This window comes from Syngnathus scovelli, chromosome 8 (assembly GCF_024217435.2).
Source record: "Syngnathus scovelli strain Florida chromosome 8, RoL_Ssco_1.2, whole genome shotgun sequence".
Lineage (NCBI taxonomy): Eukaryota > Metazoa > Chordata > Actinopteri > Syngnathiformes > Syngnathidae > Syngnathus > Syngnathus scovelli.
Window position 1 is genome coordinate 1346027 of NC_090854.1, and position 138773 is coordinate 1484799.

The 138773-nt window shown below is 64.6% G+C and overlaps 16 non-coding genes across 16 annotated transcripts; all 16 read right to left on the reverse strand.

Annotated features, from left to right (window-relative positions):
* Positions 1–24887: 24887 nt before the first annotated feature.
* Positions 24888–25006, reverse strand: LOC125974289 (5S ribosomal RNA). Its single transcript, XR_007483460.1, has one exon. It is a non-coding gene; the product is annotated as a 5S ribosomal RNA (ribosomal RNA).
* A 631-nt stretch (positions 25007–25637) lies between these two features.
* Positions 25638–25756, reverse strand: LOC125974412 (5S ribosomal RNA). Its single transcript, XR_007483531.1, has one exon. It is a non-coding gene; the product is annotated as a 5S ribosomal RNA (ribosomal RNA).
* Positions 25757–42571: 16815 nt separating this feature from the next.
* LOC125974290 (5S ribosomal RNA) lies at positions 42572–42690 on the reverse strand. Its single transcript, XR_007483461.1, has one exon. It is a non-coding gene; the product is annotated as a 5S ribosomal RNA (ribosomal RNA).
* Positions 42691–43321: 631 nt separating this feature from the next.
* Positions 43322–43440, reverse strand: LOC125974413 (5S ribosomal RNA). The gene has a single exon (XR_007483532.1). It is a non-coding gene; the product is annotated as a 5S ribosomal RNA (ribosomal RNA).
* A 12403-nt stretch (positions 43441–55843) lies between these two features.
* LOC125974292 (5S ribosomal RNA) lies at positions 55844–55962 on the reverse strand. The gene has a single exon (XR_007483463.1). It is a non-coding gene; the product is annotated as a 5S ribosomal RNA (ribosomal RNA).
* Positions 55963–56593: 631 nt separating this feature from the next.
* Positions 56594–56712, reverse strand: LOC125974414 (5S ribosomal RNA). The gene has a single exon (XR_007483533.1). It is a non-coding gene; the product is annotated as a 5S ribosomal RNA (ribosomal RNA).
* Positions 56713–74573: 17861 nt separating this feature from the next.
* Positions 74574–74692, reverse strand: LOC125974293 (5S ribosomal RNA). The gene has a single exon (XR_007483465.1). It is a non-coding gene; the product is annotated as a 5S ribosomal RNA (ribosomal RNA).
* Positions 74693–75323: 631 nt separating this feature from the next.
* LOC125974415 (5S ribosomal RNA) lies at positions 75324–75442 on the reverse strand. The gene has a single exon (XR_007483534.1). It is a non-coding gene; the product is annotated as a 5S ribosomal RNA (ribosomal RNA).
* A 9906-nt stretch (positions 75443–85348) lies between these two features.
* Positions 85349–85467, reverse strand: LOC125974294 (5S ribosomal RNA). The gene has a single exon (XR_007483466.1). It is a non-coding gene; the product is annotated as a 5S ribosomal RNA (ribosomal RNA).
* Positions 85468–86098: 631 nt separating this feature from the next.
* On the reverse strand, positions 86099–86217 carry LOC125974416 (5S ribosomal RNA). The gene has a single exon (XR_007483535.1). It is a non-coding gene; the product is annotated as a 5S ribosomal RNA (ribosomal RNA).
* A 10892-nt stretch (positions 86218–97109) lies between these two features.
* On the reverse strand, positions 97110–97228 carry LOC125974295 (5S ribosomal RNA). Its single transcript, XR_007483467.1, has one exon. It is a non-coding gene; the product is annotated as a 5S ribosomal RNA (ribosomal RNA).
* A 631-nt stretch (positions 97229–97859) lies between these two features.
* LOC125974418 (5S ribosomal RNA) lies at positions 97860–97978 on the reverse strand. The gene has a single exon (XR_007483537.1). It is a non-coding gene; the product is annotated as a 5S ribosomal RNA (ribosomal RNA).
* Positions 97979–114554: 16576 nt separating this feature from the next.
* Positions 114555–114673, reverse strand: LOC125974296 (5S ribosomal RNA). The gene has a single exon (XR_007483468.1). It is a non-coding gene; the product is annotated as a 5S ribosomal RNA (ribosomal RNA).
* Positions 114674–115302: 629 nt separating this feature from the next.
* LOC125974442 (5S ribosomal RNA) lies at positions 115303–115421 on the reverse strand. The gene has a single exon (XR_007483559.1). It is a non-coding gene; the product is annotated as a 5S ribosomal RNA (ribosomal RNA).
* A 10081-nt stretch (positions 115422–125502) lies between these two features.
* LOC125974297 (5S ribosomal RNA) lies at positions 125503–125621 on the reverse strand. The gene has a single exon (XR_007483469.1). It is a non-coding gene; the product is annotated as a 5S ribosomal RNA (ribosomal RNA).
* A 630-nt stretch (positions 125622–126251) lies between these two features.
* LOC125974419 (5S ribosomal RNA) lies at positions 126252–126370 on the reverse strand. Its single transcript, XR_007483538.1, has one exon. It is a non-coding gene; the product is annotated as a 5S ribosomal RNA (ribosomal RNA).
* Between the last annotated feature and the right edge of the window lie 12403 nt (positions 126371–138773).

Below are 138773 nucleotides of genomic sequence, written 5' to 3' on the forward strand. Positions count from 1 at the left end.
CTTCCAGCGGCCGGCGAGCTCGCGCACCCGCCCGGCACATCCGGGAGGCCGTGCGCACGAGCCAAGTGGCCGAAAATAGCCCCCGCCGAGCGGATCGGCTGTTTATAAGCACCGCGGAGGTGGTCGCGGCGCCTCATTCGACTTCCAGCGGCCGGCGAGCACGCGCACCCGCCCGGCACATCCGGGAGGCCGTGCGCACGAGCCAAGTGGCCGAAAATAGCCCCCGCCGAGCGGATCGGCTGTTTATAAGCACCGCGGAGGTGGTCGCGGCGCCTCATTCGACTTCCAGCGGCCGGCGAGCTCGCGCACCCGCCCGGCACATCCGGGAGGCCGTGCGCACGAGCCAAGTGGCCGAAAATAGCCCCCGCCGAGCGGATCGGCTGTTTATAAGCACCGCGGAGGTGGTCGCGGCGCCTCATTCGACTTCCAGCGGCCGGCGAGCTCGCGCACCCGCCCGGCACATCCGGGAGGCCGTGCGCACGAGCCAAGTGGCCGAAAATAGCCCCCGCCGAGCGGATCGGCGGTTTATAAGCACCGCGGAGGTGGTCGCGGCGCCTCATTCGACTTCCAGCGGCCGGCGAGCTCGCGCACCCGCCCGGCACATCCGGGAGGCCGTGCGCACGAGCCAAGTGGCCGAAAATAGCCCCCGCCGAGCGGATCGGCTGTTTATAAGCACCGCGGAGGTGGTCGCGGCGCCTCATTCGACTTCCAGCGGCCGGCGAGCTCGCGCACCCGCCCGGCACATCCGGGAGGCCGTGCGCACGAGCTAAGTGGCCGAAAATATCCCCCGCCGAGCGAATCGGCTGTTTATAAGCACCGCGGAGGTGGTCGCGGCGCCTCATTCGACTTCCAGCGGCCGGCGAGCTCGCGCACCCGCCCGGCACATCCGGGAGGCCGTGCGCACGAGCCAAGTGGCCGAAAATAGCCCCCGCCGAGCGGATCGGCTGTCTATAAGCACCGCGGAGGTGGTTGCGGCGCCTCATTCGACTTCCAGCGGCCGGCGAGCTCGCGCACCCGCCCGGCACATCCGGGAGGCCGTGCGCACGAGCCAAGTGGCCGAAAATAGCCCCCGCCGAGCGGATCGGCTGTTTATAAGCACCGCGGAGGTGGTCGCGGCGCCTCATTCGACTTCCAGCGGCCGGCGACCTCGCGCACCCGCCCGGCACATCCGGGAGGACGTGCGCACGAGCCAAGTGGCCGAAAATAGCCCCCGCCGAGCGGATCGGCTGTTTGTAAGCACCGCGGAGGTGGTCGCGGCGCCTCATTCGACTTCCAGCGTTCGGCGAGCTCGCGCACCCGCCCGGCACATCCGGGAGGCCGTGCGCACGAGCCAAGTGGCCGAAAATAGCCCCCACCGAGCGGATCGGCTGTTTATAAGCACCGCGGAGGTGGTCGCGGCGCCTCATTCGACTTCCAGCGGCCGGCGAGCTCGCGCACCCGCCCGGCACATCCGGGAGGCCGTGCGCACGAGCCAAGTGGCCGAAAATAGCCCCCGCCGAGCGGATCGGCTGTTTATAAGCACCGCGGAGGTGGTCGCGGCGCCTCATTGGACTTCCAGCGGCCGGCGAGCTCGCGCACCCGCCCGGCACATCCGGGAGGCCGTGCGCACGAGCCAAGTGGCCGAAAATAGCCCCCGCCGAGCGGATCGGCACTTTATAAGCACCGCGGAGGTGGTCGCGGCGCCTCATTCGACTTCCAGCGGCCGGCGAGCTCGCGCACCCGCCCGGCACATCCGGGAGGCCGTGCGCACGAGCCAAGTGGCCGAAAATAGCCCCCGCCGAGCGGATCGGCTGTTTATAAGCACCGCGGAGGTGGTCGCGGCGCCTCATTCGACTTCCAGCGTTCGGCGAGCTTGCGCACCCGCCCGGCACATCCGGGAGGCCGTGCGCACGAGCCAAGTGGCCGAAAATAGCCCCCGCCGAGCGGATCGGCTGTTTATAAGCACCGCGGAGGTGGTCGCGGCGCCTCATTCGACTTCCAGCGGCCGGCGAGCTCGCGCACCCGCCCGGCACATCCGGGAGGCCGTGCGCACGAGCCAAGTGGCCGAAAATAGCCCCCGCCGAGCGGATCGGCTGTTTATAAGCACCGCGGAGGTGGTCGCGGCGCCTCATTCGACTTCCAGCGGCCGGCGAGCTCGCGCACCCGCCCGGCACATCCGGGAGGCCGTGTGCACGAGCCAAGTGGCCGAAAATAGCCCCCGCCGAGCGGATCGGCTGTTTGTAAGCACCGCGGAGGTGGTCGCGGCGCCTCATTCGACTTCCAGCGGCCGGCGAGCTCGCGCACCCGCCCGGCACATCCGGGAGGCCGTGCGCACGAGCCAAGTGGCCGAAAATAGCCCCCGCCGAGCGGATCGGCTGTTTATAAGCACCGCGGAGGTGGTCGCGGCGCCTCATTCGACTTCCAGCGGCCGGCGAGCTCGCGCACCCGCCCGGCACATCCGGGAGGCCGTGCGCACGAACCAAGTGGCCGAAAATAGCCCCCGCCGAGCGGATCGGCTGTTTATAAGCACCGCGGAGGTGGTCGCGGCGCCTCATTCGACTTCCAGCGGCCGGCGAGCTCGCGCACCCGCCCGGCACATCCGGGAGGCCGTGCGCACGAGCCACGTGGCCGAAAATAGCCCCCGCCGAGCGGATCGGCTGTTTGTAAGCACCGCGGAGGTGGTCGCGGCGCCTCATTCGACTTCCAGCGGCCGGCGAGCTCGCGCACCCGCCCGGCACATCCGGGAGGCCGTGCGCACGAGCCAAGTGGCCGAAAATAGCCCCCGCCGAGCGGATCGGCTGTTTGTAAGCACCGCGGAGGTGGTCGCGGCGCCTCATTCGACTTCCAGCTGCCGGCGAGCTCGCGCACCCGCCCGGCACATCCGGGAGGCTGTGCGCACGAGCCAAGTGGCCGAAAATAGCCCCCGCCGAGCGGATCGGCTGTTTATAAGCACCGCGGAGGTGGTCGCGGCGCCTCATTCGACTTCCAGCGGCCGGCGAGCTCGCGCACCCGCCCGGCACATCCGGGAGGCCGTGCGCACGAGCCAAGTGGCCGAAAATAGCCCCCGCCGAGCGGATCGGCTGTTTATAAGCACCGCGGAGGTGGTCGCGGCGCCTCATTCGACTTCCAGCGGCCGGCGAGCTCGCGCACCCGCCCGGCACATCCGGGAGGCCGTGCGCACGAGCCAAGTGGCCGAAAATAGCCCCCGCCGAGCGGATCGGCTGTTTATAAGCACCGCGGAGGTGGTCGCGGCGCCTCATTCGACTTCCAGCGGCCGGCGAGCTCGCGCACCCGCCCGGCACATCCGGGAGGCCGTGCGCACGAGCTAAGTGGCCGAAAATATCCCCCGCCGAGCGGATCGGCTGTTTATAAGCACCGCGGAGGTGGTCGCGGCGCCTCATTCGACTTCCAGCGGCCGGCGAGCTCGCGCACCCGCCCGGCACATCCGGGAGGCCGTGCGCACGAGCCAAGTGGCCGAAAATAGCCCCCGCCGAGCGGATCGGCTGTTTATAAATACCGCGGAGGTGGTCGCGGCGCCTCATTCGACTTCCAGCGGCCGGCGACCTCGCGCACCCGCCCGGCACATCCGGGAGGCCGTGCGCACGAGCCAAGTGGCCGAAAATAGCCCCCGCCGAGCGGATCGGCTGTTTATAAGCACCGCGGAGGTGGTCGCGGCGCCTCATTCGACTTCCAGCGGCCGGCGAGCTCGCGCACCCGCCCGGCACATCCGGGAGGCCGTGCGCACGAGCCAAGTGGCCGAAAATAGCCCCCGCCGAGCGGATCGGCTGTTTATAAGCACCGCGGAGGAGATCGCGGCCGGCGAGCTAGCGCACGCCGCCCGGCACCAACGGGAGGCCGGAAATAGCTCCAAGCCGAGCGGATCGGCACTTTATAAGCACCGCGGAGGTGGTCGCGGCGCCTCATTCGACTTCCAGCGGCCGGCGACCTCGCGCACCCGCCCGGCACATCCGGGAGGCCGTGCGCACGAGCCAAGTGGCCGAAAATAGCCCGCGCCGAGCGGATCGGCTGTTTATAAGCACCGCGGAGGTGGTCGCGGCGCCTCATTCGACTTCCAGCGGCCGGCGAGCTCGCGCACCCGCCCGGCACATCCGGGAGGCCGTGCGCACGAGCCACGTGGCCGAAAATAGCCCCCGCCGAGCGGATCGGCTGTTTGTAAGCACCGCGGAGGTGGTCGCGGCGCCTCATTCGACTTCCAGCGGCCGGCGAGCTCGTGCACCCGCCCGGCACATCCGGGAGGCCGTGCGCACGAGCCAAGTGGCCGAAAATAGCCCCCGCCGAGCGGATAGGCTGTTTATAAGCACCGCGGAGGTGGTCGCGGCGCCTCATTCGACTTCCAGCGGCCGGCGAGCTCGCGCACCCGCCCGGCACATCCGGGAGGCCGTGCGCACGAGCCAAGTGGCCGAAAATAGCCCCCGCCGAGCGGATCGGCTGTTTGTAAGCACCGCGGAGGTGGTCGCGGCGCCTCATTCGACTTCCAGCTGCCGGCGAGCTCGCGCACCCGCCCGGCACATCCGGGAGGCTGTGCGCACGAGCCAAGTGGCCGAAAATAGCCCCCGCCGAGCGGATCGGCTGTTTATAAGCACCGCGGAGGTGGTCGCGGCGCCTCATTCGACTTCCAGCGGCCGGCGAGCTCGCGCACCCGCCCGGCACATCCGGGAGGCCGTGCGCACGAGCCAAGTGGCCGAAAATAGCCCCCGCCGAGCGGATCGGCTGTTTATAAGCACCGCGGAGGTGGTCGCGGCGCCTCATTCGACTTCCAGCGGCCGGCGAGCTCGCGCACCCGCCCGGCACATCCGGGAGGCCGTGCGCACGAGCCAAGTGGCCAAAAATAGCCCCCGCCAAGCGGATCGGCTGTTTATAAGCACCGCGGAGGTGGTCGCGGCGCCTCATTCGACTTCCAGCGGCCGGCGAGCTCGCGCACCCGCCCGGCACATCCGGGAGGCCGTGCGCACGAGCCAAGTGGCCGAAAATAGCCCCCGCCGAGCGGATCGGCTGTTTATAAGCACCGCGGAGGTGGTCGCGGCGCCTCATTCGACTTCCAGCGGCCGGCGAGCTCGCGCACCCGCCCGGCACATCCGGGAGGCCGTGCGCACGAGCCAAGTGGCCGAAAATAGCCCCCGCCGAGCGGATCGGCTGTTTATAAGCACCGCGGAGGTGGTCGCGGGGCCTCATTCGACTTCCAGCGGCCGGCGAGCTCGCGCACCCGCCCGGCACATCCGGGAGGCCGTGCGCACGAGCCAAGTGGCCGAAAATAGCCCCCGCCGAGCGGATCGGCGGTTTATAAGCACCGCGGAGGTGGTCGCGGCGCCTCATTCGACTTCCAGCGGCCGGCGAGCTCGCGCACCCGCCCGGCACATCCGGGAGGCCGTGCGCACGAGCTAAGTGGCCGAAAATATCCCCCGCCGAGCGAATCGGCTGTTTATAAGCACCGCGGAGGTGGTCGCGGCGCCTCATTCGATTTCCAGCGGCCGGCGAGCTCGCGCACCCGCCCGGCACATCCGGGAGGCCGTGCGCACGAGCCAAGTGGCCGAAAATAGCCCCCGCCGAGCGGATCGGCTGTCTATAAGCACTGCGGAGGTGGTCGCGGCGCCTCATTCGACTTCCAGCGGCCGGCGAGCTCGCGCACCCGCCCGGCACATCTGGGAGGCCGTGCGCACGAGCCAAGTGGCCGAAAATAGCCCCCGCCGAGCGGATCGGCTGTTTATAAGCACCGCGGAGGTGGTCGCGGCGCCTCATTCGACTTCCAGCGGCCGGCGAGCTCGCGCACCCGCCCGGCACATCCGGGAGGCCGTGCGCACGAGCCAAGTGGCCGAAAATAGCCCCCGCCGAGCGGATCGGCTGTTTATAAGCACCGCGGAGGTGGTCGCGGCGCCTCATTCGACTTCCAGCGGCCGGCGAGCTCGCGCACCCGCCCGGCACATCCGGGAGGGCGTGCGCACGAGCCAAGTGGCCGAAAATAGCCCCCGCCGAGCGGATCGGCTGTTTGTAAGCACCGCGGAGGTGGTCGCGGCGCCTCATTCGACTTCCAGCTGCCGGCGAGCTCGCGCACCCGCCCGGCACATCCGGGAGGCTGTGCGCACGAGCCAAGTGGCCGAAAATAGCCCCCGCCGAGCGGATCGGCTGTTTATAAGCACCGCGGAGGTGGTCGCGGCGCCTCATTCGACTTCCAGCGGCCGGCGAGCTCGCGCACCCGCCCGGCACATCCGGGAGGCCGTGCGCACGAGCCAAGTGGCCGAAAATAGCCCCCGCCGAGCGGATCGGCTGTTTATAAGCACCGCGGAGGTGGTCGCGGCGCCTCATTCGACTTCCAGCGGCCGGCGAGCTCGCGCACCCGCCCGGCACATCCGGGAGGCCGTGCGCACGAGCCAAGTGGCCGAAAATAGCCCCCGCCGAGCGGATCGGCTGTTTATAAGCACCGCGGAGGTGGTCGCGGCGCCTCATTCGACTTCCAGCGGCCGGCGAGCACGCGCACCCGCCCGGCACATCCGGGAGGCCGTGCGCACGAGCCAAGTGGCCGAAAATAGCCCCCGCCGAGCGGATCGGCTGTTTATAAGCACCGCGGAGGTGGTCGCGGCGCCTCATTCGACTTCCAGCGGCCGGCGAGCTCGCGCACCCGCCCGGCACATCCGGGAGGCCGTGCGCACGAGCCAAGTGGCCGAAAATAGCCCCCGCCGAGCGGATCGGCTGTTTATAAGCACCGCGGAGGTGGTCGCGGCGCCTCATTCGACTTCCAGCGGCCGGCGAGCTCGCGCACCCGCCCGGCACATCCGGGAGGCCGTGCGCACGAGCCAAGTGGCCGAAAATAGCCCCCGCCGAGCGGATCGGCGGTTTATAAGCACCGCGGAGGTGGTCGCGGCGCCTCATTCGACTTCCAGCGGCCGGCGAGCTCGCGCACCCGCCCGGCACATCCGGGAGGCCGTGCGCACGAGCCAAGTGGCCGAAAATAGCCCCCGCCGAGCGGATCGGCTGTTTATAAGCACCGCGGAGGTGGTCGCGGCGCCTCATTCGACTTCCAGCGGCCGGCGAGCTCGCGCACCCGCCCGGCACATCCGGGAGGCCGTGCGCACGAGCTAAGTGGCCGAAAATATCCCCCGCCGAGCGAATCGGCTGTTTATAAGCACCGCGGAGGTGGTCGCGGCGCCTCATTCGACTTCCAGCGGCCGGCGAGCTCGCGCACCCGCCCGGCACATCCGGGAGGCCGTGCGCACGAGCCAAGTGGCCGAAAATAGCCCCCGCCGAGCGGATCGGCTGTCTATAAGCACCGCGGAGGTGGTTGCGGCGCCTCATTCGACTTCCAGCGGCCGGCGAGCTCGCGCACCCGCCCGGCACATCCGGGAGGCCGTGCGCACGAGCCAAGTGGCCGAAAATAGCCCCCGCCGAGCGGATCGGCTGTTTATAAGCACCGCGGAGGTGGTCGCGGCGCCTCATTCGACTTCCAGCGGCCGGCGACCTCGCGCACCCGCCCGGCACATCCGGGAGGACGTGCGCACGAGCCAAGTGGCCGAAAATAGCCCCCGCCGAGCGGATCGGCTGTTTGTAAGCACCGCGGAGGTGGTCGCGGCGCCTCATTCGACTTCCAGCGTTCGGCGAGCTCGCGCACCCGCCCGGCACATCCGGGAGGCCGTGCGCACGAGCCAAGTGGCCGAAAATAGCCCCCACCGAGCGGATCGGCTGTTTATAAGCACCGCGGAGGTGGTCGCGGCGCCTCATTCGACTTCCAGCGGCCGGCGAGCTCGCGCACCCGCCCGGCACATCCGGGAGGCCGTGCGCACGAGCCAAGTGGCCGAAAATAGCCCCCGCCGAGCGGATCGGCTGTTTATAAGCACCGCGGAGGTGGTCGCGGCGCCTCATTGGACTTCCAGCGGCCGGCGAGCTCGCGCACCCGCCCGGCACATCCGGGAGGCCGTGCGCACGAGCCAAGTGGCCGAAAATAGCCCCCGCCGAGCGGATCGGCACTTTATAAGCACCGCGGAGGTGGTCGCGGCGCCTCATTCGACTTCCAGCGGCCGGCGAGCTCGCGCACCCGCCCGGCACATCCGGGAGGCCGTGCGCACGAGCCAAGTGGCCGAAAATAGCCCCCGCCGAGCGGATCGGCTGTTTATAAGCACCGCGGAGGTGGTCGCGGCGCCTCATTCGACTTCCAGCGTTCGGCGAGCTTGCGCACCCGCCCGGCACATCCGGGAGGCCGTGCGCACGAGCCAAGTGGCCGAAAATAGCCCCCGCCGAGCGGATCGGCTGTTTATAAGCACCGCGGAGGTGGTCGCGGCGCCTCATTCGACTTCCAGCGGCCGGCGAGCTCGCGCACCCGCCCGGCACATCCGGGAGGCCGTGCGCACGAGCCAAGTGGCCGAAAATAGCCCCCGCCGAGCGGATCGGCTGTTTATAAGCACCGCGGAGGTGGTCGCGGCGCCTCATTCGACTTCCAGCGGCCGGCGAGCTCGCGCACCCGCCCGGCACATCCGGGAGGCCGTGTGCACGAGCCAAGTGGCCGAAAATAGCCCCCGCCGAGCGGATCGGCTGTTTGTAAGCACCGCGGAGGTGGTCGCGGCGCCTCATTCGACTTCCAGCGGCCGGCGAGCTCGCGCACCCGCCCGGCACATCCGGGAGGCCGTGCGCACGAGCCAAGTGGCCGAAAATAGCCCCCGCCGAGCGGATCGGCTGTTTATAAGCACCGCGGAGGTGGTCGCGGCGCCTCATTCGACTTCCAGCGGCCGGCGAGCTCGCGCACCCGCCCGGCACATCCGGGAGGCCGTGCGCACGAGCCAAGTGGCCGAAAATAGCCCCCGCCGAGCGGATCGGCTGTTTATAAGCACCGCGGAGGTGGTCGCGGCGCCTCATTCGACTTCCAGCGGCCGGCGAGCTCGCGCACCCGCCCGGCACATCCGGGAGGCCGTGCGCACGAGCCACGTGGCCGAAAATAGCCCCCGCCGAGCGGATCGGCTGTTTGTAAGCACCGCGGAGGTGGTCGCGGCGCCTCATTCGACTTCCAGCGGCCGGCGAGCTCGTGCACCCGCCCGGCACATCCGGGAGGCCGTGCGCACGAGCCAAGTGGCCGAAAATAGCCCCCGCCGAGCGGATCGGCTGTTTATAAGCACCGCGGAGGTGGTCGCGGCGCCTCATTCGACTTCCAGCGGCCGGCGAGCTCGCGCACCCGCCCGGCACATCCGGGAGGCCGTGCGCACGAGCCAAGTGGCCGAAAATAGCCCCCGCCGAGCGGATCGGCTGTTTGTAAGCACCGCGGAGGTGGTCGCGGCGCCTCATTCGACTTCCAGCTGCCGGCGAGCTCGCGCACCCGCCCGGCACATCCGGGAGGCTGTGCGCACGAGCCAAGTGGCCGAAAATAGCCCCCGCCGAGCGGATCGGCTGTTTATAAGCACCGCGGAGGTGGTCGCGGCGCCTCATTCGACTTCCAGCGGCCGGCGAGCTCGCGCACCCGCCCGGCACATCCGGGAGGCCGTTCGCACGAGCCAAGTGGCCGAAAATAGCCCCCGCCGAGCGGATCGGCTGTTTATAAGCACCGCGGAGGTGGTCGCGGCGCCTCATTCGACTTCCAGCGGCCGGCGAGCTCGCGCACCCGCCCGGCACATCCGGGAGGCCGTGCGCACGAGCCAAGTGGCCGAAAATAGCCCCCGCCGAGCGGATCGGCTGTTTATAAGTACCGCGGAGGTGGTCGCGGCGCCTCATTCGACTTCCAGCGGCCGGCGAGCTCGCGCACCCGCCCGGCACATCCGGGAGGCCGTGCGCACGAGCCAAGTGGCCGAAAATAGCCCCCGCCGAGCGGATCGGCTGTTTATAAGCACCGCGGAGGTGGTCGCGGCGCCTCATTCGACTTCCAGCGGCCGGCGAGCTCGCGCACCCGCCCGGCACATCCGGGAGGCCGTGCGCACGAGCCAAGTGGCCGAAAATAGCCCCCGCCGAGCGGATCGGCTGTTTATAAGCACCGCGGAGGTGGTCGCGGCGCCTCATTCGACTTCCAGGGGCCGGCGACCTCGCGCACCCGCCCGGCACATCCGGGAGGCCGTGCGCACGAGCCAAGTGGCCGAAAATAGCCCCCGCCGAGCGGATCGGCTGTTTGTAAGCACCGCGGAGGTGGTCGCGGCGCCTCATTCGACTTCCAGCGTTCGGCGAGCTCGCGCACCCGCCCGGCACATCCGGGAGGCCGTGCGCACGAGCCAAGTGGCCGAAAATAGCCCCCGCCGAGCGGATCGGCTGTTTATAAGCACCGCGGAGGTGGTCGCGGCGCCTCATTCGACTTCCAGGGGCCGGCGACCTCGCGCACCCGCCCGGCACATCCGGGAGGCCGTGCGCACGAGCCAAGTGGCCGAAAATAGCCCCCGCCGAGCGGATCGGCTGTTTGTAAGCACCGCGGAGGTGGTCGCGGCGCCTCATTCGACTTCCAGCGTTCGGCGAGCTCGCGCACCCGCCCGGCACATCCGGGAGGCCGTGCGCACGAGCCAAGTGGCCGAAAATAGCCCCCGCCGAGCGGATCGGCTGTTTATAAGCACCGCGGAGGTGGTCGCGGCGCCTCATTCGACTTCCAGCGGCCGGCGAGCTCGCGCACCCGCCCGGCACATCCGGGAGGCCGTGCGCATCAGCCAAGTGGCCGAAAATAGCCCCCGCCGAGCGGATCGGCTGTTTATAAGCACCGCGGAGGTGGTCGCGGCGCCTCATTCGACTTCCAGCGGCCGGCGAGCTCGCGCACCCGCCCGGCACATCCGGGAGGCCGTGCGCACGAGCCAAGTGGCCGAAAATAGCCCCCGCCGAGCGGATCGGCTGTTTATAAGCACCGCGGAGGTGGTCGCGGCGCCTCATTCGACTTCCACCGGCCGGCGAGCTCGCGCACCCGCCCGGCACATCCGGGAGGCCGTGCGCACGAGCCAAGTGGCCGAAAATAGCCCCCGCCGAGCGGATCGGCTGTTTATAAGCACCGCGGAGGTGGTCGCGGCGCCTCATTCGACTTCCAGCGGCCGGCGAGCTCGTGCACCCGCCCGGCACATCCGGGAGGCCGTGCGCACGAGCCAAGTGGCCGAAAATAGCCCCCGCCGAGCGGATCGGCTGTTTATAAGCACCGCGGAGGTGGTCGCGGCGCCTCATTCGACTTCCAGCGGCCGGCGAGCTCGCGCACCCGCCCGGCACATCCGGGAGGCCGTGCGCACGAGCCAAGTGGCCGAAAATAGCCCCCGCCGAGCGGATCGGCTGTTTGTAAGCACCGCGGAGGTGGTCGCGGCGCCTCATTCGACTTCCAGCGGCCGGCGAGCTCGCGCACCCGCCCGGCACATCCGGGAGGCCGTGCGCACGAGCCAAGTGGCCGAAAATAGCCCCCGCCGAGCGGATCGGCTGTTTATAAGCACCGCGGAGGTGGTCGCGGCGCCTCATTCGACTTCCAGCGGCCGGCGAGCTCGCGCACCCGCCCGGCACATCCGGGAGGCCGTGCGCACGAGCCAAGTGGCCGAAAACAGCCCCCGCCGAGCGGATCGGCTGTTTATAAGCACCGCGGAGGTGGTCGCGGCGCCTCATTCGACTTCCAGCGGCCGGCGAGCTCGCGCACCCGCCCGGCACATCCGGGAGGCCGTGCGCACGAGCCAAGTGGCCGAAAATAGCTCCCGCCGAGCGGATCGGCTGTTTATAAGAACCGCGGAGGTGGTCGCGGCGCCTCATTCGACTTCCAGCGGCCGGCGAGCTCGCGCACCCGACCGGCACATCCGGGAGGCCGTGCGCACGAGCCAAGTGGCCGAAAATAGTCCCCACCGAGCGGATCGGCGGTTTATAAGCACCGCGGAGGTGGTCGCGGCGCCTCATTCGACTTCCAGCGGCCGGCGAGCTCGCGCACCCGCCCGGCACATCCGGGAGGCCGTGCGCACGAGCCAAGTGGCCGAAAATAGCCCCCGCCGAGCGGATCGGCTGTTTATAAGCACCGCGGAGGAGATCGCGGCCGGCGAGCTAGCGCACGCCGCCCGGCACCAACGGGAGGCCGGAAATAGCTCCAAGCCGAGCGGATCGGCACTTTATAAGCACCGCGGAGGTGGTCGCGGCGCCTCATTCGACTTCCAGCGGCCGGCGACCTCGCGCACCCGCCCGGCACATCCGGGAGGCCGTGCGCACGAGCCAAGTGGCCGAAAATAGCCCGCGCCGAGCGGATCGGCTGTTTATAAGCACCGCGGAGGTGGTCGCGGCGCCTCATTCGACTTCCAGCGGCCGGCGAGCTCGCGCACCCGCCCGGCACATCCGGGAGGCCGTGCGCACGAGCCACGTGGCCGAAAATAGCCCCCGCCGAGCGGATCGGCTGTTTGTAAGCACCGCGGAGGTGGTCGCGGCGCCTCATTCGACTTCCAGCGGCCGGCGAGCTCGTGCACCCGCCCGGCACATCCGGGAGGCCGTGCGCACGAGCCAAGTGGCCGAAAATAGCCCCCGCCGAGCGGATAGGCTGTTTATAAGCACCGCGGAGGTGGTCGCGGCGCCTCATTCGACTTCCAGCGGCCGGCGAGCTCGCGCACCCGCCCGGCACATCCGGGAGGCCGTGCGCACGAGCCAAGTGGCCGAAAATAGCCCCCGCCGAGCGGATCGGCTGTTTGTAAGCACCGCGGAGGTGGTCGCGGCGCCTCATTCGACTTCCAGCTGCCGGCGAGCTCGCGCACCCGCCCGGCACATCCGGGAGGCTGTGCGCACGAGCCAAGTGGCCGAAAATAGCCCCCGCCGAGCGGATCGGCTGTTTATAAGCACCGCGGAGGTGGTCGCGGCGCCTCATTCGACTTCCAGCGGCCGGCGAGCTCGCGCACCCGCCCGGCACATCCGGGAGGCCGTGCGCACGAGCCAAGTGGCCGAAAATAGCCCCCGCCGAGCGGATCGGCTGTTTATAAGCACCGCGGAGGTGGTCGCGGCGCCTCATTCGACTTCCAGCGGCCGGCGAGCTCGCGCACCCGCCCGGCACATCCGGGAGGCCGTGCGCACGAGCCAAGTGGCCAAAAATAGCCCCCGCCAAGCGGATCGGCTGTTTATAAGCACCGCGGAGGTGGTCGCGGCGCCTCATTCGACTTCCAGCGGCCGGCGAGCTCGCGCACCCGCCCGGCACATCCGGGAGGCCGTGCGCACGAGCCAAGTGGCCGAAAATAGCCCCCGCCGAGCGGATCGGCTGTTTATAAGCACCGCGGAGGTGGTCGCGGCGCCTCATTCGACTTCCAGCGGCCGGCGAGCTCGCGCACCCGCCCGGCACATCCGGGAGGCCGTGCGCACGAGCCAAGTGGCCGAAAATAGCCCCCGCCGAGCGGATCGGCTGTTTATAAGCACCGCGGAGGTGGTCGCGGGGCCTCATTCGACTTCCAGCGGCCGGCGAGCTCGCGCACCCGCCCGGCACATCCGGGAGGCCGTGCGCACGAGCCAAGTGGCCGAAAATAGCCCCCGCCGAGCGGATCGGCGGTTTATAAGCACCGCGGAGGTGGTCGCGGCGCCTCATTCGACTTCCAGCGGCCGGCGAGCTCGCGCACCCGCCCGGCACATCCGGGAGGCCGTGCGCACGAGCTAAGTGGCCGAAAATATCCCCCGCCGAGCGAATCGGCTGTTTATAAGCACCGCGGAGGTGGTCGCGGCGCCTCATTCGATTTCCAGCGGCCGGCGAGCTCGCGCACCCGCCCGGCACATCCGGGAGGCCGTGCGCACGAGCCAAGTGGCCGAAAATAGCCCCCGCCGAGCGGATCGGCTGTCTATAAGCACTGCGGAGGTGGTCGCGGCGCCTCATTCGACTTCCAGCGGCCGGCGAGCTCGCGCACCCGCCCGGCACATCTGGGAGGCCGTGCGCACGAGCCAAGTGGCCGAAAATAGCCCCCGCCGAGCGGATCGGCTGTTTATAAGCACCGCGGAGGTGGTCGCGGCGCCTCATTCGACTTCCAGCGGCCGGCGAGCTCGCGCACCCGCCCGGCACATCCGGGAGGCCGTGCGCACGAGCCAAGTGGCCGAAAATAGCCCCCGCCGAGCGGATCGGCTGTTTATAAGCACCGCGGAGGTGGTCGCGGCGCCTCATTCGACTTCCAGCGGCCGGCGAGCTCGCGCACCCGCCCGGCACATCCGGGAGGCCGTGCGCACGAGCCAAGTGGCCGAAAATAGCCCCCGCCGAGCGGATCGGCTGTTTGTAAGCACCGCGGAGGTGGTCGCGGCGCCTCATTCGACTTCCAGCTGCCGGCGAGCTCGCGCACCCGCCCGGCACATCCGGGAGGCTGTGCGCACGAGCCAAGTGGCCGAAAATAGCCCCCGCCGAGCGGATCGGCTGTTTATAAGCACCGCGGAGGTGGTCGCGGCGCCTCATTCGACTTCCAGCGGCCGGCGAGCTCGCGCACCCGCCCGGCACATCCGGGAGGCCGTGCGCACGAGCCAAGTGGCCGAAAATAGCCCCCGCCGAGCGGATCGGCTGTTTATAAGCACCGCGGAGGTGGTCGCGGCGCCTCATTCGACTTCGAGCGGCCGGCGAGCTCGCGCACCCGCCCGGCACATCCGGGAGGCCGTGCGCACGAGCCAAGTGGCCGAAAATAGCCCCCGCCGAGCGGATCGGCTGTTTATAAGCACCGCGGAGGTGGTCGCGGCGCCTCATTCGACTTCCAGCGGCCGGCGAGCACGCGCACCCGCCCGGCACATCCGGGAGGCCGTGCGCACGAGCCAAGTGGCCGAAAATAGCCCCCGCCGAGCGGATCGGCTGTTTATAAGCACCGCGGAGGTGGTCGCGGCGCCTCATTCGACTTCCAGCGGCCGGCGAGCTCGCGCACCCGCCCGGCACATCCGGGAGGCCGTGCGCACGAGCCAAGTGGCCGAAAATAGCCCCCGCCGAGCGGATCGGCTGTTTATAAGCACCGCGGAGGTGGTCGCGGCGCCTCATTCGACTTCCAGCGGCCGGCGAGCTCGCGCACCCGCCCGGCACATCCGGGAGGCCGTGCGCACGAGCCAAGTGGCCGAAAATAGCCCCCGCCGAGCGGATCGGCTGTTTATAAGCACCGCGGAGGTGGTCGCGGCGCCTCATTCGACTTCCAGCGGCCGGCGAGCTCGTGCACCCGCCCGGCACATCCGGGAGGCCGTGCGCACGAGCCAAGTGGCCGAAAATAGCCCCCGCCGAGCGGATCGGCTGTTTATAAGCACCGCGGAGGTGGTCGCGGCGCCTCATTCGACTTCCAGCGGCCGGCGAGCTCGCGCACCCGCCCGGCACATCCGGGAGGCCGTGCGCACGAGCCAAGTGGCCGAAAATAGCCCCCGCCGAGCGGATCGGCTGTTTGTAAGCACCGCGGAGGTGGTCGCGGCGCCTCATTCGACTTCCAGCGGCCGGCGAGCTCGCGCACCCGCCCGGCACATCCGGGAGGCCGTGCGCACGAGCCAAGTGGCCGAAAATAGCCCCCGCCGAGCGGATCGGCTGTTTATAAGCACCGCGGAGGTGGTCGCGGCGCCTCATTCGACTTCCAGCGGCCGGCGAGCTCGCGCACCCGCCCGGCACATCCGGGAGGCCGTGCGCACGAGCCAAGTGGCCGAAAACAGCCCCCGCCGAGCGGATCGGCTGTTTATAAGCACCGCGGAGGTGGTCGCGGCGCCTCATTCGACTTCCAGCGGCCGGCGAGCTCGCGCACCCGCCCGGCACATCCGGGAGGCCGTGCGCACGAGCCAAGTGGCCGAAAATAGCTCCCGCCGAGCGGATCGGCTGTTTATAAGAACCGCGGAGGTGGTCGCGGCGCCTCATTCGACTTCCAGCGGCCGGCGAGCTCGCGCACCCGACCGGCACATCCGGGAGGCCGTGCGCACGAGCCAAGTGGCCGAAAATAGTCCCCACCGAGCGGATCGGCGGTTTATAAGCACCGCGGAGGTGGTCGCGGCGCCTCATTCGACTTCCAGCGGCCGGCGAGCTCGCGCACCCGCCCGGCACATCCGGGAGGCCGTGCGCACGAGCCAAGTGGCCGAAAATAGCCCCCGCCGAGCGGATCGGCTGTTTATAAGCACCGCGGAGGAGATCGCGGCCGGCGAGCTAGCGCACGCCGCCCGGCACCAACGGGAGGCCGGAAATAGCTCCAAGCCGAGCGGATCGGCACTTTATAAGCACCGCGGAGGTGGTCGCGGCGCCTCATTCGACTTCCAGCGGCCGGCGACCTCGCGCACCCGCCCGGCACATCCGGGAGGCCGTGCGCACGAGCCAAGTGGCCGAAAATAGCCCGCGCCGAGCGGATCGGCTGTTTATAAGCACCGCGGAGGTGGTCGCGGCGCCTCATTCGACTTCCAGCGGCCGGCGAGCTCGCGCACCCGCCCGGCACATCCGGGAGGCCGTGCGCACGAGCCACGTGGCCGAAAATAGCCCCCGCCGAGCGGATCGGCTGTTTGTAAGCACCGCGGAGGTGGTCGCGGCGCCTCATTCGACTTCCAGCGGCCGGCGAGCTCGTGCACCCGCCCGGCACATCCGGGAGGCCGTGCGCACGAGCCAAGTGGCCGAAAATAGCCCCCGCCGAGCGGATAGGCTGTTTATAAGCACCGCGGAGGTGGTCGCGGCGCCTCATTCGACTTCCAGCGGCCGGCGAGCTCGCGCACCCGCCCGGCACATCCGGGAGGCCGTGCGCACGAGCCAAGTGGCCGAAAATAGCCCCCGCCGAGCGGATCGGCTGTTTGTAAGCACCGCGGAGGTGGTCGCGGCGCCTCATTCGACTTCCAGCTGCCGGCGAGCTCGCGCACCCGCCCGGCACATCCGGGAGGCTGTGCGCACGAGCCAAGTGGCCGAAAATAGCCCCCGCCGAGCGGATCGGCTGTTTATAAGCACCGCGGAGGTGGTCGCGGCGCCTCATTCGACTTCCAGCGGCCGGCGAGCTCGCGCACCCGCCCGGCACATCCGGGAGGCCGTGCGCACGAGCCAAGTGGCCGAAAATAGCCCCCGCCGAGCGGATCGGCTGTTTATAAGCACCGCGGAGGTGGTCGCGGCGCCTCATTCGACTTCCAGCGGCCGGCGAGCTCGCGCACCCGCCCGGCACATCCGGGAGGCCGTGCGCACGAGCCAAGTGGCCAAAAATAGCCCCCGCCAAGCGGATCGGCTGTTTATAAGCACCGCGGAGGTGGTCGCGGCGCCTCATTCGACTTCCAGCGGCCGGCGAGCTCGCGCACCCGCCCGGCACATCCGGGAGGCCGTGCGCACGAGCCAAGTGGCCGAAAATAGCCCCCGCCGAGCGGATCGGCTGTTTATAAGCACCGCGGAGGTGGTCGCGGCGCCTCATTCGACTTCCAGCGGCCGGCGAGCTCGCGCACCCGCCCGGCACATCCGGGAGGCCGTGCGCACGAGCCAAGTGGCCGAAAATAGCCCCCGCCGAGCGGATCGGCTGTTTATAAGCACCGCGGAGGTGGTCGCGGGGCCTCATTCGACTTCCAGCGGCCGGCGAGCTCGCGCACCCGCCCGGCACATCCGGGAGGCCGTGCGCACGAGCCAAGTGGCCGAAAATAGCCCCCGCCGAGCGGATCGGCGGTTTATAAGCACCGCGGAGGTGGTCGCGGCGCCTCATTCGACTTCCAGCGGCCGGCGAGCTCGCGCACCCGCCCGGCACATCCGGGAGGCCGTGCGCACGAGCTAAGTGGCCGAAAATATCCCCCGCCGAGCGAATCGGCTGTTTATAAGCACCGCGGAGGTGGTCGCGGCGCCTCATTCGATTTCCAGCGGCCGGCGAGCTCGCGCACCCGCCCGGCACATCCGGGAGGCCGTGCGCACGAGCCAAGTGGCCGAAAATAGCCCCCGCCGAGCGGATCGGCTGTCTATAAGCACTGCGGAGGTGGTCGCGGCGCCTCATTCGACTTCCAGCGGCCGGCGAGCTCGCGCACCCGCCCGGCACATCTGGGAGGCCGTGCGCACGAGCCAAGTGGCCGAAAATAGCCCCCGCCGAGCGGATCGGCTGTTTATAAGCACCGCGGAGGTGGTCGCGGCGCCTCATTCGACTTCCAGCGGCCGGCGAGCTCGCGCACCCGCCCGGCACATCCGGGAGGCCGTGCGCACGAGCCAAGTGGCCGAAAATAGCCCCCGCCGAGCGGATCGGCTGTTTATAAGCACCGCGGAGGTGGTCGCGGCGCCTCATTCGACTTCCAGCGGCCGGCGAGCTCGCGCACCCGCCCGGCACATCCGGGAGGCCGTGCGCACGAGCCAAGTGGCCGAAAATAGCCCCCGCCGAGCGGATCGGCTGTTTGTAAGCACCGCGGAGGTGGTCGCGGCGCCTCATTCGACTTCCAGCTGCCGGCGAGCTCGCGCACCCGCCCGGCACATCCGGGAGGCTGTGCGCACGAGCCAAGTGGCCGAAAATAGCCCCCGCCGAGCGGATCGGCTGTTTATAAGCACCGCGGAGGTGGTCGCGGCGCCTCATTCGACTTCCAGCGGCCGGCGAGCTCGCGCACCCGCCCGGCACATCCGGGAGGCCGTGCGCACGAGCCAAGTGGCCGAAAATAGCCCCCGCCGAGCGGATCGGCTGTTTATAAGCACCGCGGAGGTGGTCGCGGCGCCTCATTCGACTTCGAGCGGCCGGCGAGCTCGCGCACCCGCCCGGCACATCCGGGAGGCCGTGCGCACGAGCCAAGTGGCCGAAAATAGCCCCCGCCGAGCGGATCGGCTGTTTATAAGCACCGCGGAGGTGGTCGCGGCGCCTCATTCGACTTCCAGCGGCCGGCGAGCACGCGCACCCGCCCGGCACATCCGGGAGGCCGTGCGCACGAGCCAAGTGGCCGAAAATAGCCCCCGCCGAGCGGATCGGCTGTTTATAAGCACCGCGGAGGTGGTCGCGGCGCCTCATTCGACTTCCAGCGGCCGGCGAGCTCGCGCACCCGCCCGGCACATCCGGGAGGCCGTGCGCACGAGCCAAGTGGCCGAAAATAGCCCCCGCCGAGCGGATCGGCTGTTTATAAGCACCGCGGAGGTGGTCGCGGCGCCTCATTCGACTTCCAGCGGCCGGCGAGCTCGCGCACCCGCCCGGCACATCCGGGAGGCCGTGCGCACGAGCCAAGTGGCCGAAAATAGCCCCCGCCGAGCGGATCGGCGGTTTATAAGCACCGCGGAGGTGGTCGCGGCGCCTCATTCGACTTCCAGCGGCCGGCGAGCTCGCGCACCCGCCCGGCACATCCGGGAGGCCGTGCGCACGAGCCAAGTGGCCGAAAATAGCCCCCGCCGAGCGGATCGGCTGTTTATAAGCACCGCGGAGGTGGTCGCGGCGCCTCATTCGACTTCCAGCGGCCGGCGAGCTCGCGCACCCGCCCGGCACATCCGGGAGGCCGTGCGCACGAGCTAAGTGGCCGAAAATATCCCCCGCCGAGCGAATCGGCTGTTTATAAGCACCGCGGAGGTGGTCGCGGCGCCTCATTCGACTTCCAGCGGCCGGCGAGCTCGCGCACCCGCCCGGCACATCCGGGAGGCCGTGCGCACGAGCCAAGTGGCCGAAAATAGCCCCCGCCGAGCGGATCGGCTGTCTATAAGCACCGCGGAGGTGGTTGCGGCGCCTCATTCGACTTCCAGCGGCCGGCGAGCTCGCGCACCCGCCCGGCACATCCGGGAGGCCGTGCGCACGAGCCAAGTGGCCGAAAATAGCCCCCGCCGAGCGGATCGGCTGTTTATAAGCACCGCGGAGGTGGTCGCGGCGCCTCATTCGACTTCCAGCGGCCGGCGACCTCGCGCACCCGCCCGGCACATCCGGGAGGACGTGCGCACGAGCCAAGTGGCCGAAAATAGCCCCCGCCGAGCGGATCGGCTGTTTGTAAGCACCGCGGAGGTGGTCGCGGCGCCTCATTCGACTTCCAGCGTTCGGCGAGCTCGCGCACCCGCCCGGCACATCCGGGAGGCCGTGCGCACGAGCCAAGTGGCCGAAAATAGCCCCCACCGAGCGGATCGGCTGTTTATAAGCACCGCGGAGGTGGTCGCGGCGCCTCATTCGACTTCCAGCGGCCGGCGAGCTCGCGCACCCGCCCGGCACATCCGGGAGGCCGTGCGCACGAGCCAAGTGGCCGAAAATAGCCCCCGCCGAGCGGATCGGCTGTTTATAAGCACCGCGGAGGTGGTCGCGGCGCCTCATTGGACTTCCAGCGGCCGGCGAGCTCGCGCACCCGCCCGGCACATCCGGGAGGCCGTGCGCACGAGCCAAGTGGCCGAAAATAGCCCCCGCCGAGCGGATCGGCACTTTATAAGCACCGCGGAGGTGGTCGCGGCGCCTCATTCGACTTCCAGCGGCCGGCGAGCTCGCGCACCCGCCCGGCACATCCGGGAGGCCGTGCGCACGAGCCAAGTGGCCGAAAATAGCCCCCGCCGAGCGGATCGGCTGTTTATAAGCACCGCGGAGGTGGTCGCGGCGCCTCATTCGACTTCCAGCGTTCGGCGAGCTTGCGCACCCGCCCGGCACATCCGGGAGGCCGTGCGCACGAGCCAAGTGGCCGAAAATAGCCCCCGCCGAGCGGATCGGCTGTTTATAAGCACCGCGGAGGTGGTCGCGGCGCCTCATTCGACTTCCAGCGGCCGGCGAGCTCGCGCACCCGCCCGGCACATCCGGGAGGCCGTGCGCACGAGCCAAGTGGCCGAAAATAGCCCCCGCCGAGCGGATCGGCTGTTTATAAGCACCGCGGAGGTGGTCGCGGCGCCTCATTCGACTTCCAGCGGCCGGCGAGCTCGCGCACCCGCCCGGCACATCCGGGAGGCCGTGTGCACGAGCCAAGTGGCCGAAAATAGCCCCCGCCGAGCGGATCGGCTGTTTGTAAGCACCGCGGAGGTGGTCGCGGCGCCTCATTCGACTTCCAGCGGCCGGCGAGCTCGCGCACCCGCCCGGCACATCCGGGAGGCCGTGCGCACGAGCCAAGTGGCCGAAAATAGCCCCCGCCGAGCGGATCGGCTGTTTATAAGCACCGCGGAGGTGGTCGCGGCGCCTCATTCGACTTCCAGCGGCCGGCGAGCTCGCGCACCCGCCCGGCACATCCGGGAGGCCGTGCGCACGAGCCAAGTGGCCGAAAATAGCCCCCGCCGAGCGGATCGGCTGTTTATAAGCACCGCGGAGGTGGTCGCGGCGCCTCATTCGACTTCCAGCGGCCGGCGAGCTCGCGCACCCGCCCGGCACATCCGGGAGGCCGTGCGCACGAGCCACGTGGCCGAAAATAGCCCCCGCCGAGCGGATCGGCTGTTTGTAAGCACCGCGGAGGTGGTCGCGGCGCCTCATTCGACTTCCAGCGGCCGGCGAGCTCGTGCACCCGCCCGGCACATCCGGGAGGCCGTGCGCACGAGCCAAGTGGCCGAAAATAGCCCCCGCCGAGCGGATCGGCTGTTTATAAGCACCGCGGAGGTGGTCGCGGCGCCTCATTCGACTTCCAGCGGCCGGCGAGCTCGCGCACCCGCCCGGCACATCCGGGAGGCCGTGCGCACGAGCCAAGTGGCCGAAAATAGCCCCCGCCGAGCGGATCGGCTGTTTGTAAGCACCGCGGAGGTGGTCGCGGCGCCTCATTCGACTTCCAGCTGCCGGCGAGCTCGCGCACCCGCCCGGCACATCCGGGAGGCTGTGCGCACGAGCCAAGTGGCCGAAAATAGCCCCCGCCGAGCGGATCGGCTGTTTATAAGCACCGCGGAGGTGGTCGCGGCGCCTCATTCGACTTCCAGCGGCCGGCGAGCTCGCGCACCCGCCCGGCACATCCGGGAGGCCGTGCGCACGAGCCAAGTGGCCGAAAATAGCCCCCGCCGAGCGGATCGGCTGTTTATAAGCACCGCGGAGGTGGTCGCGGCGCCTCATTCGACTTCCAGCGGCCGGCGAGCTCGCGCACCCGCCCGGCACATCCGGGAGGCCGTGCGCACGAGCCAAGTGGCCGAAAATAGCCCCCGCCGAGCGGATCGGCTGTTTATAAGTACCGCGGAGGTGGTCGCGGCGCCTCATTCGACTTCCAGCGGCCGGCGAGCTCGCGCACCCGCCCGGCACATCCGGGAGGCCGTGCGCACGAGCCAAGTGGCCGAAAATAGCCCCCGCCGAGCGGATCGGCTGTTTATAAGCACCGCGGAGGTGGTCGCGGCGCCTCATTCGACTTCCAGCGGCCGGCGAGCTCGCGCACCCGCCCGGCACATCCGGGAGGCCGTGCGCACGAGCCAAGTGGCCGAAAATAGCCCCCGCCGAGCGGATCGGCTGTTTATAAGCACCGCGGAGGTGGTCGCGGCGCCTCATTCGACTTCCAGGGGCCGGCGACCTCGCGCACCCGCCCGGCACATCCGGGAGGCCGTGCGCACGAGCCAAGTGGCCGAAAATAGCCCCCGCCGAGCGGATCGGCTGTTTGTAAGCACCGCGGAGGTGGTCGCGGCGCCTCATTCGACTTCCAGCGTTCGGCGAGCTCGCGCACCCGCCCGGCACATCCGGGAGGCCGTGCGCACGAGCCAAGTGGCCGAAAATAGCCCCCGCCGAGCGGATCGGCTGTTTATAAGCACCGCGGAGGTGGTCGCGGCGCCTCATTCGACTTCCAGGGGCCGGCGACCTCGCGCACCCGCCCGGCACATCCGGGAGGCCGTGCGCACGAGCCAAGTGGCCGAAAATAGCCCCCGCCGAGCGGATCGGCTGTTTGTAAGCACCGCGGAGGTGGTCGCGGCGCCTCATTCGACTTCCAGCGTTCGGCGAGCTCGCGCACCCGCCCGGCACATCCGGGAGGCCGTGCGCACGAGCCAAGTGGCCGAAAATAGCCCCCGCCGAGCGGATCGGCTGTTTATAAGCACCGCGGAGGTGGTCGCGGCGCCTCATTCGACTTCCAGCGGCCGGCGAGCTCGCGCACCCGCCCGGCACATCCGGGAGGCCGTGCGCATCAGCCAAGTGGCCGAAAATAGCCCCCGCCGAGCGGATCGGCTGTTTATAAGCACCGCGGAGGTGGTCGCGGCGCCTCATTCGACTTCCAGCGGCCGGCGAGCTCGCGCACCCGCCCGGCACATCCGGGAGGCCGTGCGCACGAGCCAAGTGGCCGAAAATAGCCCCCGCCGAGCGGATCGGCTGTTTATAAGCACCGCGGAGGTGGTCGCGGCGCCTCATTCGACTTCCACCGGCCGGCGAGCTCGCGCACCCGCCCGGCACATCCGGGAGGCCGTGCGCACGAGCCAAGTGGCCGAAAATAGCCCCCGCCGAGCGGATCGGCTGTTTATAAGCACCGCGGAGGTGGTCGCGGCGCCTCATTCGACTTCCAGCGGCCGGCGAGCTCGTGCACCCGCCCGGCACATCCGGGAGGCCGTGCGCACGAGCCAAGTGGCCGAAAATAGCCCCCGCCGAGCGGATCGGCTGTTTATAAGCACCGCGGAGGTGGTCGCGGCGCCTCATTCGACTTCCAGCGGCCGGCGAGCTCGCGCACCCGCCCGGCACATCCGGGAGGCCGTGCGCACGAGCCAAGTGGCCGAAAATAGCCCCCGCCGAGCGGATCGGCTGTTTGTAAGCACCGCGGAGGTGGTCGCGGCGCCTCATTCGACTTCCAGCGGCCGGCGAGCTCGCGCACCCGCCCGGCACATCCGGGAGGCCGTGCGCACGAGCCAAGTGGCCGAAAATAGCCCCCGCCGAGCGGATCGGCTGTTTATAAGCACCGCGGAGGTGGTCGCGGCGCCTCATTCGACTTCCAGCGGCCGGCGAGCTCGCGCACCCGCCCGGCACATCCGGGAGGCCGTGCGCACGAGCCAAGTGGCCGAAAACAGCCCCCGCCGAGCGGATCGGCTGTTTATAAGCACCGCGGAGGTGGTCGCGGCGCCTCATTCGACTTCCAGCGGCCGGCGAGCTCGCGCACCCGCCCGGCACATCCGGGAGGCCGTGCGCACGAGCCAAGTGGCCGAAAATAGCTCCCGCCGAGCGGATCGGCTGTTTATAAGAACCGCGGAGGTGGTCGCGGCGGCTCATTCGACTTCCAGCGGCCGGCGAGCTCGCGCACCCGACCGGCACATCCGGGAGGCCGTGCGCACGAGCCAAGTGGCCGAAAATAGTCCCCACCGAGCGGATCGGCGGTTTATAAGCACCGCGGAGGTGGTCGCGGCGCCTCATTCGACTTCCAGCGGCCGGCGAGCTCGCGCACCCGCCCGGCACATCCGGGAGGCCGTGCGCACGAGCCAAGTGGCCGAAAATAGCCCCCGCCGAGCGGATCGGCTGTTTATAAGCACCGCGGAGGTGGTCGCGGCGCCTCATTCGACTTCCAGCGGGCCGCGGTCTCGCGCACGCCGCCCGGTTCAAATTTTCTAAGTGCAACGCACAATGAGATGCATGAGAAACGGCCTTGGTTACCATCACATTTGAAGCGATGAATACGAAGTTAAATTTTATGACTCGGTGTATAAGTCGAGGTCGATTTTTTTCGGTCGATTTTGGATCGAAAAAGGTCGACCAATACACCGGCAAATACGGTATATATATTTATTATAAATGTAGTATTTATTTATATAGATTTATTGTTTATTTATATATATAAAGGCAGGTCCGCAAAAGTATTTCTGACGCGTAGCCGGTCCGTGGCGCAAGAAAGGTTGGGGACCACTAGTCTAAAAGAATCTGGCCGTAACTGGAATAGGGTTCTACGCGAATGCCCAACGGAAAAGTGAAGTGCACAAAACCTGCATTTGGCTGTATCAAAATAAATGTCATGAAAAAGGTAAAAACACTACATGGAAGCGCAATGTGTTGTGCTGGGTTCTTTTACAAGTAAAGACTGCTGCTTTGAGTTCACAGGGAGCCATGCTCTTTATTCACTGTACATAGTCTGTCCTCTAGCGGTAAAAACGTGAACTGCAATGCTATGGCTGTCGCCACACAATGTAGGTTTTAAACTCGTGTTGTAGTTTCAGTGTTGGAGTTCAAACTAGGCTTGCAGTTTCCGAATGCCATTCGTGATGGGTGCTGTAAAAAGTTCTTGGCTTAAACGATTGAAGTGCACATAAGAAAAAAAAAAAAAAAAGCTTACGGTAACTGGTATTCCCAGGCGGTCTCCCATCCAAGTACTAACCAGGCCCGACCCTGCTTAGCCTCCGAGATCGGACGAGATCGGGCGCTCTCAGGGTAGTATGGCCGTAAGCTGTGAGACCGCTCAGCATTTTTCATTTTATAGACACAATCGCCCCTGAAACCATGCCAAGCAGCGGCGGGACTTGATAGCTGTGGTAAAAGTTTCCTTTCACAATTGACGTGGGGAAAAAAAAAAAAAAAAGGCTTTCAGCACCTGGTATTCCCGGACGGTCACCCTTCCCTTTTGTTTTTTTTTGGTTTTTTTTACAACCAGGGCCGAAACAGGCTTTCTTCCAAGGCTTTTGGTCTTTTCTGGAAACATGGCTATCATGAAAAGTTATTGACAGCTTTTTATGCGGTAGCACGAATTTGCCGTTGCGACCTGCATTTTGCTGAATCAAAATAAATGCCTTGAAAAGTTTAAAAACACTTCATGGAAGTGTTGTGTTGGGTTCTTTTACAAGTCAAGCCTGCTGCTTTGAGTTCACAGGGAGCCATGCTCACTGTACATAGTCTGCTCTCTAGCGGTAAAAAATTTAACTACAATGCTGTGGATGTCACCACATAATATAGCTTTCAAACTCGTGTTATAGTTTCAATGTCGGAGTTTAAATTAGGCTTGCTGTTTCCGGATGCCATTCGTGATGGGTGTTGTAAAAAATAGTTTCTTAAACGATTGAAGTGCACATAAGAAAAAGAAAAAGCTTACAGCACCTGGTATTCCCAGGCGGTCTCCCATCCAAGTACTAACCAGGCCCGACCCTGCTTAGCTTCCGAGATCGGACGAGATCGGGCGTTCTCAGGGTAGTATGGCCGTAAGCCGTGAGGTGACCCAACATTTTGCATTTTATAGACACAATCGCCCCTGAAACTAGCGCGCGAGCCAATGAAGCCTTCAAAACTGCTTCGGCACATGGAGACCAAGCATCCTGCATTAAAAGACAAACCTTAACCACTTCGGGTTTCATTGTCTCCGATTACGCCTGGATGGGACCGGCTCGTTTCTGAGAAACAAGCTCGGTGCTCCCAATAATTCAACGTAATGGTGACTTTTATTTTTATGTGGTTTATATTTGTTTTTATGCCAGTCGTATCATTTTATTTAATCGTATTTACCGTATTTGCCGGTGTACAGGTCGACTCGGTGTATAAGTCGACCCCCTAAAATTCGACGGAAATTTACGATTTTATGATATATCCTTTGTATAAGTCGAGCTCAATTGTTGCATTATATTAAACTTCAAAATTGAATATGCGAAATTTATTGACGAAATGTGTTCAAATTCCGGGAGGCCGTGCGCATGCGGCTGTTTATAAGCACCGCGGAGGAGATCGCGGCCGGCGAGCTCGCGCACGCCGCCCGGCACCAACGGGAGGCCGGAAATAGCTCCAAGCCGAGCGGATCGGCACTTTATAAGCACCGCGGAGGAGATCGCGGCGCCTCATTGGACTTCCAGCGGCCGGCGAGCTCGCGCACCCGCCCGGCACATCCGGGAGGCCGTGCGCACGAGCCAAGTGGCCGAAAATAGCCCCCGCCGAGCGGATCGGCTGTTTATAAGCACCGCGGAGGTGGTCGCGGCGCCTCATTCGACTTCCAGCGGCCGGCGAGCTCGCGCACCCGCCCGGCACATCCGGGAGGCCGTGCGCACGAGCCAAGTGGCCGAAAATAGCCCCCGCCGAGCGGATCGGCTGTTTATAAGCACCGCGGAGGTGGTCGCGGCGCCTCATTCGACTTCCAGCGGCCGGCGAGCTCGTGCACCCGCCCGGCACATCCGGGAGGCCGTGCGCACGAGCCACGTGGCCGAAAATAGCCCCCGCCGAGCGGATCGGCTGTTTGTAAGTACCGCGGAGGTGGTCGCGGCGCCTCATTCGACTTCCAGCGGCCGGCGAGCTCGCGCACCCGCCCGGCACATCCGGGAGGCCGTGCGCACGAGCCAAGTGGCCGAAAATAGCCCCCGCCGAGCGGATCGGCTGTTTATAAGCACCGCGGAGGTGGTCGCGGCGCCTCATTCGACTTCCAGCGGCCGGCGAGCTCGCGCACCCGCCCGGCACATCCGGGAGGCCGTGCGCACGAGCCAAGTGGCCGAAAATAGCCCCCGCCGAGCGGATCGGCTGTTTGTAAGCACCGCGGAGGTGGTCGCGGCGCCTCATTCGACTTCCAGCGGCCGGCGAGCTCGCGCACCCGCCCGGCACATCCGGGAGGCCGTGCGCACGAGCCAAGTGGCCGAAAATAGCCCCCGCCGAGTGGATCGGCTGTTTATAAGCACCGCGGAGGTGGTCGCGGCGCCTCATTCGACTTCCAGCGGCCGGCGAGCTCGCGCACCCGCCCGGCACATCCGGGAGGCCGTGCGCACGAGCCAAGTGGCCGAAAACAGCCCCCGCCGAGCGGATCGGCTGTTTATAAGCACCGCGGAGGTGGTCGCGGCGCCTCATTCGACTTCCAGCGGCCGGCGAGCTCGCGCACCCGCCCGGCACATCCGGGAGGCCGTGCGCACGAGCCAAGTGGCCGAAAATAGCTCCCGCCGAGCGGATCGGCTGTTTATAAGAACCGCGGAGGTGGTCGCGGCGCCTCATTCGACTTCCAGCGGCCGGCGAGCTCGCGCACCCGACCGGCACATCCGGGAGGCCGTGCGCACGAGCCAAGTGGCCGAAAATAGTCCCCACCGAGCGGATCGGCGGTTTATAAGCACCGCGGAGGTGGTCGCGGCGCCTCATTCGACTTCCAGCGGCCGGCGAGCTCGCGCACCCGCCCGGCACATCCGGGAGGCCGTGCGCACGAGCCAAGTGGCCGAAAATAGCCCCCGCCGAGCGGATCGGCTGTTTATAAGCACCGCGGAGGAGATCGCGGCCGGCGAGCTAGCGCACGCCGCCCGGCACCAACGGGAGGCCGGAAATAGCTCCAAGCCGAGCGGATCGGCACTTTATAAGCACCGCGGAGGTGGTCGCGGCGCCTCATTCGACTTCCAGCGGCCGGCGACCTCGCGCACCCGCCCGGCACATCCGGGAGGCCGTGCGCACGAGCCAAGTGGCCGAAAATAGCCCGCGCCGAGCGGATCGGCTGTTTATAAGCACCGCGGAGGTGGTCGCGGCGCCTCATTCGACTTCCAGCGGCCGGCGAGCTCGCGCACCCGCCCGGCACATCCGGGAGGCCGTGCGCACGAGCCACGTGGCCGAAAATAGCCCCCGCCGAGCGGATCGGCTGTTTGTAAGCACCGCGGAGGTGGTCGCGGCGCCTCATTCGACTTCCAGCGGCCGGCGAGCTCGTGCACCCGCCCGGCACATCCGGGAGGCCGTGCGCACGAGCCAAGTGGCCGAAAATAGCCCCCGCCGAGCGGATCGGCTGTTTATAAGCACCGCGGAGGTGGTCGCGGCGCCTCATTCGACTTCCAGCGGCCGGCGAGCTCGCGCACCCGCCCGGCACATCCGGGAGGCCGTGCGCACGAGCCAAGTGGCCGAAAATAGCCCCCGCCGAGCGGATCGGCTGTTTGTAAGCACCGCGGAGGTGGTCGCGGCGCCTCATTCGACTTCCAGCTGCCGGCGAGCTCGCGCACCCGCCCGGCACATCCGGGAGGCTGTGCGCACGAGCCAAGTGGCCGAAAATAGCCCCCGCCGAGCGGATCGGCTGTTTATAAGCACCGCGGAGGTGGTCGCGGCGCCTCATTCGACTTCCAGCGGCCGGCGAGCTCGCGCACCCGCCCGGCACATCCGGGAGGCCGTGCGCACGAGCCAAGTGGCCGAAAATAGCCCCCGCCGAGCGGATCGGCTGTTTATAAGCACCGCGGAGGTGGTCGCGGCGCCTCATTCGACTTCCAGCGGCCGGCGAGCTCGCGCACCCGCCCGGCACATCCGGGAGGCCGTGCGCACGAGCCAAGTGGCCGAAAATAGCCCCCGCCGAGCGGATCGGCTGTTTATAAGCACCGCGGAGGTGGTCGCGGCGCCTCATTCGACTTCCAGCGGCCGGCGAGCTCGCGCACCCGCCCGGCACATCCGGGAGGCCGTGCGCACGAGCCAAGTGGCCGAAAATAGCCCCCGCCGAGCGGATCGGCTGTTTATAAGCACCGCGGAGGTGGTCGCGGCGCCTCATTCGACTTCCAGCGGCCGGCGAGCACGCGCACCCGCCCGGCACATCCGGGAGGCCGTGCGCACGAGCCAAGTGGCCGAAAATAGCCCCCGCCGAGCGGATCGGCTGTTTATAAGCACCGCGGAGGTGGTCGCGGCGCCTCATTCGACTTCCAGCGGCCGGCGAGCTCGCGCACCCGCCCGGCACATCCGGGAGGCCGTGCGCACGAGCCAAGTGGCCGAAAATAGCCCCCGCCGAGCGGATCGGCTGTTTATAAGCACCGCGGAGGTGGTCGCGGCGCCTCATTCGACTTCCAGCGGCCGGCGAGCTCGCGCACCCGCCCGGCACATCCGGGAGGCCGTGCGCACGAGCCAAGTGGCCGAAAATAGCCCCCGCCGAGCGGATCGGCGGTTTATAAGCACCGCGGAGGTGGTCGCGGCGCCTCATTCGACTTCCAGCGGCCGGCGAGCTCGCGCACCCGCCCGGCACATCCGGGAGGCCGTGCGCACGAGCCAAGTGGCCGAAAATAGCCCCCGCCGAGCGGATCGGCTGTTTATAAGCACCGCGGAGGTGGTCGCGGCGCCTCATTCGACTTCCAGCGGCCGGCGAGCTCGCGCACCCGCCCGGCACATCCGGGAGGCCGTGCGCACGAGCTAAGTGGCCGAAAATATCCCCCGCCGAGCGAATCGGCTGTTTATAAGCACCGCGGAGGTGGTCGCGGCGCCTCATTCGACTTCCAGCGGCCGGCGAGCTCGCGCACCCGCCCGGCACATCCGGGAGGCCGTGCGCACGAGCCAAGTGGCCGAAAATAGCCCCCGCCGAGCGGATCGGCTGTCTATAAGCACCGCGGAGGTGGTTGCGGCGCCTCATTCGACTTCCAGCGGCCGGCGAGCTCGCGCACCCGCCCGGCACATCCGGGAGGCCGTGCGCACGAGCCAAGTGGCCGAAAATAGCCCCCGCCGAGCGGATCGGCTGTTTATAAGCACCGCGGAGGTGGTCGCGGCGCCTCATTCGACTTCCAGCGGCCGGCGACCTCGCGCACCCGCCCGGCACATCCGGGAGGACGTGCGCACGAGCCAAGTGGCCGAAAATAGCCCCCGCCGAGCGGATCGGCTGTTTGTAAGCACCGCGGAGGTGGTCGCGGCGCCTCATTCGACTTCCAGCGTTCGGCGAGCTCGCGCACCCGCCCGGCACATCCGGGAGGCCGTGCGCACGAGCCAAGTGGCCGAAAATAGCCCCCACCGAGCGGATCGGCTGTTTATAAGCACCGCGGAGGTGGTCGCGGCGCCTCATTCGACTTCCAGCGGCCGGCGAGCTCGCGCACCCGCCCGGCACATCCGGGAGGCCGTGCGCACGAGCCAAGTGGCCGAAAATAGCCCCCGCCGAGCGGATCGGCTGTTTATAAGCACCGCGGAGGTGGTCGCGGCGCCTCATTGGACTTCCAGCGGCCGGCGAGCTCGCGCACCCGCCCGGCACATCCGGGAGGCCGTGCGCACGAGCCAAGTGGCCGAAAATAGCCCCCGCCGAGCGGATCGGCACTTTATAAGCACCGCGGAGGTGGTCGCGGCGCCTCATTCGACTTCCAGCGGCCGGCGAGCTCGCGCACCCGCCCGGCACATCCGGGAGGCCGTGCGCACGAGCCAAGTGGCCGAAAATAGCCCCCGCCGAGCGGATCGGCTGTTTATAAGCACCGCGGAGGTGGTCGCGGCGCCTCATTCGACTTCCAGCGTTCGGCGAGCTTGCGCACCCGCCCGGCACATCCGGGAGGCCGTGCGCACGAGCCAAGTGGCCGAAAATAGCCCCCGCCGAGCGGATCGGCTGTTTATAAGCACCGCGGAGGTGGTCGCGGCGCCTCATTCGACTTCCAGCGGCCGGCGAGCTCGCGCACCCGCCCGGCACATCCGGGAGGCCGTGCGCACGAGCCAAGTGGCCGAAAATAGCCCCCGCCGAGCGGATCGGCTGTTTATAAGCACCGCGGAGGTGGTCGCGGCGCCTCATTCGACTTCCAGCGGCCGGCGAGCTCGCGCACCCGCCCGGCACATCCGGGAGGCCGTGTGCACGAGCCAAGTGGCCGAAAATAGCCCCCGCCGAGCGGATCGGCTGTTTGTAAGCACCGCGGAGGTGGTCGCGGCGCCTCATTCGACTTCCAGCGGCCGGCGAGCTCGCGCACCCGCCCGGCACATCCGGGAGGCCGTGCGCACGAGCCAAGTGGCCGAAAATAGCCCCCGCCGAGCGGATCGGCTGTTTATAAGCACCGCGGAGGTGGTCGCGGCGCCTCATTCGACTTCCAGCGGCCGGCGAGCTCGCGCACCCGCCCGGCACATCCGGGAGGCCGTGCGCACGAACCAAGTGGCCGAAAATAGCCCCCGCCGAGCGGATCGGCTGTTTATAAGCACCGCGGAGGTGGTCGCGGCGCCTCATTCGACTTCCAGCGGCCGGCGAGCTCGCGCACCCGCCCGGCACATCCGGGAGGCCGTGCGCACGAGCCACGTGGCCGAAAATAGCCCCCGCCGAGCGGATCGGCTGTTTGTAAGCACCGCGGAGGTGGTCGCGGCGCCTCATTCGACTTCCAGCGGCCGGCGAGCTCGTGCACCCGCCCGGCACATCCGGGAGGCCGTGCGCACGAGCCAAGTGGCCGAAAATAGCCCCCGCCGAGCGGATCGGCTGTTTATAAGCACCGCGGAGGTGGTCGCGGCGCCTCATTCGACTTCCAGCGGCCGGCGAGCTCGCGCACCCGCCCGGCACATCCGGGAGGCCGTGCGCACGAGCCAAGTGGCCGAAAATAGCCCCCGCCGAGCGGATCGGCTGTTTGTAAGCACCGCGGAGGTGGTCGCGGCGCCTCATTCGACTTCCAGCTGCCGGCGAGCTCGCGCACCCGCCCGGCACATCCGGGAGGCTGTGCGCACGAGCCAAGTGGCCGAAAATAGCCCCCGCCGAGCGGATCGGCTGTTTATAAGCACCGCGGAGGTGGTCGCGGCGCCTCATTCGACTTCCAGCGGCCGGCGAGCTCGCGCACCCGCCCGGCACATCCGGGAGGCCGTGCGCACGAGCCAAGTGGCCGAAAATAGCCCCCGCCGAGCGGATCGGCTGTTTATAAGCACCGCGGAGGTGGTCGCGGCGCCTCATTCGACTTCCAGCGGCCGGCGAGCTCGCGCACCCGCCCGGCACATCCGGGAGGCCGTGCGCACGAGCCAAGTGGCCGAAAATAGCCCCCGCCGAGCGGATCGGCTGTTTATAAGCACCGCGGAGGTGGTCGCGGCGCCTCATTCGACTTCCAGCGGCCGGCGAGCTCGCGCACCCGCCCGGCACATCCGGGAGGCCGTGCGCACGAGCTAAGTGGCCGAAAATATCCCCCGCCGAGCGGATCGGCTGTTTATAAGCACCGCGGAGGTGGTCGCGGCGCCTCATTCGACTTCCAGCGGCCGGCGAGCTCGCGCACCCGCCCGGCACATCCGGGAGGCCGTGCGCACGAGCCAAGTGGCCGAAAATAGCCCCCGCCGAGCGGATCGGCTGTTTATAAATACCGCGGAGGTGGTCGCGGCGCCTCATTCGACTTCCAGCGGCCGGCGACCTCGCGCACCCGCCCGGCACATCCGGGAGGCCTTGCGCACGAGCCAAGTGGCCGAAAATAGCCCCCGCCGAGCGGATCGGCTGTTTATAAGCACCGCGGAGGTGGTCGCAGCGCCTCATTCGACTTCCAGCGGCCGGCGAGCTCGCGCACCCGCCCGGCACATCCGGGAGGCCGTGCGCACGAGCCAAGTGGCCGAAAATAGCCCCCGCCGAGCGGATCGGCTGTTTATAAGCACCGCGGAGGTGGTCGCGGCGCCTCATTCGACTTCCAGGGGCCGGCGACCTCGCGCACCCGCCCGGCACATCCGGGAGGCCGTGCGCACGAGCCAAGTGGCCGAAAATAGCCCCCGCCGAGCGGATCGGCTGTTTGTAAGCACCGCGGAGGTGGTCGCGGCGCCTCATTCGACTTCCAGCGTTCGGCGAGCTCGCGCACCCGCCCGGCACATCCGGGAGGCCGTGCGCACGAGCCAAGTGGCCGAAAATAGCCCCCGCCGAGCGGATCGGCTGTTTATAAGCACCGCGGAGGTGGTCGCGGCGCCTCATTCGACTTCCAGCGGCCGGCGAGCTCGCGCACCCGCCCGGCACATCCGGGAGGCCGTGCGCATCAGCCAAGTGGCCGAAAATAGCCCCCGCCGAGCGGATCGGCTGTTTATAAGCACCGCGGAGGTGGTCGCGGCGCCTCATTCGACTTCCAGCGGCCGGCGAGCTCGCGCACCCGCCCGGCACATCCGGGAGGCCGTGCGCACGAGCCAAGTGGCCGAAAATAGCCCCCGCCGAGCGGATCGGCTGTTTATAAGCACCGCGGAGGTGGTCGCGGCGCCTCATTCGACTTCCACCGGCCGGCGAGCTCGCGCACCCGCCCGGCACATCCGGGAGGCCGTGCGCACGAGCCAAGTGGCCGAAAATAGCCCCCGCCGAGCGGATCGGCTGTTTATAAGCACCGCGGAGGTGGTCGCGGCGCCTCATTCGACTTCCAGCGGCCGGCGAGCTCGTGCACCCGCCCGGCACATCCGGGAGGCCGTGCGCACGAGCCAAGTGGCCGAAAATAGCCCCCGCCGAGCGGATCGGCTGTTTATAAGCACCGCGGAGGTGGTCGCGGCGCCTCATTCGACTTCCAGCGGCCGGCGAGCTCGCGCACCCGCCCGGCACATCCGGGAGGCCGTGCGCACGAGCCAAGTGGCCGAAAATAGCCCCCGCCGAGCGGATCGGCTGTTTGTAAGCACCGCGGAGGTGGTCGCGGCGCCTCATTCGACTTCCAGCGGCCGGCGAGCTCGCGCACCCGCCCGGCACATCCGGGAGGCCGTGCGCACGAGCCAAGTGGCCGAAAATAGCCCCCGCCGAGCGGATCGGCTGTTTATAAGCACCGCGGAGGTGGTCGCGGCGCCTCATTCGACTTCCAGCGGCCGGCGAGCTCGCGCACCCGCCCGGCACATCCGGGAGGCCGTGCGCACGAGCCAAGTGGCCGAAAACAGCCCCCGCCGAGCGGATCGGCTGTTTATAAGCACCGCGGAGGTGGTCGCGGCGCCTCATTCGACTTCCAGCGGCCGGCGAGCTCGCGCACCCGCCCGGCACATCCGGGAGGCCGTGCGCACGAGCCAAGTGGCCGAAAATAGCTCCCGCCGAGCGGATCGGCTGTTTATAAGAACCGCGGAGGTGGTCGCGGCGCCTCATTCGACTTCCAGCGGCCGGCGAGCTCGCGCACCCGACCGGCACATCCGGGAGGCCGTGCGCACGAGCCAAGTGGCCGAAAATAGTCCCCACCGAGCGGATCGGCGGTTTATAAGCACCGCGGAGGTGGTCGCGGCGCCTCATTCGACTTCCAGCGGCCGGCGAGCTCGCGCACCCGCCCGGCACATCCGGGAGGCCGTGCGCACGAGCCAAGTGGCCGAAAATAGCCCCCGCCGAGCGGATCGGCTGTTTATAAGCACCGCGGAGGAGATCGCGGCCGGCGAGCTAGCGCACGCCGCCCGGCACCAACGGGAGGCCGGAAATAGCTCCAAGCCGAGCGGATCGGCACTTTATAAGCACCGCGGAGGTGGTCGCGGCGCCTCATTCGACTTCCAGCGGCCGGCGACCTCGCGCACCCGCCCGGCACATCCGGGAGGCCGTGCGCACGAGCCAAGTGGCCGAAAATAGCCCGCGCCGAGCGGATCGGCTGTTTATAAGCACCGCGGAGGTGGTCGCGGCGCCTCATTCGACTTCCAGCGGCCGGCGAGCTCGCGCACCCGCCCGGCACATCCGGGAGGCCGTGCGCACGAGCCACGTGGCCGAAAATAGCCCCCGCCGAGCGGATCGGCTGTTTGTAAGCACCGCGGAGGTGGTCGCGGCGCCTCATTCGACTTCCAGCGGCCGGCGAGCTCGTGCACCCGCCCGGCACATCCGGGAGGCCGTGCGCACGAGCCAAGTGGCCGAAAATAGCCCCCGCCGAGCGGATAGGCTGTTTATAAGCACCGCGGAGGTGGTCGCGGCGCCTCATTCGACTTCCAGCGGCCGGCGAGCTCGCGCACCCGCCCGGCACATCCGGGAGGCCGTGCGCACGAGCCAAGTGGCCGAAAATAGCCCCCGCCGAGCGGATCGGCTGTTTGTAAGCACCGCGGAGGTGGTCGCGGCGCCTCATTCGACTTCCAGCTGCCGGCGAGCTCGCGCACCCGCCCGGCACATCCGGGAGGCTGTGCGCACGAGCCAAGTGGCCGAAAATAGCCCCCGCCGAGCGGATCGGCTGTTTATAAGCACCGCGGAGGTGGTCGCGGCGCCTCATTCGACTTCCAGCGGCCGGCGAGCTCGCGCACCCGCCCGGCACATCCGGGAGGCCGTGCGCACGAGCCAAGTGGCCGAAAATAGCCCCCGCCGAGCGGATCGGCTGTTTATAAGCACCGCGGAGGTGGTCGCGGCGCCTCATTCGACTTCCAGCGGCCGGCGAGCTCGCGCACCCGCCCGGCACATCCGGGAGGCCGTGCGCACGAGCCAAGTGGCCAAAAATAGCCCCCGCCAAGCGGATCGGCTGTTTATAAGCACCGCGGAGGTGGTCGCGGCGCCTCATTCGACTTCCAGCGGCCGGCGAGCTCGCGCACCCGCCCGGCACATCCGGGAGGCCGTGCGCACGAGCCAAGTGGCCGAAAATAGCCCCCGCCGAGCGGATCGGCTGTTTATAAGCACCGCGGAGGTGGTCGCGGCGCCTCATTCGACTTCCAGCGGCCGGCGAGCTCGCGCACCCGCCCGGCACATCCGGGAGGCCGTGCGCACGAGCCAAGTGGCCGAAAATAGCCCCCGCCGAGCGGATCGGCTGTTTATAAGCACCGCGGAGGTGGTCGCGGGGCCTCATTCGACTTCCAGCGGCCGGCGAGCTCGCGCACCCGCCCGGCACATCCGGGAGGCCGTGCGCACGAGCCAAGTGGCCGAAAATAGCCCCCGCCGAGCGGATCGGCGGTTTATAAGCACCGCGGAGGTGGTCGCGGCGCCTCATTCGACTTCCAGCGGCCGGCGAGCTCGCGCACCCGCCCGGCACATCCGGGAGGCCGTGCGCACGAGCTAAGTGGCCGAAAATATCCCCCGCCGAGCGAATCGGCTGTTTATAAGCACCGCGGAGGTGGTCGCGGCGCCTCATTCGATTTCCAGCGGCCGGCGAGCTCGCGCACCCGCCCGGCACATCCGGGAGGCCGTGCGCACGAGCCAAGTGGCCGAAAATAGCCCCCGCCGAGCGGATCGGCTGTCTATAAGCACTGCGGAGGTGGTCGCGGCGCCTCATTCGACTTCCAGCGGCCGGCGAGCTCGCGCACCCGCCCGGCACATCTGGGAGGCCGTGCGCACGAGCCAAGTGGCCGAAAATAGCCCCCGCCGAGCGGATCGGCTGTTTATAAGCACCGCGGAGGTGGTCGCGGCGCCTCATTCGACTTCCAGCGGCCGGCGAGCTCGCGCACCCGCCCGGCACATCCGGGAGGCCGTGCGCACGAGCCAAGTGGCCGAAAATAGCCCCCGCCGAGCGGATCGGCTGTTTATAAGCACCGCGGAGGTGGTCGCGGCGCCTCATTCGACTTCCAGCGGCCGGCGAGCTCGCGCACCCGCCCGGCACATCCGGGAGGCCGTGCGCACGAGCCAAGTGGCCGAAAATAGCCCCCGCCGAGCGGATCGGCTGTTTGTAAGCACCGCGGAGGTGGTCGCGGCGCCTCATTCGACTTCCAGCTGCCGGCGAGCTCGCGCACCCGCCCGGCACATCCGGGAGGCTGTGCGCACGAGCCAAGTGGCCGAAAATAGCCCCCGCCGAGCGGATCGGCTGTTTATAAGCACCGCGGAGGTGGTCGCGGCGCCTCATTCGACTTCCAGCGGCCGGCGAGCTCGCGCACCCGCCCGGCACATCCGGGAGGCCGTGCGCACGAGCCAAGTGGCCGAAAATAGCCCCCGCCGAGCGGATCGGCTGTTTATAAGCACCGCGGAGGTGGTCGCGGCGCCTCATTCGACTTCCAGCGGCCGGCGAGCTCGCGCACCCGCCCGGCACATCCGGGAGGCCGTGCGCACGAGCCAAGTGGCCGAAAATAGCCCCCGCCGAGCGGATCGGCTGTTTATAAGCACCGCGGAGGTGGTCGCGGCGCCTCATTCGACTTCCAGCGGCCGGCGAGCACGCGCACCCGCCCGGCACATCCGGGAGGCCGTGCGCACGAGCCAAGTGGCCGAAAATAGCCCCCGCCGAGCGGATCGGCTGTTTATAAGCACCGCGGAGGTGGTCGCGGCGCCTCATTCGACTTCCAGCGGCCGGCGAGCTCGCGCACCCGCCCGGCACATCCGGGAGGCCGTGCGCACGAGCCAAGTGGCCGAAAATAGCCCCCGCCGAGCGGATCGGCTGTTTATAAGCACCGCGGAGGTGGTCGCGGCGCCTCATTCGACTTCCAGCGGCCGGCGAGCTCGCGCACCCGCCCGGCACATCCGGGAGGCCGTGCGCACGAGCCAAGTGGCCGAAAATAGCCCCCGCCGAGCGGATCGGCGGTTTATAAGCACCGCGGAGGTGGTCGCGGCGCCTCATTCGACTTCCAGCGGCCGGCGAGCTCGCGCACCCGCCCGGCACATCCGGGAGGCCGTGCGCACGAGCCAAGTGGCCGAAAATAGCCCCCGCCGAGCGGATCGGCTGTTTATAAGCACCGCGGAGGTGGTCGCGGCGCCTCATTCGACTTCCAGCGGCCGGCGAGCTCGCGCACCCGCCCGGCACATCCGGGAGGCCGTGCGCACGAGCTAAGTGGCCGAAAATATCCCCCGCCGAGCGAATCGGCTGTTTATAAGCACCGCGGAGGTGGTCGCGGCGCCTCATTCGACTTCCAGCGGCCGGCGAGCTCGCGCACCCGCCCGGCACATCCGGGAGGCCGTGCGCACGAGCCAAGTGGCCGAAAATAGCCCCCGCCGAGCGGATCGGCTGTCTGTAAGCACCGCGGAGGTGGTTGCGGCGCCTCATTCGACTTCCAGCGGCCGGCGAGCTCGCGCACCCGCCCGGCACATCCGGGAGGCCGTGCGCACGAGCCAAGTGGCCGAAAATAGCCCCCGCCGAGCGGATCGGCTGTTTATAAGCACCGCGGAGGTGGTCGCGGCGCCTCATTCGACTTCCAGCGGCCGGCGACCTCGCGCACCCGCCCGGCACATCCGGGAGGACGTGCGCACGAGCCAAGTGGCCGAAAATAGCCCCCGCCGAGCGGATCGGCTGTTTGTAAGCACCGCGGAGGTGGTCGCGGCGCCTCATTCGACTTCCAGCGTTCGGCGAGCTCGCGCACCCGCCCGGCACATCCGGGAGGCCGTGCGCACGAGCCAAGTGGCCGAAAATAGCCCCCACCGAGCGGATCGGCTGTTTATAAGCACCGCGGAGGTGGTCGCGGCGCCTCATTCGACTTCCAGCGGCCGGCGAGCTCGCGCACCCGCCCGGCACATCCGGGAGGCCGTGCGCACGAGCCAAGTGGCCGAAAATAGCCCCCGCCGAGCGGATCGGCTGTTTATAAGCACCGCGGAGGTGGTCGCGGCGCCTCATTGGACTTCCAGCGGCCGGCGAGCTCGCGCACCCGCCCGGCACATCCGGGAGGCCGTGCGCACGAGCCAAGTGGCCGAAAATAGCCCCCGCCGAGCGGATCGGCACTTTATAAGCACCGCGGAGGTGGTCGCGGCGCCTCATTCGACTTCCAGCGGCCGGCGAGCTCGCGCACCCGCCCGGCACATCCGGGAGGCCGTGCGCACGAGCCAAGTGGCCGAAAATAGCCCCCGCCGAGCGGATCGGCTGTTTATAAGCACCGCGGAGGTGGTCGCGGCGCCTCATTCGACTTCCAGCGTTCGGCGAGCTTGCGCACCCGCCCGGCACATCCGGGAGGCCGTGCGCACGAGCCAAGTGGCCAAAAATAGCCCCCGCCGAGCGGATCGGCTGTTTATAAGCACCGCGGAGGTGGTCGCGGCGCCTCATTCGACTTCCAGCGGCCGGCGAGCTCGCGCACCCGCCCGGCACATCCGGGAGGCCGTGCGCACGAGCCAAGTGGCCGAAAATAGCCCCCGCCGAGCGGATCGGCTGTTTATAAGCACCGCGGAGGTGGTCGCGGCGCCTCATTCGACTTCCAGCGGCCGGCGAGCTCGCGCACCCGCCCGGCACATCCGGGAGGCCGTGTGCACGAGCCAAGTGGCCGAAAATAGCCCCCGCCGAGCGGATCGGCTGTTTGTAAGCACCGCGGAGGTGGTCGCGGCGCCTCATTCGACTTCCAGCGGCCGGCGAGCTCGCGCACCCGCCCGGCACATCCGGGAGGCCGTGCGCACGAGCCAAGTGGCCGAAAATAGCCCCCGCCGAGCGGATCGGCTGTTTATAAGCACCGCGGAGGTGGTCGCGGCGCCTCATTCGACTTCCAGCGGCCGGCGAGCTCGCGCACCCGCCCGGCACATCCGGGAGGCCGTGCGCACGAGCCAAGTGGCCGAAAATAGCCCCCGCCGAGCGGATCGGCTGTTTATAAGCACCGCGGAGGTGGTCGCGGCGCCTCATTCGACTTCCAGCGGCCGGCGAGCTCGCGCACCCGCCCGGCACATCCGGGAGGCCGTGCGCACGAGCCACGTGGCCGAAAATAGCCCCCGCCGAGCGGATCGGCTGTTTGTAAGCACCGCGGAGGTGGTCGCGGCGCCTCATTCGACTTCCAGCGGCCGGCGAGCTCGTGCACCCGCCCGGCACATCCGGGAGGCCGTGCGCACGAGCCAAGTGGCCGAAAATAGCCCCCGCCGAGCGGATCGGCTGTTTATAAGCACCGCGGAGGTGGTCGCGGCGCCTCATTCGACTTCCAGCGGCCGGCGAGCTCGCGCACCCGCCCGGCACATCCGGGAGGCCGTGCGCACGAGCCAAGTGGCCGAAAATAGCCCCCGCCGAGCGGATCGGCTGTTTGTAAGCACCGCGGAGGTGGTCGCGGCGCCTCATTCGACTTCCAGCTGCCGGCGAGCTCGCGCACCCGCCCGGCACATCCGGGAGGCTGTGCGCACGAGCCAAGTGGCCGAAAATAGCCCCCGCCGAGCGGATCGGCTGTTTATAAGCACCGCGGAGGTGGTCGCGGCGCCTCATTCGACTTCCAGCGGCCGGCGAGCTCGCGCACCCGCCCGGCACATCCGGGAGGCCGTGCGCACGAGCCAAGTGGCCGAAAATAGCCCCCGCCGAGCGGATCGGCTGTTTATAAGCACCGCGGAGGTGGTCGCGGCGCCTCATTCGACTTCCAGCGGCCGGCGAGCTCGCGCACCCGCCCGGCACATCCGGGAGGCCGTGCGCACGAGCCAAGTGGCCGAAAATAGCCCCCGCCGAGCGGATCGGCTGTTTATAAGCACCGCGGAGGTGGTCGCGGCGCCTCATTCGACTTCCAGCGGCCGGCGAGCTCGCGCACCCGCCCGGCACATCCGGGAGGCCGTGCGCACGAGCTAAGTGGCCGAAAATATCCCCCGCCGAGCGGATCGGCTGTTTATAAGCACCGCGGAGGTGGTCGCGGCGCCTCATTCGACTTCCAGCGGCCGGCGAGCTCGCGCACCCGCCCGGCACATCCGGGAGGCCGTGCGCACGAGCCAAGTGGCCGAAAATAGCCCCCGCCGAGCGGATCGGCTGTTTATAAGTACCGCGGAGGTGGTCGCGGCGCCTCATTCGACTTCCAGCGGCCGGCGAGCTCGCGCACCCGCCCGGCACATCCGGGAGGCCGTGCGCACGAGCCAAGTGGCCGAAAATAGCCCCCGCCGAGCGGATCGGCTGTTTATAAGCACCGCGGAGGTGGTCGCGGCGCCTCATTCGACTTCCAGCGGCCGGCGAGCTCGCGCACCCGCCCGGCACATCCGGGAGGCCGTGCGCACGAGCCAAGTGGCCGAAAATAGCCCCCGCCGAGCGGATCGGCTGTTTATAAGCACCGCGGAGGTGGTCGCGGCGCCTCATTCGACTTCCAGGGGCCGGCGACCTCGCGCACCCGCCCGGCACATCCGGGAGGCCGTGCGCACGAGCCAAGTGGCCGAAAATAGCCCCCGCCGAGCGGATCGGCTGTTTGTAAGCACCGCGGAGGTGGTCGCGGCGCCTCATTCGACTTCCAGCGTTCGGCGAGCTCGCGCACCCGCCCGGCACATCCGGGAGGCCGTGCGCACGAGCCAAGTGGCCGAAAATAGCCCCCGCCGAGCGGATCGGCTGTTTATAAGCACCGCGGAGGTGGTCGCGGCGCCTCATTCGACTTCCAGCGGCCGGCGAGCTCGCGCACCCGCCCGGCACATCCGGGAGGCCGTGCGCATCAGCCAAGTGGCCGAAAATAGCCCCCGCCGAGCGGATCGGCTGTTTATAAGCACCGCGGAGGTGGTCGCGGCGCCTCATTCGACTTCCAGCGGCCGGCGAGCTCGCGCACCCGCCCGGCACATCCGGGAGGCCGTGCGCACGAGCCAAGTGGCCGAAAATAGCCCCCGCCGAGCGGATCGGCTGTTTATAAGCACCGCGGAGGTGGTCGCGGCGCCTCATTCGACTTCCAGCGGCCGGCGAGCTCGCGCACCCGCCCGGCACATCCGGGAGGCCGTGCGCACGAGCCAAGTGGCCGAAAATAGCCCCCGCCGAGCGGATCGGCTGTTTATAAGCACCGCGGAGGTGGTCGCGGCGCCTCATTCGACTTCCAGCGGCCGGCGAGCTCGTGCACCCGCCCGGCACATCCGGGAGGCCGTGCGCACGAGCCAAGTGGCCGAAAATAGCCCCCGCCGAGCGGATCGGCTGTTTATAAGCACCGCGGAGGTGGTCGCGGCGCCTCATTCGACTTCCAGCGGGCCGCGGTCTCGCGCACGCCGCCCGGTTCAAATTTTCTAAGTGCAACGCACAATGAGATGCATGAGAAACGGCCTTGGTTACCATCACATTTGAAGCGATGAATACGAAGTTAAATTTTATGACTCGGTGTATAAGTCGAGGTCGATTTTTTTCGGTCGATTTTGGATCGAAAAAGGTCGACCAATACACCGGCAAATACGGTATATATATTTATTATAAATGTAGTATTTATTTATATAGATTTATTGTTTATTTATATATATAAAGGCAGGTCCGCAAAAGTATTTCTGACGCGTAGCCGGTCCGTGGCGCAAGAAAGGTTGGGGACCACTAGTCTAAAAGAATCTGGCCGTAACTGGAATAGGGTTCTACGCGAATGCCCAACGGAAAAGTGAAGTGCACAAAACCTGCATTTGGCTGTATCAAAATAAATGTCATGAAAAAGGTAAAAACACTACATGGAAGCGCAATGTGTTGTGCTGGGTTCTTTTACAAGTAAAGACTGCTGCTTTGAGTTCACAGGGAGCCATGCTCTTTATTCACTGTACATAGTCTGTCCTCTAGCGGTAAAAACGTGAACTGCAATGCTATGGCTGTCGCCACACAATGTAGGTTTTAAACTCGTGTTGTAGTTTCAGTGTTGGAGTTCAAACTAGGCTTGCAGTTTCCGAATGCCATTCGTGATGGGTGCTGTAAAAAGTTCTTGGCTTAAACGATTGAAGTGCACATAAGAAAAAAAAAAAAAAAAGCTTACGGTAACTGGTATTCCCAGGCGGTCTCCCATCCAAGTACTAACCAGGCCCGACCCTGCTTAGCCTCCGAGATCGGACGAGATCGGGCGCTCTCAGGGTAGTATGGCCGTAAGCTGTGAGACCGCTCAGCATTTTTCATTTTATAGACACAATCGCCCCTGAAACCATGCCAAGCAGCGGCGGGACTTGATAGCTGTGGTAAAAGTTTCCTTTCACAATTGACGTGGGGGAAAAAAAAAAAAAAAGGCTTTCAGCACCTGGTATTCCCGGACGGTCACCCTTCCCTTTTGTTTTTTTTTGGTTTTTTTTACAACCAGGGCCGAAACAGGCTTTCTTCCAAGGCTTTTGGTCTTTTCTGGAAACATGGCTATCATGAAAAGTTATTGACAGCTTTTTATGCGGTAGCACGAATTTGCCGTTGCGACCTGCATTTTGCTGAATCAAAATAAATGCCTTGAAAAGTTTAAAAACACTTCATGGAAGTGTTGTGTTGGGTTCTTTTACAAGTCAAGCCTGCTGCTTTGAGTTCACAGGGAGCCATGCTCACTGTACATAGTCTGCTCTCTAGCGGTAAAAAATTTAACTACAATGCTGTGGATGTCACCACATAATATAGCTTTCAAACTCGTGTTATAGTTTCAATGTCGGAGTTTAAATTAGGCTTGCTGTTTCCGGATGCCATTCGTGATGGGTGTTGTAAAAAATAGTTTCTTAAACGATTGAAGTGCACATAAGAAAAAGAAAAAGCTTACAGCACCTGGTATTCCCAGGCGGTCTCCCATCCAAGTACTAACCAGGCCCGACCCTGCTTAGCTTCCGAGATCGGACGAGATCGGGCGTTCTCAGGGTAGTATGGCCGTAAGCCGTGAGGTGACCCAACATTTTGCATTTTATAGACACAATCGCCCCTGAAACTAGCGCGCGAGCCAATGAAGCCTTCAAAACTGCTTCGGCACATGGAGACCAAGCATCCTGCATTAAAAGACAAACCTTAACCACTTCGGGTTTCATTGTCTCCGATTACGCCTGGATGGGACCGGCTCGTTTCTGAGAAACAAGCTCGGTGCTCCCAATAATTCAACGTAATGGTGACTTTTATTTTTATGTGGTTTATATTTGTTTTTATGCCAGTCGTATCATTTTATTTAATCGTATTTACCGTATTTGCCGGTGTACAGGTCGACTCGGTGTATAAGTCGACCCCCTAAAATTCGACGGAAATTTACGATTTTATGATATATCCTTTGTATAAGTCGAGCTCAATTGTTGCATTATATTAAACTTCAAAATTGAATATGCGAAATTTATTGACGAAATGTGTTCAAATTCCGGGAGGCCGTGCGCATGCGGCTGTTTATAAGCACCGCGGAGGAGATCGCGGCCGGCGAGCTCGCGCACGCCGCCCGGCACCAACGGGAGGCCGGAAATAGCTCCAAGCCGAGCGGATCGGCACTTTATAAGCACCGCGGAGGAGATCGCGGCGCCTCATTGGACTTCCAGCGGCCGGCGAGCTCGCGCACCCGCCCGGCACATCCGGGAGGCCGTGCGCACGAGCCAAGTGGCCGAAAATAGCCCCCGCCGAGCGGATCGGCACTTTATAAGCACCGCGGAGGTGGTCGCGGCGCCTCATTCGACTTCCAGCGGCCGGCGAGCTCGCGCACCCGCCCGGCACATCCGGGAGGCCGTGCGCACGAGCCAAGTGGCCGAAAATAGCCCCCGCCGAGCGGATCGGCTGTTTATAAGCACCGCGGAGGTGGTCGCGGCGCCTCATTCGACTTCCAGCGTTCGGCGAGCTCGCGCACCCGCCCGGCACATCCGGGAGGCCGTGCGCACGAGCCAAGTGGCCGAAAATAGCCCCCGCCGAGCGGATCGGCTGTTTATAAGCACCGCGGAGGTGGTCGCGGCGCCTCATTCGACTTCCAGCGGCTGGCGAGCTCGCGCACCCGCCCGGCACATCCGGGAGGCCGTGCGCACGAGCCAAGTGGCCGAAAATAGCCCCCGCCGAGCGGATCGGCTGTTTATAAGCACCGCGGAGGTGGTCGCGGCGCCTCATTCGACTTCCAGCGGCCGGCGAGCTCGCGCACCCGCCCGGCACATCCGGGAGGCCGTGCGCACGAGCCAAGTGGCCGAAAATAGCCCCCGCCGAGCGGATCGGCTGTTTATAAGCACCGCGGAGGAGATCGCGGCCGGCGAGCTAGCGCACGCCGCCCGGCACCAACGGGAGGCCGGAAATAGCTCCAAGCCGAGCGGATCGGCACTTTATAAGCACCGCGGAGGTGGTCGCGGCGCCTCATTCGACTTCCAGCGGCCGGCGAGCTCGCGCACCCGCCCGGCACATCCGGGAGGCCGTGCGCACGAGCCAAGTGGCCGAAAATAGCCCCCGCCGAGGGGATCGGCTGTTCATAAGCACCGCGGAGGTGGTCGCGGCGCCTCATTCGACTTCCAGCGGCCGGCGAGCTCGCGCACCCGCCCGGCACATCCGGGAGGCCGTGCGCACGAGCCAAGTGGCCGAAAATAGCCCCCGCCGAGCGGATCGGCTGTTTATAACCACCGCGGAGGTGGTCGCGGCGCCTCATTCGACTTCCAGCGGCCGGCGAGTTCGCGCATCCGCCCGGCACATCCGGGAGGCCGTGCGCACGAGCCAAGTGGCCGAAAATAGCTCCCGCCGAGCGGATCGGCTGTTTATAAGCACCGCCGAGGTGGTCGCGGCGCCTCATTCGACTTCCAGCGGCCGGCGAGCTCGCGCACCCGCCCGGCACATCCGGGAGGCCGTGCGCACGAGCCAAGTGGCCGAAAATAGCCCCCGCCGAGCGGATCGGCTGTTTATAAGCACCGCGGAGGTGGTCGCGGCGCCTCATTCGACTTCCAGCGGCCGGCGAGCTCGCGCACCCGCCCGGCACATCCGGGAGGCCGTGCGCACGAGCCAAGTGGCCGAAAATAGCCCCCGCCGAGCGGATCGGCTGTTTGTAAGCACCGCGGAGGTGGTCGCGGCGCCTCATTCGACTTCCAGCGGCCGGCGAGCTCGCGCACCCGCCCGGCACATCCGGGAGGCCGTGTGCACGAGCCAAGTGGCCGAAAATAGCCCCCGCCGAGCGGATCGGCTGTTTATAAGCACCGCGGAGGTGGTCGCGGCGCCTCATTCGACTTCCAGCGGCCGGCGAGCTCGCGCACCCGCCCGGCACATCCGGGAGGCCGTGCGCACGAGCCAAGTGGCCGAAAATAGCCCCCGCCGAGCGGATCGGCTGTTTATAAGCACCGCGGAGGTGGTCGCGGCGCCTCATTCGACTTCCAGCGGCCGGCGAGCTCGTGCACCCGCCCGGCACATCCGGGAGGCCGTGCGCACGAGCCACGTGGCCGAAAATAGCCCCCGCCGAGCGGATCGGCTGTTTGTAAGCACCGCGGAGGTGGTCGCGGCGCCTCATTCGACTTCCAGCGGCCGGCGAGCTCGCGCACCCGCCCGGCACATCCGGGAGGCCGTGCGCACGAGCCAAGTGGCCGAAAATAGCCCCCGCCGAGCGGATCGGCTGTTTATAAGCACCGCGGAGGTGGTCGCGGCGCCTCATTCGACTTCCAGCGGCCGGCGAGCTCGCGCACCCGCCCGGCACATCCGGGAGGCCGTGCGCACGAGCCAAGTGGCCGAAAATAGCCCCCGCCGAGCGGATCGGCTGTTTGTAAGCACCGCGGAGGTGGTCGCGGCGCCTCATTCGACTTCCAGCGGCCGGCGAGCTCGCGCACCCGCCCGGCACATCCGGGAGGCCGTGCGCACGAGCCAAGTGGCCGAAAATAGCCCCCGCCGAGCGGATCGGCTGTTTATAAGCACCGCGGAGGTGGTCGCGGCGCCTCATTCGACTTCCAGCGGCCGGCGAGCTCGCGCACCCGCCCGGCACATCCGGGAGGCCGTGCGCACGAGCCAAGTGGCCGAAAACAGCCCCCGCCGAGCGGATCGGCTGTTTATAAGCACCGCGGAGGTGGTCGCGGCGCCTCATTCGACTTCCAGCGGCCGGCGAGCTCGCGCACCCGCCCGGCACATCCGGGAGGCCGTGCGCACGAGCCAAGTGGCCGAAAATAGCTCCCGCCGAGCGGATCGGCTGTTTATAAGAACCGCGGAGGTGGTCGCGGCGCCTCATTCGACTTCCAGCGGCCGGCGAGCTCGCGCACCCGACCGGCACATCCGGGAGGCCGTGCGCACGAGCCAAGTGGCCGAAAATAGTCCCCACCGAGCGGATCGGCGGTTTATAAGCACCGCGGAGGTGGTCGCGGCGCCTCATTCGACTTCCAGCGGCCGGCGAGCTCGCGCACCCGCCCGGCACATCCGGGAGGCCGTGCGCACGAGCCAAGTGGCCGAAAATAGCCCCCGCCGAGCGGATCGGCTGTTTATAAGCACCGCGGAGGAGATCGCGGCCGGCGAGCTAGCGCACGCCGCCCGGCACCAACGGGAGGCCGGAAATAGCTCCAAGCCGAGCGGATCGGCACTTTATAAGCACCGCGGAGGTGGTCGCGGCGCCTCATTCGACTTCCAGCGGCCGGCGAGCTCGCGCACCCGCCCGGCACATCCGGGAGGCCGTGCGCACGAGCCAAGTGGCCGAAAATAGCCCCCGCCGAGGGGATCGGCTGTTCATAAGCACCGCGGAGGTGGTCGCGGCGACTCATTCGACTTCCAGCGGCCGGCGAGCTCGCGCACCCGCCCGGCACATCCGGGAGGCCGTGCGCACGAGCCAAGTGGCCGAAAATAGCCCCCGCCGAGCGGATCGGCTGTTTATAACCACCGCGGAGGTGGTCGCGGCGCCTCATTCGACTTCCAGCGGCCGGCGAGTTCGCGCATCCGCCCGGCACATCCGGGAGGCCGTGCGCACGAGCCAAGTGGCCGAAAATAGCTCCCGCCGAGCGGATCGGCTGTTTATAAGCACCGCCGAGGTGGTCGCGGCGCCTCATTCGACTTCCAGCGGCCGGCGAGCTCGCGCACCCGCCCGGCACATCCGGGAGGCCGTGCGCACGAGCCAAGTGGCCGAAAATAGCCCCCGCCGAGCGGATCGGCTGTTTATAAGCACCGCGGAGGTGGTCGCGGCGCCTCATTCGACTTCCAGCGGCCGGCGAGCTCGCGCACCCGCCCGGCACATCCGGGAGGCCGTGCGCACGAGCCAAGTGGCCGAAAATAGCCCCCGCCGAGCGGATCGGCTGTTTGTAAGCACCGCGGAGGTGGTCGCGGCGCCTCATTCGACTTCCAGCGGCCGGCGAGCTCGCGCAACCGCCCGGCACATCCGGGAGGCCGTGTGCACGAGCCAAGTGGCCGAAAATAGCCCCCGCCGAGCGGATCGGCTGTTTATAAGCACCGCGGAGGTGGTCGCGGCGCCTCATTCGACTTCCAGCGGCCGGCGAGCTCGCGCACCCGCCCGGCACATCCGGGAGGCCGTGCGCACGAGCCAAGTGGCCGAAAATAGCCCCCGCCGAGCGGATCGGCTGTTTATAAGCACCGCGGAGGTGGTCGCGGCGCCTCATTCGACTTCCAGCGGCCGGCGAGCTCGTGCACCCGCCCGGCACATCCGGGAGGCCGTGCGCACGAGCCACGTGGCCGAAAATAGCCCCCGCCGAGCGGATCGGCTGTTTGTAAGCACCGCGGAGGTGGTCGCGGCGCCTCATTCGACTTCCAGCGGCCGGCGAGCTCGCGCACCCGCCCGGCACATCCGGGAGGCCGTGCGCACGAGCCAAGTGGCCGAAAATAGCCCCCGCCGAGCGGATCGGCTGTTTATAAGCACCGCGGAGGTGGTCGCGGCGCCTCATTCGACTTCCAGCGGCCGGCGAGCTCGCGCACCCGCCCGGCACATCCGGGAGGCCGTGCGCACGAGCCAAGTGGCCGAAAATAGCCCCCGCCGAGCGGATCGGCTGTTTGTAAGCACCGCGGAGGTGGTCGCGGCGCCTCATTCGACTTCCAGCGGCCGGCGAGCTCGCGCACCCGCCCGGCACATCCGGGAGGCCGTGCGCACGAGCCAAGTGGCCGAAAATAGCCCCCGCCGAGCGGATCGGCTGTTTATAAGCACCGCGGAGGTGGTCGCGGCGCCTCATTCGACTTCCAGCGGCCGGCGAGCTCGCGCACCCGCCCGGCACATCCGGGAGGCCGTGCGCACGAGCCAAGTGGCCGAAAACAGCCCCCGCCGAGCGGATCGGCTGTTTATAAGCACCGCGGAGGTGGTCGCGGCGCCTCATTCGACTTCCAGCGGCCGGCGAGCTCGCGCACCCGCCCGGCACATCCGGGAGGCCGTGCGCACGAGCCAAGTGGCCGAAAATAGCTCCCGCCGAGCGGATCGGCTGTTTATAAGAACCGCGGAGGTGGTCGCGGCGCCTCATTCGACTTCCAGCGGCCGGCGAGCTCGCGCACCCGACCGGCACATCCGGGAGGCCGTGCGCACGAGCCAAGTGGCCGAAAATAGTCCCCACCGAGCGGATCGGCGGTTTATAAGCACCGCGGAGGTGGTCGCGGCGCCTCATTCGACTTCCAGCGGCCGGCGAGCTCGCGCACCCGCCCGGCACATCCGGGAGGCCGTGCGCACGAGCCAAGTGGCCGAAAATAGCCCCCGCCGAGCGGATCGGCTGTTTATAAGCACCGCGGAGGAGATCGCGGCCGGCGAGCTAGCGCACGCCGCCCGGCACCAACGGGAGGCCGGAAATAGCTCCAAGCCGAGCGGATCGGCACTTTATAAGCACCGCGGAGGTGGTCGCGGCGCCTCATTCGACTTCCAGCGGCCGGCGACCTCGCGCACCCGCCCGGCACATCCGGGAGGCCGTGCGCACGAGCCAAGTGGCCGAAAATAGCCCGCGCCGAGCGGATCGGCTGTTTATAAGCACCGCGGAGGTGGTCGCGGCGCCTCATTCGACTTCCAGCGGCCGGCGAGCTCGCGCACCCGCCCGGCACATCCGGGAGGCCGTGCGCACGAGCCACGTGGCCGAAAATAGCCCCCGCCGAGCGGATCGGCTGTTTGTAAGCACCGCGGAGGTGGTCGCGGCGCCTCATTCGACTTCCAGCGGCCGGCGAGCTCGTGCACCCGCCCGGCACATCCGGGAGGCCGTGCGCACGAGCCAAGTGGCCGAAAATAGCCCCCGCCGAGCGGATCGGCTGTTTATAAGCACCGCGGAGGTGGTCGCGGCGCCTCATTCGACTTCCAGCGGCCGGCGAGCTCGCGCACCCGCCCGGCACATCCGGGAGGCCGTGCGCACGAGCCAAGTGGCCGAAAATAGCCCCCGCCGAGCGGATCGGCTGTTTGTAAGCACCGCGGAGGTGGTCGCGGCGCCTCATTCGACTTCCAGCTGCCGGCGAGCTCGCGCACCCGCCCGGCACATCCGGGAGGCTGTGCGCACGAGCCAAGTGGCCGAAAATAGCCCCCGCCGAGCGGATCGGCTGTTTATAAGCACCGCGGAGGTGGTCGCGGCGCCTCATTCGACTTCCAGCGGCCGGCGAGCTCGCGCACCCGCCCGGCACATCCGGGAGGCCGTGCGCACGAGCCAAGTGGCCGAAAATAGCCCCCGCCGAGCGGATCGGCTGTTTATAAGCACCGCGGAGGTGGTCGCGGCGCCTCATTCGACTTCCAGCGGCCGGCGAGCTCGCGCACCCGCCCGGCACATCCGGGAGGCCGTGCGCACGAGCCAAGTGGCCGAAAATAGCCCCCGCCGAGCGGATCGGCTGTTTATAAGCACCGCGGAGGTGGTCGCGGCGCCTCATTCGACTTCCAGCGGCCGGCGAGCTCGCGCACCCGCCCGGCACATCCGGGAGGCCGTGCGCACGAGCCAAGTGGCCGAAAATAGCCCCCGCCGAGCGGATCGGCTGTTTATAAGCACCGCGGAGGTGGTCGCGGCGCCTCATTCGACTTCCAGCGGCCGGCGAGCACGCGCACCCGCCCGGCACATCCGGGAGGCCGTGCGCACGAGCCAAGTGGCCGAAAATAGCCCCCGCCGAGCGGATCGGCTGTTTATAAGCACCGCGGAGGTGGTCGCGGCGCCTCATTCGACTTCCAGCGGCCGGCGAGCTCGCGCACCCGCCCGGCACATCCGGGAGGCCGTGCGCACGAGCCAAGTGGCCGAAAATAGCCCCCGCCGAGCGGATCGGCTGTTTATAAGCACCGCGGAGGTGGTCGCGGCGCCTCATTCGACTTCCAGCGGCCGGCGAGCTCGCGCACCCGCCCGGCACATCCGGGAGGCCGTGCGCACGAGCCAAGTGGCCGAAAATAGCCCCCGCCGAGCGGATCGGCGGTTTATAAGCACCGCGGAGGTGGTCGCGGCGCCTCATTCGACTTCCAGCGGCCGGCGAGCTCGCGCACCCGCCCGGCACATCCGGGAGGCCGTGCGCACGAGCCAAGTGGCCGAAAATAGCCCCCGCCGAGCGGATCGGCTGTTTATAAGCACCGCGGAGGTGGTCGCGGCGCCTCATTCGACTTCCAGCGGCCGGCGAGCTCGCGCACCCGCCCGGTACATCCGGGAGGCCGTGCGCACGAGCTAAGTGGCCGAAAATATCCCCCGCCGAGCGAATCGGCTGTTTATAAGCACCGCGGAGGTGGTCGCGGCGCCTCATTCGACTTCCAGCGGCCGGCGAGCTCGCGCACCCGCCCGGCACATCCGGGAGGCCGTGCGCACGAGCCAAGTGGCCGAAAATAGCCCCCGCCGAGCGGATCGGCTGTCTATAAGCACCGCGGAGGTGGTTGCGGCGCCTCATTCGACTTCCAGCGGCCGGCGAGCTCGCGCACCCGCCCGGCACATCCGGGAGGCCGTGCGCACGAGCCAAGTGGCCGAAAATAGCCCCCGCCGAGCGGATCGGCTGTTTATAAGCACCGCGGAGGTGGTCGCGGCGCCTCATTCGACTTCCAGCGGCCGGCGACCTCGCGCACCCGCCCGGCACATCCGGGAGGACGTGCGCACGAGCCAAGTGGCCGAAAATAGCCCCCGCCGAGCGGATCGGCTGTTTGTAAGCACCGCGGAGGTGGTCGCGGCGCCTCATTCGACTTCCAGCGTTCGGCGAGCTCGCGCACCCGCCCGGCACATCCGGGAGGCCGTGTGCACGAGCCAAGTGGCCGAAAATAGCCCCCACCGAGCGGATCGGCTGTTTATAAGCACCGCGGAGGTGGTCGCGGCGCCTCATTCGACTTCCAGCGGCCGGCGAGCTCGCGCACCCGCCCGGCACATCCGGGAGGCCGTGCGCACGAGCCAAGTGGCCGAAAATAGCCCCCGCCGAGCGGATCGGCTGTTTATAAGCACCGCGGAGGTGGTCGCGGCGCCTCATTGGACTTCCAGCGGCCGGCGAGCTCGCGCACCCGCCCGGCACATCCGGGAGGCCGTGCGCACGAGCCAAGTGGCCGAAAATAGCCCCCGCCGAGCGGATCGGCACTTTATAAGCACCGCGGAGGTGGTCGCGGCGCCTCATTCGACTTCCAGCGTTCGGCGAGCTTGCGCACCCGCCCGGCACATCCGGGAGGCCGTGCGCACGAGCCAAGTGGCCGAAAATAGCCCCCGCCGAGCGGATCGGCTGTTTATAAGCACCGCGGAGGTGGTCGCGGCGCCTCATTCGACTTCCAGCGTTCGGCGAGCTTGCGCACCCGCCCGGCACATCCGGGAGGCCGTGCGCACGAGCCAAGTGGCCGAAAATAGCCCCCGCCGAGCGGATCGGCTGTTTATAAGCACCGCGGAGGTGGTCGCGGCGCCTCATTCGACTTCCAGCGGCCGGCGAGCTCGCGCACCCGCCCGGCACATCCGGGAGGCCGTGCGCACGAGCCAAGTGGCCGAAAATAGCCCCCGCCGAGCGGATCGGCTGTTTATAAGCACCGCGGAGGTGGTCGCGGCGCCTCATTCGACTTCCAGCGGCCGGCGAGCTCGCGCACCCGCCCGGCACATCCGGGAGGCCGTGTGCACGAGCCAAGTGGCCGAAAATAGCCCCCGCCGAGCGGATCGGCTGTTTGTAAGCACCGCGGAGGTGGTCGCGGCGCCTCATTCGACTTCCAGCGGCCGGCGAGCTCGCGCACCCGCCCGGCACATCCGGGAGGCCGTGCGCACGAGCCAAGTGGCCGAAAATAGCCCCCGCCGAGCGGATCGGCTGTTTATAAGCACCGCGGAGGTGGTCGCGGCGCCTCATTCGACTTCCAGCGGCCGGCGAGCTCGCGCACCCGCCCGGCACATCCGGGAGGCCGTGCGCACGAGCCAAGTGGCCGAAAATAGCCCCCGCCGAGCGGATCGGCTGTTTATAAGCACCGCGGAGGTGGTCGCGGCGCCTCATTCGACTTCCAGCGGCCGGCGAGCTCGCGCACCCGCCCGGCACATCCGGGAGGCCGTGCGCACGAGCCACGTGGCCGAAAATAGCCCCCGCCGAGCGGATCGGCTGTTTGTAAGCACCGCGGAGGTGGTCGCGGCGCCTCATTCGACTTCCAGCGGCCGGCGAGCTCGTGCACCCGCCCGGCACATCCGGGAGGCCGTGCGCACGAGCCAAGTGGCCGAAAATAGCCCCCGCCGAGCGGATCGGCTGTTTATAAGCACCGCGGAGGTGGTCGCGGCGCCTCATTCGACTTCCAGCGGCCGGCGAGCTCGCGCACCCGCCCGGCACATCCGGGAGGCCGTGCGCACGAGCCAAGTGGCCGAAAATAGCCCCCGCCGAGCGGATCGGCTGTTTGTAAGCACCGCGGAGGTGGTCGCGGCGCCTCATTCGACTTCCAGCTGCCGGCGAGCTCGCGCACCCGCCCGGCACATCCGGGAGGCTGTGCGCACGAGCCAAGTGGCCGAAAATAGCCCCCGCCGAGCGGATCGGCTGTTTATAAGCACCGCGGAGGTGGTCGCGGCGCCTCATTCGACTTCCAGCGGCCGGCGAGCTCGCGCACCCGCCCGGCACATCCGGGAGGCCGTGCGCACGAGCCAAGTGGCCGAAAATAGCCCCCGCCGAGCGGATCGGCTGTTTATAAGCACCGCGGAGGTGGTCGCGGCGCCTCATTCGACTTCCAGCGGCCGGCGAGCTCGCGCACCCGCCCGGCACATCCGGGAGGCCGTGCGCACGAGCCAAGTGGCCGAAAATAGCCCCCGCCGAGCGGATCGGCTGTCTATAAGCACCGCGGAGGTGGTCGCGGCGCCTCATTCGACTTCCAGCGGCCGGCGAGCTCGCGCACCCGCCCGGCACATCCGGGAGGCCGTGCGCACGAGCTAAGTGGCCGAAAATATCCCCCGCCGAGCGGATCGGCTGTTTATAAGCACCGCGGAGGTGGTCGCGGCGCCTCATTCGACTTCCAGCGGCCGGCGAGCTCGCGCACCCGCCCGGCACATCCGGGAGGCCGTGCGCACGAGCCAAGTGGCCGAAAATAGCCCCCGCCGAGCGGATCGGCTGTTTATAAGTACCGCGGAGGTGGTCGCGGCGCCTCATTCGACTTCCAGCGGCCGGCGAGCTCGCGCACCCGCCCGGCACATCCGGGAGGCCGTGCGCACGAGCCAAGTGGCCGAAAATAGCCCCCGCCGAGCGGATCGGCTGTTTATAAGCACCGCGGAGGTGGTCGCGGCGCCTCATTCGACTTCCAGCGGCCGGCGAGCTCGCGCACCCGCCCGGCACATCCGGGAGGCCGTGCGCACGAGCCAAGTGGCCGAAAATAGCCCCCGCCGAGCGGATCGGCTGTTTATAAGCACCGCGGAGGTGGTCGCTTCGCCTCATTCGACTTCCAGGGGCCGGCGACCTCGCGCACCCGCCCGGCACATCCGGGAGGCCGTGCGCACGAGCCAAGTGGCCGAAAATAGCCCCCGCCGAGCGGATCGGCTGTTTGTAAGCACCGCGGAGGTGGTCGCGGCGCCTCATTCGACTTCCAGCGTTCGGCGAGCTCGCGCACCCGCCCGGCACATCCGGGAGGCCGTGCGCACGAGCCAAGTGGCCGAAAATAGCCCCCGCCGAGCGGATCGGCTGTTTATAAGCACCGCGGAGGTGGTCGCGGCGCCTCATTCGACTTCCAGCGGCCGGCGAGCTCGCGCACCCGCCCGGCACATCCGGGAGGCCGTGCGCATCAGCCAAGTGGCCGAAAATAGCCCCCGCCGAGCGGATCGGCTGTTTATAAGCACCGCGGAGGTGGTCGCGGCGCCTCATTCGACTTCCAGCGGCCGGCGAGCTCGCGCACCCGCCCGGCACATCCGGGAGGCCGTGCGCACGAGCCAAGTGGCCGAAAATAGCCCCCGCCGAGCGGATCGGCTGTTTATAAGCACCGCGGAGGTGGTCGCGGCGCCTCATTCGACTTCCAGCGGCCGGCGAGCTCGCGCACCCGCCCGGCACATCCGGGAGGCCGTGCGCACGAGCCAAGTGGCCGAAAATAGCCCCCGCCGAGCGGATCGGCTGTTTATAAGCACCGCGGAGGTGGTCGCGGCGCCTCATTCGACTTCCAGCGGCCGGCGAGCTCGTGCACCCGCCCGGCACATCCGGGAGGCCGTGCGCACGAGCCAAGTGGCCGAAAATAGCCCCCGCCGAGCGGATCGGCTGTTTATAAGCACCGCGGAGGTGGTCGCGGCGCCTCATTCGACTTCCAGCGGGCCGCGGTCTCGCGCACGCCGCCCGGTTCAAATTTTCTAAGTGCAACGCACAATGAGATGCATGAGAAACGGCCTTGGTTACCATCACATTTGAAGCGATGAATACGAAGTTAAATTTTATGACTCGGTGTATAAGTCGAGGTCGATTTTTTTCGGTCGATTTTGGATCGAAAAAGGTCGACCAATACACCGGCAAATACGGTATATATATTTATTATAAATGTAGTATTTATTTATATAGATTTATTGTTTATTTATATATATAAAGGCAGGTCCGCAAAAGTATTTCTGACGCGTAGCCGGTCCGTGGCGCAAGAAAGGTTGGGGACCACTAGTCTAAAAGAATCTGGCCGTAACTGGAATAGGGTTCTACGCGAATGCCCAACGGAAAAGTGAAGTGCACAAAACCTGCATTTGGCTGTATCAAAATAAATGTCATGAAAAAGGTAAAAACACTACATGGAAGCGCAATGTGTTGTGCTGGGTTCTTTTACAAGTAAAGACTGCTGCTTTGAGTTCACAGGGAGCCATGCTCTTTATTCACTGTACATAGTCTGTCCTCTAGCGGTAAAAACGTGAACTGCAATGCTATGGCTGTCGCCACACAATGTAGGTTTTAAACTCGTGTTGTAGTTTCAGTGTTGGAGTTCAAACTAGGCTTGCAGTTTCCGAATGCCATTCGTGATGGGTGCTGTAAAAAGTTCTTGGCTTAAACGATTGAAGTGCACATAAGAAAAAAAAAAAAAAAAGCTTACGGTAACTGGTATTCCCAGGCGGTCTCCCATCCAAGTACTAACCAGGCCCGACCCTGCTTAGCCTCCGAGATCGGACGAGATCGGGCGCTCTCAGGGTAGTATGGCCGTAAGCTGTGAGACCGCTCAGCATTTTTCATTTTATAGACACAATCGCCCCTGAAACCATGCCAAGCAGCGGCGGGACTTGATAGCTGTGGTAAAAGTTTCCTTTCACAATTGACGTGGGGAAAAAAAAAAAAAAAAGGCTTTCAGCACCTGGTATTCCCGGACGGTCACCCTTCCCTTTTGTTTTTTTTTGGTTTTTTTTACAACCAGGGCCGAAACAGGCTTTCTTCCAAGGCTTTTGGTCTTTTCTGGAAACATGGCTATCATGAAAAGTTATTGACAGCTTTTTATGCGGTAGCACGAATTTGCCGTTGCGACCTGCATTTTGCTGAATCAAAATAAATGCCTTGAAAAGTTTAAAAACACTTCATGGAAGTGTTGTGTTGGGTTCTTTTACAAGTCAAGCCTGCTGCTTTGAGTTCACAGGGAGCCATGCTCACTGTACATAGTCTGCTCTCTAGCGGTAAAAAATTTAACTACAATGCTGTGGATGTCACCACATAATATAGCTTTCAAACTCGTGTTATAGTTTCAATGTCGGAGTTTAAATTAGGCTTGCTGTTTCCGGATGCCATTCGTGATGGGTGTTGTAAAAAATAGTTTCTTAAACGATTGAAGTGCACATAAGAAAAAGAAAAAGCTTACAGCACCTGGTATTCCCAGGCGGTCTCCCATCCAAGTACTAACCAGGCCCGACCCTGCTTAGCTTCCGAGATCGGACGAGATCGGGCGTTCTCAGGGTAGTATGGCCGTAAGCCGTGAGGTGACCCAACATTTTGCATTTTATAGACACAATCGCCCCTGAAACTAGCGCGCGAGCCAATGAAGCCTTCAAAACTGCTTCGGCACATGGAGACCAAGCATCCTGCATTAAAAGACAAACCTTAACCACTTCGGGTTTCATTGTCTCCGATTACGCCTGGATGGGACCGGCTCGTTTCTGAGAAACAAGCTCGGTGCTCCCAATAATTCAACGTAATGGTGACTTTTATTTTTATGTGGTTTATATTTGTTTTTATGCCAGTCGTATCATTTTATTTAATCGTATTTACCGTATTTGCCGGTGTACAGGTCGACTCGGTGTATAAGTCGACCCCCTAAAATTCGACGGAAATTTACGATTTTATGATATATCCTTTGTATAAGTCGAGCTCAATTGTTGCATTATATTAAACTTCAAAATTGAATATGCGAAATTTATTGACGAAATGTGTTCAAATTCCGGGAGGCCGTGCGCATGCGGCTGTTTATAAGCACCGCGGAGGAGATCGCGGCCGGCGAGCTCGCGCACGCCGCCCGGCACCAACGGGAGGCCGGAAATAGCTGCAAGCCGAGCGGATCGGCACTTTATAAGCACCGCGGAGGAGATCGCGGCGCCTCATTGGACTTCCAGCGGCCGGCGAGCTCGCGCACCCGCCCGGCACATCCGGGAGGCCGTGCGCACGAGCCAAGTGGCCGAAAATAGCCCCCGCCGAGCGGATCGGCACTTTATAAGCACCGCGGAGGTGGTCGCGGCGCCTCATTCGACTTCCAGCGGCCGGCGAGCTCGCGCACCCGCCCGGCACATCCGGGAGGCCGTGCGCACGAGCCAAGTGGCCGAAAATAGCCCCCGCCGAGCGGATCGGCTGTTTATAAGCACCGCGGAGGTGGTCGCGGCGCCTCATTCGACTTCCAGCGTTCGGCGAGCTCGCGCACCCGCCCGGCACATCCGGGAGGCCGTGCGCACGAGCCAAGTGGCCGAAAATAGCCCCCGCCGAGCGGATCGGCTGTTTATAAGCACCGCGGAGGTGGTCGCGGCGCCTCATTCGACTTCCAGCGGCTGGCGAGCTCGCGCACCCGCCCGGCACATCCGGGAGGCCGTGCGCACGAGCCAAGTGGCCGAAAATAGCCCCCGCCGAGCGGATCGGCTGTTTATAAGCACCGCGGAGGTGGTCGCGGCGCCTCATTCGACTTCCAGCGGCCGGCGAGCTCGCGCACCCGCCCGGCACATCCGGGAGGCCGTGCGCACGAGCCAAGTGGCCGAAAATAGCCCCCGCCGAGCGGATCGGCTGTTTATAAGCACCGCGGAGGAGATCGCGGCCGGCGAGCTAGCGCACGCCGCCCGGCACCAACGGGAGGCCGGAAATAGCTCCAAGCCGAGCGGATCGGCACTTTATAAGCACCGCGGAGGTGGTCGCGGCGCCTCATTCGACTTCCAGCGGCCGGCGAGCTCGCGCACCCGCCCGGCACATCCGGGAGGCCGTGCGCACGAGCCAAGTGGCCGAAAATAGCCCCCGCCGAGGGGATCGGCTGTTTATAAGCACCGCGGAGGTGGTCGCGGCGCCTCATTCGACTTCCAGCGGCCGGCGAGCTCGCGCACCCGCCCGGCACATCCGGGAGGCCGTGCGCACGAGCCAAGTGGCCGAAAATAGCCCCCGCCGAGCGGATCGGCTGTTTATAACCACCGCGGAGGTGGTCGCGGCGCCTCATTCGACTTCCAGCGGCCGGCGAGTTCGCGCATCCGCCCGGCACATCCGGGAGGCCGTGCGCACGAGCCAAGTGGCCGAAAATAGCTCCCGCCGAGCGGATCGGCTGTTTATAAGCACCGCCGAGGTGGTCGCGGCGCCTCATTCGACTTCCAGCGGCCGGCGAGCTCGCGCACCCGCCCGGCACATCCGGGAGGCCGTGCGCACGAGCCAAGTGGCCGAAAATAGCCCCCGCCGAGCGGATCGGCTGTTTATAAGCACCGCGGAGGTGGTCGCGGCGCCTCATTCGACTTCCAGCGGCCGGCGAGCTCGCGCACCCGCCCGGCACATCCGGGAGGCCGTGCGCACGAGCCAAGTGGCCGAAAATAGCCCCCGCCGAGCGGATCGGCTGTTTGTAAGCACCGCGGAGGTGGTCGCGGCGCCTCATTCGACTTCCAGCGGCCGGCGAGCTCGCGCACCCGCCCGGCACATCCGGGAGGCCGTGTGCACGAGCCAAGTGGCCGAAAATAGCCCCCGCCGAGCGGATCGGCTGTTTATAAGCACCGCGGAGGTGGTCGCGGCGCCTCATTCGACTTCCAGCGGCCGGCGAGCTCGCGCACCCGCCCGGCACATCCGGGAGGCCGTGCGCACGAGCCAAGTGGCCGAAAATAGCCCCCGCCGAGCGGATCGGCTGTTTATAAGCACCGCGGAGGTGGTCGCGGCGCCTCATTCGACTTCCAGCGGCCGGCGAGCTCGTGCACCCGCCCGGCACATCCGGGAGGCCGTGCGCACGAGCCACGTGGCCGAAAATAGCCCCCGCCGAGCGGATCGGCTGTTTGTAAGCACCGCGGAGGTGGTCGCGGCGCCTCATTCGACTTCCAGCGGCCGGCGAGCTCGCGCACCCGCCCGGCACATCCGGGAGGCCGTGCGCACGAGCCAAGTGGCCGAAAATAGCCCCCGCCGAGCGGATCGGCTGTTTATAAGCACCGCGGAGGTGGTCGCGGCGCCTCATTCGACTTCCAGCGGCCGGCGAGCTCGCGCACCCGCCCGGCACATCCGGGAGGCCGTGCGCACGAGCCAAGTGGCCGAAAATAGCCCCCGCCGAGCGGATCGGCTTTTTGTAAGCACCGCGGAGGTGGTCGCGGCGCCTCATTCGACTTCCAGCGGCCGGCGAGCTCGCGCACCCGCCCGGCACATCCGGGAGGCCGTGCGCACGAGCCAAGTGGCCGAAAATAGCCCCCGCCGAGCGGATCGGCTGTTTATAAGCACCGCGGAGGTGGTCGCGGCGCCTCATTCGACTTCCAGCGGCCGGCGAGCTCGCGCACCCGCCCGGCACATCCGGGAGGCCGTGCGCACGAGCCAAGTGGCCGAAAACAGCCCCCGCCGAGCGGATCGGCTGTTTATAAGCACCGCGGAGGTGGTCGCGGCGCCTCATTCGACTTCCAGCGGCCGGCGAGCTCGCGCACCCGCCCGGCACATCCGGGAGGCCGTGCGCACGAGCCAAGTGGCCGAAAATAGCTCCCGCCGAGCGGATCGGCTGTTTATAAGAACCGCGGAGGTGGTCGCGGCACCTCATTCGACTTCCAGCGGCCGGCGAGCTCGCGCACCCGACCGGCACATCCGGGAGGCCGTGCGCACGAGCCAAGTGGCCGAAAATAGTCCCCACCGAGCGGATCGGCGGTTTATAAGCACCGCGGAGGTGGTCGCGGCGCCTCATTCGACTTCCAGCGGCCGGCGAGCTCGCGCACCCGCCCGGCACATCCGGGAGGCCGTGCGCACGAGCCAAGTGGCCGAAAATAGCCCCCGCCGAGCGGATCGGCTGTTTATAAGCACCGCGGAGGAGATCGCGGCCGGCGAGCTAGCGCACGCCGCCCGGCACCAACGGGAGGCCGGAAATAGCTCCAAGCCGAGCGGATCGGCACTTTATAAGCACCGCGGAGGTGGTCGCGGCGCCTCATTCGACTTCCAGCGGCCGGCGACCTCGCGCACCCGCCCGGCACATCCGGGAGGCCGTGCGCACGAGCCAAGTGGCCGAAAATAGCCCGCGCCGAGCGGATCGGCTGTTTATAAGCACCGCGGAGGTGGTCGCGGCGCCTCATTCGACTTCCAGCGGCCGGCGAGCTCGCGCACCCGCCCGGCACATCCGGGAGGCCGTGCGCACGAGCCACGTGGCCGAAAATAGCCCCCGCCGAGCGGATCGGCTGTTTGTAAGCACCGCGGAGGTGGTCGCGGCGCCTCATTCGACTTCCAGCGGCCGGCGAGCTCATGCACCCGCCCGGCACATCCGGGAGGCCGTGCGCACGAGCCAAGTGGCCGAAAATAGCCCCCGCCGAGCGGATCGGCTGTTTATAAGCACCGCGGAGGTGGTCGCGGCGCCTCATTCGACTTCCAGCGGCCGGCGAGCTCGCGCACCCGCCCGGCACATCCGGGAGGCCGTGCGCACGAGCCAAGTGGCCGAAAATAGCCCCCGCCGAGCGGATCGGCTGTTTGTAAGCACCGCGGAGGTGGTCGCGGCGCCTCATTCGACTTCCAGCTGCCGGCGAGCTCGCGCACCCGCCCGGCACATCCGGGAGGCTGTGCGCACGAGCCAAGTGGCCGAAAATAGCCCCCGCCGAGCGGATCGGCTGTTTATAAGCACCGCGGAGGTGGTCGCGGCGCCTCATTCGACTTCCAGCGGCCGGCGAGCTCGCGCACCCGCCCGGCACATCCGGGAGGCCGTGCGCACGAGCCAAGTGGCCGAAAATAGCCCCCGCCGAGCGGATCGGCTGTTTATAAGCACCGCGGAGGTGGTCGCGGCGCCTCATTCGACTTCCAGCGGCCGGCGAGCTCGCGCACCCGCCCGGCACATCCGGGAGGCCGTGCGCACGAGCCAAGTGGCCAAAAATAGCCCCCGCCGAGCGGATCGGCTGTTTATAAGCACCGCGGAGGTGGTCGCGGCGCCTCATTCGACTTCCAGCGGCCGGCGAGCTCGCGCACCCGCCCGGCACATCCGGGAGGCCGTGCGCACGAGCCAAGTGGCCGAAAATAGCCCCCGCCGAGCGGATCGGCTGTTTATAAGCACCGCGGAGGTGGTCGCGGCGCCTCATTCGACTTCCAGCGGCCGGCGAGCTCGCGCACCCGCCCGGCACATCCGGGAGGCCGTGCGCACGAGCCAAGTGGCCGAAAATAGCCCCCGCCGAGCGGATCGGCTGTTTATAAGCACCGCGGAGGTGGTCGCGGCGCCTCATTCGACTTCCAGCGGCCGGCGAGCTCGCGCACCCGCCCGGCACATCCGGGAGGCCGTGCGCACGAGCCAAGTGGCCGAAAATAGCCCCCGCCGAGCGGATCGGCGGTTTATAAGCACCGCGGAGGTGGTCGCGGCGCCTCATTCGACTTCCAGCGGCCGGCGAGCTCGCGCACCCGCCCGGCACATCCGGGAGGCCGTGCGCACGAGCTAAGTGGCCGAAAATATCCCCCGCCGAGCGAATCGGCTGTTTATAAGCACCGCGGAGGTGGTCGCGGCGCCTCATTCGATTTCCAGCGGCCGGCGAGCTCGCGCACCCGCCCGGCACATCCGGGAGGCCGTGCGCACGAGCCAAGTGGCCGAAAATAGCCCCCGCCGAGCGGATCGGCTGTCTATAAGCACTGCGGAGGTGGTCGCGGCGCCTCATTCGACTTCCAGCGGCCGGCGAGCTCGCGCACCCGCCCGGCACATCTGGGAGGCCGTGCGCACGAGCCAAGTGGCCGAAAATAGCCCCCGCCGAGCGGATCGGCTGTTTATAAGCACCGCGGAGGTGGTCGCGGCGCCTCATTCGACTTCCAGCGGCCGGCGAGCTCGCGCACCCGCCCGGCACATCCGGGAGGCCGTGCGCACGAGCCAAGTGGCCGAAAATAGCCCCCGCCGAGCGGATCGGCTGTTTATAAGCACCGCGGAGGTGGTCGCGGCGCCTCATTCGACTTCCAGCGGCCGGCGAGCTCGCGCACCCGCCCGGCACATCCGGGAGGCCGTGCGCACGAGCCAAGTGGCCGAAAATAGCCCCCACCGAGCGGATCGGCTGTTTATAAGCACCGCGGAGGTGGTCGCGGCGCCTCATTCGACTTCCAGCGGCCGGCGAGCTCGCGCACCCGCCCGGCACATCCGGGAGGCCGTGCGCACGAGCCAAGTGGCCGAAAATAGCCCCCGCCGAGCGGATCGGCTGTTTATAAGCACCGCGGAGGTGGTCGCGGCGCCTCATTGGACTTCCAGCGGCCGGCGAGCTCGCGCACCCGCCCGGCACATCCGGGAGGCCGGGCGCACGAGCCAAGTGGCCGAAAATAGCCCCCGCCGAGCGGATCGGCACTTTATAAGCACCGCGGAGGTGGTCGCGGCGCCTCATTCGACTTCCAGCGGCCGGCGAGCTCGCGCACCCGCCCGGCACATCCGGGAGGCCGTGCGCACGAGCCAAGTGGCCGAAAATAGCCCCCGCCGAGCGGATCGGCTGTTTATAAGCACCGCGGAGGTGGTCGCGGCGCCTCATTCGACTTCCAGCGTTCGGCGAGCTTGCGCACCCGCCCGGCACATCCGGGAGGCCGTGCGCACGAGCCAAGTGGCCGAAAATAGCCCCCGCCGAGCGGATCGGCTGTTTATAAGCACCGCGGAGGTGGTCGCGGCGCCTCATTCGACTTCCAGCGGCCGGCGAGCTCGCGCACCCGCCCGGCACATCCGGGAGGCCGTGCGCACGAGCCAAGTGGCCGAAAATAGCCCCCGCCGAGCGGATCGGCTGTTTATAAGCACCGCGGAGGTGGTCGCGGCGCCTCATTCGACTTCCAGCGGCCGGCGAGCTCGCGCACCCGCCCGGCACATCCGGGAGGCCGTGTGCACGAGCCAAGTGGCCGAAAATAGCCCCCGCCGAGCGGATCGGCTGTTTGTAAGCACCGCGGAGGTGGTCGCGGCGCCTCATTCGACTTCCAGCGGCCGGCGAGCTCGCGCACCCGCCCGGCACATCCGGGAGGCCGTGCGCACGAGCCAAGTGGCCGAAAATAGCCCCCGCCGAGCGGATCGGCTGTTTATAAGCACCGCGGAGGTGGTCGCGGCGCCTCATTCGACTTCCAGCGGCCGGCGAGCTCGCGCACCCGCCCGGCACATCCGGGAGGCCGTGCGCACGAGCCAAGTGGCCGAAAATAGCCCCCGCCGAGCGGATCGGCTGTTTATAAGCACCGCGGAGGTGGTCGCGGCGCCTCATTCGACTTCCAGCGGCCGGCGAGCTCGCGCACCCGCCCGGCACATCCGGGAGGCCGTGCGCACGAGCCACGTGGCCGAAAATAGCCCCCGCCGAGCGGATCGGCTGTTTGTAAGCACCGCGGAGGTGGTCGCGGCGCCTCATTCGACTTCCAGCGGCCGGCGAGCTCGTGCACCCGCCCGGCACATCCGGGAGGCCGTGCGCACGAGCCAAGTGGCCGAAAATAGCCCCCGCCGAGCGGATCGGCTGTTTATAAGCACCGCGGAGGTGGTCGCGGCGCCTCATTCGACTTCCAGCGGCCGGCGAGCTCGCGCACCCGCCCGGCACATCCGGGAGGCCGTGCGCACGAGCCAAGTGGCCGAAAATAGCCCCCGCCGAGCGGATCGGCTGTTTGTAAGCACCGCGGAGGTGGTCGCGGCGCCTCATTCGACTTCCAGCTGCCGGCGAGCTCGCGCACCCGCCCGGCACATCCGGGAGGCTGTGCGCACGAGCCAAGTGGCCGAAAATAGCCCCCGCCGAGCGGATCGGCTGTTTATAAGCACCGCGGAGGTGGTCGCGGCGCCTCATTCGACTTCCAGCGGCCGGCGAGCTCGCGCACCCGCCCGGCACATCCGGGAGGCCGTGCGCACGAGCCAAGTGGCCGAAAATAGCCCCCGCCGAGCGGATCGGCTGTTTATAAGCACCGCGGAGGTGGTCGCGGCGCCTCATTCGACTTCCAGCGGCCGGCGAGCTCGCGCACCCGCCCGGCACATCCGGGAGGCCGTGCGCACGAGCCAAGTGGCCGAAAATAGCCCCCGCCGAGCGGATCGGCTGTTTATAAGCACCGCGGAGGTGGTCGCGGCGCCTCATTCGACTTCCAGCGGCCGGCGAGCTCGCGCACCCGCCCGGCACATCCGGGAGGCCGTGCGCACGAGCTAAGTGGCCGAAAATATCCCCCGCCGAGCGGATCGGCTGTTTATAAGCACCGCGGAGGTGGTCGCGGCGCCTCATTCGACTTCCAGCGGCCGGCGAGCTCGCGCACCCGCCCGGCACATCCGGGAGGCCGTGCGCACGAGCCAAGTGGCCGAAAATAGCCCCCGCCGAGCGGATCGGCTGTTTATAAGTACCGCGGAGGTGGTCGCGGCGCCTCATTCGACTTCCAGCGGCCGGCGAGCTCGCGCACCCGCCCGGCACATCCGGGAGGCCGTGCGCACGAGCCAAGTGGCCGAAAATAGCCCCCGCCGAGCGGATCGGCTGTTTATAAGCACCGCGGAGGTGGTCGCGGCGCCTCATTCGACTTCCAGCGGCCGGCGAGCTCGCGCACCCGCCCGGCACATCCGGGAGGCCGTGCGCACGAGCCAAGTGGCCGAAAATAGCCCCCGCCGAGCGGATCGGCTGTTTATAAGCACCGCGGAGGTGGTCGCGGCGCCTCATTCGACTTCCAGGGGCCGGCGACCTCGCGCACCCGCCCGGCACATCCGGGAGGCCGTGCGCACGAGCCAAGTGGCCGAAAATAGCCCCCGCCGAGCGGATCGGCTGTTTGTAAGCACCGCGGAGGTGGTCGCGGCGCCTCATTCGACTTCCAGCGTTCGGCGAGCTCGCGCACCCGCCCGGCACATCCGGGAGGCCGTGCGCACGAGCCAAGTGGCCGAAAATAGCCCCCGCCGAGCGGATCGGCTGTTTATAAGCACCGCGGAGGTGGTCGCGGCGCCTCATTCGACTTCCAGCGGCCGGCGAGCTCGCGCACCCGCCCGGCACATCCGGGAGGCCGTGCGCATCAGCCAAGTGGCCGAAAATAGCCCCCGCCGAGCGGATCGGCTGTTTATAAGCACCGCGGAGGTGGTCGCGGCGCCTCATTCGACTTCCAGCGGCCGGCGAGCTCGCGCACCCGCCCGGCACATCCGGGAGGCCGTGCGCACGAGCCAAGTGGCCGAAAACAGCCCCCGCCGAGCGGATCGGCTGTTTATAAGCACCGCGGAGGTGGTCGCGGCGCCTCATTCGACTTCCAGCGGCCGGCGAGCTCGCGCACCCGCCCGGCACATCCGGGAGGCCGTGCGCACGAGCCAAGTGGCCGAAAATAGCTCCCGCCGAGCGGATCGGCTGTTTATAAGAACCGCGGAGGTGGTCGCGGCGCCTCATTCGACTTCCAGCGGCCGGCGAGCTCGCGCACCCGACCGGCACATCCGGGAGGCCGTGCGCACGAGCCAAGTGGCCGAAAATAGTCCCCACCGAGCGGATCGGCGGTTTATAAGCACCGCGGAGGTGGTCGCGGCGCCTCATTCGACTTCCAGCGGCCGGCGAGCTCGCGCACCCGCCCGGCACATCCGGGAGGCCGTGCGCACGAGCCAAGTGGCCGAAAATAGCCCCCGCCGAGCGGATCGGCTGTTTATAAGCACCGCGGAGGAGATCGCGGCCGGCGAGCTAGCGCACGCCGCCCGGCACCAACGGGAGGCCGGAAATAGCTCCAAGCCGAGCGGATCGGCACTTTATAAGCACCGCGGAGGTGGTCGCGGCGCCTCATTCGACTTCCAGCGGCCGGCGAGCTCGCGCACCCGCCCGGCACATCCGGGAGGCCGTGCGCACGAGCCAAGTGGCCGAAAATAGCCCCCGCCGAGGGGATCGGCTGTTCATAAGCACCGCGGAGGTGGTCGCGGCGCCTCATTCGACTTCCAGCGGCCGGCGAGCTCGCGCACCCGCCCGGCACATCCGGGAGGCCGTGCGCACGAGCCAAGTGGCCGAAAATAGCCCCCGCCGAGCGGATCGGCTGTTTATAACCACCGCGGAGGTGGTCGCGGCGCCTCATTCGACTTCCAGCGGCCGGCGAGTTCGCGCATCCGCCCGGCACATCCGGGAGGCCGTGCGCACGAGCCAAGTGGCCGAAAATAGCTCCCGCCGAGCGGATCGGCTGTTTATAAGCACCGCCGAGGTGGTCGCGGCGCCTCATTCGACTTCCAGCGGCCGGCGAGCTCGCGCACCCGCCCGGCACATCCGGGAGGCCGTGCGCACGAGCCAAGTGGCCGAAAATAGCCCCCGCCGAGCGGATCGGCTGTTTATAAGCACCGCGGAGGTGGTCGCGGCGCCTCATTCGACTTCCAGCGGCCGGCGAGCTCGCGCACCCGCCCGGCACATCCGGGAGGCCGTGCGCACGAGCCAAGTGGCCGAAAATAGCCCCCGCCGAGCGGATCGGCTGTTTGTAAGCACCGCGGAGGTGGTCGCGGCGCCTCATTCGACTTCCAGCGGCCGGCGAGCTCGCGCAACCGCCCGGCACATCCGGGAGGCCGTGTGCACGAGCCAAGTGGCCGAAAATAGCCCCCGCCGAGCGGATCGGCTGTTTATAAGCACCGCGGAGGTGGTCGCGGCGCCTCATTCGACTTCCAGCGGCCGGCGAGCTCGCGCACCCGCCCGGCACATCCGGGAGGCCGTGCGCACGAGCCAAGTGGCCGAAAATAGCCCCCGCCGAGCGGATCGGCTGTTTATAAGCACCGCGGAGGTGGTCGCGGCGCCTCATTCGACTTCCAGCGGCCGGCGAGCTCGTGCACCCGCCCGGCACATCCGGGAGGCCGTGCGCACGAGCCACGTGGCCGAAAATAGCCCCCGCCGAGCGGATCGGCTGTTTGTAAGCACCGCGGAGGTGGTCGCGGCGCCTCATTCGACTTCCAGCGGCCGGCGAGCTCGCGCACCCGCCCGGCACATCCGGGAGGCCGTGCGCACGAGCCAAGTGGCCGAAAATAGCCCCCGCCGAGCGGATCGGCTGTTTATAAGCACCGCGGAGGTGGTCGCGGCGCCTCATTCGACTTCCAGCGGCCGGCGAGCTCGCGCACCCGCCCGGCACATCCGGGAGGCCGTGCGCACGAGCCAAGTGGCCGAAAATAGCCCCCGCCGAGCGGATCGGCTGTTTGTAAGCACCGCGGAGGTGGTCGCGGCGCCTCATTCGACTTCCAGCGGCCGGCGAGCTCGCGCACCCGCCCGGCACATCCGGGAGGCCGTGCGCACGAGCCAAGTGGCCGAAAATAGCCCCCGCCGAGCGGATCGGCTGTTTATAAGCACCGCGGAGGTGGTCGCGGCGCCTCATTCGACTTCCAGCGGCCGGCGAGCTCGCGCACCCGCCCGGCACATCCGGGAGGCCGTGCGCACGAGCCAAGTGGCCGAAAACAGCCCCCGCCGAGCGGATCGGCTGTTTATAAGCACCGCGGAGGTGGTCGCGGCGCCTCATTCGACTTCCAGCGGCCGGCGAGCTCGCGCACCCGCCCGGCACATCCGGGAGGCCGTGCGCACGAGCCAAGTGGCCGAAAATAGCTCCCGCCGAGCGGATCGGCTGTTTATAAGAACCGCGGAGGTGGTCGCGGCGCCTCATTCGACTTCCAGCGGCCGGCGAGCTCGCGCACCCGACCGGCACATCCGGGAGGCCGTGCGCACGAGCCAAGTGGCCGAAAATAGTCCCCACCGAGCGGATCGGCGGTTTATAAGCACCGCGGAGGTGGTCGCGGCGCCTCATTCGACTTCCAGCGGCCGGCGAGCTCGCGCACCCGCCCGGCACATCCGGGAGGCCGTGCGCACGAGCCAAGTGGCCGAAAATAGCCCCCGCCGAGCGGATCGGCTGTTTATAAGCACCGCGGAGGAGATCGCGGCCGGCGAGCTAGCGCACGCCGCCCGGCACCAACGGGAGGCCGGAAATAGCTCCAAGCCGAGCGGATCGGCACTTTATAAGCACCGCGGAGGTGGTCGCGGCGCCTCATTCGACTTCCAGCGGCCGGCGACCTCGCGCACCCGCCCGGCACATCCGGGAGGCCGTGCGCACGAGCCAAGTGGCCGAAAATAGCCCGCGCCGAGCGGATCGGCTGTTTATAAGCACCGCGGAGGTGGTCGCGGCGCCTCATTCGACTTCCAGCGGCCGGCGAGCTCGCGCACCCGCCCGGCACATCCGGGAGGCCGTGCGCACGAGCCACGTGGCCGAAAATAGCCCCCGCCGAGCGGATCGGCTGTTTGTAAGCACCGCGGAGGTGGTCGCGGCGCCTCATTCGACTTCCAGCGGCCGGCGAGCTCGTGCACCCGCCCGGCACATCCGGGAGGCCGTGCGCACGAGCCAAGTGGCCGAAAATAGCCCCCGCCGAGCGGATCGGCTGTTTATAAGCACCGCGGAGGTGGTCGCGGCGCCTCATTCGACTTCCAGCGGCCGGCGAGCTCGCGCACCCGCCCGGCACATCCGGGAGGCCGTGCGCACGAGCCAAGTGGCCGAAAATAGCCCCCGCCGAGCGGATCGGCTGTTTGTAAGCACCGCGGAGGTGGTCGCGGCGCCTCATTCGACTTCCAGCTGCCGGCGAGCTCGCGCACCCGCCCGGCACATCCGGGAGGCTGTGCGCACGAGCCAAGTGGCCGAAAATAGCCCCCGCCGAGCGGATCGGCTGTTTATAAGCACCGCGGAGGTGGTCGCGGCGCCTCATTCGACTTCCAGCGGCCGGCGAGCTCGCGCACCCGCCCGGCACATCCGGGAGGCCGTGCGCACGAGCCAAGTGGCCGAAAATAGCCCCCGCCGAGCGGATCGGCTGTTTATAAGCACCGCGGAGGTGGTCGCGGCGCCTCATTCGACTTCCAGCGGCCGGCGAGCTCGCGCACCCGCCCGGCACATCCGGGAGGCCGTGCGCACGAGCCAAGTGGCCGAAAATAGCCCCCGCCGAGCGGATCGGCTGTTTATAAGCACCGCGGAGGTGGTCGCGGCGCCTCATTCGACTTCCAGCGGCCGGCGAGCTCGCGCACCCGCCCGGCACATCCGGGAGGCCGTGCGCACGAGCCAAGTGGCCGAAAATAGCCCCCGCCGAGCGGATCGGCTGTTTATAAGCACCGCGGAGGTGGTCGCGGCGCCTCATTCGACTTCCAGCGGCCGGCGAGCACGCGCACCCGCCCGGCACATCCGGGAGGCCGTGCGCACGAGCCAAGTGGCCGAAAATAGCCCCCGCCGAGCGGATCGGCTGTTTATAAGCACCGCGGAGGTGGTCGCGGCGCCTCATTCGACTTCCAGCGGCCGGCGAGCTCGCGCACCCGCCCGGCACATCCGGGAGGCCGTGCGCACGAGCCAAGTGGCCGAAAATAGCCCCCGCCGAGCGGATCGGCTGTTTATAAGCACCGCGGAGGTGGTCGCGGCGCCTCATTCGACTTCCAGCGGCCGGCGAGCTCGCGCACCCGCCCGGCACATCCGGGAGGCCGTGCGCACGAGCCAAGTGGCCGAAAATAGCCCCCGCCGAGCGGATCGGCGGTTTATAAGCACCGCGGAGGTGGTCGCGGCGCCTCATTCGACTTCCAGCGGCCGGCGAGCTCGCGCACCCGCCCGGCACATCCGGGAGGCCGTGCGCACGAGCCAAGTGGCCGAAAATAGCCCCCGCCGAGCGGATCGGCTGTCTATAAGCACCGCGGAGGTGGTTGCGGCGCCTCATTCGACTTCCAGCGGCCGGCGAGCTCGCGCACCCGCCCGGCACATCCGGGAGGCCGTGCGCACGAGCCAAGTGGCCGAAAATAGCCCCCGCCGAGCGGATCGGCTGTTTATAAGCACCGCGGAGGTGGTCGCGGCGCCTCATTCGACTTCCAGCGGCCGGCGACCTCGCGCACCCGCCCGGCACATCCGGGAGGACGTGCGCACGAGCCAAGTGGCCGAAAATAGCCCCCGCCGAGCGGATCGGCTGTTTGTAAGCACCGCGGAGGTGGTCGCGGCGCCTCATTCGACTTCCAGCGTTCGGCGAGCTCGCGCACCCGCCCGGCACATCCGGGAGGCCGTGTGCACGAGCCAAGTGGCCGAAAATAGCCCCCACCGAGCGGATCGGCTGTTTATAAGCACCGCGGAGGTGGTCGCGGCGCCTCATTCGACTTCCAGCGGCCGGCGAGCTCGCGCACCCGCCCGGCACATCCGGGAGGCCGTGCGCACGAGCCAAGTGGCCGAAAATAGCCCCCGCCGAGCGGATCGGCTGTTTATAAGCACCGCGGAGGTGGTCGCGGCGCCTCATTGGACTTCCAGCGGCCGGCGAGCTCGCGCACCCGCCCGGCACATCCGGGAGGCCGTGCGCACGAGCCAAGTGGCCGAAAATAGCCCCCGCCGAGCGGATCGGCACTTTATAAGCACCGCGGAGGTGGTCGCGGCGCCTCATTCGACTTCCAGCGTTCGGCGAGCTTGCGCACCCGCCCGGCACATCCGGGAGGCCGTGCGCACGAGCCAAGTGGCCGAAAATAGCCCCCGCCGAGCGGATCGGCTGTTTATAAGCACCGCGGAGGTGGTCGCGGCGCCTCATTCGACTTCCAGCGTTCGGCGAGCTTGCGCACCCGCCCGGCACATCCGGGAGGCCGTGCGCACGAGCCAAGTGGCCGAAAATAGCCCCCGCCGAGCGGATCGGCTGTTTATAAGCACCGCGGAGGTGGTCGCGGCGCCTCATTCGACTTCCAGCGGCCGGCGAGCTCGCGCACCCGCCCGGCACATCCGGGAGGCCGTGCGCACGAGCCAAGTGGCCGAAAATAGCCCCCGCCGAGCGGATCGGCTGTTTATAAGCACCGCGGAGGTGGTCGCGGCGCCTCATTCGACTTCCAGCGGCCGGCGAGCTCGCGCACCCGCCCGGCACATCCGGGAGGCCGTGTGCACGAGCCAAGTGGCCGAAAATAGCCCCCGCCGAGCGGATCGGCTGTTTGTAAGCACCGCGGAGGTGGTCGCGGCGCCTCATTCGACTTCCAGCGGCCGGCGAGCTCGCGCACCCGCCCGGCACATCCGGGAGGCCGTGCGCACGAGCCAAGTGGCCGAAAATAGCCCCCGCCGAGCGGATCGGCTGTTTATAAGCACCGCGGAGGTGGTCGCGGCGCCTCATTCGACTTCCAGCGGCCGGCGAGCTCGCGCACCCGCCCGGCACATCCGGGAGGCCGTGCGCACGAGCCAAGTGGCCGAAAATAGCCCCCGCCGAGCGGATCGGCTGTTTATAAGCACCGCGGAGGTGGTCGCGGCGCCTCATTCGACTTCCAGCGGCCGGCGAGCTCGCGCACCCGCCCGGCACATCCGGGAGGCCGTGCGCACGAGCCACGTGGCCGAAAATAGCCCCCGCCGAGCGGATCGGCTGTTTGTAAGCACCGCGGAGGTGGTCGCGGCGCCTCATTCGACTTCCAGCGGCCGGCGAGCTCGTGCACCCGCCCGGCACATCCGGGAGGCCGTGCGCACGAGCCAAGTGGCCGAAAATAGCCCCCGCCGAGCGGATCGGCTGTTTATAAGCACCGCGGAGGTGGTCGCGGCGCCTCATTCGACTTCCAGCGGCCGGCGAGCTCGCGCACCCGCCCGGCACATCCGGGAGGCCGTGCGCACGAGCCAAGTGGCCGAAAATAGCCCCCGCCGAGCGGATCGGCTGTTTGTAAGCACCGCGGAGGTGGTCGCGGCGCCTCATTCGACTTCCAGCTGCCGGCGAGCTCGCGCACCCGCCCGGCACATCCGGGAGGCTGTGCGCACGAGCCAAGTGGCCGAAAATAGCCCCCGCCGAGCGGATCGGCTGTTTATAAGCACCGCGGAGGTGGTCGCGGCGCCTCATTCGACTTCCAGCGGCCGGCGAGCTCGCGCACCCGCCCGGCACATCCGGGAGGCCGTGCGCACGAGCCAAGTGGCCGAAAATAGCCCCCGCCGAGCGGATCGGCTGTTTATAAGCACCGCGGAGGTGGTCGCGGCGCCTCATTCGACTTCCAGCGGCCGGCGAGCTCGCGCACCCGCCCGGCACATCCGGGAGGCCGTGCGCACGAGCCAAGTGGCCGAAAATAGCCCCCGCCGAGCGGATCGGCTGTCTATAAGCACCGCGGAGGTGGTCGCGGCGCCTCATTCGACTTCCAGCGGCCGGCGAGCTCGCGCACCCGCCCGGCACATCCGGGAGGCCGTGCGCACGAGCTAAGTGGCCGAAAATATCCCCCGCCGAGCGGATCGGCTGTTTATAAGCACCGCGGAGGTGGTCGCGGCGCCTCATTCGACTTCCAGCGGCCGGCGAGCTCGCGCACCCGCCCGGCACATCCGGGAGGCCGTGCGCACGAGCCAAGTGGCCGAAAATAGCCCCCGCCGAGCGGATCGGCTGTTTATAAGTACCGCGGAGGTGGTCGCGGCGCCTCATTCGACTTCCAGCGGCCGGCGAGCTCGCGCACCCGCCCGGCACATCCGGGAGGCCGTGCGCACGAGCCAAGTGGCCGAAAATAGCCCCCGCCGAGCGGATCGGCTGTTTATAAGCACCGCGGAGGTGGTCGCGGCGCCTCATTCGACTTCCAGCGGCCGGCGAGCTCGCGCACCCGCCCGGCACATCCGGGAGGCCGTGCGCACGAGCCAAGTGGCCGAAAATAGCCCCCGCCGAGCGGATCGGCTGTTTATAAGCACCGCGGAGGTGGTCGCTTCGCCTCATTCGACTTCCAGGGGCCGGCGACCTCGCGCACCCGCCCGGCACATCCGGGAGGCCGTGCGCACGAGCCAAGTGGCCGAAAATAGCCCCCGCCGAGCGGATCGGCTGTTTGTAAGCACCGCGGAGGTGGTCGCGGCGCCTCATTCGACTTCCAGCGTTCGGCGAGCTCGCGCACCCGCCCGGCACATCCGGGAGGCCGTGCGCACGAGCCAAGTGGCCGAAAATAGCCCCCGCCGAGCGGATCGGCTGTTTATAAGCACCGCGGAGGTGGTCGCGGCGCCTCATTCGACTTCCAGCGGCCGGCGAGCTCGCGCACCCGCCCGGCACATCCGGGAGGCCGTGCGCATCAGCCAAGTGGCCGAAAATAGCCCCCGCCGAGCGGATCGGCTGTTTATAAGCACCGCGGAGGTGGTCGCGGCGCCTCATTCGACTTCCAGCGGCCGGCGAGCTCGCGCACCCGCCCGGCACATCCGGGAGGCCGTGCGCACGAGCCAAGTGGCCGAAAATAGCCCCCGCCGAGCGGATCGGCTGTTTATAAGCACCGCGGAGGTGGTCGCGGCGCCTCATTCGACTTCCAGCGGCCGGCGAGCTCGCGCACCCGCCCGGCACATCCGGGAGGCCGTGCGCACGAGCCAAGTGGCCGAAAATAGCCCCCGCCGAGCGGATCGGCTGTTTATAAGCACCGCGGAGGTGGTCGCGGCGCCTCATTCGACTTCCAGCGGCCGGCGAGCTCGTGCACCCGCCCGGCACATCCGGGAGGCCGTGCGCACGAGCCAAGTGGCCGAAAATAGCCCCCGCCGAGCGGATCGGCTGTTTATAAGCACCGCGGAGGTGGTCGCGGCGCCTCATTCGACTTCCAGCGGGCCGCGGTCTCGCGCACGCCGCCCGGTTCAAATTTTCTAAGTGCAACGCACAATGAGATGCATGAGAAACGGCCTTGGTTACCATCACATTTGAAGCGATGAATACGAAGTTAAATTTTATGACTCGGTGTATAAGTCGAGGTCGATTTTTTTCGGTCGATTTTGGATCGAAAAAGGTCGACCAATACACCGGCAAATACGGTATATATATTTATTATAAATGTAGTATTTATTTATATAGATTTATTGTTTATTTATATATATAAAGGCAGGTCCGCAAAAGTATTTCTGACGCGTAGCCGGTCCGTGGCGCAAGAAAGGTTGGGGACCACTAGTCTAAAAGAATCTGGCCGTAACTGGAATAGGGTTCTACGCGAATGCCCAACGGAAAAGTGAAGTGCACAAAACCTGCATTTGGCTGTATCAAAATAAATGTCATGAAAAAGGTAAAAACACTACATGGAAGCGCAATGTGTTGTGCTGGGTTCTTTTACAAGTAAAGACTGCTGCTTTGAGTTCACAGGGAGCCATGCTCTTTATTCACTGTACATAGTCTGTCCTCTAGCGGTAAAAACGTGAACTGCAATGCTATGGCTGTCGCCACACAATGTAGGTTTTAAACTCGTGTTGTAGTTTCAGTGTTGGAGTTCAAACTAGGCTTGCAGTTTCCGAATGCCATTCGTGATGGGTGCTGTAAAAAGTTCTTGGCTTAAACGATTGAAGTGCACATAAGAAAAAAAAAAAAAAAAGCTTACGGTAACTGGTATTCCCAGGCGGTCTCCCATCCAAGTACTAACCAGGCCCGACCCTGCTTAGCCTCCGAGATCGGACGAGATCGGGCGCTCTCAGGGTAGTATGGCCGTAAGCTGTGAGACCGCTCAGCATTTTTCATTTTATAGACACAATCGCCCCTGAAACCATGCCAAGCAGCGGCGGGACTTGATAGCTGTGGTAAAAGTTTCCTTTCACAATTGACGTGGGGAAAAAAAAAAAAAAAAGGCTTTCAGCACCTGGTATTCCCGGACGGTCACCCTTCCCTTTTGTTTTTTTTTGGTTTTTTTTACAACCAGGGCCGAAACAGGCTTTCTTCCAAGGCTTTTGGTCTTTTCTGGAAACATGGCTATCATGAAAAGTTATTGACAGCTTTTTATGCGGTAGCACGAATTTGCCGTTGCGACCTGCATTTTGCTGAATCAAAATAAATGCCTTGAAAAGTTTAAAAACACTTCATGGAAGTGTTGTGTTGGGTTCTTTTACAAGTCAAGCCTGCTGCTTTGAGTTCACAGGGAGCCATGCTCACTGTACATAGTCTGCTCTCTAGCGGTAAAAAATTTAACTACAATGCTGTGGATGTCACCACATAATATAGCTTTCAAACTCGTGTTATAGTTTCAATGTCGGAGTTTAAATTAGGCTTGCTGTTTCCGGATGCCATTCGTGATGGGTGTTGTAAAAAATAGTTTCTTAAACGATTGAAGTGCACATAAGAAAAAGAAAAAGCTTACAGCACCTGGTATTCCCAGGCGGTCTCCCATCCAAGTACTAACCAGGCCCGACCCTGCTTAGCTTCCGAGATCGGACGAGATCGGGCGTTCTCAGGGTAGTATGGCCGTAAGCCGTGAGGTGACCCAACATTTTGCATTTTATAGACACAATCGCCCCTGAAACTAGCGCGCGAGCCAATGAAGCCTTCAAAACTGCTTCGGCACATGGAGACCAAGCATCCTGCATTAAAAGACAAACCTTAACCACTTCGGGTTTCATTGTCTCCGATTACGCCTGGATGGGACCGGCTCGTTTCTGAGAAACAAGCTCGGTGCTCCCAATAATTCAACGTAATGGTGACTTTTATTTTTATGTGGTTTATATTTGTTTTTATGCCAGTCGTATCATTTTATTTAATCGTATTTACCGTATTTGCCGGTGTACAGGTCGACTCGGTGTATAAGTCGACCCCCTAAAATTCGACGGAAATTTACGATTTTATGATATATCCTTTGTATAAGTCGAGCTCAATTGTTGCATTATATTAAACTTCAAAATTGAATATGCGAAATTTATTGACGAAATGTGTTCAAATTCCGGGAGGCCGTGCGCATGCGGCTGTTTATAAGCACCGCGGAGGAGATCGCGGCCGGCGAGCTCGCGCACGCCGCCCGGCACCAACGGGAGGCCGGAAATAGCTGCAAGCCGAGCGGATCGGCACTTTATAAGCACCGCGGAGGAGATCGCGGCGCCTCATTGGACTTCCAGCGGCCGGCGAGCTCGCGCACCCGCCCGGCACATCCGGGAGGCCGTGCGCACGAGCCAAGTGGCCGAAAATAGCCCCCGCCGAGCGGATCGGCACTTTATAAGCACCGCGGAGGTGGTCGCGGCGCCTCATTCGACTTCCAGCGGCCGGCGAGCTCGCGCACCCGCCCGGCACATCCGGGAGGCCGTGCGCACGAGCCAAGTGGCCGAAAATAGCCCCCGCCGAGCGGATCGGCTGTTTATAAGCACCGCGGAGGTGGTCGCGGCGCCTCATTCGACTTCCAGCGTTCGGCGAGCTCGCGCACCCGCCCGGCACATCCGGGAGGCCGTGCGCACGAGCCAAGTGGCCGAAAATAGCCCCCGCCGAGCGGATCGGCTGTTTATAAGCACCGCGGAGGTGGTCGCGGCGCCTCATTCGACTTCCAGCGGCTGGCGAGCTCGCGCACCCGCCCGGCACATCCGGGAGGCCGTGCGCACGAGCCAAGTGGCCGAAAATAGCCCCCGCCGAGCGGATCGGCTGTTTATAAGCACCGCGGAGGTGGTCGCGGCGCCTCATTCGACTTCCAGCGGCCGGCGAGCTCGCGCACCCGCCCGGCACATCCGGGAGGCCGTGCGCACGAGCCAAGTGGCCGAAAATAGCCCCCGCCGAGCGGATCGGCTGTTTATAAGCACCGCGGAGGAGATCGCGGCCGGCGAGCTAGCGCACGCCGCCCGGCACCAACGGGAGGCCGGAAATAGCTCCAAGCCGAGCGGATCGGCACTTTATAAGCACCGCGGAGGTGGTCGCGGCGCCTCATTCGACTTCCAGCGGCCGGCGAGCTCGCGCACCCGCCCGGCACATCCGGGAGGCCGTGCGCACGAGCCAAGTGGCCGAAAATAGCCCCCGCCGAGGGGATCGGCTGTTTATAAGCACCGCGGAGGTGGTCGCGGCGCCTCATTCGACTTCCAGCGGCCGGCGAGCTCGCGCACCCGCCCGGCACATCCGGGAGGCCGTGCGCACGAGCCAAGTGGCCGAAAATAGCCCCCGCCGAGCGGATCGGCTGTTTATAACCACCGCGGAGGTGGTCGCGGCGCCTCATTCGACTTCCAGCGGCCGGCGAGTTCGCGCATCCGCCCGGCACATCCGGGAGGCCGTGCGCACGAGCCAAGTGGCCGAAAATAGCTCCCGCCGAGCGGATCGGCTGTTTATAAGCACCGCCGAGGTGGTCGCGGCGCCTCATTCGACTTCCAGCGGCCGGCGAGCTCGCGCACCCGCCCGGCACATCCGGGAGGCCGTGCGCACGAGCCAAGTGGCCGAAAATAGCCCCCGCCGAGCGGATCGGCTGTTTATAAGCACCGCGGAGGTGGTCGCGGCGCCTCATTCGACTTCCAGCGGCCGGCGAGCTCGCGCACCCGCCCGGCACATCCGGGAGGCCGTGCGCACGAGCCAAGTGGCCGAAAATAGCCCCCGCCGAGCGGATCGGCTGTTTGTAAGCACCGCGGAGGTGGTCGCGGCGCCTCATTCGACTTCCAGCGGCCGGCGAGCTCGCGCACCCGCCCGGCACATCCGGGAGGCCGTGTGCACGAGCCAAGTGGCCGAAAATAGCCCCCGCCGAGCGGATCGGCTGTTTATAAGCACCGCGGAGGTGGTCGCGGCGCCTCATTCGACTTCCAGCGGCCGGCGAGCTCGCGCACCCGCCCGGCACATCCGGGAGGCCGTGCGCACGAGCCAAGTGGCCGAAAATAGCCCCCGCCGAGCGGATCGGCTGTTTATAAGCACCGCGGAGGTGGTCGCGGCGCCTCATTCGACTTCCAGCGGCCGGCGAGCTCGTGCACCCGCCCGGCACATCCGGGAGGCCGTGCGCACGAGCCACGTGGCCGAAAATAGCCCCCGCCGAGCGGATCGGCTGTTTGTAAGCACCGCGGAGGTGGTCGCGGCGCCTCATTCGACTTCCAGCGGCCGGCGAGCTCGCGCACCCGCCCGGCACATCCGGGAGGCCGTGCGCACGAGCCAAGTGGCCGAAAATAGCCCCCGCCGAGCGGATCGGCTGTTTATAAGCACCGCGGAGGTGGTCGCGGCGCCTCATTCGACTTCCAGCGGCCGGCGAGCTCGCGCACCCGCCCGGCACATCCGGGAGGCCGTGCGCACGAGCCAAGTGGCCGAAAATAGCCCCCGCCGAGCGGATCGGCTTTTTGTAAGCACCGCGGAGGTGGTCGCGGCGCCTCATTCGACTTCCAGCGGCCGGCGAGCTCGCGCACCCGCCCGGCACATCCGGGAGGCCGTGCGCACGAGCCAAGTGGCCGAAAATAGCCCCCGCCGAGCGGATCGGCTGTTTATAAGCACCGCGGAGGTGGTCGCGGCGCCTCATTCGACTTCCAGCGGCCGGCGAGCTCGCGCACCCGCCCGGCACATCCGGGAGGCCGTGCGCACGAGCCAAGTGGCCGAAAACAGCCCCCGCCGAGCGGATCGGCTGTTTATAAGCACCGCGGAGGTGGTCGCGGCGCCTCATTCGACTTCCAGCGGCCGGCGAGCTCGCGCACCCGCCCGGCACATCCGGGAGGCCGTGCGCACGAGCCAAGTGGCCGAAAATAGCTCCCGCCGAGCGGATCGGCTGTTTATAAGAACCGCGGAGGTGGTCGCGGCACCTCATTCGACTTCCAGCGGCCGGCGAGCTCGCGCACCCGACCGGCACATCCGGGAGGCCGTGCGCACGAGCCAAGTGGCCGAAAATAGTCCCCACCGAGCGGATCGGCGGTTTATAAGCACCGCGGAGGTGGTCGCGGCGCCTCATTCGACTTCCAGCGGCCGGCGAGCTCGCGCACCCGCCCGGCACATCCGGGAGGCCGTGCGCACGAGCCAAGTGGCCGAAAATAGCCCCCGCCGAGCGGATCGGCTGTTTATAAGCACCGCGGAGGAGATCGCGGCCGGCGAGCTAGCGCACGCCGCCCGGCACCAACGGGAGGCCGGAAATAGCTCCAAGCCGAGCGGATCGGCACTTTATAAGCACCGCGGAGGTGGTCGCGGCGCCTCATTCGACTTCCAGCGGCCGGCGACCTCGCGCACCCGCCCGGCACATCCGGGAGGCCGTGCGCACGAGCCAAGTGGCCGAAAATAGCCCGCGCCGAGCGGATCGGCTGTTTATAAGCACCGCGGAGGTGGTCGCGGCGCCTCATTCGACTTCCAGCGGCCGGCGAGCTCGCGCACCCGCCCGGCACATCCGGGAGGCCGTGCGCACGAGCCACGTGGCCGAAAATAGCCCCCGCCGAGCGGATCGGCTGTTTGTAAGCACCGCGGAGGTGGTCGCGGCGCCTCATTCGACTTCCAGCGGCCGGCGAGCTCATGCACCCGCCCGGCACATCCGGGAGGCCGTGCGCACGAGCCAAGTGGCCGAAAATAGCCCCCGCCGAGCGGATCGGCTGTTTATAAGCACCGCGGAGGTGGTCGCGGCGCCTCATTCGACTTCCAGCGGCCGGCGAGCTCGCGCACCCGCCCGGCACATCCGGGAGGCCGTGCGCACGAGCCAAGTGGCCGAAAATAGCCCCCGCCGAGCGGATCGGCTGTTTGTAAGCACCGCGGAGGTGGTCGCGGCGCCTCATTCGACTTCCAGCTGCCGGCGAGCTCGCGCACCCGCCCGGCACATCCGGGAGGCTGTGCGCACGAGCCAAGTGGCCGAAAATAGCCCCCGCCGAGCGGATCGGCTGTTTATAAGCACCGCGGAGGTGGTCGCGGCGCCTCATTCGACTTCCAGCGGCCGGCGAGCTCGCGCACCCGCCCGGCACATCCGGGAGGCCGTGCGCACGAGCCAAGTGGCCGAAAATAGCCCCCGCCGAGCGGATCGGCTGTTTATAAGCACCGCGGAGGTGGTCGCGGCGCCTCATTCGACTTCCAGCGGCCGGCGAGCTCGCGCACCCGCCCGGCACATCCGGGAGGCCGTGCGCACGAGCCAAGTGGCCAAAAATAGCCCCCGCCGAGCGGATCGGCTGTTTATAAGCACCGCGGAGGTGGTCGCGGCGCCTCATTCGACTTCCAGCGGCCGGCGAGCTCGCGCACCCGCCCGGCACATCCGGGAGGCCGTGCGCACGAGCCAAGTGGCCGAAAATAGCCCCCGCCGAGCGGATCGGCTGTTTATAAGCACCGCGGAGGTGGTCGCGGCGCCTCATTCGACTTCCAGCGGCCGGCGAGCTCGCGCACCCGCCCGGCACATCCGGGAGGCCGTGCGCACGAGCCAAGTGGCCGAAAATAGCCCCCGCCGAGCGGATCGGCTGTTTATAAGCACCGCGGAGGTGGTCGCGGCGCCTCATTCGACTTCCAGCGGCCGGCGAGCTCGCGCACCCGCCCGGCACATCCGGGAGGCCGTGCGCACGAGCCAAGTGGCCGAAAATAGCCCCCGCCGAGCGGATCGGCGGTTTATAAGCACCGCGGAGGTGGTCGCGGCGCCTCATTCGACTTCCAGCGGCCGGCGAGCTCGCGCACCCGCCCGGCACATCCGGGAGGCCGTGCGCACGAGCTAAGTGGCCGAAAATATCCCCCGCCGAGCGAATCGGCTGTTTATAAGCACCGCGGAGGTGGTCGCGGCGCCTCATTCGATTTCCAGCGGCCGGCGAGCTCGCGCACCCGCCCGGCACATCCGGGAGGCCGTGCGCACGAGCCAAGTGGCCGAAAATAGCCCCCGCCGAGCGGATCGGCTGTCTATAAGCACTGCGGAGGTGGTCGCGGCGCCTCATTCGACTTCCAGCGGCCGGCGAGCTCGCGCACCCGCCCGGCACATCTGGGAGGCCGTGCGCACGAGCCAAGTGGCCGAAAATAGCCCCCGCCGAGCGGATCGGCTGTTTATAAGCACCGCGGAGGTGGTCGCGGCGCCTCATTCGACTTCCAGCGGCCGGCGAGCTCGCGCACCCGCCCGGCACATCCGGGAGGCCGTGCGCACGAGCCAAGTGGCCGAAAATAGCCCCCGCCGAGCGGATCGGCTGTTTATAAGCACCGCGGAGGTGGTCGCGGCGCCTCATTCGACTTCCAGCGGCCGGCGAGCTCGCGCACCCGCCCGGCACATCCGGGAGGCCGTGCGCACGAGCCAAGTGGCCGAAAATAGCCCCCACCGAGCGGATCGGCTGTTTATAAGCACCGCGGAGGTGGTCGCGGCGCCTCATTCGACTTCCAGCGGCCGGCGAGCTCGCGCACCCGCCCGGCACATCCGGGAGGCCGTGCGCACGAGCCAAGTGGCCGAAAATAGCCCCCGCCGAGCGGATCGGCTGTTTATAAGCACCGCGGAGGTGGTCGCGGCGCCTCATTGGACTTCCAGCGGCCGGCGAGCTCGCGCACCCGCCCGGCACATCCGGGAGGCCGGGCGCACGAGCCAAGTGGCCGAAAATAGCCCCCGCCGAGCGGATCGGCACTTTATAAGCACCGCGGAGGTGGTCGCGGCGCCTCATTCGACTTCCAGCGGCCGGCGAGCTCGCGCACCCGCCCGGCACATCCGGGAGGCCGTGCGCACGAGCCAAGTGGCCGAAAATAGCCCCCGCCGAGCGGATCGGCTGTTTATAAGCACCGCGGAGGTGGTCGCGGCGCCTCATTCGACTTCCAGCGTTCGGCGAGCTTGCGCACCCGCCCGGCACATCCGGGAGGCCGTGCGCACGAGCCAAGTGGCCGAAAATAGCCCCCGCCGAGCGGATCGGCTGTTTATAAGCACCGCGGAGGTGGTCGCGGCGCCTCATTCGACTTCCAGCGGCCGGCGAGCTCGCGCACCCGCCCGGCACATCCGGGAGGCCGTGCGCACGAGCCAAGTGGCCGAAAATAGCCCCCGCCGAGCGGATCGGCTGTTTATAAGCACCGCGGAGGTGGTCGCGGCGCCTCATTCGACTTCCAGCGGCCGGCGAGCTCGCGCACCCGCCCGGCACATCCGGGAGGCCGTGTGCACGAGCCAAGTGGCCGAAAATAGCCCCCGCCGAGCGGATCGGCTGTTTGTAAGCACCGCGGAGGTGGTCGCGGCGCCTCATTCGACTTCCAGCGGCCGGCGAGCTCGCGCACCCGCCCGGCACATCCGGGAGGCCGTGCGCACGAGCCAAGTGGCCGAAAATAGCCCCCGCCGAGCGGATCGGCTGTTTATAAGCACCGCGGAGGTGGTCGCGGCGCCTCATTCGACTTCCAGCGGCCGGCGAGCTCGCGCACCCGCCCGGCACATCCGGGAGGCCGTGCGCACGAGCCAAGTGGCCGAAAATAGCCCCCGCCGAGCGGATCGGCTGTTTATAAGCACCGCGGAGGTGGTCGCGGCGCCTCATTCGACTTCCAGCGGCCGGCGAGCTCGCGCACCCGCCCGGCACATCCGGGAGGCCGTGCGCACGAGCCACGTGGCCGAAAATAGCCCCCGCCGAGCGGATCGGCTGTTTGTAAGCACCGCGGAGGTGGTCGCGGCGCCTCATTCGACTTCCAGCGGCCGGCGAGCTCGTGCACCCGCCCGGCACATCCGGGAGGCCGTGCGCACGAGCCAAGTGGCCGAAAATAGCCCCCGCCGAGCGGATCGGCTGTTTATAAGCACCGCGGAGGTGGTCGCGGCGCCTCATTCGACTTCCAGCGGCCGGCGAGCTCGCGCACCCGCCCGGCACATCCGGGAGGCCGTGCGCACGAGCCAAGTGGCCGAAAATAGCCCCCGCCGAGCGGATCGGCTGTTTGTAAGCACCGCGGAGGTGGTCGCGGCGCCTCATTCGACTTCCAGCTGCCGGCGAGCTCGCGCACCCGCCCGGCACATCCGGGAGGCTGTGCGCACGAGCCAAGTGGCCGAAAATAGCCCCCGCCGAGCGGATCGGCTGTTTATAAGCACCGCGGAGGTGGTCGCGGCGCCTCATTCGACTTCCAGCGGCCGGCGAGCTCGCGCACCCGCCCGGCACATCCGGGAGGCCGTGCGCACGAGCCAAGTGGCCGAAAATAGCCCCCGCCGAGCGGATCGGCTGTTTATAAGCACCGCGGAGGTGGTCGCGGCGCCTCATTCGACTTCCAGCGGCCGGCGAGCTCGCGCACCCGCCCGGCACATCCGGGAGGCCGTGCGCACGAGCCAAGTGGCCGAAAATAGCCCCCGCCGAGCGGATCGGCTGTTTATAAGCACCGCGGAGGTGGTCGCGGCGCCTCATTCGACTTCCAGCGGCCGGCGAGCTCGCGCACCCGCCCGGCACATCCGGGAGGCCGTGCGCACGAGCTAAGTGGCCGAAAATATCCCCCGCCGAGCGGATCGGCTGTTTATAAGCACCGCGGAGGTGGTCGCGGCGCCTCATTCGACTTCCAGCGGCCGGCGAGCTCGCGCACCCGCCCGGCACATCCGGGAGGCCGTGCGCACGAGCCAAGTGGCCGAAAATAGCCCCCGCCGAGCGGATCGGCTGTTTATAAGTACCGCGGAGGTGGTCGCGGCGCCTCATTCGACTTCCAGCGGCCGGCGAGCTCGCGCACCCGCCCGGCACATCCGGGAGGCCGTGCGCACGAGCCAAGTGGCCGAAAATAGCCCCCGCCGAGCGGATCGGCTGTTTATAAGCACCGCGGAGGTGGTCGCGGCGCCTCATTCGACTTCCAGCGGCCGGCGAGCTCGCGCACCCGCCCGGCACATCCGGGAGGCCGTGCGCACGAGCCAAGTGGCCGAAAATAGCCCCCGCCGAGCGGATCGGCTGTTTATAAGCACCGCGGAGGTGGTCGCGGCGCCTCATTCGACTTCCAGGGGCCGGCGACCTCGCGCACCCGCCCGGCACATCCGGGAGGCCGTGCGCACGAGCCAAGTGGCCGAAAATAGCCCCCGCCGAGCGGATCGGCTGTTTGTAAGCACCGCGGAGGTGGTCGCGGCGCCTCATTCGACTTCCAGCGTTCGGCGAGCTCGCGCACCCGCCCGGCACATCCGGGAGGCCGTGCGCACGAGCCAAGTGGCCGAAAATAGCCCCCGCCGAGCGGATCGGCTGTTTATAAGCACCGCGGAGGTGGTCGCGGCGCCTCATTCGACTTCCAGCGGCCGGCGAGCTCGCGCACCCGCCCGGCACATCCGGGAGGCCGTGCGCATCAGCCAAGTGGCCGAAAATAGCCCCCGCCGAGCGGATCGGCTGTTTATAAGCACCGCGGAGGTGGTCGCGGCGCCTCATTCGACTTCCAGCGGCCGGCGAGCTCGCGCACCCGCCCGGCACATCCGGGAGGCCGTGCGCACGAGCCAAGTGGCCGAAAATAGCCCCCGCCGAGCGGATCGGCTGTTTATAAGCACCGCGGAGGTGGTCGCGGCGCCTCATTCGACTTCCAGCGGCCGGCGAGCTCGCGCACCCGCCCGGCACATCCGGGAGGCCGTGCGCACGAGCCAAGTGGCCGAAAATAGCCCCCGCCGAGCGGATCGGCTGTTTATAAGCACCGCGGAGGTGGTCGCGGCGCCTCATTCGACTTCCAGCGGCCGGCGAGCTCGTGCACCCGCCCGGCACATCCGGGAGGCCGTGCGCACGAGCCAAGTGGCCGAAAATAGCCCCCGCCGAGCGGATCGGCTGTTTATAAGCACCGCGGAGGTGGTCGCGGCGCCTCATTCGACTTCCAGCGGGCCGCGGTCTCGCGCACGCCGCCCGGTTCAAATTTTCTAAGTGCAACGCACAATGAGATGCATGAGAAACGGCCTTGGTTACCATCACATTTGAAGCGATGAATACGAAGTTAAATTTTATGACTCGGTGTATAAGTCGAGGTCGATTTTTTTCGGTCGATTTTGGATCGAAAAAGGTCGACCAATACACCGGCAAATACGGTATATATATTTATTATAAATGTAGTATTTATTTATATAGATTTATTGTTTATTTATATATATAAAGGCAGGTCCGCAAAAGTATTTCTGACGCGTAGCCGGTCCGTGGCGCAAGAAAGGTTGGGGACCACTAGTCTAAAAGAATCTGGCCGTAACTGGAATAGGGTTCTACGCGAATGCCCAACGGAAAAGTGAAGTGCACAAAACCTGCATTTGGCTGTATCAAAATAAATGTCATGAAAAAGGTAAAAACACTACATGGAAGCGCAATGTGTTGTGCTGGGTTCTTTTACAAGTAAAGACTGCTGCTTTGAGTTCACAGGGAGCCATGCTCTTTATTCACTGTACATAGTCTGTCCTCTAGCGGTAAAAACGTGAACTGCAATGCTATGGCTGTCGCCACACAATGTAGGTTTTAAACTCGTGTTGTAGTTTCAGTGTTGGAGTTCAAACTAGGCTTGCAGTTTCCGAATGCCATTCGTGATGGGTGCTGTAAAAAGTTCTTGGCTTAAACGATTGAAGTGCACATAAGAAAAAAAAAAAAAAAAGCTTACGGTAACTGGTATTCCCAGGCGGTCTCCCATCCAAGTACTAACCAGGCCCGACCCTGCTTAGCCTCCGAGATCGGACGAGATCGGGCGCTCTCAGGGTAGTATGGCCGTAAGCTGTGAGACCGCTCAGCATTTTTCATTTTATAGACACAATCGCCCCTGAAACCATGCCAAGCAGCGGCGGGACTTGATAGCTGTGGTAAAAGTTTCCTTTCACAATTGACGTGGGGGAAAAAAAAAAAAAAAGGCTTTCAGCACCTGGTATTCCCGGACGGTCACCCTTCCCTTTTGTTTTTTTTTGGTTTTTTTTACAACCAGGGCCGAAACAGGCTTTCTTCCAAGGCTTTTGGTCTTTTCTGGAAACATGGCTATCATGAAAAGTTATTGACAGCTTTTTATGCGGTAGCACGAATTTGCCGTTGCGACCTGCATTTTGCTGAATCAAAATAAATGCCTTGAAAAGTTTAAAAACACTTCATGGAAGTGTTGTGTTGGGTTCTTTTACAAGTCAAGCCTGCTGCTTTGAGTTCACAGGGAGCCATGCTCACTGTACATAGTCTGCTCTCTAGCGGTAAAAAATTTAACTACAATGCTGTGGATGTCACCACATAATATAGCTTTCAAACTCGTGTTATAGTTTCAATGTCGGAGTTTAAATTAGGCTTGCTGTTTCCGGATGCCATTCGTGATGGGTGTTGTAAAAAATAGTTTCTTAAACGATTGAAGTGCACATAAGAAAAAGAAAAAGCTTACAGCACCTGGTATTCCCAGGCGGTCTCCCATCCAAGTACTAACCAGGCCCGACCCTGCTTAGCTTCCGAGATCGGACGAGATCGGGCGTTCTCAGGGTAGTATGGCCGTAAGCCGTGAGGTGACCCAACATTTTGCATTTTATAGACACAATCGCCCCTGAAACTAGCGCGCGAGCCAATGAAGCCTTCAAAACTGCTTCGGCACATGGAGACCAAGCATCCTGCATTAAAAGACAAACCTTAACCACTTCGGGTTTCATTGTCTCCGATTACGCCTGGATGGGACCGGCTCGTTTCTGAGAAACAAGCTCGGTGCTCCCAATAATTCAACGTAATGGTGACTTTTATTTTTATGTGGTTTATATTTGTTTTTATGCCAGTCGTATCATTTTATTTAATCGTATTTACCGTATTTGCCGGTGTACAGGTCGACTCGGTGTATAAGTCGACCCCCTAAAATTCGACGGAAATTTACGATTTTATGATATATCCTTTGTATAAGTCGAGCTCAATTGTTGCATTATATTAAACTTCAAAATTGAATATGCGAAATTTATTGACGAAATGTGTTCAAATTCCGGGAGGCCGTGCGCATGCGGCTGTTTATAAGCACCGCGGAGGAGATCGCGGCCGGCGAGCTCGCGCACGCCGCCCGGCACCAACGGGAGGCCGGAAATAGCTCCAAGCCGAGCGGATCGGCACTTTATAAGCACCGCGGAGGAGATCGCGGCGCCTCATTGGACTTCCAGCGGCCGGCGAGCTCGCGCACCCGCCCGGCACATCCGGGAGGCCGTGCGCACGAGCCAAGTGGCCGAAAATAGCCCCCGCCGAGCGGATCGGCACTTTATAAGCACCGCGGAGGTGGTCGCGGCGCCTCATTCGACTTCCAGCGGCCGGCGAGCTCGCGCACCCGCCCGGCACATCCGGGAGGCCGTGCGCACGAGCCAAGTGGCCGAAAATAGCCCCCGCCGAGCGGATCGGCTGTTTATAAGCACCGCGGAGGTGGTCGCGGCGCCTCATTCGACTTCCAGCGTTCGGCGAGCTCGCGCACCCGCCCGGCACATCCGGGAGGCCGTGCGCACGAGCCAAGTGGCCGAAAATAGCCCCCGCCGAGCGGATCGGCTGTTTATAAGCACCGCGGAGGTGGTCGCGGCGCCTCATTCGACTTCCAGCGGCTGGCGAGCTCGCGCACCCGCCCGGCACATCCGGGAGGCCGTGCGCACGAGCCAAGTGGCCGAAAATAGCCCCCGCCGAGCGGATCGGCTGTTTATAAGCACCGCGGAGGTGGTCGCGGCGCCTCATTCGACTTCCAGCGGCCGGCGAGCTCGCGCACCCGCCCGGCACATCCGGGAGGCCGTGCGCACGAGCCAAGTGGCCGAAAATAGCCCCCGCCGAGCGGATCGGCTGTTTATAAGCACCGCGGAGGAGATCGCGGCCGGCGAGCTAGCGCACGCCGCCCGGCACCAACGGGAGGCCGGAAATAGCTCCAAGCCGAGCGGATCGGCACTTTATAAGCACCGCGGAGGTGGTCGCGGCGCCTCATTCGACTTCCAGCGGCCGGCGAGCTCGCGCACCCGCCCGGCACATCCGGGAGGCCGTGCGCACGAGCCAAGTGGCCGAAAATAGCCCCCGCCGAGGGGATCGGCTGTTCATAAGCACCGCGGAGGTGGTCGCGGCGCCTCATTCGACTTCCAGCGGCCGGCGAGCTCGCGCACCCGCCCGGCACATCCGGGAGGCCGTGCGCACGAGCCAAGTGGCCGAAAATAGCCCCCGCCGAGCGGATCGGCTGTTTATAACCACCGCGGAGGTGGTCGCGGCGCCTCATTCGACTTCCAGCGGCCGGCGAGTTCGCGCATCCGCCCGGCACATCCGGGAGGCCGTGCGCACGAGCCAAGTGGCCGAAAATAGCTCCCGCCGAGCGGATCGGCTGTTTATAAGCACCGCCGAGGTGGTCGCGGCGCCTCATTCGACTTCCAGCGGCCGGCGAGCTCGCGCACCCGCCCGGCACATCCGGGAGGCCGTGCGCACGAGCCAAGTGGCCGAAAATAGCCCCCGCCGAGCGGATCGGCTGTTTATAAGCACCGCGGAGGTGGTCGCGGCGCCTCATTCGACTTCCAGCGGCCGGCGAGCTCGCGCACCCGCCCGGCACATCCGGGAGGCCGTGCGCACGAGCCAAGTGGCCGAAAATAGCCCCCGCCGAGCGGATCGGCTGTTTGTAAGCACCGCGGAGGTGGTCGCGGCGCCTCATTCGACTTCCAGCGGCCGGCGAGCTCGCGCACCCGCCCGGCACATCCGGGAGGCCGTGTGCACGAGCCAAGTGGCCGAAAATAGCCCCCGCCGAGCGGATCGGCTGTTTATAAGCACCGCGGAGGTGGTCGCGGCGCCTCATTCGACTTCCAGCGGCCGGCGAGCTCGCGCACCCGCCCGGCACATCCGGGAGGCCGTGCGCACGAGCCAAGTGGCCGAAAATAGCCCCCGCCGAGCGGATCGGCTGTTTATAAGCACCGCGGAGGTGGTCGCGGCGCCTCATTCGACTTCCAGCGGCCGGCGAGCTCGTGCACCCGCCCGGCACATCCGGGAGGCCGTGCGCACGAGCCACGTGGCCGAAAATAGCCCCCGCCGAGCGGATCGGCTGTTTGTAAGCACCGCGGAGGTGGTCGCGGCGCCTCATTCGACTTCCAGCGGCCGGCGAGCTCGCGCACCCGCCCGGCACATCCGGGAGGCCGTGCGCACGAGCCAAGTGGCCGAAAATAGCCCCCGCCGAGCGGATCGGCTGTTTATAAGCACCGCGGAGGTGGTCGCGGCGCCTCATTCGACTTCCAGCGGCCGGCGAGCTCGCGCACCCGCCCGGCACATCCGGGAGGCCGTGCGCACGAGCCAAGTGGCCGAAAATAGCCCCCGCCGAGCGGATCGGCTGTTTGTAAGCACCGCGGAGGTGGTCGCGGCGCCTCATTCGACTTCCAGCGGCCGGCGAGCTCGCGCACCCGCCCGGCACATCCGGGAGGCCGTGCGCACGAGCCAAGTGGCCGAAAATAGCCCCCGCCGAGCGGATCGGCTGTTTATAAGCACCGCGGAGGTGGTCGCGGCGCCTCATTCGACTTCCAGCGGCCGGCGAGCTCGCGCACCCGCCCGGCACATCCGGGAGGCCGTGCGCACGAGCCAAGTGGCCGAAAACAGCCCCCGCCGAGCGGATCGGCTGTTTATAAGCACCGCGGAGGTGGTCGCGGCGCCTCATTCGACTTCCAGCGGCCGGCGAGCTCGCGCACCCGCCCGGCACATCCGGGAGGCCGTGCGCACGAGCCAAGTGGCCGAAAATAGCTCCCGCCGAGCGGATCGGCTGTTTATAAGAACCGCGGAGGTGGTCGCGGCGCCTCATTCGACTTCCAGCGGCCGGCGAGCTCGCGCACCCGACCGGCACATCCGGGAGGCCGTGCGCACGAGCCAAGTGGCCGAAAATAGTCCCCACCGAGCGGATCGGCGGTTTATAAGCACCGCGGAGGTGGTCGCGGCGCCTCATTCGACTTCCAGCGGCCGGCGAGCTCGCGCACCCGCCCGGCACATCCGGGAGGCCGTGCGCACGAGCCAAGTGGCCGAAAATAGCCCCCGCCGAGCGGATCGGCTGTTTATAAGCACCGCGGAGGAGATCGCGGCCGGCGAGCTAGCGCACGCCGCCCGGCACCAACGGGAGGCCGGAAATAGCTCCAAGCCGAGCGGATCGGCACTTTATAAGCACCGCGGAGGTGGTCGCGGCGCCTCATTCGACTTCCAGCGGCCGGCGAGCTCGCGCACCCGCCCGGCACATCCGGGAGGCCGTGCGCACGAGCCAAGTGGCCGAAAATAGCCCCCGCCGAGGGGATCGGCTGTTCATAAGCACCGCGGAGGTGGTCGCGGCGCCTCATTCGACTTCCAGCGGCCGGCGAGCTCGCGCACCCGCCCGGCACATCCGGGAGGCCGTGCGCACGAGCCAAGTGGCCGAAAATAGCCCCCGCCGAGCGGATCGGCTGTTTATAACCACCGCGGAGGTGGTCGCGGCGCCTCATTCGACTTCCAGCGGCCGGCGAGTTCGCGCATCCGCCCGGCACATCCGGGAGGCCGTGCGCACGAGCCAAGTGGCCGAAAATAGCTCCCGCCGAGCGGATCGGCTGTTTATAAGCACCGCCGAGGTGGTCGCGGCGCCTCATTCGACTTCCAGCGGCCGGCGAGCTCGCGCACCCGCCCGGCACATCCGGGAGGCCGTGCGCACGAGCCAAGTGGCCGAAAATAGCCCCCGCCGAGCGGATCGGCTGTTTATAAGCACCGCGGAGGTGGTCGCGGCGCCTCATTCGACTTCCAGCGGCCGGCGAGCTCGCGCACCCGCCCGGCACATCCGGGAGGCCGTGCGCACGAGCCAAGTGGCCGAAAATAGCCCCCGCCGAGCGGATCGGCTGTTTGTAAGCACCGCGGAGGTGGTCGCGGCGCCTCATTCGACTTCCAGCGGCCGGCGAGCTCGCGCACCCGCCCGGCACATCCGGGAGGCCGTGCGCACGAGCCAAGTGGCCGAAAATAGCCCGCGCCGAGCGGATCGGCTGTTTATAAGCACCGCGGAGGTGGTCGCGGCGCCTCATTCGACTTCCAGCGGCCGGCGAGCTCGCGCACCCGCCCGGCACATCCGGGAGGCCGTGCGCACGAGCCACGTGGCCGAAAATAGCCCCCGCCGAGCGGATCGGCTGTTTGTAAGCACCGCGGAGGTGGTCGCGGCGCCTCATTCGACTTCCAGCGGCCGGCGAGCTCGTGCACCCGCCCGGCACATCCGGGAGGCCGTGCGCACGAGCCAAGTGGCCGAAAATAGCCCCCGCCGAGCGGATCGGCTGTTTATAAGCACCGCGGAGGTGGTCGCGGCGCCTCATTCGACTTCCAGCGGCCGGCGAGCTCGCGCACCCGCCCGGCACATCCGGGAGGCCGTGCGCACGAGCCAAGTGGCCGAAAATAGCCCCCGCCGAGCGGATCGGCTGTTTGTAAGCACCGCGGAGGTGGTCGCGGCGCCTCATTCGACTTCCAGCTGCCGGCGAGCTCGCGCACCCGCCCGGCACATCCGGGAGGCTGTGCGCACGAGCCAAGTGGCCGAAAATAGCCCCCGCCGAGCGGATCGGCTGTTTATAAGCACCGCGGAGGTGGTCGCGGCGCCTCATTCGACTTCCAGCGGCCGGCGAGCTCGCGCACCCGCCCGGCACATCCGGGAGGCCGTGCGCACGAGCCAAGTGGCCGAAGATAGCCCCCGCCGAGCGGATCGGCTGTTTATAAGCACCGCGGAGGTGGTCGCGGCGCCTCATTCGACTTCCAGCGGCCGGCGAGCTCGCGCACCCGCCCGGCACATCCGGGAGGCCGTGCGCACGAGCCAAGTGGCCGAAAATAGCCCCCGCCGAGCGGATCGGCTGTTTATAAGCACCGCGGAGGTGGTCGCGGCGCCTCATTCGACTTCCAGCGGCCGGCGAGCTCGCGCACCCGCCCGGCACATCCGGGAGGCCGTGCGCACGAGCCAAGTGGCCGAAAATAGCCCCCGCCGAGCGGATCGGCTGTTTATAAGCACCGCGGAGGTGGTCGCGGCGCCTCATTCGACTTCCAGCGGCCGGCGAGCACGCGCACCCGCCCGGCACATCCGGGAGGCCGTGCGCACGAGCCAAGTGGCCGAAAATAGCCCCCGCCGAGCGGATCGGCTGTTTATAAGCACCGCGGAGGTGGTCGCGGCGCCTCATTCGACTTCCAGCGGCCGGCGAGCTCGCGCACCCGCCCGGCACATCCGGGAGGCCGTGCGCACGAGCCAAGTGGCCGAAAATAGCCCCCGCCGAGCGGATCGGCTGTTTATAAGCACCGCGGAGGTGGTCGCGGCGCCTCATTCGACTTCCAGCGGCCGGCGAGCTCGCGCACCCGCCCGGCACATCCGGGAGGCCGTGCGCACGAGCCAAGTGGCCGAAAATAGCCCCCGCCGAGCGGATCGGCGGTTTATAAGCACCGCGGAGGTGGTCGCGGCGCCTCATTCGACTTCCAGCGGCCGGCGAGCTCGCGCACCCGCCCGGCACATCCGGGAGGCCGTGCGCACGAGCCAAGTGGCCGAAAATAGCCCCCGCCGAGCGGATCGGCTGTTTATAAGCACCGCGGAGGTGGTCGCGGCGCCTCATTCGACTTCCAGCGGCCGGCGAGCTCGCGCACCCGCCCGGCACATCCGGGAGGCCGTGCGCACGAGCTAAGTGGCCGAAAATATCCCCCGCCGAGCGAATCGGCTGTTTATAAGCACCGCGGAGGTGGTCGCGGCGCCTCATTCGACTTCCAGCGGCCGGCGAGCTCGCGCACCCGCCCGGCACATCCGGGAGGCCGTGCGCACGAGCCAAGTGGCCGAAAATAGCCCCCGCCGAGCGGATCGGCTGTCTATAAGCACCGCGGAGGTGGTTGCGGCGCCTCATTCGACTTCCAGCGGCCGGCGAGCTCGCGCACCCGCCCGGCACATCCGGGAGGCCGTGCGCACGAGCCAAGTGGCCGAAAATAGCCCCCGCCGAGCGGATCGGCTGTTTATAAGCACCGCGGAGGTGGTCGCGGCGCCTCATTCGACTTCCAGCGGCCGGCGACCTCGCGCACCCGCCCGGCACATCCGGGAGGACGTGCGCACGAGCCAAGTGGCCGAAAATAGCCCCCGCCGAGCGGATCGGCTGTTTGTAAGCACCGCGGAGGTGGTCGCGGCGCCTCATTCGACTTCCAGCGTTCGGCGAGCTCGCGCACCCGCCCGGCACATCCGGGAGGCCGTGCGCACGAGCCAAGTGGCCGAAAATAGCCCCCACCGAGCGGATCGGCTGTTTATAAGCACCGCGGAGGTGGTCGCGGCGCCTCATTCGACTTCCAGCGGCCGGCGAGCTCGCGCACCCGCCCGGCACATCCGGGAGGCCGTGCGCACGAGCCAAGTGGCCGAAAATAGCCCCCGCCGAGCGGATCGGCTGTTTATAAGCACCGCGGAGGTGGTCGCGGCGCCTCATTGGACTTCCAGCGGCCGGCGAGCTCGCGCACCCGCCCGGCACATCCGGGAGGCCGTGCGCACGAGCCAAGTGGCCGAAAATAGCCCCCGCCGAGCGGATCGGCACTTTATAAGCACCGCGGAGGTGGTCGCGGCGCCTCATTCGACTTCCAGCGGCCGGCGAGCTCGCGCACCCGCCCGGCACATCCGGGAGGCCGTGCGCACGAGCCAAGTGGCCGAAAATAGCCCCCGCCGAGCGGATCGGCTGTTTATAAGCACCGCGGAGGTGGTCGCGGCGCCTCATTCGACTTCCAGCGTTCGGCGAGCTTGCGCACCCGCCCGGCACATCCGGGAGGCCGTGCGCACGAGCCAAGTGGCCGAAAATAGCCCCCGCCGAGCGGATCGGCTGTTTATAAGCACCGCGGAGGTGGTCGCGGCGCCTCATTCGACTTCCAGCGGCCGGCGAGCTCGCGCACCCGCCCGGCACATCCGGGAGGCCGTGCGCACGAGCCAAGTGGCCGAAAATAGCCCCCGCCGAGCGGATCGGCTGTTTATAAGCACCGCGGAGGTGGTCGCGGCGCCTCATTCGACTTCCAGCGGCCGGCGAGCTCGCGCACCCGCCCGGCACATCCGGGAGGCCGTGTGCACGAGCCAAGTGGCCGAAAATAGCCCCCGCCGAGCGGATCGGCTGTTTGTAAGCACCGCGGAGGTGGTCGCGGCGCCTCATTCGACTTCCAGCGGCCGGCGAGCTCGCGCACCCGCCCGGCACATCCGGGAGGCCGTGCGCACGAGCCAAGTGGCCGAAAATAGCCCCCGCCGAGCGGATCGGCTGTTTATAAGCACCGCGGAGGTGGTCGCGGCGCCTCATTCGACTTCCAGCGGCCGGCGAGCTCGCGCACCCGCCCGGCACATCCGGGAGGCCGTGCGCACGAGCCAAGTGGCCGAAAATAGCCCCCGCCGAGCGGATCGGCTGTTTATAAGCACCGCGGAGGTGGTCGCGGCGCCTCATTCGACTTCCAGCGGCCGGCGAGCTCGCGCACCCGCCCGGCACATCCGGGAGGCCGTGCGCACGAGCCACGTGGCCGAAAATAGCCCCCGCCGAGCGGATCGGCTGTTTGTAAGCACCGCGGAGGTGGTCGCGGCGCCTCATTCGACTTCCAGCGGCCGGCGAGCTCGTGCACCCGCCCGGCACATCCGGGAGGCCGTGCGCACGAGCCAAGTGGCCGAAAATAGCCCCCGCCGAGCGGATCGGCTGTTTATAAGCACCGCGGAGGTGGTCGCGGCGCCTCATTCGACTTCCAGCGGCCGGCGAGCTCGCGCACCCGCCCGGCACATCCGGGAGGCCGTGCGCACGAGCCAAGTGGCCGAAAATAGCCCCCGCCGAGCGGATCGGCTGTTTGTAAGCACCGCGGAGGTGGTCGCGGCGCCTCATTCGACTTCCAGCTGCCGGCGAGCTCGCGCACCCGCCCGGCACATCCGGGAGGCTGTGCGCACGAGCCAAGTGGCCGAAAATAGCCCCCGCCGAGCGGATCGGCTGTTTATAAGCACCGCGGAGGTGGTCGCGGCGCCTCATTCGACTTCCAGCGGCCGGCGAGCTCGCGCACCCGCCCGGCACATCCGGGAGGCCGTGCGCACGAGCCAAGTGGCCGAAAATAGCCCCCGCCGAGCGGATCGGCTGTTTATAAGCACCGCGGAGGTGGTCGCGGCGCCTCATTCGACTTCCAGCGGCCGGCGAGCTCGCGCACCCGCCCGGCACATCCGGGAGGCCGTGCGCACGAGCCAAGTGGCCGAAAATAGCCCCCGCCGAGCGGATCGGCTGTTTATAAGCACCGCGGAGGTGGTCGCGGCGCCTCATTCGACTTCCAGCGGCCGGCGAGCTCGCGCACCCGCCCGGCACATCCGGGAGGCCGTGCGCACGAGCTAAGTGGCCGAAAATATCCCCCGCCGAGCGGATCGGCTGTTTATAAGCACCGCGGAGGTGGTCGCGGCGCCTCATTCGACTTCCAGCGGCCGGCGAGCTCGCGCACCCGCCCGGCACATCCGGGAGGCCGTGCGCACGAGCCAAGTGGCCGAAAATAGCCCCCGCCGAGCGGATCGGCTGTTTATAAGTACCGCGGAGGTGGTCGCGGCGCCTCATTCGACTTCCAGCGGCCGGCGAGCTCGCGCACCCGCCCGGCACATCCGGGAGGCCGTGCGCACGAGCCAAGTGGCCGAAAATAGCCCCCGCCGAGCGGATCGGCTGTTTATAAGCACCGCGGAGGTGGTCGCGGCGCCTCATTCGACTTCCAGCGGCGGCGAGCTCGCGCACCCGCCCGGCACATCCGGGAGGCCGTGCGCACGAACCAAGTGGCCGAAAATAGCCCCCGCCGAGCGGATCGGCTGTTTATAAGCACCGCGGAGGTGGTCGCTTCGCCTCATTCGACTTCCAGGGGCCGGCGACCTCGCGCACCCGCCCGGCACATCCGGGAGGCCGTGCGCACGAGCCAAGTGGCCGAAAATAGCCCCCGCCGAGCGGATCGGCTGTTTGTAAGCACCGCGGAGGTGGTCGCGGCGCCTCATTCGACTTCCAGCGTTCGGCGAGCTCGCGCACCCGCCCGGCACATCCGGGAGGCCGTGCGCACGAGCCAAGTGGCCGAAAATAGCCCCCGCCGAGCGGATCGGCTGTTTATAAGCACCGCGGAGGTGGTCGCGGCGCCTCATTCGACTTCCAGCGGCCGGCGAGCTCGCGCACCCGCCCGGCACATCCGGGAGGCCGTGCGCATCAGCCAAGTGGCCGAAAATAGCCCCCGCCGAGCGGATCGGCTGTTTATAAGCACCGCGGAGGTGGTCGCGGCGCCTCATTCGACTTCCAGCGGCCGGCGAGCTCGCGCACCCGCCCGGCACATCCGGGAGGCCGTGCGCACGAGCCAAGTGGCCGAAAATAGCCCCCGCCGAGCGGATCGGCTGTTTATAAGCACCGCGGAGGTGGTCGCGGCGCCTCATTCGACTTCCAGCGGCCGGCGAGCTCGCGCACCCGCCCGGCACATCCGGGAGGCCGTGCGCACGAGCCAAGTGGCCGAAAATAGCCCCCGCCGAGCGGATCGGCTGTTTATAAGCACCGCGGAGGTGGTCGCGGCGCCTCATTCGACTTCCAGCGGCCGGCGAGCTCGTGCACCCGCCCGGCACATCCGGGAGGCCGTGCGCACGAGCCAAGTGGCCGAAAATAGCCCCCGCCGAGCGGATCGGCTGTTTATAAGCACCGCGGAGGTGGTCGCGGCGCCTCATTCGACTTCCAGCGGGCCGCGGTCTCGCGCACGCCGCCCGGTTCAAATTTTCTAAGTGCAACGCACAATGAGATGCATGAGAAACGGCCTTGGTTACCATCACATTTGAAGCGATGAATACGAAGTTAAATTTTATGACTCGGTGTATAAGTCGAGGTCGATTTTTTTCGGTCGATTTTGGATCGAAAAAGGTCGACCAATACACCGGCAAATACGGTATATATATTTATTATAAATGTAGTATTTATTTATATAGATTTATTGTTTATTTATATATATAAAGGCAGGTCCGCAAAAGTATTTCTGACGCGTAGCCGGTCCGTGGCGCAAGAAAGGTTGGGGACCACTAGTCTAAAAGAATCTGGCCGTAACTGGAATAGGGTTCTACGCGAATGCCCAACGGAAAAGTGAAGTGCACAAAACCTGCATTTGGCTGTATCAAAATAAATGTCATGAAAAAGGTAAAAACACTACATGGAAGCGCAATGTGTTGTGCTGGGTTCTTTTACAAGTAAAGACTGCTGCTTTGAGTTCACAGGGAGCCATGCTCTTTATTCACTGTACATAGTCTGTCCTCTAGCGGTAAAAACGTGAACTGCAATGCTATGGCTGTCGCCACACAATGTAGGTTTTAAACTCGTGTTGTAGTTTCAGTGTTGGAGTTCAAACTAGGCTTGCAGTTTCCGAATGCCATTCGTGATGGGTGCTGTAAAAAGTTCTTGGCTTAAACGATTGAAGTGCACATAAGAAAAAAAAAAAAAAAAGCTTACGGTAACTGGTATTCCCAGGCGGTCTCCCATCCAAGTACTAACCAGGCCCGACCCTGCTTAGCCTCCGAGATCGGACGAGATCGGGCGCTCTCAGGGTAGTATGGCCGTAAGCTGTGAGACCGCTCAGCATTTTTCATTTTATAGACACAATCGCCCCTGAAACCATGCCAAGCAGCGGCGGGACTTGATAGCTGTGGTAAAAGTTTCCTTTCACAATTGACGTGGGGAAAAAAAAAAAAAAAAGGCTTTCAGCACCTGGTATTCCCGGACGGTCACCCTTCCCTTTTGTTTTTTTTTGGTTTTTTTTACAACCAGGGCCGAAACAGGCTTTCTTCCAAGGCTTTTGGTCTTTTCTGGAAACATGGCTATCATGAAAAGTTATTGACAGCTTTTTATGCGGTAGCACGAATTTGCCGTTGCGACCTGCATTTTGCTGAATCAAAATAAATGCCTTGAAAAGTTTAAAAACACTTCATGGAAGTGTTGTGTTGGGTTCTTTTACAAGTCAAGCCTGCTGCTTTGAGTTCACAGGGAGCCATGCTCACTGTACATAGTCTGCTCTCTAGCGGTAAAAAATTTAACTACAATGCTGTGGATGTCACCACATAATATAGCTTTCAAACTCGTGTTATAGTTTCAATGTCGGAGTTTAAATTAGGCTTGCTGTTTCCGGATGCCATTCGTGATGGGTGTTGTAAAAAATAGTTTCTTAAACGATTGAAGTGCACATAAGAAAAAGAAAAAGCTTACAGCACCTGGTATTCCCAGGCGGTCTCCCATCCAAGTACTAACCAGGCCCGACCCTGCTTAGCTTCCGAGATCGGACGAGATCGGGCGTTCTCAGGGTAGTATGGCCGTAAGCCGTGAGGTGACCCAACATTTTGCATTTTATAGACACAATCGCCCCTGAAACTAGCGCGCGAGCCAATGAAGCCTTCAAAACTGCTTCGGCACATGGAGACCAAGCATCCTGCATTAAAAGACAAACCTTAACCACTTCGGGTTTCATTGTCTCCGATTACGCCTGGATGGGACCGGCTCGTTTCTGAGAAACAAGCTCGGTGCTCCCAATAATTCAACGTAATGGTGACTTTTATTTTTATGTGGTTTATATTTGTTTTTATGCCAGTCGTATCATTTTATTTAATCGTATTTACCGTATTTGCCGGTGTACAGGTCGACTCGGTGTATAAGTCGACCCCCTAAAATTCGACGGAAATTTACGATTTTATGATATATCCTTTGTATAAGTCGAGCTCAATTGTTGCATTATATTAAACTTCAAAATTGAATATGCGAAATTTATTGACGAAATGTGTTCAAATTCCGGGAGGCCGTGCGCATGCGGCTGTTTATAAGCACCGCGGAGGAGATCGCGGCCGGCGAGCTCGCGCACGCCGCCCGGCACCAACGGGAGGCCGGAAATAGCTCCAAGCCGAGCGGATCGGCACTTTATAAGCACCGCGGAGGAGATCGCGGCGCCTCATTGGACTTCCAGCGGCCGGCGAGCTCGCGCACCCGCCCGGCACATCCGGGAGGCCGTGCGCACGAGCCAAGTGGCCGAAAATAGCCCCCGCCGAGCGGATCGGCACTTTATAAGCACCGCGGAGGTGGTCGCGGCGCCTCATTCGACTTCCAGCGGCCGGCGAGCTCGCGCACCCGCCCGGCACATCCGGGAGGCCGTGCGCACGAGCCAAGTGGCCGAAAATAGCCCCCGCCGAGCGGATCGGCTGTTTATAAGCACCGCGGAGGTGGTCGCGGCGCCTCATTCGACTTCCAGCGTTCGGCGAGCTCGCGCACCCGCCCGGCACATCCGGGAGGCCGTGCGCACGAGCCAAGTGGCCGAAAATAGCCCCCGCCGAGCGGATCGGCTGTTTATAAGCACCGCGGAGGTGGTCGCGGCGCCTCATTCGACTTCCAGCGGCTGGCGAGCTCGCGCACCCGCCCGGCACATCCGGGAGGCCGTGCGCACGAGCCAAGTGGCCGAAAATAGCCCCCGCCGAGCGGATCGGCTGTTTATAAGCACCGCGGAGGTGGTCGCGGCGCCTCATTCGACTTCCAGCGGCCGGCGAGCTCGCGCACCCGCCCGGCACATCCGGGAGGCCGTGCGCACGAGCCAAGTGGCCGAAAATAGCCCCCGCCGAGCGGATCGGCTGTTTATAAGCACCGCGGAGGAGATCGCGGCCGGCGAGCTAGCGCACGCCGCCCGGCACCAACGGGAGGCCGGAAATAGCTCCAAGCCGAGCGGATCGGCACTTTATAAGCACCGCGGAGGTGGTCGCGGCGCCTCATTCGACTTCCAGCGGCCGGCGAGCTCGCGCACCCGCCCGGCACATCCGGGAGGCCGTGCGCACGAGCCAAGTGGCCGAAAATAGCCCCCGCCGAGGGGATCGGCTGTTTATAAGCACCGCGGAGGTGGTCGCGGCGCCTCATTCGACTTCCAGCGGCCGGCGAGCTCGCGCACCCGCCCAGCACATCCGGGAGGCCGTGCGCACGAGCCAAGTGGCCGAAAATAGCCCCCGCCGAGCGGATCGGCTGTTTATAACCACCGCGGAGGTGGTCGCGGCGCCTCATTCGACTTCCAGCGGCCGGCGAGTTCGCGCATCCGCCCGGCACATCCGGGAGGCCGTGCGCACGAGCCAAGTGGCCGAAAATAGCTCCCGCCGAGCGGATCGGCTGTTTATAAGCACCGCCGAGGTGGTCGCGGCGCCTCATTCGACTTCCAGCGGCCGGCGAGCTCGCGCACCCGCCCGGCACATCCGGGAGGCCGTGCGCACGAGCCAAGTGGCCGAAAATAGCCCCCGCCGAGCGGATCGGCTGTTTATAAGCACCGCGGAGGTGGTCGCGGCGCCTCATTCGACTTCCAGCGGCCGGCGAGCTCGCGCACCCGCCCGGCACATCCGGGAGGCCGTGCGCACGAGCCAAGTGGCCGAAAATAGCCCCCGCCGAGCGGATCGGCTGTTTGTAAGCACCGCGGAGGTGGTCGCGGCGCCTCATTCGACTTCCAGCGGCCGGCGAGCTCGCGCACCCGCCCGGCACATCCGGGAGGCCGTGTGCACGAGCCAAGTGGCCGAAAATAGCCCCCGCCGAGCGGATCGGCTGTTTATAAGCACCGCGGAGGTGGTCGCGGCGCCTCATTCGACTTCCAGCGGCCGGCGAGCTCGCGCACCCGCCCGGCACATCCGGGAGGCCGTGCGCACGAGCCAAGTGGCCGAAAATAGCCCCCGCCGAGCGGATCGGCTGTTTATAAGCACCGCGGAGGTGGTCGCGGCGCCTCATTCGACTTCCAGCGGCCGGCGAGCTCGTGCACCCGCCCGGCACATCCGGGAGGCCGTGCGCACGAGCCACGTGGCCGAAAATAGCCCCCGCCGAGCGGATCGGCTGTTTGTAAGCACCGCGGAGGTGGTCGCGGCGCCTCATTCGACTTCCAGCGGCCGGCGAGCTCGCGCACCCGCCCGGCACATCCGGGAGGCCGTGCGCACGAGCCAAGTGGCCGAAAATAGCCCCCGCCGAGCGGATCGGCTGTTTATAAGCACCGCGGAGGTGGTCGCGGCGCCTCATTCGACTTCCAGCGGCCGGCGAGCTCGCGCACCCGCCCGGCACATCCGGGAGGCCGTGCGCACGAGCCAAGTGGCCGAAAATAGCCCCCGCCGAGCGGATCGGCTGTTTGTAAGCACCGCGGAGGTGGTCGCGGCGCCTCATTCGACTTCCAGCGGCCGGCGAGCTCGCGCACCCGCCCGGCACATCCGGGAGGCCGTGCACACGAGCCAAGTGGCCGAAAATAGCCCCCGCCGAGCGGATCGGCTGTTTATAAGCACCGCGGAGGTGGTCGCGGCGCCTCATTCGACTTCCAGCGGCCGGCGAGCTCGCGCACCCGCCCGGCACATCCGGGAGGCCGTGCGCACGAGCCAAGTGGCCGAAAACAGCCCCCGCCGAGCGGATCGGCTGTTTATAAGCACCGCGGAGGTGGTCGCGGCGCCTCATTCGACTTCCAGCGGCCGGCGAGCTCGCGCACCCGCCCGGCACATCCGGGAGGCCGTGCGCACGAGCCAAGTGGCCGAAAATAGCTCCCGCCGAGCGGATCGGCTGTTTATAAGAACCGCGGAGGTGGTCGCGGCGCCTCATTCGACTTCCAGCGGCCGGCGAGCTCGCGCACCCGACCGGCACATCCGGGAGGCCGTGCGCACGAGCCAAGTGGCCGAAAATAGTCCCCACCGAGCGGATCGGCGGTTTATAAGCACCGCGGAGGTGGTCGCGGCGCCTCATTCGACTTCCAGCGGCCGGCGAGCTCGCGCACCCGCCCGGCACATCCGGGAGGCCGTGCGCACGAGCCAAGTGGCCGAAAATAGCCCCCGCCGAGCGGATCGGCTGTTTATAAGCACCGCGGAGGAGATCGCGGCCGGCGAGCTAGCGCACGCCGCCCGGCACCAACGGGAGGCCGGAAATAGCTCCAAGCCGAGCGGATCGGCACTTTATAAGCACCGCGGAGGTGGTCGCGGCGCCTCATTCGACTTCCAGCGGCCGGCGACCTCGCGCACCCGCCCGGCACATCCGGGAGGCCGTGCGCACGAGCCAAGTGGCCGAAAATAGCCCGCGCCGAGCGGATCGGCTGTTTATAAGCACCGCGGAGGTGGTCGCGGCGCCTCATTCGACTTCCAGCGGCCGGCGAGCTCGCGCACCCGCCCGGCACATCCGGGAGGCCGTGCGCACGAGCCACGTGGCCGAAAATAGCCCCCGCCGAGCGGATCGGCTGTTTGTAAGCACCGCGGAGGTGGTCGCGGCGCCTCATTCGACTTCCAGCGGCCGGCGAGCTCGTGCACCCGCCCGGCACATCCGGGAGGCCGTGCGCACGAGCCAAGTGGCCGAAAATAGCCCCCGCCGAGCGGATAGGCTGTTTATAAGCACCGCGGAGGTGGTCGCGGCGCCTCATTCGACTTCCAGCGGCCGGCGAGCTCGCGCACCCGCCCGGCACATCCGGGAGGCCGTGCGCACGAGCCAAGTGGCCGAAAATAGCCCCCGCCGAGCGGATCGGCTGTTTGTAAGCACCGCGGAGGTGGTCGCGGCGCCTCATTCGACTTCCAGCTGCCGGCGAGCTCGCGCACCCGCCCGGCACATCCGGGAGGCTGTGCGCACGAGCCAAGTGGCCGAAAATAGCCCCCGCCGAGCGGATCGGCTGTTTATAAGCACCGCGGAGGTGGTCGCGGCGCCTCATTCGACTTCCAGCGGCCGGCGAGCTCGCGCACCCGCCCGGCACATCCGGGAGGCCGTGCGCACGAGCCAAGTGGCCGAAAATAGCCCCCGCCGAGCGGATCGGCTGTTTATAAGCACCGCGGAGGTGGTCGCGGCGCCTCATTCGACTTCCAGCGGCCGGCGAGCTCGCGCACCCGCCCGGCACATCCGGGAGGCCGTGCGCACGAGCCAAGTGGCCAAAAATAGCCCCCGCCGAGCGGATCGGCTGTTTATAAGCACCGCGGAGGTGGTCGCGGCGCCTCATTCGACTTCCAGCGGCCGGCGAGCTCGCGCACCCGCCCGGCACATCCGGGAGGCCGTGCGCACGAGCCAAGTGGCCGAAAATAGCCCCCGCCGAGCGGATCGGCTGTTTATAAGCACCGCGGAGGTGGTCGCGGCGCCTCATTCGACTTCCAGCGGCCGGCGAGCTCGCGCACCCGCCCGGCACATCCGGGAGGCCGTGCGCACGAGCCAAGTGGCCGAAAATAGCCCCCGCCGAGCGGATCGGCTGTTTATAAGCACCGCGGAGGTGGTCGCGGGGCCTCATTCGACTTCCAGCGGCCGGCGAGCTCGCGCACCCGCCCGGCACATCCGGGAGGCCGTGCGCACGAGCCAAGTGGCCGAAAATAGCCCCCGCCGAGCGGATCGGCGGTTTATAAGCACCGCGGAGGTGGTCGCGGCGCCTCATTCGACTTCCAGCGGCCGGCGAGCTCGCGCACCCGCCCGGCACATCCGGGAGGCCGTGCGCACGAGCTAAGTGGCCGAAAATATCCCCCGCCGAGCGAATCGGCTGTTTATAAGCACCGCGGAGGTGGTCGCGGCGCCTCATTCGATTTCCAGCGGCCGGCGAGCTCGCGCACCCGCCCGGCACATCCGGGAGGCCGTGCGCACGAGCCAAGTGGCCGAAAATAGCCCCCGCCGAGCGGATCGGCTGTCTATAAGCACTGCGGAGGTGGTCGCGGCGCCTCATTCGACTTCCAGCGGCCGGCGAGCTCGCGCACCCGCCCGGCACATCTGGGAGGCCGTGCGCACGAGCCAAGTGGCCGAAAATAGCCCCCGCCGAGCGGATCGGCTGTTTATAAGCACCGCGGAGGTGGTCGCGGCGCCTCATTCGACTTCCAGCGGCCGGCGAGCTCGCGCACCCGCCCGGCACATCCGGGAGGCCGTGCGCACGAGCCAAGTGGCCGAAAATAGCCCCCGCCGAGCGGATCGGCTGTTTATAAGCACCGCGGAGGTGGTCGCGGCGCCTCATTCGACTTCCAGCGGCCGGCGAGCTCGCGCACCCGCCCGGCACATCCGGGAGGCCGTGCGCACGAGCCAAGTGGCCGAAAATAGCCCCCGCCGAGCGGATCGGCTGTTTGTAAGCACCGCGGAGGTGGTCGCGGCGCCTCATTCGACTTCCAGCTGCCGGCGAGCTCGCGCACCCGCCCGGCACATCCGGGAGGCTGTGCGCACGAGCCAAGTGGCCGAAAATAGCCCCCGCCGAGCGGATCGGCTGTTTATAAGCACCGCGGAGGTGGTCGCGGCGCCTCATTCGACTTCCAGCGGCCGGCGAGCTCGCGCACCCGCCCGGCACATCCGGGAGGCCGTGCGCACGAGCCAAGTGGCCGAAAATAGCCCCCGCCGAGCGGATCGGCTGTTTATAAGCACCGCGGAGGTGGTCGCGGCGCCTCATTCGACTTCCAGCGGCCGGCGAGCTCGCGCACCCGCCCGGCACATCCGGGAGGCCGTGCGCACGAGCCAAGTGGCCGAAAATAGCCCCCGCCGAGCGGATCGGCTGTTTATAAGCACCGCGGAGGTGGTCGCGGCGCCTCATTCGACTTCCAGCGGCCGGCGAGCACGCGCACCCGCCCGGCACATCCGGGAGGCCGTGCGCACGAGCCAAGTGGCCGAAAATAGCCCCCGCCGAGCGGATCGGCTGTTTATAAGCACCGCGGAGGTGGTCGCGGCGCCTCATTCGACTTCCAGCGGCCGGCGAGCTCGCGCACCCGCCCGGCACATCCGGGAGGCCGTGCGCACGAGCCAAGTGGCCGAAAATAGCCCCCGCCGAGCGGATCGGCTGTTTATAAGCACCGCGGAGGTGGTCGCGGCGCCTCATTCGACTTCCAGCGGCCGGCGAGCTCGCGCACCCGCCCGGCACATCCGGGAGGCCGTGCGCACGAGCCAAGTGGCCGAAAATAGCCCCCGCCGAGCGGATCGGCGGTTTATAAGCACCGCGGAGGTGGTCGCGGCGCCTCATTCGACTTCCAGCGGCCGGCGAGCTCGCGCACCCGCCCGGCACATCCGGGAGGCCGTGCGCACGAGCCAAGTGGCCGAAAATAGCCCCCGCCGAGCGGATCGGCTGTTTATAAGCACCGCGGAGGTGGTCGCGGCGCCTCATTCGACTTCCAGCGGCCGGCGAGCTCGCGCACCCGCCCGGCACATCCGGGAGGCCGTGCGCACGAGCTAAGTGGCCGAAAATATCCCCCGCCGAGCGAATCGGCTGTTTATAAGCACCGCGGAGGTGGTCGCGGCGCCTCATTCGACTTCCAGCGGCCGGCGAGCTCGCGCACCCGCCCGGCACATCCGGGAGGCCGTGCGCACGAGCCAAGTGGCCGAAAATAGCCCCCGCCGAGCGGATCGGCTGTCTATAAGCACCGCGGAGGTGGTTGCGGCGCCTCATTCGACTTCCAGCGGCCGGCGAGCTCGCGCACCCGCCCGGCACATCCGGGAGGCCGTGCGCACGAGCCAAGTGGCCGAAAATAGCCCCCGCCGAGCGGATCGGCTGTTTATAAGCACCGCGGAGGTGGTCGCGGCGCCTCATTCGACTTCCAGCGGCCGGCGACCTCGCGCACCCGCCCGGCACATCCGGGAGGACGTGCGCACGAGCCAAGTGGCCGAAAATAGCCCCCGCCGAGCGGATCGGCTGTTTGTAAGCACCGCGGAGGTGGTCGCGGCGCCTCATTCGACTTCCAGCGTTCGGCGAGCTCGCGCACCCGCCCGGCACATCCGGGAGGCCGTGCGCACGAGCCAAGTGGCCGAAAATAGCCCCCACCGAGCGGATCGGCTGTTTATAAGCACCGCGGAGGTGGTCGCGGCGCCTCATTCGACTTCCAGCGGCCGGCGAGCTCGCGCACCCGCCCGGCACATCCGGGAGGCCGTGCGCACGAGCCAAGTGGCCGAAAATAGCCCCCGCCGAGCGGATCGGCTGTTTATAAGCACCGCGGAGGTGGTCGCGGCGCCTCATTGGACTTCCAGCGGCCGGCGAGCTCGCGCACCCGCCCGGCACATCCGGGAGGCCGTGCGCACGAGCCAAGTGGCCGAAAATAGCCCCCGCCGAGCGGATCGGCACTTTATAAGCACCGCGGAGGTGGTCGCGGCGCCTCATTCGACTTCCAGCGGCCGGCGAGCTCGCGCACCCGCCCGGCACATCCGGGAGGCCGTGCGCACGAGCCAAGTGGCCGAAAATAGCCCCCGCCGAGCGGATCGGCTGTTTATAAGCACCGCGGAGGTGGTCGCGGCGCCTCATTCGACTTCCAGCGTTCGGCGAGCTTGCGCACCCGCCCGGCACATCCGGGAGGCCGTGCGCACGAGCCAAGTGGCCAAAAATAGCCCCCGCCGAGCGGATCGGCTGTTTATAAGCACCGCGGAGGTGGTCGCGGCGCCTCATTCGACTTCCAGCGGCCGGCGAGCTCGCGCACCCGCCCGGCACATCCGGGAGGCCGTGCGCACGAGCCAAGTGGCCGAAAATAGCCCCCGCCGAGCGGATCGGCTGTTTATAAGCACCGCGGAGGTGGTCGCGGCGCCTCATTCGACTTCCAGCGGCCGGCGAGCTCGCGCACCCGCCCGGCACATCCGGGAGGCCGTGTGCACGAGCCAAGTGGCCGAAAATAGCCCCCGCCGAGCGGATCGGCTGTTTGTAAGCACCGCGGAGGTGGTCGCGGCGCCTCATTCGACTTCCAGCGGCCGGCGAGCTCGCGCACCCGCCCGGCACATCCGGGAGGCCGTGCGCACGAGCCAAGTGGCCGAAAATAGCCCCCGCCGAGCGGATCGGCTGTTTATAAGCACCGCGGAGGTGGTCGCGGCGCCTCATTCGACTTCCAGCGGCCGGCGAGCTCGCGCACCCGCCCGGCACATCCGGGAGGCCGTGCGCACGAGCCAAGTGGCCGAAAATAGCCCCCACCGAGCGGATCGGCTGTTTATAAGCACCGCGGAGGTGGTCGCGGCGCCTCATTCGACTTCCAGCGGCCGGCGAGCTCGCGCACCCGCCCGGCACATCCGGGAGGCCGTGCGCACGAGCCAAGTGGCCGAAAATAGCCCCCGCCGAGCGGATCGGCTGTTTATAAGCACCGCGGAGGTGGTTGCGGCGCCTCATTCGACTTCCAGCGGCCGGCGAGCTCGCGCACCCGCCCGGCACATCCGGGAGGCCGTGCGCACGAGCCAAGTGGCCGAAAATAGCCCCCGCCGAGCGGATCGGCTGTTTGTAAGCACCGCGGAGGTGGTCGCGGCGCCTCATTCGACTTCCAGCGGCCGGCGAGCTCGCGCACCCGCCCGGCACATCCGGGAGGCCGTGCGCACGAGCCAAGTGGCCGAAAATAGCCCCCGCCGAGCGGATCGGCTGTTTATAAGCACCGCGGAGGTGGTCGCGGCGCCTCATTCGACTTCCAGCGGCCGGCGAGCTCGCGCACCCGCCCGGCACATCCGGGAGGCCGTGCGCACGAGCCAAGTGGCCGAAAACAGCCCCCGCCGAGCGGATCGGCTGTTTATAAGCACCGCGGAGGTGGTCGCGGCGCCTCATTCGACTTCCAGCGGCCGGCGAGCTCGCGCACCCGCCCGGCACATCCGGGAGGCCGTGCGCACGAGCCAAGTGGCCGAAAATAGCTCCCGCCGAGCGGATCGGCTGTTTATAAGAACCGCGGAGGTGGTCGCGGCGCCTCATTCGACTTCCAGCGGCCGGCGAGCTCGCGCACCCGACCGGCACATCCGGGAGGCCGTGCGCACGAGCCAAGTGGCCGAAAATAGTCCCCACCGAGCGGATCGGCGGTTTATAAGCACCGCGGAGGTGGTCGCGGCGCCTCATTCGACTTCCAGCGGCCGGCGAGCTCGCGCACCCGCCCGGCACATCCGGGAGGCCGTGCGCACGAGCCAAGTGGCCGAAAATAGCCCCCGCCGAGCGGATCGGCTGTTTATAAGCACCGCGGAGGTGGTCGCGGCGCCTCATTCGACTTCCAGCGGCCGGCGAGCTCGCGCACCCGCCCGGCACATCCGGGAGGCCGTGCGCACGAGCCAAGTGGCCGAAAATAGCCCCCGCCGAGCGGATCGGCTGTTTATAAGCACCGCGGAGGTGGTCGCGGCGCCTCATTCGACTTCCAGCGGCCGGCGAGCTCGCGCACCCGCCCGGCACATCCGGGAGGCCGTGCGCACGAGCCAAGTGGCCGAAAATAGCCCCCGCCGAGCGGATCGGCTGTTTATAAGCACCGCGGAGGTGGTCGCGGCGCCTCATTCGACTTCCAGCGGCCGGCGAGCACGCGCACCCGCCCGGCACATCCGGGAGGCCGTGCGCACGAGCCAAGTGGCCGAAAATAGCCCCCGCCGAGCGGATCGGCTGTTTATAAGCACCGCGGAGGTGGTCGCGGCGCCTCATTCGACTTCCAGCGGCCGGCGAGCTCGCGCACCCGCCCGGCACATCCGGGAGGCCGTGCGCACGAGCCAAGTGGCCGAAAATAGCCCCCGCCGAGCGGATCGGCTGTTTATAAGCACCGCGGAGGTGGTCGCGGCGCCTCATTCGACTTCCAGCGGCCGGCGAGCTCGCGCACCCGCCCGGCACATCCGGGAGGCCGTGCGCACGAGCCAAGTGGCCGAAAATAGCCCCCGCCGAGCGGATCGGCGGTTTATAAGCACCGCGGAGGTGGTCGCGGCGCCTCATTCGACTTCCAGCGGCCGGCGAGCTCGCGCACCCGCCCGGCACATCCGGGAGGCCGTGCGCACGAGCCAAGTGGCCGAAAATAGCCCCCGCCGAGCGGATCGGCTGTTTATAAGCACCGCGGAGGTGGTCGCGGCGCCTCATTCGACTTCCAGCGGCCGGCGAGCTCGCGCACCCGCCCGGCACATCCGGGAGGCCGTGCGCACGAGCTAAGTGGCCGAAAATATCCCCCGCCGAGCGAATCGGCTGTTTATAAGCACCGCGGAGGTGGTCGCGGCGCCTCATTCGACTTCCAGCGGCCGGCGAGCTCGCGCACCCGCCCGGCACATCCGGGAGGCCGTGCGCACGAGCCAAGTGGCCGAAAATAGCTCCCGCCGAGCGGATCGGCTGTTTATAAGAACCGCGGAGGTGGTCGCGGCGCCTCATTCGACTTCCAGCGGCCGGCGAGCTCGCGCACCCGACCGGCACATCCGGGAGGCCGTGCGCACGAGCCAAGTGGCCGAAAATAGTCCCCACCGAGCGGATCGGCGGTTTATAAGCACCGCGGAGGTGGTCGCGGCGCCTCATTCGACTTCCAGCGGCCGGCGAGCTCGCGCACCCGCCCGGCACATCCGGGAGGCCGTGCGCACGAGCCAAGTGGCCGAAAATAGCCCCCGCCGAGCGGATCGGCTGTTTATAAGCACCGCGGAGGAGATCGCGGCCGGCGAGCTAGCGCACGCCGCCCGGCACCAACGGGAGGCCGGAAATAGCTCCAAGCCGAGCGGATCGGCACTTTATAAGCACCGCGGAGGTGGTCGCGGCGCCTCATTCGACTTCCAGCGGCCGGCGACCTCGCGCACCCGCCCGGCACATCCGGGAGGCCGTGCGCACGAGCCAAGTGGCCGAAAATAGCCCGCGCCGAGCGGATCGGCTGTTTATAAGCACCGCGGAGGTGGTCGCGGCGCCTCATTCGACTTCCAGCGGCCGGCGAGCTCGCGCACCCGCCCGGCACATCCGGGAGGCCGTGCGCACGAGCCACGTGGCCGAAAATAGCCCCCGCCGAGCGGATCGGCTGTTTGTAAGCACCGCGGAGGTGGTCGCGGCGCCTCATTCGACTTCCAGCGGCCGGCGAGCTCGTGCACCCGCCCGGCACATCCGGGAGGCCGTGCGCACGAGCCAAGTGGCCGAAAATAGCCCCCGCCGAGCGGATAGGCTGTTTATAAGCACCGCGGAGGTGGTCGCGGCGCCTCATTCGACTTCCAGCGGCCGGCGAGCTCGCGCACCCGCCCGGCACATCCGGGAGGCCGTGCGCACGAGCCAAGTGGCCGAAAATAGCCCCCGCCGAGCGGATCGGCTGTTTGTAAGCACCGCGGAGGTGGTGGCGGCGCCTCATTCGACTTCCAGCTGCCGGCGAGCTCGCGCACCCGCCCGGCACATCCGGGAGGCTGTGCGCACGAGCCAAGTGGCCGAAAATAGCCCCCGCCGAGCGGATCGGCTGTTTATAAGCACCGCGGAGGTGGTCGCGGCGCCTCATTCGACTTCCAGCGGCCGGCGAGCTCGCGCACCCGCCCGGCACATCCGGGAGGCCGTGCGCACGAGCCAAGTGGCCGAAAATAGCCCCCGCCGAGCGGATCGGCTGTTTGTAAGCACCGCGGAGGTGGTCGCGGCGCCTCATTCGACTTCCAGCGGCCGGCGAGCTCGCGCACCCGCCCGGCACATCCGGGAGGCCGTGCGCACGAGCCAAGTGGCCGAAAATAGCCCCCGCCGAGCGGATCGGCTGTTTATAAGCACCGCGGAGGTGGTCGCGGCGCCTCATTCGACTTCCAGCGGCCGGCGAGCTCGCGCACCCGCCCGGCACATCCGGGAGGCCGTGCGCACGAGCCAAGTGGCCGAAAATAGCCCCCGCCGAGCGGATCGGCTGTTTATAAGCACCGCGGAGGTGGTCGCGGCGCCTCATTCGACTTCCAGCGGCCGGCGAGCTCGCGCACCCGCCCGGCACATCCGGGAGGCCGTGCGCACGAGCCAAGTGGCCGAAAATAGCCCCCGCCGAGCGGATCGGCTGTTTATAAGCACCGCGGAGGTGGTCGCGGCGCCTCATTCGACTTCCAGCGGCCGGCGAGCTCGCGCACCCGCCCGGCACATCCGGGAGGCCGTGCGCACGAGCCAAGTGGCCGAAAATAGCCCCCGCCGAGCGGATCGGCTGTTTATAAGCACCGCGGAGGTGGTCGCGGCGCCTCATTCGACTTCCAGCGTTCGGCGAGCTTGCGCACCAGCCCGGCACATCCGGGAGGCCGTGCGCACGAGCCAAGTGGCCGAAAATAGCCCCCGCCGAGCGGATCGGCTGTTTATAAGCACCGCGGAGGTGGTCGCGGCGCCTCATTCGACTTCCAGCGGCCGGCGAGCTCGCGCACCCGCCCGGCACATCCGGGAGGCCGTGCGCACGAGCCAAGTGGCCGAAAATAGCCCCCGCCGAGCGGATCGGCTGTTTATAAGCACCGCGGAGGTGGTCGCGGCGCCTCATTCGACTTCCAGCGGCCGGCGAGCTCGCGCACCCGCCCGGCACATCCGGGAGGCCGTGCGCACGAGCCAAGTGGCCGAAAATAGCCCCCGCCGAGCGGATCGGCTGTTTGTAAGCACCGCGGAGGTGGTCGCGGCGCCTCATTCGACTTCCAGCGGCCGGCGAGCTCGCGCACCCGCCCGGCACATCCGGGAGGCCGTGCGCACGAGCCAAGTGGCCGAAAATAGCCCCCGCCGAGCGGATCGGCTGTTTATAAGCACCGCGGAGGTGGTCGCGGCGCCTCATTCGACTTCCAGCGGCCGGCGAGCTCGCGCACCCGCCCGGCACATCCGGGAGGCCGTGCGCACGAGCCAAGTGGCCGAAAATAGCCCCCGCCGAGCGGATCGGCTGTTTATAAGCACCGCGGAGGTGGTCGCGGCGCCTCATTCGACTTCCAGCGGCCGGCGAGCTCGCGCACCCGCCCGGCACATCCGGGAGGCCGTGCGCACGAGCCAAGTGGCCGAAAATAGCCCCCGCCGAGCGGATCGGCTGTTTGTAAGCACCGCGGAGGTGGTCGCGGCGCCTCATTCGACTTCCAGCTGCCGGCGAGCTCGCGCACCCGCCCGGCACATCCGGGAGGCTGTGCGCACGAGCCAAGTGGCCGAAAATAGCCCCCGCCGAGCGGATCGGCTGTTTATAAGCACCGCGGAGGTGGTCGCGGCGCCTCATTCGACTTCCAGCGGCCGGCGAGCTCGCGCACCCGCCCGGCACATCCGGGAGGCCGTGCGCACGAGCCAAGTGGCCGAAAATAGCCCCCGCCGAGCGGATCGGCTGTTTATAAGCACCGCGGAGGTGGTCGCGGCGCCTCATTCGACTTCCAGCGGCCGGCGAGCTCGCGCACCCGCCCGGCACATCCGGGAGGCCGTGCGCACGAGCCAAGTGGCCGAAAATAGCCCCCGCCGAGCGGATCGGCTGTTTATAAGCACCGCGGAGGTGGTCGCGGCGCCTCATTCGACTTCCAGCGGCCGGCGAGCTCGCGCACCCGCCCGGCACATCCGGGAGGCCGTGCGCACGAGCTAAGTGGCCGAAAATATCCCCCGCCGAGCGGATCGGCTGTTTATAAGCACCGCGGAGGTGGTCGCGGCGCCTCATTCGACTTCCAGCGGCCGGCGAGCTCGCGCACCCGCCCGGCACATCCGGGAGGCCGTGCGCACGAGCCAAGTGGCCGAAAATAGCCCCCGCCGAGCGGATCGGCTGTTTATAAGCACCGCGGAGGTGGTCGCGGCGCCTCATTCGACTTCCAGCGGCCGGCGAGCTCGCGCACCCGCCCGGCACATCCGGGAGGCCGTGCGCACGAGCCAAGTGGCCGAAAATAGCCCCCGCCGAGCGGATCGGCTGTTTATAAGCACCGCGGAGGTGGTCGCGGCGCCTCATTCGACTTCCAGCGGCCGGCGAGCTCGCGCACCCGCCCGGCACATCCGGGAGGCCGTGCGCACGAGCCAAGTGGCCGAAAATAGCCCCCGCCGAGCGGATCGGCTGTTTATAAGCACCGCGGAGGTGGTCGCGGCGCCTCATTCGACTTCCAGGGGCCGGCGACCTCGCGCACCCGCCCGGCACATCCGGGAGGCCGTGCGCACGAGCCAAGTGGCCGAAAATAGGCCCCGCCGAGCGGATCGGCTGTTTGTAAGCACCGCGGAGGTGGTCGCGGCGCCTCATTCGACTTCCAGCGTTCGGCGAGCTCGCGCACCCGCCCGGCACATCCGGGAGGCCGTGCGCACGAGCCAAGTGGCCGAAAATAGCCCCCGCCGAGCGGATCGGCTGTTTATAAGCACCGCGGAGGTGGTCGCGGCGCCTCATTCGACTTCCAGCGGCCGGCGAGCTCGCGCACCCGCCCGGCACATCCGGGAGGCCGTGCGCACGAGCCAAGTGGCCGAAAATAGCCCCCGCCGAGCGGATCGGCTGTTTATAAGCACCGCGGAGGTGGTCGCGGCGCCTCATTCGACTTCCAGCGGCCGGCGAGCTCGCGCACCCGCCCGGCACATCCGGGAGGCCGTGCGCACGAGCCAAGTGGCCGAAAATAGCCCCCGCCGAGCGGATCGGCTGTTTATAAGCACCGCGGAGGTGGTCGCGGCGCCTCATTCGACTTCCAGCGGCCGGCGAGCTCGCGCACCCGCCCGGCACATCCGGGAGGCCGTGCGCACGAGCCAAGTGGCCGAAAATAGCCCCCGCCGAGCGGATCGGCTGTTTATAAGCACCGCGGAGGTGGTCGCGGCGCCTCATTCGACTTCCAGGGGCCGGCGACCTCGCGCACCCGCCCGGCACATCCGGGAGGCCGTGTGCACGAGCCAAGTGGCCGAAAATAGCCCCCGCCGAGCGGATCGGCTGTTTGTAAGCACCGCGGAGGTGGTCGCGGCGCCTCATTCGACTTCCAGCGTTCGGCGAGCTCGCGCACCCGCCCGGCACATCCGGGAGGCCGTGCGCACGAGCCAAGTGGCCGAAAATAGCCCCCGCCGAGCGGATCGGCTGTTTATAAGCACCGCGGAGGTGGTCGCGGCGCCTCATTCGACTTCCAGCGGCCGGCGAGCTCGCGCACCCGCCCGGCACATCCGGGAGGCCGTGCGCACGAGCCAAGTGGCCGAAAATAGCCCCCGCCGAGCGGATCGGCTGTTTATAAGCACCGCGGAGGTGGTCGCGGCGCCTCATTCGACTTCCAGCGGCCGGCGAGCTCGCGCACCCGCCCGGCACATCCGGGAGGCCGTGCGCACGAGCCAAGTGGCCGAAAATAGCCCCCGCCGAGCGGATCGGCTGTTTATAAGCACCGCGGAGGTGGTCGCGGCGCCTCATTCGACTTCCAGCGGCCGGCGAGCTCGCGCACCCGCCCGGCACATCCGGGAGGCCGTGCGCACGAGCCAAGTGGCCGAAAATAGCCCCCGCCGAGCGGATCGGCTGTTTATAAGCACCGCGGAGGTGGTCGCGGCGCCTCATTCGACTTCCAGCGGCCGGCGAGCTCGTGCACCCGCCCGGCACATCCGGGAGGCCGTGCGCACGAGCCAAGTGGCCGAAAATAGCCCCCGCCGAGCGGATCGGCTGTTTATAAGCACCGCGGAGGTGGTCGCGGCGCCTCATTCGACTTCCAGCGGGCCGCGGTCTCGCGCACGCCGCCCGGTTCAAATTTTCTAAGTGCAACGCACAATGAGATGCATGAGAAACGGCCTTGGTTACCATCACATTTTAAGCGATGAATACGAAGTTACATTTTATGACTCGGTGTATAAGTCGAGGTCGATTTTTTTCGGTCGATTTTGGATCGAAAAAGGTCGACCAATACACCGGCAAATACGGTATATATATTTATTATAAATGTAGTATTTATTTATATAGATTTATTGTTTATTTATATATATAAAGGCAGGTCCGCAAAAGTATTTTTGACGCGTAGCCGGTCCGTGGCGCAAGAAAGGTTGGGGACCACTAGTCTAAAAGAATCTGGCCGTAACTGGAATAGGGTTCTACGCGAATGCCCAACGGAAAAGTGAAGTGCACAAAACCTGCATTTGGCTGTAGCAAAATAAATGTCATGAAAAAGGTAAAAACACTACATGGAAGCGCAATGTGTTGTGCTGGGTTCTTTTACAAGTAAAGACTGCTGCTTTGAGTTCACAGGGAGCCATGCTCTTTATTCACTGTACATAGAGGTTTTGAACTCGTGTTGTAGTTTCAGTGTCGGAGTTCAAACTATGCTTGCAGTTTCCGAATGCCATTCGTGATGGGTGCTGTAAAAAGTTCTTGGCTTAAACGATTGAAGTGCACATAAGAAAAAAAAAAAAACAAAGCTTACGGTAACTGGTATTCCCAGGCGGTCTCCCATCCAAGTACTAACCAGGCCCGACCCTGCTTAGCCTCCGAGATCGGACGAGATCGGGCGCTCTCAGGGTAGTATGGCCGTAAGCTGTGAGACCGCTCAGCATTTTTCATTTTATAGACACAATCGCCCCTGAAACCATGCCAAGCAGCGGCGGGACTTGATAGCTGTGGTAAAAGTTTCCTTTCACAATTGACGTGGGGAAAAAAAAAAAAAAAGGCTTTCAGCACCTGGTATTCCCGGACGGTCACCCTTCCCTTTTGTTTTTTTTTGTTTTTTTTACAACCAGGGCCGAAACAGGCTTTCTTCCAAGGCTTTTGGTGTTTTCTGGAAACATGGCTATCATGAAAAGTTATTGACAGCTTTTTATGCGGTAGCACGAATTTGCCGTTGCGACCTGCATTTTGCTGAATCAAAATAAATGCCTTGAAAAGTTTAAAAACACTTCATGGAAGTGTTGTGTTGGGTTCTTTTACAAGTCAAGCCTGCTGCTTTGAGTTCACAGGGAGCCATGCTCACTGTACATAGTCTGCTCTCTAGCGGTAAAAAATTTAACTACAATGCTGTGGACGTCACCACATAATATAGCTTTCAAACTCGTGTTATAGTTTCAATGTCGGAGTTTAAATTAGGCTTGCTGTTTCCGGATGCCATTCGTGATGGGTGTTGTAAAAAATAGTTTCTTAAACGATTGAAGTGCACATAAGAAAAAGAAAAAGCTTACAGCACCTGGTATTCCCAGGCGGTCTCCCATCCAAGTACTAAACAGGCCCGACCCTGCTTAGCTTCCGAGATCGGACGAGATCGGGCGTTCTCAGGGTAGTATGGCCGTAAGCCGTGAGGTGACCCAACATTTTGCATTTTATAGACACAATCGCCCCTGAAACCAGCGCGCGAGCCAATGAAGCCTTCAAAACTGCTTCGGCACATGGAGACCAAGCATCCTGCATTAAAAGACAAACCTTAACCACTTCGGGTTTCATTGTCTCCGATTACGCCTGGATGGGACCGGCTCGTTTCTGAGAAACAAGCTCGGTGCTCCCAATAATTCAACGTAATGGTGACTTTTATTTTTATGTGGTTTATATTTGTTTTTATGCCAGTCGTATCATTTTATTTAATCGTATTTACCGTATTTGCCGGTGTACAGGTCGACTCGGTGTATAAGTCGACCCCCTAAAATTCGACGGAAATTTACGATTTTATGATATATCCTTTGTATAAGTCGAGCTCAATTGTTGCATTATATTAAACTTCAAAATTGAATATGCGAAATTTATTGACGAAATGTGTTCAAATTCCGGGAGGCCGTGCGCATGCGGCTGTTTATAAGCACCGCGGAGGAGATCGCGGCCGGCGAGCTCGCGCACACCGCCCGGCACCAACGGGAGGCCGGAAATAGCTCCAAGCCGAGCGGATCGGCACTTTATAAGCACCGCGGAGGAGATCGCGGCGCCTCATTGGACTTCCAGCGGAAGGCGAGCTCGCGCACCCGCCCGGCACATCCGGGAGGCCGTGCGCACGAGCCAAGTGGCCGAAAATAGCCCCCGCCGAGCGGATCGGCACTTTATAAGCACCGCGGAGGTGGTCGCGGCGCCTCATTCGACTTCCAGCGGCCGGCGAGCTCGCGCACCCGCCCGGCACATCCGGGAGGCCGTGCGCACGAGCCAAGTGGCCGAAAATAGCCCCCGCCGAGCGGATCGGCTGTTTATAAGCACCGCGGAGGTGGTCGCGGCGCCTCATTCGACTTCCAGCGTTCGGCGAGCTCGCGCACCCGCCCGGCACATCCGGGAGGCCGTGCGCACGAGCCAAGTGGCCGAAAATAGCCCCCGCCGAGCGGATCGGCTGTTTATAAGCACCGCGGAGGTGGTCGCGGCGCCTCATTCGACTTCCAGCGGCCGGCGAGCTCGCGCACCCGCCCGGCACATCCGGGAGGCCGTGCGCACGAGCCAAGTGGCCGAAAATAGCCCCCGCCGAGCGGATCGGCTGTTTATAAGCACCGCGGAGGTGGTCGCGGCGCCTCATTCGACTTCCAGCGGCCGGCGAGCTCGCGCACCCGCCCGGCACATCCGGGAGGCCGTGCGCACGAGCCACGTGGCCGAAAATAGCCCCCGCCGAGCGGATCGGCTGTTTGTAAGCACCGCGGAGGTGGTCGCGGCGCCTCATTCGACTTCCAGCGGCCGGCGAGCTCGCGCACCCGCCCGGCACATCCGGGAGGCCGTGCGCACGAGCCAAGTGGCCGAAAATAGCTCCCGCCGAGCGGATCGGCTGTTTATAAGCACCGCCGAGGTGGTCGCGGCGCCTCATTCGACTTCCAGCGGCCGGCGAGCTCGCGCACCCACCCGGCACATCCGGGAGGCCGTGCGCACGAGCCAAGTGGCCGAAAATAGCCCCCGCCGAGCGGATCGGCTGTTTATAAGCACCGCGGAGGTGGTCGCGGCGCCTCATTCGACTTCCAGCGGCCGGCGAGCTCGCGCACCCGCCCGGCACATCCGGGAGGCCGTGCGCACGAGCCAAGTGGCCGAAAATAGCCCCCGCCGAGCGGATCGGCTGTTTGTAAGCACCGCGGAGGTGGTCGCGGCGCCTCATTCGACTTCCAGCGGCCGGCGAGCTCGCGCACCCGCCCGGCACATCCGGGAGGCCGTGCGCACGAGCCAAGTGGCCGAAAATAGCCCCCGCCGAGCGGATCGGCTGTTTATAAGCACCGCGGAGGTGGTCGCGGCGCCTCATTCGACTTCCAGCGGCCGGCGAGCTCGCGCACCCGCCCGGCACATCCGGGAGGCCGTGCGCACGAGCCAAGTGGCCGAAAATAGCCTCCGCCGAGCGGATCGGCTGTTTATAAGCACCGCGGAGGTGGTCGCGGCGCCTCATTCGACTTCCAGCGGCCGGCGAGCTCGCGCACCCGCCCGGCACATCCGGGAGGCCGTGCGCACGAGCCAAGTGGCCGAAAATAGCTCCCGCCGAGCGGATCGGCTGTTTATAAGCACCGCGGAGGTGGTCGCGGCGCCTCATTCGACTTCCAGCGGCCGGCGAGCTCGCGCACCCGCCCGGCACATCCGGGAGGCCGTGCGCACGAGCCAAGTGGCCGAAAATAGTCCCCACCGAGCGGATCGGCGGTTTATAAGCACCGCGGAGGTGGTCGCGGCGCCTCATTCGACTTCCAGCGGCCGGCGAGCTCGCGCACCCGCCCGGCACATCCGGGAGGCCGTGCGCACGAGCCAAGTGGCCGAAAATAGCCCCCGCCGAGCGGATCGGCTGTTTATAAGCACCGCGGAGGAGATCGCGGCCGGCGAGCTAGCTCACGCCGCCCGGCACCAACGGGAGGCCGGAAATAGCTCCAAGCCGAGCGGATCGGCACTTTATAAGCACCGCGGAGGTGGTCGCGGCGCCTCATTCGACTTGGCCGGCGAGCTCGCGCACCCGCCCGGCACATCCGGGAGGCCGTGCGCACGAGCCAAGTGGCCGAAAATAGCCCCCGCCGAGCGGATCGGCTGTTTGTAAGCACCGCGGAGGTGGTCGCGGCGCCTCATTCGACTTCCAGCGGCCGGCGAGCTCGTGCACCCGCCCGGCACATCCGGGAGGCCGTGCGCACGAGCCAAGTGGCCGAAAATAGCCCCCGCCGAGCGGATCGGCTGTTTATAAGCACCGCGGAGGTGGTCGCGGCGCGTCATTCGACTTCCAGCGGCCGGCGAGCTCGCGCACCCGCCCGGCACATCCGGGAGGCCGTGCGCACGAGCCAAGTGGCCGAAAATAGCCCCCGCCGAGCGGATCGGCTGTTTGTAAGCACCGCGGAGGTGGTCGCGGCGCCTCATTCGACTTCCAGCTGCCGGCGAGCTCGCGCACCCGCCCGGCACATCCGGGAGGCTGTGCGCACGAGCCAAGTGGCCGAAAATAGCCCCCGCCGAGCGGATCGGCTGTTTATAAGCACCGCGGAGGTGGTCGCGGCGCCTCATTCGACTTCCAGCGGCCGGCGAGCTCGCGCACCCGCCCGGCACATCCGGGAGGCCGTGCGCACGAGCCAAGTGGCCGAAAATAGCCCCCGCCGAGCGGATCGGCTGTTTGTAAGCACCGCGGAGGTGGTCGCGGCGCCTCATTCGACTTCCAGCGGCCGGCGAGCTCGCGCACCCGCCCGGCACATCCGGGAGGCCGTGCGCACGAGCCAAGTGGCCGAAAATAGCCCCCGCCGAGCGGATCGGCTGTTTATAAGCACCGCGGAGGTGGTCGCGGCGCCTCATTCGACTTCCAGCGGCCGGCGAGCTCGCGCACCCGCCCGGCACATCCGGGAGGCCGTGCGCACGAGCCAAGTGGCCGAAAATAGCCCCCGCCGAGCGGATCGGCTGTTTATAAGCACCGCGGAGGTGGTCGCGGCGCCTCATTCGACTTCCAGCGGCCGGCGAGCTCGCGCACCCGCCCGGCACATCCGGGAGGCCGTGCGCACGAGCCAAGTGGCCGAAAATAGCCCCCGCCGAGCGGATCGGCTGTTTATAAGCACCGCGGAGGTGGTCGCGGCGCCTCATTCGACTTCCAGCGGCCGGCGAGCTCGCGCACCCGCCCGGCACATCCGGGAGGCCGTGCGCACGAGCCAAGTGGCCGAAAATAGCCCCCGCCGAGCGGATCGGCTGTTTGTAAGCACCGCGGAGGTGGTCGCGGCGCCTCATTCGACTTCCAGCTGCCGGCGAGCTCGCGCACCCGCCCGGCACATCCGGGAGGCTGTGCGCACGAGCCAAGTGGCCGAAAATAGCCCCCGCCGAGCGGATCGGCTGTTTATAAGCACCGCGGAGGTGGTCGCGGCGCCTCATTCGACTTCCAGCGGCCGGCGAGCTCGCGCACCCGCCCGGCACATCCGGGAGGCCGTGCGCACGAGCCAAGTGGCCGAAAATAGCCCCCGCCGAGCGGATCGGCTGTTTGTAAGCACCGCGGAGGTGGTCGCGGCGCCTCATTCGACTTCCAGCGGCCGGCGAGCTCGCGCACCCGCCCGGCACATCCGGGAGGCCGTGCGCACGAGCCAAGTGGCCGAAAATAGCCCCCGCCGAGCGGATCGGCTGTTTATAAGCACCGCGGAGGTGGTCGCGGCGCCTCATTCGACTTCCAGCGGCCGGCGAGATCGCGCACCCGCCCGGCACATCCGGGAGGCCGTGCGCACGAGCCAAGTGGCCGAAAATAGCCCCCGCCGAGCGGATCGGCTGTTTATAAGCACCGCGGAGGTGGTCGCGGCGCCTCATTCGACTTCCAGCGGCCGGCGAGCTCGCGCACCCGCCCGGCACATCCGGGAGGCCGTGCGCACGAGCCAAGTGGCCGAAAATAGCCCCCGCCGAGCGGATCGGCTGTTTATAAGCACCGCGGAGGTGGTCGCGGCGCCTCATTCGACTTCCAGCGGCCGGCGAGCTCGCGCACCCGCCCGGCACATCCGGGAGGCCGTGCGCACGAGCCAAGTGGCCGAAAATAGCCCCCGCCGAGCGGATCGGCTGTTTATAAGCACCGCGGAGGTGGTCGCGGCGCCTCATTCGACTTCCAGCGGCCGGCGAGCTCGCGCACCCGCCCGGCACATCCGGGAGGCCGTGCGCACGAGCCAAGTGGCCGAAAATAGCCCCCGCCGAGCGGATCGGCTGTTTGTAAGCACCGCGGAGGTGGTCGCGGCGCCTCATTCGACTTCCAGCTGCCGGCGAGCTCGCGCACCCGCCCGGCACATCCGGGAGGCTGTGCGCACGAGCCAAGTGGCCGAAAATAGCCCCCGCCGAGCGGATCGGCTGTTTATAAGCACCGCGGAGGTGGTCGCGGCGCCTCATTCGACTTCCAGCGGCCGGCGAGCTCGCGCACCCGCCCGGCACATCCGGGAGGCCGTGCGCACGAGCCAAGTGGCCGAAAATAGCCCCCGCCGAGCGGATCGGCTGTTTATAAGCACCGCGGAGGTGGTCGCGGCGCCTCATTCGACTTCCAGCGGCCGGCGAGCTCGCGCACCCGCCCGGCACATCCGGGAGGCCGTGCGCACGAGCCAAGTGGCCGAAAATAGCCCCCGCCGAGCGGATCGGCTGTTTATAAGCACCGCGGAGGTGGTCGCGGCGCCTCATTCGACTTCCAGCGGCCGGCGAGCTCGCGCACCCGCCCGGCACATCCGGGAGGCCGTGCGCACGAGCCAAGTGGCCGAAAATAGCCCCCGCCGAGCGGATCGGCTGTTTGTAAGCACCGCGGAGGTGGTCGCGGCGCCTCATTCGACTTCCAGCGGCCGGCGAGCTCGCGCACCCGCCCGGCACATCCGGGAGGCCGTGCGCACGAGCCAAGTGGCCGAAAATAGCCCCCGCCGAGCGGATCGGCTGTTTATAAGCACCGCGGAGGTGGTCGCGGCGCCTCATTCGACTTCCAGCGGCCGGCGAGCTCGCGCACCCGCCCGGCACATCCGGGAGGCCGTGCGCACGAGCCAAGTGGCCGAAAATAGCCCCCGCCGAGCGGATCGGCTGTTTATAAGCACCGCGGAGGTGGTCGCGGCGCCTCATTCGACTTCCAGCGGCCGGCGAGCTCGCGCACCCGCCCGGCACATCCGGGAGGCCGTGCGCACGAGCCAAGTGGCCGAAAATAGCCCCCGCCGAGCGGATCGGCTGTTTATAAGCACCGCGGAGGTGGTCGCGGCGCCTCATTCGACTTCCAGCGGCCGGCGAGCTCGCGCACCCGCCCGGCACATCCGGGAGGCCGTGCGCACGAGCCAAGTGGCCGAAAATAGCCCCCGCCGAGCGGATCGGCTGTTTGTAAGCACCGCGGAGGTGGTCGCGGCGCCTCATTCGACTTCCAGCTGCCGGCGAGCTCGCGCACCCGCCCGGCACATCCGGGAGGCTGTGCGCACGAGCCAAGTGGCCGAAAATAGCCCCCGCCGAGCGGATCGGCTGTTTATAAGCACCGCGGAGGTGGTCGCGGCGCCTCATTCGACTTCCAGCGGCCGGCGAGCTCGCGCACCCGCCCGGCACATCCGGGAGGCCGTGCGCACGAGCCAAGTGGCCGAAAATAGCCCCCGCCGAGCGGATCGGCTGTTTGTAAGCACCGCGGAGGTGGTCGCGGCGCCTCATTCGACTTCCAGCGGCCGGCGAGCTCGCGCACCCGCCCGGCACATCCGGGAGGCCGTGCGCACGAGCCAAGTGGCCGAAAATAGCCCCCGCCGAGCGGATCGGCTGTTTATAAGCACCGCGGAGGTGGTCGCGGCGCCTCATTCGACTTCCAGCGGCCGGCGAGATCGCGCACCCGCCCGGCACATCCGGGAGGCCGTGCGCACGAGCCAAGTGGCCGAAAATAGCCCCCGCCGAGCGGATCGGCTGTTTATAAGCACCGCGGAGGTGGTCGCGGCGCCTCATTCGACTTCCAGCGGCCGGCGAGCTCGCGCACCCGCCCGGCACATCCGGGAGGCCGTGCGCACGAGCCAAGTGGCCGAAAATAGCCCCCGCCGAGCGGATCGGCTGTTTATAAGCACCGCGGAGGTGGTCGCGGCGCCTCATTCGACTTCCAGCGGCCGGCGAGCTCGCGCACCCGCCCGGCACATCCGGGAGGCCGTGCGCACGAGCCAAGTGGCCGAAAATAGCCCCCGCCGAGCGGATCGGCTGTTTATAAGCACCGCGGAGGTGGTCGCGGCGCCTCATTCGACTTCCAGCGGCCGGCGAGCTCGCGCACCCGCCCGGCACATCCGGGAGGCCGTGCGCACGAGCCAAGTGGCCGAAAATAGCCCCCGCCGAGCGGATCGGCTGTTTGTAAGCACCGCGGAGGTGGTCGCGGCGCCTCATTCGACTTCCAGCTGCCGGCGAGCTCGCGCACCCGCCCGGCACATCCGGGAGGCTGTGCGCACGAGCCAAGTGGCCGAAAATAGCCCCCGCCGAGCGGATCGGCTGTTTATAAGCACCGCGGAGGTGGTCGCGGCGCCTCATTCGACTTCCAGCGGCCGGCGAGCTCGCGCACCCGCCCGGCACATCCGGGAGGCCGTGCGCACGAGCCAAGTGGCCGAAAATAGCCCCCGCCGAGCGGATCGGCTGTTTATAAGCACCGCGGAGGTGGTCGCGGCGCCTCATTCGACTTCCAGCGGCCGGCGAGCTCGCGCACCCGCCCGGCACATCCGGGAGGCCGTGCGCACGAGCCAAGTGGCCGAAAATAGCCCCCGCCGAGCGGATCGGCTGTTTATAAGCACCGCGGAGGTGGTCGCGGCGCCTCATTCGACTTCCAGCGGCCGGCGAGCTCGCGCACCCGCCCGGCACATCCGGGAGGCCGTGCGCACGAGCCAAGTGGCCGAAAATAGCCCCCGCCGAGCGGATCGGCGGTTTATAAGCACCGCGGAGGTGGTCGCGGCGCCTCATTCGACTTCCAGCGGCCGGCGAGCTCGCGCACCCGCCCGGCACATCCGGGAGGCCGTGCGCACGAGCCAAGTGGCCGGAAATAGCCCCCGCCGAGCGGATCGGCTGTTTATAAGCACCGCGGAGGTGGTCGCGGCGCCTCATTCGACTTCCAGCGGCCGGCGAGCTCGCGCACCCGCCCGGCACATCCGGGAGGCCGTGCGCACGAGCTAAGTGGCCGAAAATATCCCCCGCCGAGCGAATCGGCTGTTTATAAGCACCGCGGAGGTGGTCGCGGCGCCTCATTCGACTTCCAGCGGCCGGCGAGCTCGCGCACCCGCCCGGCACATCCGGGAGGCCGTGCGCACGAGCCAAGTGGCCGAAAATAGCCCCCGCCGAGCGGATCGGCTGTCTATAAGCACTGCGGAGGTGGTCGCGGCGCCTCATTCGACTTCCAGCGGCCGGCGAGCTCGCGCACCCGCCCGGCACATCTGGGAGGCCGTGCGCACGAGCCAAGTGGCCGAAAATAGCCCCCGCCGAGCGGATCGGCTGTTTATAAGCACCGCGGAGGTGGTCGCGGCGCCTCATTCGACTTCCAGCGGCCGGCGAGCTCGCGCACCCGCCCGGCACATCCGGGAGGCCGTGCGCACGAGCCAAGTGGCCGAAAATAGCCCCCGCCGAGCGGATCGGCTGTTTATAAGCACCGCGGAGGTGGTCGCGGCGCCTCATTCGACTTCCAGCGGCCGGCGAGCTCGCGCACCCGCCCGGCACATCCGGGAGGCCGTGCGCACGAGCCAAGTGGCCGAAAATAGCCCCCGCCGAGCGGATCGGCTGTTTGTAAGCACCGCGGAGGTGGTCGCGGCGCCTCATTCGACTTCCAGCTGCCGGCGAGCTCGCGCACCCGCCCGGCACATCCGGGAGGCTGTGCGCACGAGCCAAGTGGCCGAAAATAGCCCCCGCCGAGCGGATCGGCTGTTTATAAGCACCGCGGAGGTGGTCGCGGCGCCTCATTCGACTTCCAGCGGCCGGCGAGCTCGCGCACCCGCCCGGCACATCCGGGAGGCCGTGCGCGCGAGCCAAGTGGCCGAAAATAGCCCCCGCCGAGCGGATCGGCTGTTTATAAGCACCGCGGAGGTGGTCGCGGCGCCTCATTCGACTTCCAGCGGCCGGCGAGCTCGCGCACCCGCCCGGCACATCCGGGAGGCCGTGCGCACGAGCCAAGTGGCCGAAAATAGCCCCCGCCGAGCGGATCGGCTGTTTATAAGCACCGCGGAGGTGGTCGCGGCGCCTCATTCGACTTCCAGCGGCCGGCGAGCTCGCGCACCCGCCCGGCACATCCGGGAGGCCGTGCGCACGAGCCAAGTGGCCGAAAATAGCCCCCGCCGAGCGGATCGGCTGTTTATAAGCACCGCGGAGGTGGTCGCGGCGCCTCATTCGACTTCCAGCGGCCGGCGAGCTCGCGCACCCGCCCGGCACATCCGGGAGGCCGTGCGCACGAGCCAAGTGGCCGAAAATAGCCCCCGCCGAGCGGATCGGCTGTTTATAAGCACCGCGGAGGTGGTCGCGGCGCCTCATTCGACTTCCAGCGGCCGGCGAGCTCGCGCACCCGCCCGGCACATCCGGGAGGCCGTGCGCACGAGCCAAGTGGCCGAAAATAGCCCCCGCCGAGCGGATCGGCTGTTTATAAGCACCGCGGAGGTGGTCGCGGCGCCTCATTCGACTTCCAGCGGCCGGCGAGCTCGCGCACCCGCCCGGCACATCCGGGAGGCCGTGCGCACGAGCCAAGTGGCCGAAAATAGCCCCCGCCGAGCGGATCGGCTGTTTATAAGCACCGCGGAGGTGGTCGCGGCGCCTCATTCGACTTCCAGCGGGCCGCGCACTCGCGCACGCCGCCCGGTTCAAATTTTCTAAGTGCAACGCACAATGAGATGCATGAGAAACGGCCTTGGTTACCATCACATTTGAAGCGATGAATACGAAGTTAAATTTTATGACTCGGTGTATAAGTCGAGGTCGATTTTTTTCGGTCGATTTTGGATCGAAAAAGGTCGACCAATACACCGGCAAATACGGTATATATATTTATTATAAATGTAGTATTTATTTATATAGATTTATTGTTTATTTATATATATAAAGGCAGGTCCGCAAAAGTATTTCTGACGCGTAGCCGGTCCGTGGCGCAAGAAAGGTTGGGGACCACTAGTCTAAAAGAATCTGGCCGTAACTGGAATAGGGTTCTACGCGAATGCCCAACGGAAAAGTGAAGTGCACAAAACCTGCATTTGGCTGTATCAAAATAAATGTCATGAAAAAGGTAAAAACACTACATGGAAGCGCAATGTGTTGTGCTGGGTTCTTTTACAAGTAAAGACTGCTGCTTTGAGTTCACAGGGAGCCATGCTCTTTATTCACTGTACATAGTCTGTCCTCTAGCGGTAAAAACGTGAACTGCAATGCGATGGCTGTCGCCACACAATGTAGGTTTTAAACTCGTGTTGTAGTTTCAGTGTTGGAGTTCAAACTAGGCTTGCAGTTTCCGAATGCCATTCGTGATGGGTGCTGTAAAAAGTTCTTGGCTTAAACGATTGAAGTGCACATAAGAAAAAAAAAAAAAAGCTTACGGTAACTGGTATTCCCAGGCGGTCTCCCATCCAAGTACTAACCAGGCCCGACCCTGCTTAGCCTCCGAGATCGGACGAGATCGGGCGCTCTCAGGGTAGTATGGCCGTAAGCTGTGAGACCGCTCAGCATTTTTCATTTTATAGACACAATCGCCCCTGAAACCATGCCAAGCAGCGGCGGGACTTGATAGCTGTGGTAAAAGTTTCCTTTCACAATTGACGTGGGAAAAAAAAAAAAAAAAAGGCTTTCAGCACCTGGTATTCCCGGACGGTCACCCTTCCCTTTTGTTTTTTTTTGTTTTTTTTACAACCAGGGCCGAAACAGGCTTTCTTCCAAGGCTTTTGGTGTTTTCTGGAAACATGGCTATCATGAAAAGTTATTGACAGCTTTTTATGCGGTAGCACGAATTTGCCGTTGCGACCTGCATTTTGCTGAATCAAAATAAATGCCTTGAAAAGTTTAAAAACACTTCATGGAAGTGTTGTGTTGGGTTCTTTTACAAGTCAAGCCTGCTGCTTTGAGTTCACAGGGAGCCATGCTCACTGTACATAGTCTGCTCTCTAGCGGTAAAAAATTTAACTACAATGCTGTGGACGTCACCACATAATATAGCTTTCAAACTCGTGTTATAGTTTCAATGTCGGAGTTTAAATTAGGCTTGCTGTTTCCGGATGCCATTCGTGATGGGTGTTGTAAAAAATAGTTTCTTAAACGATTGAAGTGCACATAAGAAAAAGAAAAAGCTTACAGCACCTGGTATTCCCAGGCGGTCTCCCATCCAAGTACTAACCAGGCCCGACCCTGCTTAGCTTCCGAGATCGGACGAGATCGGGCGTTCTCAGGGTAGTATGGCCGTAAGCCGTGAGGTGACCCAACATTTTGCATTTTATAGACACAATCGCCCCTGAAACTAGCGCGCGAGCCAATGAAGCCTTCAAAACTGCTTCGGCACATGGAGACCAAGCATCCTGCATTAAAAGACAAACCTTAACCACTTCGGGTTTCATTGTCTCCGATTACGCCTGGATGGGACCGGCTCGTTTCTGAGAAACAAGCTCGGTGCTCCCAATAATTCAACGTAATGGTGACTTTTATTTTTATGTGGTTTATATTTGTTTTTATGCCAGTCGTATCATTTTATTTAATCGTATTTACCGTATTTGCCGGTGTACAGGTCGACTCGGTGTATAAGTCGACCCCCTAAAATTCGACGGAAATTTACGATTTTATGATATATCCTTTGTATAAGTCGAGCTCAATTGTTGCATTATATTAAACTTCAAAATTGAATATGCGAAATTTATTGACGAAATGTGTTCAAATTCCGGGAGGCCGTGCGCATGCGGCTGTTTATAAGCACCGCGGAGGAGATCGCGGCCGGCGAGCTCGCGCACACCGCCCGGCACCAACGGGAGGCCGGAAATAGCTCCAAGCCGAGCGGATCGGCACTTTATAAGCACCGCGGAGGAGATCGCGGCGCCTCATTGGACTTCCAGCGGCCGGCGAGCTCGCGCACCCGCCCGGCACATCCGGGAGGCCGTGCGCACGAGCCAAGGGGCCGAAAATAGCCCCCGCCGAGCGGATCGGCACTTTATAAGCACCGCGGAGGTGGTCGCGGCGCCTCATTCGACTTCCAGCGGCCGGCGAGCTCGCGCACCCGCCCGGCACATCCGGGAGGCCGTGCGCACGAGCCAAGTGGCCGAAAATAGCCCCCGCCGAGCGGATCGGCTGTTTATAAGCACCGCGGAGGTGGTCGCGGCGCCTCATTCGACTTCCAGCGTTCGGCGAGCTCGCGCACCCGCCCGGCACATCCGGGAGGCCGTGCGCACGAGCCAAGTGGCCGAAAATAGCCCCCGCCGAGCGGATCGGCTGTTTATAAGCACCGCGGAGGTGGTCGCGGCGCCTCATTCGACTTCCAGCGGCCGGCGAGCTCGCGCACCCGCCCGGCACATCCGGGAGGCCGTGCGCACGAGCCAAGTGGCCGAAAATAGCCCCCGCCGAGCGGATCGGCTGTTTATAAGCACCGCGGAGGTGGTCGCGGCGCCTCATTCGACTTCCAGCGGCCGGCGAGCTCGCGCACCCGCCCGGCACATCCGGGAGGCCGTGCGCACGAGCCAAGTGGCCGAAAATAGCCCCCGCCGAGCGGATCGTCTGTTTATAAGCACCGCGGAGGAGATCGCGGCCGGCGAGCTAGCGCACGCCGCCCGGCACCAACGGGAGGCCGGAAATAGCTCCAAGCCGAGCGGATCGGCACTTTATAAGCACCGCGGAGGTGGTCGCGGCGCCTCATTCGACTTCCAGCGGCCGGCGAGCTCGCGCACCCGCCCGGCACATCCGGGAGGCCGTGTGCACGAGCCAAGTGGCCGAAAATAGCCCCCGCCGAGCGGATCGGCGGTTTATAAGCACCGCGGAGGTGGTCGCGGCGCCTCATTCGACTTCCAGCGGCCGGCGAGATCGCGCACCCGCCCGGCACATCCGGGAGGCCGTGCGCACGAGCCAAGTGGCCGAAAATAGCCCCCGCCGAGCGGATCGGCTGTTTATAAGCACCGCGGAGGTGGTCGCGGCGCCTCATTCGACTTCCAGCGGCCGGCGGGCTCGCGCACCCGCCCGGCACATCCGGGAGGCCGTGCGCACGAGCCAAGTGGCCGAAAATAGCCCCCGCCGAGCGGATCGGCTGTTTATAAGCACCGCGGAGGTGGTCGCGGCGCCTCATTCGACTTCCAGCGGCCGGCGAGCTCGCGCACCCGCCCGGCACATCCGGGAGGCCGTGCGCACGAGCCAAGTGGCCGAAAATAGCCCCCGCCGAGCGGATCGGCTGTTTGTAAGCACCGCGGAGGTGGTCGCGGCGCCTCATTCGACTTCCAGCGGCCGGCGAGCTCGCGCACCCGCCCGGCACATCCGGGAGGCCGTGCGCACGAGCCAAGTGGCCGAAAATAGCCCCCGCCGAGCGGATCGGCTGTTTATAAGCACCGCGGAGGTGGTCGCGGCGCCTCATTCGACTTCCAGCGGCCGGCGAGCTCGCGCACCCGCCCGGCACATCCGGGAGGCCGTGCGCACGAGCCAAGTGGCCGAAAATAGCCCCCGCCGAGCGGATCGGCTGTTTATAAGCACCGCGGAGGTGGTCGCGGCGCCTCATTCGACTTCCAGCGGCCGGCGAGCTCGCGCACCCGCCCGGCACATCCGGGAGGCCGTGCGCACGAGCCAAGTGGCCGAAAATAGCCCCCGCCGAGCGGATCGGCTGTTTATAAGCACCGCGGAGGTGGTCGCGGCGCCTCATTCGACTTCCAGCGGCCGGCGAGCTCGCGCACCCGCCCGGCACATCCGGGAGGCCGTGCGCACGAGCCAAGTGGCCGAAAATAGCCCCCGCCGAGAGGATCGGCTGTTTATAAGCACCACGGAGGTGGTCGCGGCGCCTCATTCGACTTCCAGCGGGCCGCGCACGCCGCCCAGTTCAAATTTTCTAAGTGCAACGCACAATGAGATGCATGGGAAACGGCCTTGGTTACCATCACATTTGAAGCGATGAATACGAAGTTAAATTTTATGACTCGGTGTATAAGTCGAGGTCGATTTTTTTCGGTCGATTTTGGATCGAAAAAGGTCGACCAATACACCGGCAAATACGGTATTTATTTATCAAATCTCCTCAGTTCTGTCAAACTCAGTGCACAATGAACCTCCCTTCCACTTTGACCCAAGCTTCACCACATTTGGGAACGCCGTAGCAAGGAGTGCGATTTGGTTGTCGGACACTCCAAGTCCATATCTTTTTGCCGCACTTCACCCTATCAAGTTGGTGTTCTTTTGTTGTTGCTTCAGAGCGACCCCATCCATCACTCTTGAATGAGTCCATTGTTCAAATGAGTCAATTTTCATCATTGTGAGTTCCTCCGCTTTTCACTGTCTTTTCTCGTCCCCGAGGATGTTGTATTTCCTCCGGAGTGTACTTGTCCTCCTCCAAGCACAACAGCAGTCTTTTCTTGTCCTTCGCCAAAGGTCAAAGGTGCTTCAGAGCCAGGCACCATTTTGTAGTTGTTCACGGCTGCAGGCGAAGACTCGGATTGGGTTTCAGGGGCCCTGACACTGAGAATAACAGGCTGGGACGTCAAACTTGTAAGACTATCTCCAAATGTAGCTGCTTCCATCAATTTGCTGGTAACATTTATTTACCAAACTTCAAATTCTCCTAATAACAGCGGTCTTGTTTTTATATCGTAAATCCTGCAACTCATCCTATTTTTGAGCTACATTTTATCTATAGTTCCAATTTAATCGGACAGTATGTTGTCTTCAGTATCATTATTGAAAATCAACTCATCGAGGTCTGCTTTCCACATCAAGCCCTGATCTGTATGTCTTGACCTCTCACATGTTATTGTCATGCTTGCTCAAAAATGTGATTTAGAGTATGGTGCTGTGAATTCTCAATCTCCCCAATGAAATTGGATCCCACCTCGTAGTTCTTGTCGTTCTCATGTTCCTGTTAGCCTGCAATTGTCCAAAAAATGTTTTCTTTTAACTGTCTTTCTTTTGAACCTCCAAATCTCTCGTGTTGCTAACCCATCTACACCAGAGCAAAAAAGTTACCACAATATAACACCAAATGTATTCGAAAATTCATTGTCATAAAGTGTTGTATTATTACTATCTTCCACTATCTGTCCTACTTACTCCCCCCCTTTTGAGGCTTGGCAACGCCCATGCCTCACACCTTGACAAACTTTTTGGGAGCATGCGTTCTTTACTACATACGATTCCATCATCATTTAATTTGACTTTCTTTCCAAAACGCTTCTCAATTTCTCAGTTCACACATCATCTACATGTGTTACTGGTTCTCCAGTTTTTTTTTCTCTAGTTAATTATCAATCCAAAAGCTACGTGTTTCTTTCTAACATTCAACCTGCTCAAAATCACTCTTTCATCAAAGTTGCTCTACTAATTTTCTATAGTAGTCGCCAACAACTTCAACCATTCAACCTGTAATTTCTTTTCATTCAGGCTATCATTCATCAATGTTCATTTGCACCTCACACGCAGTCTCCAAAAAGGAGTCTTTCTATCACATTGGTCCCAATTCATCCAAGCTCACCACACAACATTCATATATCATTTTCAACTCAGGTTTCCTGGTAGAATAATCCACCAATTCAAAAAAACTTAACTAAAACAAACAATTGGCAAATTAATCTGATTTTTTTCTTGTTTTTAAATTTGAAGAACTCAATCTCTCAGATTTAGCTTGCATTTAGAATTTTATATAATATTATAACACAACCAATCAATTATTCCTATTAAATGTAGCATTGCAAAATCTTAAATTCACAATTTAGCTTCTTCCAATTCCTGAAAGCATGTTGTGTCGTTTTTTTTTCTTCGAATTTGTCATGTGGGCTCGACACTTAACATGCACTAGTGTGGATTAGTTTCTGCTTGCAAACAGATGTCTCTCTTTTTCCTCTCATTTTTAACTTTCAAAATCATTTCTGTTCTGTGGTGCTAATTGGATAGACCACAGTCTAGCAAATTTTTTTTATACAAAAACTTTAGCCTATGTTCATCATTTTAACATATACGCACACACATGCACAGCTCTCGCATGCAAAAGGTAGTTCCCAGCACCAATGATTCGTCACAGGCTGGCCATTTCCTGTGGTCGATCATGAGCTGGTCCCTCCCATGCACACGAGGACAGCACATTCTAATTTTATTTATTTATCTTCTAGAAGCAAGTTGCATTCCTTTACCACTTGATTTGCATATTTTAACTTCAGTGTAACACAATTTGAGCTCTAGTCATTTGTAATTTGGGCATACAAACAGCATTGTCATACTTCTTGGATGGACAGGACTTCTAATAATCTAAAAAAAAAATTCTAATAATCTGACAATGACATGTTTTGCTGTCATATGGGCATCTATTCTTTCTTTCTCTGTATGAGCATAAGCGGTCAAAGAGGAGGAAGCTTGTCATGCTAAAAATGAGGCTTTTCCTCTGCTCCTTCCTCCACCCTTTGATTGATATTGTTTTGCAAAACGACACACTCTTGCATAGTGTCCTCGTCTCCCACAGTCCCAACAGTTGTCTAAATCTTATAGGGGTTTTAATCTGAATGGTGGCTTGCGACCTTGTTGGTATCTAACTCTCCCTCTGCCCCTTTGGGAACTTTGGAAGAAGATCGTTGTATCTTCATTTAGATCATTATCATCATCTAGATGAAATACATCAGAACTTTTGCCTTTTTTGATCACTTTTTCAGCATGTCTGGCCCATTGCATAGTTGTTGTCACACTTGCAACATCCACTTCCACCAAATGTTTCCTCACCCAGTTGCCTATTTCAGGGCGGAAATTAGTGAGGAGCGCATTTTTAAGCTGTTGTTGATAAGCACTCTCAGCTGTATCATTGAATGGGATGCCACTATGCACCCTGAATTCTTTTTCAAATCTCAATTGAATGGCGGCCTCATCACTTTTCAACTTTCTATCTTTTGTCTTTTGGATTTGTTCTCTTCTTTCTTGTGAAGCTTTCAACCACATTTTAGCACAATCCAATTCACTCTCTTTTCTTTTCTTTTTCAGTCCATTTTTCTTTCTATCCACACTCTCTTCTAAAACATCAACTACTATCTTCCACACTTCAACTCTCAACTTCCCTTCTACTCCATACTTTTTCTTCCACTTCGGCATATATTGCATACAATTAAGAAATCTACTCGCCATGTACTTCTCATCTCCGTCAAGAGGTAGAGATTTACCGTTTTTATTTCCCATCTTAATTCTAGTAGTTTTAGGTTTTACAATCTCCGTCTCAAAAATATTATTATTATTATTATTACTATTATTACTTATTTATTTCTTTGAGGATCCTCAATGCAGGTTTAAATTGACCTTTCAACAAATTACTAGCCTGTATTATTGCCGTGGATCAACGCTAGAACTGCTTTTTAGTCAATTTATCCTACCAGTCACACACTCAATCACACTAACTCCAGCGCTTTTTTTTTTAGGCCTCATGGCTCGGACAAACCAAAGCCGTATCTCATAGCTCGGACAAACCAAAGCCGTATCTCATGGCTCGGATAAACCAAAGCCGAATCTCATAGCTCGGACAAACCAAAGCCGAATCTCATAGCTCGGACAAACCAAAGCCGAATCTCATAGCTCGGACAAACCAAAGCCGAATCTCATAGCTCGGACAAACCAAAGCCGTATCTTTAGCGCTTTAACTTACTTGTCCCCTGGTTCGTTGCACCGCCGGATCCCGTCAATCCACCTCTGTCAGACGAAGGCAGACCTAAGATGCTAGCCCAGCGAAGAATTCTCTTCCCAGGACTTTCTTTTCCAGGTCCTCCTAATGGACGCTGGCTTGTCGACAATGCAGCACGTCCTCCTTCGCCGGTCAGATGCTGGGTATGAGGATCCCGGGTTTCGGCACCAAAATGTTAGAGATTTGCTCACTCCAATTTATTTTGCAAGAACCAAACAGGAGACAAGCAAGTTCTTTTAGACACCTGCAGGTGGAGAGTCCATTCGTCGCTGTCCGAACAGCGATTATCGACTCAGGCCTCTTGCAGGACCATTTTTATTGAGAGAAACAGAGTGGGGGTGAGAGTGGGGGTCAGAGTAGACAAATGGCCGAAGCGCCTGGCTGATCAAAGCACAGCAGGGGGTCCTTCACGATGTTGTGTGAACAAAACAACTTTGATTGCTTCCTCTGCAGCTGGTCAATCAGTTCAAAAGATCTTAGCACTTTGTTTTACTACTTTTGTTAAGACAGGACAGGCGAGGGTAATTATTACAGGTTACATTCCAACATAATCCTACGATAAAGATAACCTGGAAAACCCTAACATTCTGCCTCACTGGTTTTGTCTGCTGATCCTTTTGCTGATTCTGAACCTAACAGATATTTGGGGGCTCGTCCGGGATCTCAAAAGACCTATTTCGGGGTTCCGGCCGACTTTTCGACGCAGGACAAGTCCTTGGCCAAGGCATATAGATAGAGAAACCCTTTTCACGGGGCTGTCTCGATCAGTCGGTTGGACGCCGGAGTGGTTGACGAGATCATCCGAGGAGAAGGCCCAGCAGACTGTGAGTACGAATCTTGATTCTGTTGAAAGTAATGAAAGTGCAGTGACAAGAGGTAACTTAAAACCTTGACAATTCTAGACCCTATCAAGTGCAATTAGAAACAGTTAAATTCCGCTGGGATGATGGAGTCCCCTGACTGATGAGTCAGTTAAATTCCATGGGAGAGCGGACCCATCTGTTTTCTAAAGAAGTACAGGTAATTTGGAGCAGTTAAATTCCGCTGAGGTGTCGTGGGCCTCCTAGTTAACCTTCCTAATGTGTTAGCTTTCTGCTGCCATCTGGGGTGTTTTTTTTAACTCTTGTTTAGCTGGTTTGGCTTCTTTATCCATGAAAAGATAGGTTTTATATCTACTTTGAGAAAAAGGCAAAAATAAGTTTTTCTTACACAATAGGAAGGTTAAAGAGTTTAGATTTTGTAAAGATCCACGGGAGGGCGGACTCCCCTGCTTGCCTGTGAGACGATAAGGATGTGCATTGTGTGTGTGTGTGTGTGTGTGTGTATGGTTTGACTGAGAGTGATCTCATTTGAGCTCTCCTTTATGTAAACAGTGGTTTTGTGTAAAAGCAGAGGAAAGGAGACTTACCACTCATTGAATATTTTACCACTGTCCGGTGAATAAAGTTGGCTTTAGGACACTGTAGGTGCCATTCGAATTGCCAACTCCAAAATTTAGAGAAATAAACCATGGGAAAATCAAATAGCAAACAAAAGCCGCTACCCCGACATGAATTGAAATGCAAGGGGTCGGCACCGACAATATAAAATATCTTGACAAATGCATATTTTGGACAGAGGGGATTGCATTATGTGACGTGGCGGTGGCGAGGCTCTCCGCACTTCAGTTGCTCCCCCCACCCTTGTTATCAGCTGGGAAGATTGTCATGTCTATGTTGTGGGCCCGTGTGTTCGTTTCTGTGTATGTTTGTCTTTGTGTAGCAGTTCGTTATAAAGGATGGAATTGCGTTAAATTGGTGCACGAAAGCGGTGTGCTAGACAATGGTTTATCAGATTTGCATTGTTAAATGTAAAAATTAGAAATGATAAAATAATCTGAGGGTTGTGGTCAGAAACTCGTCCAACGAGGAGAGTGCCCAGCCCTCATAAAAATGTGAGAGTAGGAGAGAACATACATCGTAGTATTGGATAAAATTAAATTATTGATTCGTTATGACATAAGACTATACAAGGACACATGTAAGGACAAGTCAAAGATTTGGATCACTTAGAGTGAAAAACAACATTGCAAGGGGGGCACTTTTTATCAAAAGAACACCAAGTAAAGTATTAAGTAGTGGGCATTCGTGATTGGGATTGAATTAAGGATAAAATTAGGTCAATGATTAGAAATCAATGGTGCTCTACACAAAAAGGCTTAAATTTTAATGGGGAAATATTTGGAGTACTGACCCCCTCTCTGCACGTTGTTGGTCTACATAGGTCATGGGCCTAGTTTATTTGGTTTTGATTGTGGTTTGGGTTTATTTTGTTTATTGTTAAGGTGTTCCTTGTTATTCTCTTATCCCCTGCATTGCAAATGTCTTCTTGATGCAGATAGGTTAACAGGCTGGGACTTTAGTGAGGAGATAATTTGTCGATTGATGGGGATTAGTAATTGTCCAAATTCCAGTCACATGTTTTGAGGGACCACAGCAACAACATTATATTTAATTTCCAGGCCATTATTTAGTATGATATGACGGTGTCTAGCTAAGTAGACTGTTCTATCAAAAAATGTGAGAGTGAAGGAGGAGGTTTGATTTGTAATCTGACATTTGGGTCCCATTTTGAAGAGCATAGATTGTTTTTGTTTGTTTATTTTTTAAGATATGTTTAACAGTTTATCTCGGTGCAGTAAGGATATAGAAATTTTGCAAGACTTAAAATTAAAAATTAAAAAGCAAAATTACATTCTCATTTTCCCAGATGTGAGGGAAATTGAAAGATAAGGAAGACGAAGAAAAGATAAAAAAGAACTTGCTGTTGCACAGACAGGAAGATGATGACACAGTGTCAGCGCGAGCTCGCTTAAGAACCGCAGCTGAGAATGTGATGAGTGAAGATGAGAAAAATGATCAAATTACAAAGACAGATGTTGTGGCACGGCAATGCGAACCATCCTTTCCGTCTTTGTACCCCAAATTAAACAACTCATTGCTTCCTATAATTTGAGAGGTGATGAAGTACAACAGGTTTTCATGGCATCCTTAACCAAACATTGGGCAAGCGTTAAAGGCACCTGGAGTCCTTTTGATCTCCAGGGCCGTCCATTGGAATATAACGGGGTGCCATTACAAATACAAATTGACCAACTATTGCAGGATAAAAATAAAATTTCAACGTAGAGCAAGTTACACAGGCATTGGCCGGACTAAACAAAAACAAGATAAGTTGTTTGAAGACTTTAGACACAGACCAGAAAGAATGTTCAACTGATGTCTATGATCAACAACTCAAAAATGCTCTACATGCAAATTTGCGACCAGTATTATGTCGACAACGAATAAATTCGACAATTTTTTTCCCTATAAAATGGTGCCGTTTGGGTTTGAAGTACATAGTCGCTTCAAAGGAGGAAAAGCATGATTTAAGATACGCGATTGATCAATGAGAAGGCTATCCCTTGTGCCAGGGGTGTCAAACTCATTTGTTCGCGGGCCGCGGTTTAGTCATGGCTTCTTTTGGAGGCCCGGTATGACTGTCATACCCGAGTAGATGTGTGAGCGCCTCATATTGTGCGAGCTGCAGAACAAGCTGACGAGTACCTCGCTTTCAAATCAGACAAGTAAAAACTGGTCTAATATTTGAAATGTAACATATTACTAAAAGTGAAGATAATTTGCAATTCGAGTAATGGCACATGAATATGAAGCACAATTTGACACCTGTGCTTTATACGAAAGTAAAGTTGGATTGGAATTTGATGAAACGGATATTGACATCCACATATTCCATTAGAGCTTAAATTGCTTGCAATGCAATTGTGAATTAGTTAACACCTGTGTGGTTGATTGATTGAGTGAGTGAGTGAGTGAGTGAGTGAGTGAGTGAGTGAGTGAGTGAGTGAGTGAGTGAGTGAGTGAGTGAGTGAGTGAGTGACTTTTCTGTCGCCTGCACGTCATCTTTCCTGCATGGCTACGTTGCTGTCTCAGCCGCACCTGACCGTTGAAAGATGCGAGACACTCAATCCTCCCACTCTCATTCCCCTTCCTGACGACGGCGAATTCCATGATTGTGTCGATGCTGCCCAACAAATTGCAAAGGCTGGGCCTGATTTGGACGATACGCCTCTGCCAGATGGTCATGTGGTTTTTGTTGATGGGTCTTCTAAGAAAAATGAATCTGGTGTGACCCTTACTGGGAATGCCATTATTACTGCCGACATGGTTTTGGAGGCTGCTAAACTGCCATCCAATATGTCTGCACAGGCCGCTGAGCTCATTGCTTTGACTGGGGCCTGCAAATTGTTTGTAAACAAATCCGTCACTATCTGGGCTGATAGTCATGTATGCTTTTGCTGCAGTGCACGTGTTTGCTCAGCAGTGGAGCAACCGTGGCATGATAACTTCTGCAGGGAAGCCCGTCACCCATTCCACATTACTGACTCAACTTTTGGACGCTGTCCAGCTACCTTTAAAGGTGGCGGTTTGCAAGTGTGCTGCTCACACTGCGAGCTCTGATCCTGTTTCTCTCGGTAATGCTTTTGCTGACAAATCCGCGAAGGCCGCTGCAGAAGGCCTGCTCCATGTCCTCTCGTCTCTCACGGCTCATGATTCGATGTCACACATCCCCCCTGATGTGTTGCTTGACTTGCTCTCTTGGGAAAAACGGGGTGCAACTAAAAACACTGTTGGTCTTTTTGTGTGACCTTTGGGCAAACCTGTCTTGCTTACTTGTTCAAATGGGCTGCTATTTCGAGTCATGGGGTCACCCATGTCTCGACGGGGGGTATGGTGAAACAAGTTGAAGCTATTTATACAACATACGTGTTAGATAAATTGTATATATATGTTATCATGCGTTCCCTAATGAGTACTTATTAATAAAGTTATTGCGCAGAATGCTTGCTGTTTCTTCTTGCAGACATCACCTAGTCCACAACAAGTCAAACGATGCTGGCTGGAGCTTCCTGACCTTCTACACATCTGGGAATCCAAGAAAGTTGTTGATGTCTGCACATGTCATTTTGTCTATGCACTCTTTTCACATGACTACTTTGTTTCCCATAACATTTTATCCTTGCGACTTCTAGTTTCACATAGAATCTCGTTTCTTCTCTCATGAGACAAAGCCCACGCTTTCCCCCCCACCTATCAGGGGCTAGTCTCCCATTGTAGGTAGGGCATTCCTGAATAAAAAGAGTGAGGAGTGTAAACAGACCTTTAGTGTAATTTGGATTGCTGTAAGTCTGGATGCACTCCTCGCGAGAAAAGATCAACATTCTGTCTCACTGGTTTTGTCTGCTGATCCTTTTGCTGATTCTGAACCTAACAATACGGCTTTGCAGCTTTTTCAAAACAATTTTGCAGAGCGTGTTTGATCTGTGCTAAACATAACCCACAAGGCAATTTAAGACCTCAGAGAGGGAAATTCCCGACTCCATTGTATCCATTTCAGACAATACATATGGATTATATCCAATTACATAAATGTGAAGGGAAAGAATATTGCTTAGTCATAATAGACGCATTTTCTAAATGGGTAGAAACATTTCCTACCAAACATGCTGATGTACTCACGGTGGCAAAGGCCTTATGCAAAGACAGCATTCCAAGATACGGTATTCCAGAAGAAATTTACAGCGACAATGGTCCACATTTTGTAAATCAGATCACATTGGGAGAATGTTCCACATAAATCTAAAGAACCGTTGTTCCTATCGTCCACAATCAGTTGTTGAGAGATCTAACGCGACTATAAAAAACAGATTAAAGAAATGTATGGAAGAAACCAAACGACCATGGACTCAGTGCTTAGACCTGGTCAAAATGTACATAAATATTACAAGTACAACAGGGCTAACTCCCTATGACACAATGTTTGGAAGGCCTTACAGGCTTCCTCAGTTCAAGAACACATGGGAGATCCCCGAGGAAGCCACGTTAGCTGATTACATGAGAAAAATGTTGGAACGTCAAAAGAATCTAACCAATAACACTGATGATGAACCC